The sequence below is a fragment of the Enhydra lutris genome, unplaced genomic scaffold (genome assembly GCF_002288905.1).
Source record: "Enhydra lutris kenyoni isolate GAN:26980312 unplaced genomic scaffold, ASM228890v2 scaffoldscaffold12, whole genome shotgun sequence".
NCBI lineage: Eukaryota > Metazoa > Chordata > Mammalia > Carnivora > Mustelidae > Enhydra > Enhydra lutris.
In genome coordinates, this window is record NW_019154096.1 from 4,993,565 (window position 1) to 5,137,341 (window position 143,777).

The 143,777-nt window shown below is 45.4% G+C and overlaps 3 protein-coding genes across 5 annotated transcripts in view; 2 read left to right on the forward strand and 1 right to left on the reverse strand.

The window, feature by feature from the left end:
* Positions 1–31,645: 31,645 nt before the first annotated feature.
* LOC111144833 (actin, alpha 2, smooth muscle, aorta) lies at positions 31,646–48,999 on the forward strand. The gene is made up of 9 exons (XM_022499351.1): positions 31,646–31,883; positions 36,323–36,476; positions 38,006–38,134; positions 40,827–40,937; positions 42,758–42,842; positions 43,217–43,378; positions 45,031–45,222; positions 46,079–46,260; positions 48,710–48,999. Exons 2-9 carry the CDS (start codon positions 36,348–36,350, stop codon positions 48,851–48,853), a joined length of 1,134 nt encoding a protein of 377 aa, XP_022355059.1. The 5' UTR covers positions 31,646–31,883; positions 36,323–36,347; the 3' UTR covers positions 48,854–48,999.
* Positions 49,000–56,291: 7,292 nt separating this feature from the next.
* LOC111144897 (STAM binding protein like 1) lies at positions 56,292–103,429 on the reverse strand. 3 transcript variants are annotated; one of them, XM_022499483.1, is made up of 11 exons: positions 103,170–103,429; positions 78,477–78,559; positions 74,109–74,326; positions 70,861–70,936; positions 68,618–68,713; positions 66,200–66,557; positions 65,339–65,463; positions 62,976–63,113; positions 58,489–58,601; positions 57,337–57,436; positions 56,292–56,608 (listed from the first exon to the last, which is right to left on the reverse strand). In XM_022499483.1, exons 2-11 carry the CDS (start codon positions 78,504–78,506, stop codon positions 56,552–56,554), a joined length of 1,311 nt encoding a protein of 436 aa, XP_022355191.1. In that variant the 5' UTR covers positions 78,507–78,559; positions 103,170–103,429; the 3' UTR covers positions 56,292–56,551. The 3 variants fall into 3 exon arrangements, with proteins under 3 accessions (XP_022355191.1, XP_022355192.1, XP_022355193.1); XM_022499484.1 differs by lacking the exon at positions 103,170–103,429 and having other exon boundaries at positions 78,477–78,628; XM_022499485.1 differs by lacking the exons at positions 78,477–78,559; positions 103,170–103,429 and adding an exon at positions 77,323–77,372.
* Positions 103,430–128,383: 24,954 nt separating this feature from the next.
* LOC111145327 (ankyrin repeat domain 22) overlaps positions 128,384–143,777 on the forward strand; it is a 19,056-nt gene continuing 3,662 nt past the window's right edge. The window contains exons 1-4 of the mRNA XM_022500165.1: positions 128,384–128,698; positions 138,222–138,413; positions 141,579–141,686; positions 143,650–143,727. Of these exons, the coding sequence (XP_022355873.1) occupies positions 128,678–128,698; positions 138,222–138,413; positions 141,579–141,686; positions 143,650–143,727 (399 nt within the window). The 5' untranslated portion in view covers positions 128,384–128,677. The remainder of the gene's footprint in view (positions 128,699–138,221; positions 138,414–141,578; positions 141,687–143,649; positions 143,728–143,777) is intronic.

Consider the following 143,777-nt stretch of genomic DNA (forward strand, 5'->3'; position numbering starts at 1 on the left):
ATTTTAATAATGGAATTTCAGGCCCTCTACCAGATGTGGGAGATATTTTGGACAATCATCCTGGTTTTACTCAAACCACACCATATAGGTTCAAGCTTGGTTCTTCCCCTCTAAAGATAGGCTTGTCACTCAACATCCCAGGCTGAGTAACATTTTTTTTTAAAGATTTTATTTATTTATTTGACAGACAGAGATCACAAGCAGACAGAAAGGCAGCCGGGGCGGGGAGGGGGGAAGCAGGCTTGAAGTGGGGCTCGATCCCAGAACCCTGGGATCACGACCTGAGCCAAAGGCAGAGGCTTTAACCCACTGAGCCACCCAGGCACCCCAAGCTGAGTAACATTTAAACACGTATCTGATTATATAGAAAGCCGGGAGGAAGAAAACCTTCAATACCTTTTCCCCGCCAAAACTACTTTTATTCTTTCTCCCCATGGACCTGGTGTTTTAAAAATTGTTGTCAACCAAATTGCTCTTACTAAGTAGCAATCAGTTGGTTGTAATAATTCCTAGCTGTAGTGATCATCCGTGATTCTTTTTCTACATATTTTCTCCTTCTTCCTAGTAACAGCACTGCCAAGTTGTCTCTAGAAAAATTGCAGCTCTTTCTTCTTTTCAACTATTTGATGTGGGTGGCTGTATTAGTCAGAGTTGTCAGGAAAAACAGAAACAATAGGAGATAACTATCTATGTAGTGAGAGAGAGATGTATTTTAAGGAACTGGTTTTTGTGACCATAAAGCCCAGCAAATCTGAAATCTGCAAGATAGGTTGGCAGGCTGGGGACCCAGGGAAAAAGGGGAGTTTGAATCAAAAGGCAATGTGCTGCCAGAATTCGCTCTGTCAGGGGACGACCTTCAACTGATTGGATGAGGCCCACCCACATTGTGGAGAGCTCGGTTTTACCAAGAGTCTGCGGGTTTAAGTGTTAATTGCATCTAAAAATACCTTTTCAGAAACATCTAGAATGGCACCAAATAGTTGAGTCCTATAGCCTCGCCAGGTTGACACATAGAATCAACCATCCTCGGGCCTGTATGTGTGTATGTAGGTGGGAGGAGGGAGAGGATAGGGAACTCCGTTTGGTTTAGCAACCAGCCCATCACATTCTGTTGGCATGAGCCCTGTAACCTTTGCTGAGAACAGTAGGACACAAACACTTTTTCTTCTCCACTGGATTTGAAGTGGGAATATGTGACATTCGGCATTGATAGGGTTGTAGAGAGCTTGTGGGCCTGCCAGGGCTGAAAGCAGAGCCAACTCGTGCTGAGCAGAAACCATGCCGAGTGGTAGAGCCTGGTCGTGTCATCTGAATCCTAGACTGATTTGATCCTCAGATGGAGCCTTGGAACACCCAGTTATCCAACTCTGTACTTTCTCGATGTTTGTTTGCTTAAGCCAGATTCTTGCAACTTAAAGAATCCTGAATGACATATCATCAGAGCTTATGATCAGCATAAGAAGTCCTCTGGTACCCAAACCGATTGTTAGAAATCAACTCTTAGATTTTCAGCTGCAAGTCTGGATAATGGCCTAAAGGCGCCCACGGAGATGGCGCAAGATGTAGACACTCCACGCCGCCGAAGCACTTCCTACCAGTAGGGGGAGCCAAATACCACATCAGTCAAGCGACAAAAACGGAACACTGTTTCTATCAATTAATAGAAATGTATTTTGGTTCTTGGGTAAGGGGAGAGCAGAGTTAATTCGTGAATCTGATCACAGACACATTTTCATCTCCCTGAGAACGTATTCTGTCTTACAGGGTTAAAGCAGGCTCAGTGAATACTGGTTAATACTCCTGGCCTGGCCCTTCCTAGAAGAGGTGTGCAGGGTGCTAATTTGGGGTCAAAGTTCAGATGGAAAGAAAGACAAGTTAAAGGCCTCGCAGCACCTTTCCCACACTACTTCCGGTAGGAATGTGTTCCCTGGCCTGAAAGAGCAGCTCAAGGCAAAGTGCTTGGAGCCTCCGGGGGAAGGGAGCAGGAGAGCTTGACCGCAGATGTGTGGGGCGTGGGAGATGTGAGAGCAGTGGGGTCCTAGCCCACCTCTTGAGCAGAACCTGAAGACTGGATTAAAGAACATTTAGACAGTCCTAGCCACGATGTCGGGAACATGTGGGTAACAAGGGTTGGAGAAGGAGCTCTTCTGTAGGTCTGGGTTCCTGATGTGGTGGGTGGGGACAGTCTCCTCCTGCTGTTTCTGCATATGGGGCGCCCTGAAGACACACATGAGAAGCATGATCACCTCCTGCTGGCCCCTAGCAAAATAGGGACTGCTTTCCAAGAGGGGCTGATCTGGGGGGGCCGAGGGGACAAGGTGATGTGATCTAAAGCTGAGATGAAGGCAATGGTTCTCAATCCTCTGCCGTTTCTGGGGTTCACTCGTCCTGTTATTTAACTATATACATTTTTAAATCAACTGCCTTGGTTTCTGAAGTGATTTTATTTTGAAAAGACAACATTATGTTGTAATATCACCATAAATGGAAAATCAGCGTTCCTTACCCGAGCTAGATGGGATCCATAAAAATAAATCTACAACTATGGAAATAAAATATTTATCTGCGTGCGTCTAGAAATTGTTTTCCACACCGGCTCATGGTGAGGCCACCGTACTTCTGGGGAAGTTGACTGAGGGAGCGGAAGGGCCTTCTGTCTGCTTTGGGTGACTGCTGGAGAAAGAGCAGCAGTCTGGGCCTCAGGCCCTTCCCGGGGAGGCTGGAAGGGAGGCAAGGAGCAGGAGCCACACCAGGTGTCACGTAGCATGGAGGGAGGGGTTGTCATCACACTGCAGGGGTGGGGATGGGAGGACCCTCTACCAGGCATGGGCCTTTCCCTGTTAGAGCGGCTGAGTCAGCTTGAGGGACACCTTGGGTGGGGAAAGGGGAAAGCGAGTCTGGCAGGACCAGCGAGAGAGCAAGTGGGGTGTCGGAGGAGAAAGCTTTGGGGGGGGGCGGGGAGGGCTGGAGGCCAATCTAGAGCACATCACTTGCACAGAAGGGAGAAGTAGCTGGTTTTCTGCAGAAGACGGTCTTAGTCAACGAATGCAGAACAGAGACAAGGAAAGGCCCCGTGGATTTCAGTCCTTGTAACTTCACTAACTGGGAGAAGCTTTGCCTAATATTTAACATCTCTCCTCCTTAGTTTAACATAAGCCCTTTGAGTGGCAAGGATTAGCCTGGGAATTGGTCTTGCCTTTTGTAATCTCATTTTATTTTATTTTTGCAATTTGCAAATAGTCCACTCCAGACCCTGTGGGTCACCAACATGTTTATAGGTGACAAGGTCTGTGGGCCCTGCCCATGGTTACCGGTATCATTGGCTTTTGTTTCCTGATCAGATCTGGTCTGAAGAAGAGATACCCCCCTCTCTCCTTCTGTCTCTCTCCTCCCATATATAATGTGACTGTCCAGACAGGCCCAAAGTTTTCACGAGAAACTAAATGCAAGCCACATGGCCAGTCTGTGCTCTCTGGGTCACGTCTGCACTCAACTCCACCAAATGGGTATCAATGAAGAAAAGAACAAATACCTTAATAATCTGCCTTGTGAGGTGCCTAAATGGTTATTATTAAATAGTTCAAAATGATCAGGAGAAACACCCCCCCAAAGGGAGAGAGGCACGGACATAGGACTTAAAATTGTTTTAAATTTCTGAGTATCCCCTCCTGCCATATGCACAGCACCTTCTAGGAAGGATGGTTCTCTGGAAGCTCTCATGATTGTCATGTGGTAGGAATCTGCTGATTCAGAGGGGCTGGCCTTGCATGAGAAGGTGCTGGGAGATTGACAGTGAGGGTAAGGATATTTGGTGGGGGAGATGGATCAAGGTAGCAGTCAGGGAGGTGATATTAATATGGGGTGAGGAGAATGCCTTAGGGAAAGACTTGCCCGATTAGGTGATTTTTTGTATTTTGTTTTTGTGTTTGTTTGTTTGTTTGGAATTTTATTTTATTTTATCTTATTTCAGTATTCCAAAATTCATTGTTTATGCACCACACCCAGTACTCCATGCAATACGTGTCCTCCTTAATACCCACCACCAGGCTCACCCAACCCCTACCCCCACAACCCTCAGTTTGTTTCTCAGAGCCAAACTGAGCCGTGTTTGATGCGTCATCTCTCTGCGGACAGTCACAATATGCTTGGTTGATTTGGATTTCTTATCAAAGAGCGAAGGAACCAAACAGAAGCATGGATCAAGGGGGCAGTGAACCCCAGGGATTTATGTACACGTCCCGAGAGAGGCCTGGTTCAGAGAACTTGGCCCTATCTGCCTTTGGAAGTTCTCCTAGTGCATTAAAGCCAGGCAAAATCAATACAAAGATCAAAGCGGGTTGGTGAAAACTGTGGGGTCTCTTAGGTGTTAAAACTTCAATGCAGAATCTCATTTGGGGCTAGCATCAGGAATCTTTATCGGAGATCCTTCATGGGCGTTCTAACCCATTCCCAGCCTCAGACCCGCAGTCACAGAACCTCAGGGTGGGTGAGACCAATGGGACTCCAGCAAGGTCCTTCCCGTTTGAATCGAGCCTCCGCTCTGGGGCCCCAGGCTTGGCTTGAATCCTTCCAGCGCTGGCTCTCTCTGTCTCCCCAGCTGGCTCCTGCCATTTGAGAATGCTTTCCAGTGCTTAGAAATTTCTCCCCGACGTTACAGCTTCCTGTAGTTTGACAAGTGTTTGCTCAACATCATTATCCGAAGAGGACTACCTAGAGACAGCGCTGGACCAGCTCCAGGAAACACCGCTGCTAGTATCGCGCTCCTTCAGCGCGAGGTTGGAAGACGCGTTTTTACCATCCCAAACCTCCTTCTTCTCAAACTCGTGTTCGGGAGACTTTTTTTTTTTTTTTCTCTTGCATCCAGGCTACAAGGACAAGGAGTCAGCCTGACTCCCTGATCATGGTACACTAGGGGAGACAGATGTTTACAGCAGCCTCCCCATGGAAGAAGGATATGAGGCAGGAAGGTACTTCCACACGCCCCCCCACCCCTGACTTTGAAATCCCCCTTGGAATCTCCAAGCCATCCCAAAGGTTTATCAAAATTCTTTAAATTTTTTCTTCTAATTTATTTTTACTTAAACCCTGAAAGGGGGAGGTTGGGAGGAACTGTTTAGGGAGCTGGGAATTGTGAAAAGAAACAAAAATGAGGTTTCACCAGTAGTAATATTTAATACTCATAGAGGGCTGGGGGCCTTGGGGGGGGGTGGTCTTTACAAACCTCCCAGCTACCCCATGAACCAGGTCCTGCGACCATCCCGGTTCATGGGAGCAACTTGTAGCAACTTGCCCAGGGTCACGTGGTTACTAGGTATCTGAGAAAAATCTCTTGAGGTCCCTGCTGAATCCACTTCCTCTTCAAAAAAGTTGCATCCATGGCCTTGTGATTGAGACAGAAACTCCCCGAGGAAGTGTCAGCCCTGACTGTTGTGCTGTTCTGTTGAACACACGGTTTCCTGTTGAGTAAGGTCACACATTTTATCACTTTATTTGCTTAAATTTTAGGCTTTATTTACTAAGACCATAATTCTGTGAGCTGAGGGAATTCTTGATTGTGTTGAATAATTCGATCAAGTAAGAAATTTTGCTGTGTTTATACCCCATTTTCCCTTCAAAAAATCACAGCCCTTGCTTGTGCAAATTGTATTGAAATAAAGACCCAGCTAAGATTATTTGGCCACAAGTCCCCCCTCTAACTCAAAGTTTTCCTAACCTTAATATGAATATAACTCACCAAGCAATGCCGTGAAAATTCACATTCTGGGGGCACCTGGGTGGCTCAGTCGGTTAAGCGTCTGCCTTCAGCTTAGGTCATGATCCCAGAGTTCTGGGATCAAGCCCCACACAGGGCTCCCTGATCAGTGGGAAGTCTGCTTCTCCCTCTCCCTCTGCCCCTCCCCTGCCACTCATGCTTGCTTACTCTCTCTCTCTCAAATAAATAAAAAATCTTATAAAAAAATTCAGATTCTGATTCAGTAGGTCTGGAGAGGAGTGTGAAACCCTGTATTTCTCACAAGTTCTCCCGTGTTGCCCTCGGTAACCCATCTGGAAGAGGGCCTTGAGTTGGCCAGGGACAAGCCAGCCCGAAGAAGCCACCCCGAAGAAGCCACCTATCAATTCAATTGTTTGATCCACAGATAAAAACAAGCTGAGTCTACTTTTACCATTTTGGCCAGTCATATTATCATCCGAGTACCTTTTTTATGGTATTAGGTGGGGCATCTAGGAAAACCAACAAACTAAATGATGCCACACAAAATTAATGAATGTATTTCTATCCAGTTTCCATTACCTTAATATTATACTCCTCAGGCCAAATTTTTTCTTAGCAGAAATGCATCTGCCTTGACTATAGAAATACGCTCTTCCTGTGAAGAAAAAGCAAAAGCAAACCTAGTTCATTTTCAAACAGGCTGAGCTTTTATTTCTGTGAACAGTAAGAAAACTGGCCAGAAGCCTACTGATGCCTCAGCCAATCAGAATAATGTGACCATAAATGTCCATAAATTCCCCCCTCAGTGAATCTCTGCCTCTTTATTTCTGTCGTGGGCATGTGTGTCTTGTTCTGTGCCACAAACTCTGCCTTTTATGTCTTTATTCTCCTCTTCTAAAAAAAGAAAGAAAGAAAGAAAGGAAGGAAGGAAGAAAGGGAGGAAGGAAGGAAGGAAGGAAGGAAGGAAGGAAGGAAGGAGCCGCTGAGGGACCTCATCAGGGGGGTGAGCTCCAGAGCTGGCGTCTGAACCGAGACAGTGAATTGCTTCTTGCATTTCACAAGGGGCCACTTTCTTCCTGAGCGAACACGTGCTAACTAGTTGAGCATTCGCTTTTACAAACCCTGTAATGTGTAGGACCTCATTTAATTCTGATATCTACACTTACGAGAGAATTACTTTTCTTACTCACACGCGCAGGTAACTGGATCGAGTTCCCGAGGCAAGGAAGGGACCGAGGTCTGTCTGTCTGTCAAGGCAGTGTTCTTTGCACCATATCTTGGTATCTCCACCGTCTTAGTGACTGAGACAGTTGGCCTCGTGCTTTTTTTTTTTTTAAACAGAGATCCAGCCTGAAAGCTTTACAAAGCACAACCTAGAATCCTGCACATACCAGTGTCCCTGGGGCACTTTCTAGAACCATCTAATCTGGGTCCTGATTCTTCCTCTGCCAGCTGAGCCCATTCCCACTTTGATGGTGTATCATCTTGTCCTCGGCTTACGCTGGCTTCCTCACAGTCCGCCTCCCCACACCTTGTCCCCACCCTGTCACCCAAACCGCCCCTCTGGAAGGACCTTCTTCCTCCACTTTCACAATCCAGCTCCCACTTTCCCTATAAAGCAAAATTAAAAACTCAGAGCCTTCCCTGGCTGGCTTCTGCCCATCACAACCTTTCCAAACTTAGAACTTCCTCAGCACTCGTGAGGAGCGAGTGAGACCGATTTTCTCATGTGGAGTCTCCGAAAAGTATCTCTCTCTTGAAAAATTTCTGCTTCAGATAAATCCACGTGGACGTGGAATTGAACTTCTCCACTCTTACTCCTCATTGTCCCCCAACTGCCCTTGACTTTAGATACTGATCAGGAAGCAAGTTGCTTGAAAAGAGGCCATTATCTTCCACGGTCTTTGGATGGAGGCTTTGAGCTTAAGTCTGGATCTCAACAATCTTCCTTAATTAAACAAACATTTATGGGCACCTATGTCATGGTGTGGCCTGAACCAGGCACTAGGACTAGCGGTGAGCAAGACGGTATGGCCCCCCTCCCTGGGCTCTACAGGCCAGTGAGACAACGCAGTAAAGTGGTTTCAATAGTCAACCAAGGCCTCTTGTGGCCTGGAGAAACGTTCCTCTTCTTTGGTTCCCCAGACACTCGTGTTGGGGTTCATTCCTTCTCTGCGTCTTCACCCTGGTTATGCCTGCTGCCCCGCTGCTTGCCTCGTGCCCTCAGACTTCGGTTTACACTTTCAGGGCACCATTTGTAATTTTGTCCCATTTCCTACTTATCATCCCAAACTCTTTGTGTGTCCAAGATTGAGCTCTTCACTTTCTGCCCGAGATTAGAAGGGAGAGGAAATTGCAAGCAGTGAATAAAGTAAAAGATAAAATGAAATTTCAAGTGGAAAGAGGTCCAAGTGGGTTTGGGCCCATCTGGCCATTTTCTGAAACCACAGACTTAGCGGCCGTGCTGGGCTTCTTCTGTGTCTGTCCATCTCCATAATGAGCTTGGCAGTTCCTTCAAGGCAGGGAGCGCCCCTTCCACCATTCTGTATTTCCAGGGCCTGCTCCAAAGTCTCACAGGAGCTTTGCATGCACGCGGGGAGGTGTGTGACGAGGACACAGAGCCGGAAATGGCCTTTGCTGCTTCTGTATGGACTCACCTGACATTGGATTGTGGAGTCAGGACTAGACAGCTCTCAAACTTCGTTCACCTTTTCTGATTGAATGGAGTTTGAATTGTGTCCTGATTTTTTAAATTATTAGTTGAGAAAGAGAGAGAGAGAGGGAAAGAACAGAGGGAGAGAGAGAAGCAGACTCCCGGTGAGCAAATGCCTGATGTGAGGCTTGATCCCAGGACCCTGAGACCATGACCTGAGCTGAAGGCAGACGCTTAACCCTCTGAGCCACTCAGGGGCCCCATCCTGATTTTTTATAAACAAATCAAAACAGTTACATCCATGCTGTCCTTCTCCATCTCTCAGGGATGGCAGGTGTGCTCAGAAAAGCAACAACAGTGTCATCATCAACGATAGAAAGGCAGAGAGAGAGAGAGAGACAGAGACAGAGGCAGAGACAGAGACAAAGAGACATTAGCCTCAGCTTGAGACCATCATGTTCGCTTTCCCATTTTTTTTTTAATTAGGGTTACTCCCACCTACACTAACCAGATCTTAATATCACCCCAAGATGCATAGCCGACATTTCAAGGGCTCCTGACAATTGCTTAGCCAGACTGTCATCCCTTCCAAATGCTGGCATGTTCCCGTGAACATCTCTCTTTGAAGTCAGCAGGCATCTGGTCCATGATGAATCACAGGGCCTGGCTTCCTTAGGACAGAGGGCTGCCAAAGCTCTCCCTGCTGCAGAGCTGGAAACTTGCTGACCCCATTTTTTCCTGCCTTTTATTTCAGCTCCCCCCACCCCCACACCAGTGTGGCTCCATAGCCCCAGCTTCCCAGAGGCTGAAGAATCTAGGGTTTGAATGCGGCTAGGTGTTTCAGCCTTGCAGACAGAGGACCCTATTCTGAAACAGAACAGCACGGGATCATCATGCCTTTCTCCCTAATGCCCACGGTTGGGTGCACATCCCTTCTTTACTTCCTTTTTCTCCCTGCCTCTGCTCATCCTCCTTTTTCATGCAGTGAACAGAGCAGACAGGGCAACGACTTGCTCCGTGTGGCTGTAGATCCAGGCAAGGGGACCCCTGGGTGCACGCGTGTGTTCACGGAGGTTGCGGGGCGCCCGGACCTCCTAGGACTGAAACTTCTGTCTGGAGGAGCCACTCTTCCCCACCCTGCCTGCTCCCTGGTGTTAAAGCCTTTCTCCGCTGTTCTTTTATGGAAGAGGGTAGGATTCCGGGTACGGACAGTTGGGTGGCCAGACGCAGAGCTGGCTCAGGAAACCAGGTGAGGGCCAAGAGGAGCTCTCCGGGTCACCCTGAAAACCAACCGCAGTTTGCTTTCCACTTGGTTAACAACTCTGAAGGTGTAGGTCTATGGAGACAATTTTCTTGTCTTTCATTCTCTGCCCAGGTAGCTCGCACTATCACCTGCCATGTTCACGGTCCTCAGCAAGGAAGCCGAGATAGGCCAGTCTCTCCCAGTCCAGGCATGCCCCTGAAGACCGAAGCTCTCCTGGGCTCTCATTTCAAAAATGTTTATTGACTTTCGGGCAAGTCACCGTCTTTGCAGTGGTAAGAGAGAACAAAGATTTAGGATACAGGGAGGAGGGGGATCTGGGTCCCATCACCTGGAAGTACATAGGCAGGCCAGGAGAATCTATGCACTAACGGCGTGGCCTTGGAATCGACTTCTGGCTCCACACACAGTAACGATGAGGGCACGGAGCAGTCACTTCCTTTTTCTGAGCTTTTGGCTTTCTGTCTGTAAAAAGGTGGTAACAACAGAACATACTTTACATGCTTCTAAGAGGGGACAGGTGGTTCATGGAAAGGATGTCCCACGGTATCTGACACAGAATTTCTGGATGAGTATCAGTTCCTATTAGTGTTATTATTACTACAAGTGAGGCGAAGTTGCTAAGAGACCCAAGAACCTGAGGGCTGCTTCTAGCTTCACGTGTCACGGAAGGCTTTATGGAGAAACTGCCACTCAAGTGGGACAGGTTAGCCCCTGTTAGGGTGAGAGAACACTCACATTGCCCACCTGACGCTCCCAGGGCCGTCCTGGGCCATCCTGTGGGCTGCCTGGAAGCAGGGTGAGCTTGTGTTCTAATGCCCTGGACCAGGCATGATTAGACCCAGCTCTCAGAGTGAGCCTGACTGGCTATCGTTTCTTCCTTCCTTTGTGGTTGGCTCCCCGTACAACAGAATCTTTTCTCTCTCCTTCTGTTTGCTGACAGGCTGACAGGTCAGAGCAGGCGTGACAGAGACTCTTCAAGAACCCACGGAAAACAAGATCGTGCAAATTTGCAGAGTTCAACAAATACATTGACGGTTATGTTTTTCAACTTTACCTATTTATGTGAAAGGGAGAGTAGGGGCTTCTTTTAAGCTTTTTAATAATTTAGCCCACAAAAGTACCAATTGACTAGGGGCCAAGGATGCAAGCAATCTATTTTCTCCTTTGGGGTCCATAGGAATACATTTTGCTGCTCATCCAAGGGAAGCTGGGGGATGTAGGCAAAATTCCTTCAACCAGAGGGAAGCATCTCGAATAATATAAACATCTTCCACAAACATGGTGCTGGTTTAAGCCTCCAAAAGGGTCTAACAATGTTTAATAAAAGAATAAGCATTCAATATTTAACGCTCAACTCTACCCAGTATCTAGAGAGTTCCATTTTGCTGTATTTCGTGAAACATGTTCAAGGATTCTTTTTTTTTATTTTTTATTTTTTTAATAAACATATAATGTATTATTAGCCCCAGGGGTACAGGTCTGTGAATTGCCAGGTTTACACACTTCACAGCACTCACCATAGATGTTCAAGGATTCTGTTCATAATTTTCTTCCCAGGAAAGCTTCTTCATTTCTTCTTGAAATGAACCAGTATGTTGATCTCAACCCTATCAACCTTTTTGTTTGAGACTAAATATGGCCCCCTCATCTTTACTCTTGCCTAGTAATAATATCACTTACTAATATATGAGTTAAATTATCTATAATACATTACATAATTGCTATATTTAATTTGTGGTAATTCACAGTAATAATAATCTGTGATAGAGTCTTAATCTAGAAAGGACATAAGATTATTTGGCTGATCCATTTGGCCGTGGCCCCACGCTTGAGAGGGATCTCAGATTTTGGCCACAGTTAATTTGAGAATCTAATGAAGAGGAGCCAGGTGGGGACTCTGTTATAAGGATTGATTCTAAATGAAACTCACTGAGTTATACCTGTAGAGCACGATGGTGTAGAGCTGTAGTATTAGTACTACAGTGTCAGTACTACAGGCTAATACTACAGTACACACGCCCCACATCGAAGGGGAGAACAGATTCAAGGACAGTAAGGTTCAAAAGCTGTTAAGTCGCCAGAGTCTCACTAAGGCTCTCACTACCTTAACATTCAAGTAACTCCCAGGTTATGGCTTTGTTTTTATTCTAGAATATTTATTGAGAGCCGGCCATGTGCCAGGCGCTGTTTTACACATTGGCGATGCAGTAACGAACAAAACTGAAAACAGTGTCTGCTCTCATGCAGCTTACGGTCCAAGGGAGAAGCAGGCCTGGCCCCAGTTTCCAGGGCCTGGAGCCCACAGGCTGGTTTTCCAAAGGCTGCCCCCTCTCACTCCGTGTCCCTTCCTATATACGGCCTGCCTTATCCCCTGAGATCCTTGACTCATTAAAGTTCCGGGAGACCAGGGATGACAGGAAAGTTTGTCCTGTCTCATCTGTAATGAGCCCAAACCAGAAACACTGTCAGTAATTTTAGTTTCCTTAAAAAAAAAAAAAAAAATCAGAGCCCTGGTGTTTTTCTCATCTTCTCCGGATGGGACTCCTCTGCTGCTTCTGATTTATTAAACTCCCTTTTTATAAATTTAGCAATCTTCTTCCCCAACCTTAAAAGATTTGTGTTCAAATGTTCAAAGACTTAAAAAATGTAAAGACAGCACCACTCTTGCTTGATAGTTGCTTTTTTTTTTTTTTAAACTGATGACTTGGTACACTGTTTAATTTTTATTTCAGTTGGTGATTTAATGTGATACTAACATAATCTGTAGTAATAGTTAAATGCACTGAGCACTAATTACATGCTAGACATTGCACTAAACAATTTGCCTTGTATCTCCTTTCATTGCAAAATCACCTTAGGATTCTCCCCACTTTAAAGACGCAGTTTTGAGAGGTGAAATGAATTGCTCAGGGTCACAAAGCCAGCAGAGCATTGATCTGGGTTTCGAAATGAGCTCAGCCAACTCCAGAGACTGATCCCGAGACCGCATATAACCCTCTGCTTTTTTTTTTTTTTAAGATTTTATTTATCCATTTCACAGACAGAGCTCCCAAGTAGGCAGAGAGGAAGGCAGAGAGAGAGAGTGGGGAGGGGTAAGCAGGCTCCCTGCTGAGCAGACAGCCCGATGTGGGCTCGATCGCAGGACCCTGGGATCAGGACCTGAGCTGAAGGCAGAGACTTTAACCCACTGAGCCATCCAGGTGCCCCAAACCCTCTGCTTTCTGTTCCAGAAAGTCACCTTGCTCCTGGCAACCATGGGAATATTATTTCCGGGGGGGGGGGCAAGATTCCACATACTCTTTGACCCCATGACATTAGAGCATTGGTCAGCTTCCCCAAAATGCTTCTTAATTAGGAGGAGACAGATTTCATTTTACCAGTCTTAAGAGAGACATGAATGCCAAGGTCAGTGGTCAGGTGGAATTTATGAAAACATTTTTATTACTTGATAACCATTAACTGATCTATCTGGCTACCAGAGGAATTCATTTTGAAAAAGACCCACCAACAATTTAGTAAGTTACGTTCTATGGCAATCGCTCTTTCTGTATGTTCAAAGTGATTGGTTAAGATGTTAGTTTTCATCTGACTTTTAATACATAAAGCATAAAGCAAGCATAAAGTTCAAAGTGCAAATTCCTTGGACATCTATTTTTGGGGAAAAAGCCAAGGACATTTTTCTCTCTGCTAAGGGTTTCCTAAATAGGGGTCTTGAGAGTCTGTTTCTTTACCAGAGATTCAAGCCAAATGAAATATTACTTTAGTCAGGCTTTATTTACAGTTCATCTCAATGCCCTGTTTAGTCCCACTTTGAAAGTTTAACAAAAATCGACAGCTCAAAAAGTCCATGTTTATGTAAATATGCAAAATAGACAGGTGACTATGTGCATGTGCCTATATATTTGGTTGCCCTAGGCCTGACAAAAACAAGGCTGCCCAGTGACTTTGGTTCAGTTGTAAAAATGAATACAGATTTTATTCAAATGTCTGGAATTTGGGGCCATTTGAGGTTCACGCGGGTCATGCGCTTTGTACCGTAAGGGGGAATAGCCCATGTTAGAGAGGTTTTGCAGGGGCATAGGGAAAGGAGGGTAAGCAGGGTAGTGCATCCCAGACAGAGCCCACGGGGGCCACACTGCCTCAAATGCCTCAAAATGCATGAACACTTGCTAAATCGATTAACCAGGATGACACAGTCTATTTCTCTTTAGAAAAGGGGAGAGGGAGAGTGCCTGGGTGGCTCAGTGGGTTAAGTGTCTGCCCTGGGATCAAGCCCCGGGTGGGCTCCCTGCTCAGTGGGGAGTCTCTTTCTCCCTCTCCTCCCCACGTATGCTCTCTCTCGCTATCTCTGCCACTATCTCTGTCTTTCTCTCTCTCAGATAAATAAATAAAAATCTTTAAAAAAATACAAAAATGGAAAGGGGGAGGAACACACAATTTCTAATAAGAAAGTGTTCTTTTTGCTGTGACCTCTGCGAAAGGATGTCACAATTTCTCCCCAACAATCTCTGGGGCTGCCTTGTCACTCCCCATTAGGACATCCCACTTCCTGTTCCTCTTAAACCTGTTCAGATGGCAATGACCTGGAGGTCACTGAGAGTGGGGATTAAGCCTCTGCCTTCATTTCAGCTCATATTATGATCCCAGGGTCCTGGGATCAAGCCTCACATAGGGATCTCTGTTCAGCAGGGAGCCTGCTCCCCCCTGTCTCTCTGCCTCCTCTCTGCCTACTTGTGATCTCTGTCTGACAAATAAATAAATAAAATCTTAAAATAAAATAAAATAAAGTAAAACAACCACAAACTCCGTATGGGTTCAATCTGTTCAAGTATTCTGTGTGGCACTTTTCAATAGCTTCCCCCTCCGGCCCCCCACACACATACACAGAATCTTTGTATCCGCCATCTACAACACCTCGAACGCTACAAGGTTGCCTTTAGAGTTCTCAGTTAAAATGGATATTGGGAAGATAGATTAGAAACAGATCGAAATCCAAATAAGAGGCTCACTTTGATAGAACATATACTAAAACAGAGTAACACTGAGAACATTAAGGCAAAAATGACACCACTGAATGGGATCTGTCACGTGCATCATAACAGGACGAGGAGGTAAATGTAGATTTCAACATCTCCCATGAAGTGGTGCAACACTAACTCTAGGTGGACAGAGACTGTGCAAGAATGTATATTTTAAACCCTGGGGCAACTGTTTACACACAATGCAAGAAGATACAGTAAAACAAAGTAGAACAATTAAAATGACATTTAGGAAATATTCAAATAATACAGAAGAAGGCAGGAGAGAAGAAAGAGAGGAAACAAAGGCAACAAACAGAAGTAAGTCATAAAATAGTAGGTGGAAATCCAACCACATCAAATATGACATTAGAGGTTAATAGACTAAAAAGATGGGGATTGATTGTTTTCCTAAATGCTCTGTCCCCCAAACTCCTTTTTGACATCGATCACTATTAAAAATAACAGTAGCCGATCTCTTACTTTCCTGCTGCCTGAAGACCAGCTGAATTTACACTCCTCTCCTGTTTGTTGTTGCATTTCACTAGAAATGGATAATTATTAAGTGGTTCCATCAGGCAGCAGTCTTCTAGCTCTCCGGAAACTAGAAATCTGGGTTCAATAAACGGTTAGAAAAGCTACAGATCTGTATGTCGCCTCCCGGTCCGAGCGACACCCACCGAACACCCATTCCTGAGTGTCTTCTAGGGCAAAATGCAGCAAGGACAAGAAGAAGGATATTACACAAATTGCTGAAGCCACTCCCTGCTGCGGGTCCCACCCACATCCTAGGCCTCGGTTTACAAATGTAAGACACAAAATCAAAACGAACGGGGAACGACTCTTCAGGTGGTTACTGTTGATGCTTCGGCTTCTTGCAAACTCATCAGAAAAACATCAAACCCACATGGTCTGGAGAGGAAGGAGTTAGTCAGATAATGAGATTTGGAGCTAAACCTTTAGCAGATGGAACTTAAGGAAACACATCTCCCACTCATTCTTAGCTTATTCTGTTTACCCAAACACTCGGCTCCTAACTTAAATTGTAATGGGCTGCATTGATAAAATTTAAACAAAATCATATGGCGCCGTCCCACCGACTCTCTCTGCAAAACATCCCGCGTGAGGTTTGCTCATTTTGTGTTCGTATTTGTCCTTATTTCGTATTTGTTCTTATTTGTTCTTATTCGTATTTGTTCTTATTTCATCAAGTGAACAAGACGGAAAAACAAACACGCCGTCTCTTACCCCACGCATCTGGAAGTACACGCTGTCTATTACCCCACGCATCTGGAAATGAGACACCCACCCATCCAAATGACTGAAGTTTTGAACCACAGGGGAAGGAAGCATAAGAAAATTGTTAGAGTAAAGATTTTTCTCAAGCATCATCTCTTACATCCTAACATTGAATGTGAGAGATTGATGGATGGCCTGAATCCTGGGGACAATGTTCTATTGCTAAAAAGTCATCTAAATTCATCGTCCTTTCCAGTCGTTGGTGCAGGGACAAATCGGGTGTGTCATCAGCATAGTTTCCAAAACGCATGTATTTTCTGAAGGATTGGGAGCCTTCATTCATCCTAAAAGCCCAGGCAAGTTTATCGTTTACCAACATCCACGTGAGAAGCATTTACTGAGCACCTGCGAGCCCCCGGGCATTGGCATAGCCACTGGAGACGAGGTGGTGAGCAGTCGGGGTCCCTGTCCTTAGCCGAGTGAGAGAGGGAACTATGAGTGAAACGACCATGCACACACAGACTACTACAAACACTGCTAAGTACCACCCGCAGAAGGTCGGATACTCTTAGAGTGTAACTGGGAAGGGTTCCGGGGGTCCGGGAAGGCTTCCTGGAGAAAGCCACCATCCCAGAGATCTGAGAAATGTGAGTAGGAGTGACCCGTCCCCCACGAAGGATCCTGACGGAGGAAGCCCAAATGTCTGAAAGTCTCCTTAGCTCAATTAGACAACAAGGCCCTCTGGTTGTTTTCTTCCTTTCTAAGACACACTGAGGCAGAGTGGCTGTTTAGATAACAACAGGAGTTTAGGCATAACTGATACCCCACACATGCCAGAATGTGGAGATAATTCATTTCTTCCATAGCAGTTTTGGGGTTTTTGTGGTTTGTGGTTTTTGGGGTTTTTTTTTGTTTTGTTTTTTGTTTTTTGTTTTTTTTTAGATTTTATTTATTTATTTGACAGAGAGAGATCACAAGTAGACAGAGAGGCAGGCAGAGAGAGAGAGAGAGGGAAGCAGGCTCCCTGCTGAGCAGAGAGCCCGATGCAGGACTCGATCCCAGGACCCTGAGATCATGACCTGAGCCAAAGGCAGCGGCTTAACCCACTGAGCCACCCAGGCGCCCTGTTTTGTTTTGTTTTTGAGACAAAATATTAACACTAAATTCAGTGGAGTTTTCTGGAAGATGCGAGAAATGAAAGCCAACAGGGCATGGGAAAAATCTATTTTAATCTTATGGAAATAACCTTGTGTTCCCATTTTCCCCATCTCTATTACTTAGGATTACACTTTTTGCTTAAGAATCAAAATCCTGCTGGGGTGCCTGGGTGGCTCAGTGGGTTAAAACCTCTGCCTTCAGCTCAGGTCATGATCCCAGGGTCCTGGGATTAAGCCTCACATCGGGCTCTCTGCTCAGCAGGGAGCCTGCTTCCCCTCCTCTCTGCCTGCCTCTCTGCCTACTTGTGATCTCTGTCAATTAAATAAATAAAATATTAAAAAAAAAAAGAATCAAAATCCTGCTTATTGAGTAGGATGGATGGAGTACTATTCAGTGCGGGGCAAAACCCAAACCAAACCAAACCAAATACAGAGCAATAGCTTTCCAAACCCTTAACACTTCATTTTACTGGGATGTTTCTCCTCATCCAGAAGGATCTTCTATCCAGAGGCATTTTCCATCTGTATGTAGCCTGGGAACAAGTAAAATAATGTAGTGCTTTACCCCAAATTCCAAACCCATACAAAGTTCTGGTGGACAGAGCCTTTCCTTCCCAGAGCCTGAGAAGTCTTTCTTCCCTACGCCACTTTCAAAGAAGAAGGCTTTAAAAGGCATGAATGGGGTATAGGAACCTGTAGAACTTTGCACCATGTACACATTCTGTTACTAGAAGAGAGGGGAGGAATTCCTATGTCAACAGTTGCCTGAAATGAAGCATTTTTAGCAGAGGCTCATTCCAGGCCAGCCGGGGAGAATGGAGCAGGAAAAGCCTTTCTGTGACTCAGAAGCTGCCTTCCCTTATAAAGTCAAGGTTCTCCAGAGTGGTATTTTGACTACTCTTGGAGGAGGGGCTGCCTGCCTCCAGTTGTCGGAAGAAGCCGGGGTTTTCTGTTCCTCTCTACCAAAAAAGCTCTCTGTGGACAGATCTGTGAACAAAACGCAGACCCTGCCTGCATTCCTTCAGGTCCGTGGAGAACCCGTGTTACCAGCCTCCATGGCGGTTTTTTGGATAAAGTTCTCGTTGTCATGGACTCAGGGACACAAACATGTTTTCAATTGTTCTCTTATGAATTTGAAGCCTAAGGGCACCAAAGACTGCCAAGTGTAGACTTGGTGGGTTCTCTCCCTGAAAGAAATCACCTCTGTGGTTCATTCTTCCTGCAAAGTCAAAAAGTCCATTAAATGCACAGATCTGATGCCCCAAATATAGAATGAGATATTGTGGTTAGGCCAGTATTTCGGATAAATGAGAGTTGCTCATTCTGACACATCTGAAGGAAGGGGTTTCAAAGAGGTTCATGCAAGCTCAGCATACAATGTACACGTTAAGTGCAAATTACTTGGCAGGATCACGCCACACCTTCGGGTCACAACCAGAAAAGTCCCAATTACTGTGTACGTGACAGCAAAAAAGCAGATACTGTCTTGGCACTCCAGTCGTTAGATTTCTGGGCAGAATATAAACTTGCAGTCTGATGATCATTCCGAAAAAATCTTGAGATATCTCATTCAAAAAACTCCGATGTATGTATGTTCCAGGGAGTTTCCCAGAGCAGGGGACGGGGAGAAGAAAACCTCATCAACCATCTTTCTGTGTCGTGACAGTTAAAACGTGTGCAGGCATGTGGACCTTCATGGCTGTTGCCCTGGCTGAAATAATTTGCAGAGATTTGGCCAGCTTTCTTCTATGGGTCTTGACGAGACGGGACTTCAAGGGAGAAAATCGTGAAACAAAATGTTCGACTTCAACTGATCCTCTTCCAGCTCTGCAAGCTTAAGACACAAAGGTTCTTGTGTTCCTTTTTGTTTGTGTTTGTTAGTGTGCGCTGCATTAAGCAATTTGGATTTAAGCCATGTGGGCAGAGGTGAAGATACACACAGGGACAGAGTGAGAGAGGGGAGCAGAAGACGGAAAGTCACCAGAATCTGGCATTCCCCACAGTGACCCAATGAAGTGGATGTCACATCGTCCCCATTTCTCAGATGAAGAAACCGAGGAGCTGGCCTGCTGGGTGATTGACCCAAAGACCCAAAGTAAGTTGGAAAACCAGGGTTTGATCCCAGCCGAATTTCAGAGCTCCTACTTGATGATGCCTGTCATCATAGAGAAGGAGAGTCTTGGCCTGTTCCAACTAGCTCGGATTTTTAGCTAGCGTTTAAGGGGGAGGGGGAGCTCCCTGGCATGAAATTACCCTACAGGGTCTCATTTTTTTAGAAAAGGAAGTGAATGCCTTGAATTCCAAGTTGCAGTTTTTGGAATTCTTGAGGCATCCAAAGAAATCTCCCAGGGTCCTTCCTGTTCGCTTTCTTTGCTAGGATCTGGAGTATGTCTGATGCTAAAAAGAGTGTCGCATTCACGCTGGGGTCATCTTGGCATACAGCCTGACCTCCCTTAGCACCACCGAGGCCACTTTGCTCCTTGTAGGGTCTCCTCACTTAAGCCCCGGGATCTTCTACTGGAACCCTAAGTTCCTAGTGCCGCCCACCTCCCTCTGGATGGTGACCATGTGAGCATCTCCTGACCCCTGATACCCGCCTGGATTAATCCCAATATAGCAGATAATTTGTGCTGTGCCCCTTGATTGCTACTTTATCGTTTTCAAAACAGTTGCGCAGTTTTTGTCTTTCTGTAAGTACTATAAGCTCAGGAACCCTGCAAAGTGGTTGAGCAGGAGTCATTGTCATTTTGCAAATGGGGAAACTGAGGCACAAGTCACATGTCCCGCTGATTAAAGATAAAGTTCTGGCTCCCGGGGCAGAATCTCACCCACTATATCTGAGACAGCCTTTCCTTTTGTGAAAACTATCAACCCCTCTAGCCCATTACCTCATAGAGGCCATTGGAAGAATTTATATTTTAGAATTTAATAATGCAGAGATGGGCTGAGGGAAAAAGGATATTAAAATATAGGGGTTCACACACTTATAGTTGAGGGTGATAAAACCAAGGCTGGAGGGGTGAACGAACCGTTTGAAACCACACAGACAGCTAGTGGCAAAACTGAAATGGAAGACAGGACTCCAGTCTTGTCCAGAGCCTACCTCCCGGTGTCTGCGTGTCTGCCGCCCACTCGACTCTCTGATGATGTATCCCTGGGACCCATAACCGATGACAGACAAGGATGATTGTAATGACTGATCCTCGCTGTTTCCAGATGTCTGAGATTTCAAATGCCATCATCCCTCTAGCCTCTTTTCTAGAGGCTTCTGGATGGCTCTTATTTCAATGTGCCTTTCAGGAGCCCCCCTCCCAGAAGAGGCTCAGGAGAGGCGCAGGAATGTACATTCTGACAAATTGCCCAAGCAATTCCATAAGTTTAGGCCACACATTGAGAAACTCCTGCTTCCTACCTTTAAAGATTGGGGTAGGGGAAAATGATGGTTAGCTACACTGAAGGAACTATTTCCTCTTCTTGGCCTTATAGACCAGCAGTGATGGTGATCAACAATCAGTTAGCTGCACGTCAGCCAAAACCCGTGGTCAATCCTAAAACAGGCTCGTCCAAGGAGTCTGCTGTTCCGTTAGTAACGGGCTCCTTTGGTTAGCCATTGTCCTTTGTGCAAATGCACAGAGAAGCAAGATGGCTACCCTCACCTGCCTTGACTGATGACCTGATCTCCTGAACTGGTCCAGTTTGCTTGGCCGAGGGCTCTGTGCTATGCATTGTTGGGTAGTGGATGTGTACTGTTACCCCTCATGGGTTTGATCTCCTTGCGGTGGGATCAACCACTCTCTGCTTCAGAAAAAGAGGGCAAAGCTGTCCATTGCAATAATCCTAAAATGTGCTAGAGAAAACCTGGAGCCGGAGAATGGCCTTATCTCATGCATCTTACCGGAACTTTTCTTAAAATAAATTAGGAAAACTTTCTGAAAATAACGACGTCTGGGTTCGTCACCCTTTTAAGGTTGGGGGGGGGGGGACCAGAAATTACGTAACTGCATTCCTGAGATCCCACTCCAGGCGGAAGGAATAACCATCCGTCTGGCTGCCTCCCAAGGCTGGCGGGCTCCCGGTGACCCACGGGCACACCTGAGAAAACAGAAGAGCTTACAACAAGGAGAGGCGATGGGGGAGTTGCTGGAATGCATCCTCCATGTAGAAACAGGAGTCTAAGATGGTTTGTTCCAACAGGCTTTTGAGAAAAGGCAGGAACAGGATTTAGCAGGATAGGAAGTGAGAAGGCGTCTCAGGCTCTGGAAGCAGAAGGCAGGAAGGCAAGGGCAGGGAGCCTAGGACATGAAGGAAGCTTGCGGAGCTTGGCTTGAAGATTGCCAGGGGGCAGCAAGTGGGAGGGAGCCTCCTGCATGTTTTTGCTCCCTGAATCATTGAACAGTTGTGGCTACACAGAGGGAAAGGGGACAGTTGGTACAATATGCAGAGACAGTGTGCAGGATACCTGGGGGCACAGTCCAGACTGAGACAGGGCCTCTTAGAAAAAACGGAAATCAGAGACGAGGTGGAAGAGCAAGAGTCTTAGTCTAGCTGGAATTAGAGCCTAGAGCATGGAAATGAAGAATGAACATGCAGAGATGAGACCTTTAGGCAAACCTGAAGGAATGCACAGCTCCGTGCTCATTGTGTCTTCTGCCTAGTGCTTTATCGGCCACAAAAGGAAATCCATCTGATTACTCCAGAACCCACCTTGGTGTTGCCCCAAAGCGTGGTGCTGCCCATGCTTGCCCATTCACCTTCTCTGCCAGCTTTCGATGAGAATGAAATTTGGTTGCAGACAAAAACCAATCTGCCCTCCAAGGGCAGAGAAGTGCCAACACTATGGTGACCCAGAAGAATGGGTGGTTGGTTTGGGTCGCAGGTCCAGATCTGAGCCGTAGTGGGTACTGATGAAGTGGGTTAGCTTCCTAAGGCCCCTTCTGGAACAGGGGCGGAAATCTATAAACTCAGGTGAGAGTTTAAAAAATAAAAACTCTCCACAGGTTCTAATCATAGCCCTGCTCGTAATTAGGACTTGCTCCTTAATCTCTTCGTTTGGAAGGGCGTGAAATTTTGTGCATCTCGGGATCTGTGTGCTCTTGCTCGGGGATATACCTTGGCCCTCGATGGAAGTTCTGTTCTCCTAAGAATCCACTACGACATTATCTGCCATTTGCTCCAAATCCCACGCTCCTCAGAAACTGCCCAGAGAACTGACATCCTGGAAACTTCCCGAGATTTCCTGATGGCATTTATTCCCCGGTCATGGTAAGCACTTCCTGGTTGGATGGTCACTTTGGCTGACTGTAGACGCTGAGATAGTGTGTGATGCTTTCAGGTTCAGAGGATATCCACCATCTGTGGTCCTATCATCAGAGACAGGAACCCGAGAGTCTACATTATGCCTTCTCCTGAGTGAAGTTTGCACGACCACATCTAAAGAGCTGATAACAAAGCAGGCTAGAAAATGCAGATCTGAAGCCTTCTCCATTGAGATCTGTGCACCGGATTTGATGTCCCTTTCCCCCTATTCTGTCATATCGTTGTAAAGCATTTTTTTAAAAAAGAATTTATTTAGGGGCACCTGGGTGGCTCAGTGGGTTAAGCCTCTGCCTTCAGCTCAGGTCATGATCTCAGGGTCCTGGGATCGAGCCCCACATCGGTCTCTCTGCTCAGCAGGGAGCCTGCTTCCTCCTCTCTCTCTCTGCCTCTCTGCTTGCTTGTGATCTCTGTCAAATAACATCTTTAAAAAAAAAGAAGCATTTATTTATTTTAGAGAGAGAGTGTGGTGGGGGGGCAGGGGCAGAGGGAGAGAGGGAGAGAGAATCTCAAGCAGACTCCCCACTGAGCACAGAGCCCAATGTGGGGCTCAATCCCAGAACCCCGAGATCATGACCTGAGGCGAAACCAGGAGTCGGTGGTTTAACCGACTGAGCCACCCAAACGCCTCTCACGTAAAACATTTTTTAAAGTTAATTCTTGATGGCATTTTATATCTATCCCCCCACCCCCCCACTCATTCTGGAATTAATAACCCGTTGCAATACTGTCAGGACTGGATTGGTAGTGTCATTTATACCCCAGTTTACCAACTGAAGGCCCACAGAAGGGATTTATCTAGTGTAATTCAGTTGCCTGCATTGAAGAACAAGGGAATTACACATAAAACTTGCAATTTTGGCCTTCTCTTAAAAAGAGGAAAATCTATCAACTCTGGACTAGCGTACCAGCAATGCATAGGAGCTGAGTGGTAGCGGACGCCTTCATGGGCTTCCTGGGCCCCCTGCTCATTAGAGGCATCAATCACTTGGCCATTTTCAGTTACTTTTTGCCTCTCACAGTATCCGGGTTTGCAAAACTCGCCCTGGCTTTTGAGACCCAGATAGATGACTGGCAGAGGGGAAGAAACGTCCTATAGAGGTCGTGCAAGTAGTAAGGTTCATTAATGCGACGTTAATAACCCATTAATGCGACGTTAATAACCCCTTCGATTATTTTCTCAAGAGCACCATCTGCAAACCCTAGTCTCCAGGCTTTTGTGATTTTCACCCAATGGTCACGCCTGGTACTTTCTCATTGAGATGAGGCAAACCCTGTTTGAAGGTCAGGACAAAGGCAAGATCGCATAGAATGTCAGGGCTGGAAGAATATGGGTGAAATCACTCAAATTCTCACTTTACTGAGATCCAGACACGAGCAGGTCTTGCCACAGTGGCTTCCTGGTGGCAGAGCGGGGACTGTGGAATTCCTGCACCCGGGGTCTTTGGTTCACACTATGGGTGGTGTTTCTCTGCTCACCTGTACTAAGTTTTCGCCTGGTGTGTGCAAATCACCAGACCAGGAAAACCATCCCACTGTGAGAGCTGTGTATCATGTATTGGTAATGGTGGATCGTGCTCAGTCTGGTGTTTCACAGAACGGAGGCGGGCAGTAACACTCAGCAAGACACCCAGTACAGGGTCACTTTTACCACAGTATTGGAGAGTCAAGTAGTTAAAGGTACTCAAAGGTCTCTTCCAGGTTTCTACATAATACAGGAACTCATTCTCTAACAGCCCTGATACCATCTTGCTTCCAATCCATTAATTCAATGGACAAGACACTCTGTACCTCTCCAAGACATTTGTCCTCTGTGTTGTTGGGTTGTTAGAAACATTTCAGTTTCTTGGTGATGGCAAATGAAGTCCGTTTCCTTGTGACCCATGGGTGCCGGTTCTACCTTCACAAGGAACACGAAGATGCGTGTCCTCCTTCATAGTGTGTCATCTGGGCTGCCCTCAGTCTCCCCGAGGTCCCAACTCCCACTATGCCTTCTGTTGCTTACAGCCATTCTTCTATGTGGCCAGGCTTTGGGGCCAAGGTCACTTCCTTCACTATTAAAATGGAACAGTTCCAAGCTAAAATAAAATAACATAAAATAAAATAATAAAATAAAATAAATAAAATAAAGTGAAATAAAATAAAATGGAACACTTCAAAAATAAAATAACATAAAATAACAAAATAATAACAAATAAATAAAATAAAATAAAATGGAACACTTCAGTGATCCATGACTTGAGAAATGATAGGTCAAATCTCTAAACTCAGCTTTGCTAAAGCCAAATGGGGATCCAGGCTGTAGAGACTTTCCATGGCTTATAAACAGCGATAACTGAACACGTTTCCTGCAGTGAGACTGCCCTCTGTCCAGGCCATAGCTTCTATTAGTGACCACTGAGTTTCAGAATTACGTTTTCCGCCACAAACCCTGTCAATGGTTCATGTGCCCACGCTCTGGCGGATGGTCCCACCTTTGACCCACCTTTTCTACATTGTTTCTCTCAAGTCAGTGACATAAATGAGGCTACTTCCTTTGTCCACCTTCCTGAGTGGGAACATGGAGGTGCCTGACCTTCTCCATGTGTCTTTGGGAATACCCTGTTCCTCTAAGAATGCAGCTGCCCTGATCCATGCTTTAACCTCAGGTCTAAGGTCATAGGGTTTGAATCCTACACCCATCACTCAGTTACGGTGTGACCTTGGGTAAGTTATGGAAACTCAGCTTCCGCTTTGTAATTTAAAGAATGGGTATGTTATTAGTCCAGTTGTTGCCTGCTGCATACTAATGGCTTAAAAAATCTTTGTTATTGTTCTTCCTCATGCTCTGAAGTGTCCCAGACTGCTCATGTGCCAAGTGACCTTCCTCACGGGACCTCCTATATCCCAGGGTCCATAACTCCCTGTCTCTAGTTGGTGCCGACACTTTCTGTCCCTTAGCTGAGTCTACAACAGTGTCTGACTCCAGCCCAAAGCATGCATATATGTGTACATGTATTTATATACCCTGCTATATCTTTCACAGTGTGGCCTTTTTTTCTCCTCCAACATGCTGGGTTCCAATTCCAAAACACACCATGGTGGTAATATCAACAATTCTATGTTTATTCCCTGTTTTGTGTCTGGAGGATCCACAACTTGGTTTCTAGACTAAATAAGTGACTATCAATCCGTCACCACTGGAATCCAGCAAATCCTCCGGTTGCCATGTCAACCACACTCAGAATCAGAGAGTTACCAAGTTGGAAGGAACCCCAGGACATCATGTGATTCTGTCCTGTTGGCCCAGTGATTCCCAAGTTTCGGTATGGATACGAATCCTGGAGGATCCTATCAAAAGTTGATTCCATTCTGGATGATTCGTGTAGGCACTCAGCCCTCAAGGAGGCAGAGCATGACTCCCCCTTCTTTAAGAGGGGGCTGTGCTTGGTGGCTTCCTTCTGAAAGGGTCAGTACCCAAGGGGTTGGGAGGAGAGTACCTACAGAAGAGAAACCTACAAACTTTACCGGGGTAATTAGGACTGACATCAATAGTGATAAGTTCTCTTGATAGGGCGTACACTTAATACGAAGTGATGAGAACGGCATTTCATGTTGGAATCTTCCTCCAAAATGTATAACCCCAGCCTAACCATGCAAAAAACATCAGGCAACTCCCAGTTGAGGGATGCTTTGCAAAATACATGACCAGTACTCCTCAAAACTGTCAAGGTCATTAAAAATAAAGAAAGTCTAAGAAACAGCCAAAAGTCACCAAGAGATACCACCCTGAACGTGCCCGATCTCGTCTGATCTCGGAATTAAGCAGGGTTGGGCCTGGTGAGTACTTGGGTGGGCAAAACAGCCAAGAAGAACCTCAGGAGACATGACAACCAATTGTAACATGGTGTCTGGGATGGGATCCTGGCACAGAAAGGGGACGTTAGGTAAAAACTAAGGAAATCTGGATAAAGCATTGACTGTAGTTAATAATAAGGTGTCCTATTGGTTCATTGACTGTGACCAGTTACCACACTAATGTAAGATGTTAATCATAGGGTCAGTGGGTGTCGGGGATATGGGAACTCTCTGTACTGTCTTCACGACGTTTCCATAAACCTAAATGCTTCTAAAGTGAAAAGTTTATAGGAGAGGTGCCTCGTGGCACAGTTGGGTTAAGCATCTGACTCTTGGTTCTGGCTCAGGTCATGAACTCAGGGTCGTGAGATCGAGCCCCACGTCGGGGTCCCCACTCCGCCAAGAGTCTGCTTGAGATTCTCTCTTGCTCTCCCATTGCCCTCCCCTTTCACATGCTTTCTCTCCAAAATAAGTAAATAAAATCCTAAAGTGAAAAGTTTATTTTAAAAGGGCTATTCTGAGATCTTCCCCAGGGATTTTGATTTAGAAGATGTGTTTGAGTGGGAGGGGTTTCAGTTTCCTGTGTTATTAACACACTCTCTCTTGATGATTTGGATGCAAGCCAATCAACCATAATTTGGATGCTTGGAGAACCCTGGAGTCTTCTGAAGGTTCTCATTTGGGACGGCACTTTGATTGCCCGTGTCCTTCTCCAGATGCTCTGATTTACTTGATCTGGAGTGTGGCCTGGGCATTTGAGGTTTTTGAAAATCCCTGAGGTGGTTTTAGTTCAAGGCCATGAGGTTAAAAATCACTTCCCGGACATGTGTTGTCTAATACGGTAGCCACACACAGATACCAAACCTTTCCATCCCGGCGGAAAGTTCTGTGGGACAGTGCTGCTCTGTAGCATGGGTGTGAAGGGCCTCCAAGGGGAAGAATCCCGAAGGATTCCCTATGAGTAAGACGTGGGAGAGGCCACACTGAACCACTAAAGAAGATCAGAATAACCAACTCGTCCTGGTTGGCCCAGGACTTTCTCAGGCACTGACAGTTCCGCACCCCGGAACCCCTTCAGTTAGAGGCAGACCAAGACAGTCACCTTGGCGATCCAAGATTTCTGGGGAGGAGGGTTTCAGCCAGGAGGATTCTGGGAAGTTTGAGCCTAGCAGGGGTGGGGGGTACAGGTAGAGAGGTGAACGGCTGAAGGTCACTCCAGGCAGAGAAGAGGGACCAAAAGTCCTGAGCTGCGAACCGGTCTCTTAGTGGGAAAGTCTACCGTTCAGTAGCCCTGGGGCCGTGTTGGAGCCTAGTGCTTGCGAGGGAGCCAGATAAGGGAGAAGAAGCTTGAGAAATTAAGTGCAGTTCAGAAAGACACAATAGAGGGTGTCCTTCTCCTCCCGGGATTTAACTCAGCGTGTAAAGCTCTCCGTTCTGCACGGGCAAGCCTCATTTCCTGAGTCATCCTGACCGTGAGAATGTTGAAGTCGTTGTGTCCAAAATCCAGCAGGGTGCAATTCAGAAGCCCAGCAGGCATTGTCTGCTTCCAGGAACGCAGCGCAGTGAAATAAACGCAGAGCACTCGAAGGGAGTCTCTTAACCTTGAAACACATTACATATTCTTGACACTTGGAAAAGCTTCCAGGAGTCCACAGGCTTCCTCTGTTTTCCTTACTGGCTTCATGGGATCACGGACAGACAGCTTTATGGTACTCAGATGCCTCTCTTAAGACAGGACCCGGGTACTATCTCCAAAGTGTCTATTAAATGTTAGTAAGTATGCTTAATGTCAACACCATGCATGGAAATCTTTTTTTTTTTTTTTTTTTTTTAACTGAGAAACTGTTACAAAGGCCTGGGCATGCAACAGGAAACATCTGTGTGTGTGCTGGGGTAGGCTTGCCACACGTGCGTGCTCCCATCCTAATCCCAAAGCCTTGGGGGCTTGGTACCTGAGACAGGAAAAAAAAAAAAAGGAACTTTGCAGATGTGATTAATTTACTAAACTTAAAATGGGAAGATTATCCTATGTTAATCCTAAGAGCCCTTTGAAGAGGGAGGCGGGATGGGTAGAGTCAGAAATTGAGATTTGAAGATGGTTTATTGTCAGCCTTAGCGGGGAGGGGCTACACACCGGGGAACACAGGCCACCTCTGGAAAACAGGTGACCGGGAAACAGATTCTGCCTCACCCCCGCCTTGATGTTGGCCCCATGAAACCTCGTGCGAATTTCCGACCTCAAGAACCGGAATATAGTAAATTCTGTTGTTTGAAGCCAGTCTGTTCATTGGGATTCGTTAAAGCAGCAACAGGAAACAAACACAGCATGTCAAGGTCTTGGGGTCAAGTTTTCCTCTTCACCTTTGTTGTCTGAGCAAGTGTCTTTCTCACCTGTAGATCCGGGTCCTTCTTACAGAACATCCGAGGTCAAGATGGAGTTCCAGGGCTCTGCTCATTTTATTCTCTGCATCTCACGACTGCCTTGTGATAACATAGGATTATTAATGGAATTTTTCATTCCATTTCATTCATAAGAATGCTCAGGCAGGAGCACCGGGGTGGCTCAGTTGGTTAAATGTCGGCCTTCAGCTCAGGTCAAGATCTCAGAGTCCTGGGATGGACCTCCACGGAGCCTGCTTCTCCCACTCCCTCTGGCTCTCCCCCGGGGTCATGTGCCCGTTTTCTTTCTATCAAATAAATAAAACCTTAAAAAAGAAAAGAAAGAAAGAAAGCTAAGGCAGACAGAGGACCCCAGGGCTGGCAAGCAGTAGATCCAGAACTTGAACTCTGCACCGAAATCCCTCCAAAAATGTTTGCTTTGTACAAAGCCAAGGTGTGAGGACTGATAGTCACTGCATTCCTTCCATAGGCTGCATGTTATTCCCCTCACGTGGAGTGTGCGAAGTGCCTTCTCCCATGAGAGAGTCCTTGGGCTTCTCAGATTTTGAGTTAATGAGAAGACTAGTAACATTAAAGCCATCTAACCCCCAAATACCAGCCCTCCCACCTCCATGGGAGGCGTCAAATTAAACTTGTCCTGAAGATCTCATGGTGCTCAAGTGGAGAGCAGAGCAGAGCCTGGCGAAGGTGTGCAGGTGACGTGAGAGGGGCCGTGTGTAGTCTGGGGGTTTCATGCATTTGTCTGCCTGCGCTGTCTTAGCGCAGCTCGGCCTTGGGATGTGAGATTTCCGGGACCTGGAGAATGTCAAGAATGGGAGACAGAAAAGTCACCTGGCTCTTACTGTGTCTTCTCCGATGAGATAACTCTTATGAGCTGACTATAATACGGAACAACCCATGAGTGTGATCCGTCTGGAGAAAGCAACTCCTACAGCCCAAATTCGCAACAGCAGCACAGAATCATCTCACCAGAATCCAGATGGTACGGGTGTTTGCCGGGATTGACAATGGTCTAACTCAAGCCTACATGGTGATGGTGCTAGAGAATGATCAAGAACTTGTTAGGCAATTATTGAGCACTCACTGTTTACTCAGCTCTAGACCATGCCCACCCCACCGAGAGAGGATGAAACTTTTCCCAGATCTTCAGGGATTGATCATAAATCATCACTGGGTAATGTTACCAAGACGGCATTCATGATGTTTGTGGAACAGCGCGTCTGGAGAGGATTCTTGACTATGTGCTTAGGGTTTGGAATTTATTTTATACTTTTCCTGAATGGCAGCCGAACCATCAGACACTTCTGTTTTGCTAATTGGCTCGTAGCTCCTTGGATACAGAAGGTATCTGGCCACTTGGCTGGAGATTTCTCTGTGCATGCACATATACACGGGGTGCTGCTTTCTCTCAGTGAAGGGACTTGGATGGCCACAGAAGTATAAATCTCAAACCAGACAATGAGACCATTTAATCACCTGCCCAGAAATTTACTTTCAGTTATAGGTCCTCTCTGGTTAGTATCACAGATGAAGAAAAGAAAAAGGGGGTGGGGAGGAAGAGAGACAAGGAAGGAGGGAAGGGAAGAAAGGAGGGGAGGGAGAAAGAGAAAAAGGGCAAAAAGCTCCTAAGAAAAACTAAATCTTGAGTCTCCTTGTAAGTATGTCTGTTTACATCAGTCTGGTTATTGTCAGGGCTGTCATATACACTACCATTATCAAGGAGGAAATTAATGCAAAAATTAATAAGGTGAGTACCACGACTCTTGTCTGTGGTGTTTAGAGAGACAGTCACCTTACAAAGCTACCAGGCATGACACAGACACTCCCTGAGACGGGAATACGACCTCTAGGCCAAAGGCCCTCTAACCAGGAAAACAAGGGATTTTTGCTTCACCTGGTCCCTGAGATTAAAAACCACTGGTTTAGTCCTGCAGACCGAATTTCACGTTACATTATGAAATCTTCATATTTGAGCATTCAGACTGTTGTGTTTTCTGGTTGATAAAAACTAGACTCATTTGCCAGATTCTGAAAAACACAGAGAAATCTGTTATTATTTATGTAGTCTTAAGCCATTTGAAATGTTCTCCTAATCCACAGTGCCGCCTCTCCAAGATGAACCCACGTGTATGTGCGTGCGTACCACCAATCCAACAACGTACCACACCCAGTAACGGGAGTGAACAGCTGCTCACAGCTGTCAAATAAAGCCATTCATTCTGGGACTGCTCTCCCGTATCAGCAGTCTGGAAGTACTCACGCTATCCATCCCCAAGATTTCTATTATGAATTTAGTTCGGACCCTGGCTTGGAGGAGAGGAGCAGACAAATGTCAAACACTGGAGCTCACCACTGACCCCTGGGCATGAGAGCTCACAGCCAGATCCATGCCCGCTGCCTGCCTGTCTTTGAGATACTCACCTGCCTCTCTGTCACCTGTCAAATGGGTCAGCAGGTAGAGAGGGGGGTCAGAGGGATCCCGCCCACCCTTGAACACGCCCCTTTCTCTCCCAAACTGTTTCTGGGACAAGGGGCAGCATGGACTCTGGTCAAAAGTGGCCCGTCATCATTCTGCTAAATCCCTTGGTCACAGTTGGTGGGCATTTGCGATGTGCCAAAGGACTAAGTGGTCAAGGTCATGCTGAGTCCCAGGCTCCTCTGGGAAACAGGGGCCCGTCAACCCTGTCTGCACTTCAATTTCTAGTTCCATTAACACCACACACGGACTCGACTCAGAAACAGCATGACGGCCGTCAAATCACGTCTCTCTCTTTCTCTCTACTTAGGATCATTTGAAGCAATGTCTCCATTGCAGGCCACCTTCGTAGAGGAGTTTTTTTTTTTTTAAGTGCCTACTTCTCGAGGCCACTCCTCTCCGTGCTCAGGTCATTCAGAAATGCCCTGAACGCCAGTGGGAGAACAGGAACGTGCGGCCCGGCCTGCGTCTGCCCCATCACACAAGGAGCTCAGTGTCTCTGGGCATCCCAGGAGTGGCTCTGGAGGCTTGGGGTGTTTATCTCCCTCTGGCAGCTGAGCTGCCTCCCGCTCCTTGAGCAGAGCAGTGGAATGCGGTGGAAGAGACCCAGACCTCCGGCCACCCAGATTAGAGAGTTTTGTGCTGAGGTCCCTATATGGTTGTGTTAGCCCGAACGCTGGGCCCAAGTCTGTCTTTGTTCCTTGTTTGGGAAGCCAGTGGGAGGGAAGCAGGCCAAGGGGCTATATAACCCTTCAGCGTTCAGCCTCCCCGAACACCACCCGGAGTGGAGGAGCCCAGCCGAGCCTCATCAGGGTAAGTGGCACCGACCCAGGGATGTGACTTCCAGATCCCAGCAGCTCTGATATTACTCAGTGCGACCAGACGTCATCGCCGGAGATCGGGTTGGGCTGGCACGCTCTGAAATTCCTGAATGAGCACGGCAGTAGAGAAATGATTGGAGCTCTTAGCCGCTAGTTATTCAACTTGAAAAACAAAGCGAAGGTGCTGTTGGGTGTGGGGGAGGAGGGCAAAAGGGAGATGAGACGGAATCCGTGTGTCACCTGGAGGATGTCTACATGCTAAATCAGCAGCCCAGATCTCGCAGGCGTTTCAGAGACGCAGACTAGTGATTTCCAGTAAATCACACGTTTATTTATTTTTGGACGCTGGAAACTCCAGCATTTGTTTGCGGTTAGGTTTGGTATGGGGACTTCTCACTGGACTGTGTTTTGTGTGTGTGCAGCGAGGGTGCCTGGAAGTGGGTTTTAGAAGCGAACAGAGAGCCTGCTTGCCTGGTCTTCGATGTTGACTCTGCGTGTTTGCTTCTGGGTTCCTAGGCTCTGATTGGTAGTGTCTGCTGTAGGAAAGGCACATCTCTTGAGAATGTCTGTGAATTTATGCCTCGGAATGTGCATTGCATGGTCCATTGGCCATTCGCAGCCAAGTACAGCAGGAAACCCACTGCATCTTTCTCTGTGAGTAAAGAGGGAGGGAGCACAGCGGCGAGCAGATGAGAGCTGCTCTGGTCTCAGCCTATGGGAAGTCGGCTTTGCATTTCTGTCTCCCCGGGAGAGGCAGGCAAGACTGCAGAGCCAGCCCTGCCTCCCCCAGGCTGAACTTCAACTTCGCTGTAAATCAGGGCTTGGCTGTTTCAGCCCGGACTGGGGTTTTCACACTGAGCTTTTCCTTCCATTTTGTGACCCTTGACTAAATATGGTTTGCATTTCAAGAGGGATGAGCTGGGAACTGCAGTGTTCTCCACTCCCCCACCGCCCCGCCCCGCCTTAACTACTCATTTTTGGCACAAAATGCACGAGAAACAGTTGGAGCAACCCCCCTGGTCAGGGGGCAGTTCCAAAAGCAGACACTCGAGTGTGTTTTACCTAATTAGGAAATGCTTTGCTCCAAATTGAGCTGCTCATTCAGGTTATAGATAAGGGCTGTAAATCACTGAGCCAGCTTCTTTCCTGGGACTCAGAGAATTCTTCTCCAATGACAGTGCTCATCCGAGAGATTAGAAAATCCCTTGTGGACTTTTTTTTTTTTGCCAAATAAAAACATATTTACTGAATTTTGAGATTTTTTTTTTCCTGCATGTGTTCTGACACTGGAGGATAATACTCTGCAGTATTATCCAAACACTCCCTTCAAGCCTGCCTGGCCAAGAAGAGACGTAGTAAGGACATCCTCTCGTCACGTTTTCAGAGTGTCCTACAGCCACATAATTCATCGCGTCTTCAACTCTTTTGGTTTGGAAAGTCTGCTTAACGCATCCCTGGGGGAGCCTACCTCTTGGAGCGGGCTGGCTCTCCCGTATGCCTCTGACTCTTACTGCCCTTTCAGTCTTGTCTCCTCTGCCTTTCTCACTTCTCCAGCTTCTTACTCTGCGAGGTCGGAAGCCTGATCACATAAATGCCGAATGGAATCCAGTTGGGAAGTTGGAATCCAGTCTGGGAAGGGAATCCAGTTGGAATCCAGTCTGGGAAGGGAAGGGATAGAGGGAAAGAGAGAGCCGTTGATCTGTTTCATTCTCCATTCTGACAAGTGGACTCCACAGGTCAAGGCTCTCCACGCTATGCCTGGGGGCAGTATGGGAAGCAAGCCAAGACTAGAGATACAGAGATCTGGATAATGAGGATAATTATATAATTATACTAATCATCATAACTTGAACATTTATTGAGAACTCATAATGTGTACGCCACTACAAATTATTTTCAGTGCTTTCTATAAAAAAAACCTAACCCCCCATCATAAGAACCCTGTATAGCATGGACTGATATTCTTGCTGTCTTACAGAGAAGAAAACTGTGATTGACAGATATTAAATAATTTACTAATTCACAGAGCTTCTGAGGGGTGGAGTCCGGACTCAAACCCGGATGGTCTGACTGCAGAGCCCAAGCCCATAATCATCATGCTCTGTTATCTCCGTGGTCCTAACTTCACCAGTGTTGGGAACCTGGACAGGTCACTTCAATTCATCGAGTCTTGATTTCCTTGTTTGTCAGTCAGAGAGAACAGTATCTGATCCAGATTGTAAAATGCGTGGCCTCAGCTGAGGTTCACACTCTTTGCAAAGGGTTACAGCGCATCTGGAAAGATACAGCATTGATTTCCTGGGAATGATCTAGAAGAACTCAATTACAAAGCATTTTTGTTGTTGCTGTTGTTGTCGTCGTTGTTTTTGATTTGTTTGTTTGTTTGTTTGTTTGCAAAACGTTTTTTTGGTGTTGTTATTTTTATTTTCTCACACCCCAGAAATTTCCTTAGAAGAATTGCCTTTCATATCTGGTTCTGGGTTTGTAGTGAGCTCACCAACTTACAAAAATCCTCCTCAGCTTGAAATCTTAAAATCTCAAACTGGAGCAGAGAACTGTGGGTGTCCCTCTCTTTAAAAGATATGTCCACCTAAGTCTGCTTGGAAAAATGGAAGGCATCTAAACTGAAAGTTAAGGGGCTAGCCAAAGGGACCTGATCTTGGATTCAGCTCTGCCTCCAGTGCCCTTGAGCAAAACATTTCCTCTGTATTTTCTCATTAATGGAAATGAGGGCAGTGAATGAAAACGGTCTCTCTAACAAACCTTCAATTTCCCAAATCTATAAAGTTGCTACTTTTGCTTCAACTTTTCAAATTTGGTGATAGGATCCAAGCATAGGAGTAGGATATTAAACATATTGTTTTATTACCAAAGAAGGCATGCTCAGCTTAGAAAATATGACAGGGCCCAGGGAAGATCATTAAAAACACCTACAAAGGGGTGCCTGGGTGGCTCACTTGGTTGAGTGACTGCCTTCGGCTCGGGTCATGCTCCCGGAGTACTGGTATCGAGTCCCGCCATCGGGCTCCCAGCTCCACAGGGAGTCTGCTTCCCCCTCTGATCTTCTCCTCTCTCGTGCTCTCTCTTACTGTCTCTCTCTCAAATAAATAAGTAAATCTTTTTAAAAAATCACTTTTTAAAGTAATACCCATCAATGTCTTCATAAATATAATTAATCTTTTTTCGATGCATAAAAATACATTTTTAAAATAGGATCATACGATGTTATTTTCTCTAATCAATTATTTTTACATGAAATATACTTCTTCCTGTCCTTTGCCTTTCCTAATGGCAGCAGGATATCCTACTACCCGATGTGCAATTTCTTAGACTTTCCCTCACATGGATGTTTAAGTTAGCTATGATTTTTATTAATGGAGAATAACTGTGGCCCCTAAAATTTAAAGCACTTTCTTTGAAAGTTTCAATTGGCTCTAATGTTTTTCCAAAGGTAAAACAACAGTTCTTGGGACCCAGAAGAGATTTCCCTTTTCAACACTTTACATTTAACATTTCAACTTCTCAGCATTTCCAGATTTTCCCATGCCGCCCACCCCTCAAAATCTACGTTGTCAAGAAAATATTTTTTTAATATTTTATTTATTTATTTGACAGACAGAGATCACAAGTAGGCAGAGGCAGGCAGGCAGAGAGAGAGGAGGAAGCAGGCTCCCTGCTGAGCAGAGAGCCCAATGCGGGGCTCCATCCCAGGACCCTGAGATCATGACCTGAGCCGAAGATAGAGGCTTTAACCCACTGAGCCACCCAGGTGCCCCTCAAGAAAATATTTTAACATGATAATCTATCCAGAGAAATGTGTTTGGGTTGATACAGACAGCAAATTCCAGAAACTTCTTTAACATATGATAAGTCACTTATCTGCATGAAGATCTGGTCTCCTAGTCTGATACTCCCCATCTGTGCTCTACACTTGTTCATTCATCCACTTGCTTGGTCATTCTTTTTTTTTTCTTTTTTTAAAGATTTTATTTATTCATTTGAGAGAGAGAGAGAGAGAGAGAGCCAGACAGAGAGAGAGAGCACAAGCAGGGGGAAGGGCAGAGGGAGAAGGAGACACCCTGCTGAACAGGGAGCCTAATGTGTGGCTCAACTCCAGGACCCCAAGATCATGACCCGAGCCAAAGGCAGCGCTTAACCCACTAAGCCATCCAGGTGCCCCCTGCTTGGTCATTCTTTAAAGTGCTTCTGAGCACACGTGATAAGCCAGGCACAGTGTTGGAGGTCAGTTGTATGAACATGGACTTCTGAATTGTGGCTTATAAAAAGCGTTCAGTCTAATTAAAGTACTTTGAAATAAATGCTGTGATAAGGGCCTGTGGTGTGCGCTCTAGGTGTACAGAGTAGGAGTGGTCAGTTAAGTGCCACGATCACTGGATAACAGCTGGGTGGGCTTCATCCCTGTTCCTGTAGGACCCTGTGAAGCAGCTCCATCAAAATGTGTGAAGAGGAGGACAGCACCGCCCTGGTGTGTGACAATGGCTCTGGGCTCTGTAAGGCCGGCTTTGCTGGGGACGATGCTCCCAGGGCTGTTTTCCCATCCATCGTGGGACGCCCCAGACACCAGGTAAGCACTACCGTACTACAATTATGGAATGTGATAAATATCGCTACATTGACAGTCCCATTACAAGATATAAATGTATCAAGATAACAGGTGTGCACCTTAAGCTTGCACAACGTTGTCCATCAAATGTATTCAATAAAACAAATTCTGATTGGAATAGAGAGAAATGGGGCGATAGGTTAGGTTGCTCTATTTCTGTGTGTCCGTGAGTATCCCCAGACTGTCTCTCATGGTCTCTCCAGAAATGATGTAACCTTGTTAAAAACAGACCTCTGACGATTGATGTCTAGGAATAAGTACGAATTTCATAGACCATGTAGACAGATTATCTGGTGGGTATCTATCGGACATAAAGTTAACCTTTTCTCACATTCCTTTTTGTCTCAGTACGATCATTATCATCATGAGAAATACTGTGAATTACCTAAGAGTGCAAACCACAGCCCCTCTTTGGAAGGAGATTAAAATAAACGCCTAGGTCACTCCCTCTCAAAGATCTTGATATTAGACGAAAGGAGGCTTTGCTGTCAAGTGCAATTTTACATATCTTAGGGGTTGGTGGCACATCCGTGGACAGCCACATGATAATTTTATAGAACATTATGTGTAAACAAAATGTTGGGGGCCGCCACCTTTCATCTTAGAAAGTCTCCTTCTGCATCAGCAATGTCTCTGCTTGTGGAGCCTGTCTGACTAATCTCCGTGGCTCTCAGTTTGGCATATAGTCGTATGAATAATAATAATAGCCACGTCCCATGAATGAAATCTGAAATCTGTCTCTTTGTTGAACTGCGTGCAATGGAGATATCCGTACAAACAGCTATTTATGGCTCTAATAGCAACAACTGTTTTTGCAATTCTGAAACAAGCACTCCGGTGCCATTTAAAATCCCAGCAACGACAATGTCCTTCTTCTTGGTTTTTTTTTTTAAGCTGCACTTAAATGATTAAAAATATACTTCCGACTAATTTAGGCAAGCATCTTAATGTTGATTGGTACGGATTTATCCATTAGAAATCAAGCACCGAGCTCTCGTTTGTCAATATAATGCTTTTGCTTATAATGGTTAGAAAATATTCACATCTCTTCTGTGGGCGACCGCTTTAACAGTATAGGTTCAAGGGTTAACAAGAGGCAAAGTGCCCTCTAACTAACATGTAAAATTTCATGCATTCATTTCACAAGTAATTCCTGAGCGATAAATACTTGCTGGGAAATTTGTTCTAATGGCAAACAAGACAAGGACAGTGTCTGCCCTAACAGAGCTCATTAAGAAACAGAGGAAATAAAAATATATAGTGTAAAGTTGCTTAACCCACAAGGCCTTCTGCTGTTTGGAGATGGATCAGGTCTGTTGCCAATCAGCTGAGGGATGTTGTTTAAGAGCAGAGCGACCAGACACAGAATATCAAGTCACTGAAACTAAAAGAGAACTTCCTCTCGCAATGATTTAACCCTTCGTGATTGGATCGGAATCAGTTCGCAAGTTCTGGGGGAGGCTGACTCAGGCTGTGTTGAATCTTTATAGGGAGTGATGGTGGGAATGGGACAAAAGGACAGCTACGTGGGTGACGAAGCACAGAGCAAAAGGGGAATCCTGACCTTGAAGTACCCCATAGAGCACGGCATCATCACCAACTGGGACGACATGGAAAAGGTACCGGGAACTTTTCTGTAGGTCGAGCCCTCAGGATGCATAATTTCCATGGCCCTGGTTCAAAAGATTTTGCTACGGTTGGGGAAAAAAAAATCCTGAAATGCTTCTTTGAAAAAAAAAAAAAATTCCCTGCCTAACAAGGTTTATAAACTAATTAGAGGGAGAGGGTTCTGCAGAGGAGAGCAGTAGTCCTTTGCCAGTGGTAGGAATTAACAGTCTCTTGGCTCAGTCAACTGGATTACCCCCCCAGGGAGGGCAGCCAGGAGAATCACCTCCCCTCCCACCCCCCCCAACCCCGCCCTCCCTGCTCTCACCAGCCTCGAGAAGGCTGTGCCTCCCAGTGGAGGAGAGGAGCCAGAGCAGCTCTGCCCGGCCCACGGCCCACGCTGGAAAGCTTTTCACCAATCACCCTGAACTGTTTCTTTTAAGTGTTTTAGTTTTCGCTCTAGAAGCGGGAGTCATGACATTGCACATTTGGTACATTGCTGAATGTTCCCCATTATACTGAAGCTCAAGCAACAGACACAAATTTTTAAATATTTTAGAAAGTACCTCTCTGTGTTGCATTAAGTGAATGCTTTATCTCCCAATTTAATATAAAAGAGTTTGTGGGAAGAGTTAAATCCTTGGATTTATTTATTTTTTTTAAGATTGAGGGGGTGGTGAATGAGGGTGGGAAGGGGAGGTGGGGGTGGGAGAGAGAATCTTTAGTAGGCTCCAAGTGCAGGGTTCCATCTCCCGACCCTAAGATCATGACCTGAGCTGAAATCAAGAGTCAGATACTTAACTGACCAAGCCACCCAGTGCCCCAAATCCTAGGATTTTAATGTTTATTATTAGGCATCATAGAAACAAGTGATTGGAGAAAAAGCAGACAGGCTAATGGGAAAATGACACTAATTTTTTTAATGTAGCAAAATATTAGAATCACAATATCTGGACTTTTATTTGTCAGTTCTCTACACACACACACATACACACACACACACGCATGCACACACACACTCACAAACTCATGCACGCACACACACACACACACACACACACACACACACACACAATCTCACCAGTTTAAAAGAAAATAGTATTGCGAGAATTTATCAGTAAAAATGCCAAGGACTCTACTTCCCTACTACAGCATTTCCTTAGGTTTGCTTTCTCTGAGATGCCGGATTTGGTTACGGTTGCAGTTTGCACGGAGGAGAAGGTATTAATGACAGTAGGAAACACTCTGAGAGTTCCTCCATGGAGATAGCAACATCTCAGAATGTACGCACCGAGAGAATTGGGAAGAATAAAGCATTTAATCATTTATAAAACTGAAATTTAAAATGAGGTTGGGAGAGAGGCTTGCCGAGGGGAGGGGTTGGTTGGTTGTTTTCTCAATGACATTTCGGCGTAACCACAGCATATAACATGACTTGTGGGATTTCTTGAACACTCTGCTACTTTTATCCCATCAAAGGAGTACAACTTTCAAGAACCTTCTTTCCTTTCTAGAAACCACAACTTCAGAACCAAAGACACTGGGACAAGATAAAGATTCTTTAAAGTCAGTTTGGCTTTTGTCAATTTATAAAAACTTTGGCAAGCAGTTCCTGTTTTGTTTTGTTTTGTGTCAGTTCTGGATGAATTTCATATTCCCAGTGCTAGCAAAGACTTTTTGGGCCCTTAAAAAGAATTAATTTAGCCCTTTTTACAATGGTCTGTTCTTCTTGGCATCGAGGACGTTCAACCACAAGGCAAACACACTCATGTCCAAAGTACCTCACACGAATGAGCTATCAGTGGACACAGGCTTTTTTCAAAGCATCTGAAGGTCAGATATCTGCCCACAAATGGAAGGTCCAGAGCGTGTCCACAAGGGCAGGCTTCTCCCAGCCCTGGAGACCAGAAAGGGGGATGGCAGGTGTGGAGACACAGACAGGGACACCTGTCTTCTTAGGATATGTTGTGGAGGGAAATTTCCCAAGAAGTATTAAAAATGGTACCTAGATTTTTCAGGTCAGTTTCATTCATCCATTCACGCATTCACTCGTTTACTCATTCACTCATTCACTCATTTACTTGTGAAACTAAATCATTTTCCCAGGAATATTAACTGAAGTGGTCATAGGGGAAAAGATATAGTTGGCGCCCGGCTGGCTCAGCCCAAAAAGTGTGAGACTCCTGATGTCGGGATGGTGAGTTCAAGCTCCACACTGGCCATAGTGAGGACTTTAAACAAAGGTATAGTTGAGTGATAATAATAATATTCATTCTGGGCCAGGCACTGGAGTGAATAGTAACTCTAGGGTTCTCACCAAGACAGACAAGTTATTTTCATACTACCGACGGTGAGATGAGCTGAGAAGGGTTAAAATTTGCCTTAGCTCGCACCACCAAGTAGTGGTTGAGCTGGGATTTGAATCTGGATTTGACGCTTGGGCCTGTGCCCTTAGCCACTACGCCGTCCTGCCCCCCTGACCTGGGTCTGGGTTTTTGCTGAGTCACTTCCTCAAGGTGAATCCTTGGGTAAGTTACTCACAGTCTTTGAGCTTCAGTGTCTGTGTCAGTAAAAACATGGACATTTGGTGAGTGCTTGTAACGTACGATTTGGTCCTAGTTTCATGTAGCTCATTCTGGTCCCTTTTTGGGGGTCCGCAGCCCCCCACAACATCACCTCATTGTGTTTCTCCTCGGCCCCCGCTAGATCTGGCACCATTCCTTCTACAATGAGCTTCGTGTTGCCCCTGAGGAGCATCCAACCCTACTCACCGAGGCGCCCCTGAACCCCAAGGCCAACCGGGAGAAGATGACCCAGGTAAAGAGCCACTCCAGGATCCAGCACTCTGGGGTTTGGGTCAAGTCCTGTTTGAAAGGCGTGGGGCAGGAGAGCAGAGAGGGGGCCCAGTCCAGCAGTCTCCTCACAGACCAACAACTTCCCGGGAACCTGGGGATTCCCAAGGACAGAAACATCATGATGTTACTCACTCCCTTAGGGCAGGAACGGCCCCTTGACTCCAGAAGCAATAGGAAATTAGAATATGTAATGGAAAAGGCTGGGTGTGTTAGGTTACAAACCTGGAAGGAGAAATCATTTCAAAATGTGGGTTAACATCCAGCGGGAATCTGTCGCTTCTCAGCTTCACGAGCTTAATGAATCCCCTTAATTTCTTGGGTTCCTGGCCTCCTTGTCCATGTGTCTCGGGAATAAGACTAGTACTATTATTTTTCAAAGTGTTGATGTGAAGAATAATGGGGCAAAATGTCAGATGTGCTTGGCAGTGCCTGATACAAGATATGTTCAACAATAATAGTTTTTACTGTCATTATTGTGACTTGTGTGATGCTCAGAGACCTTAGGGTAGGAGATCACCCATTCCACCGGGCAGACAAGGCTTCCAGTTTGGATGAGCTACCAAACAGAAGCATCCAATGTCAGCTTAACGCTTGCTCTACTGAAGCTCTGGGTTAAGCATTTCACCTGCATTGTCTCTTTAAACCTGAACAAGGTGAAGCAGTTTGTAATCTTTAAATGAAGAGTTAGAGAAGTGGTTATATAATGAGATATTTGATTACATAAACGAGCAATTCAAGGATCACGTACAAGGGGTGACTACCGCAAGGTCATATAGCTCAAAGCAGCAGAGCCTGGAACAGACTTGGGATCTTTTGAGATCAATAAATGTATATACTCAGGACCTTTTCCTCAGAAGAGCTCTTGGCACTTACACCAACACATGGGCGGTCATTCTCTGCAGGGGGACACCTGTGCCCCTGGCAGTCCCTCCACGTGGCGAGCTATGTCATTTCTGATGGGTGTTCTTGTCCCTGGGAATGGTGTGGGGGTGGAAGAACAGTTGGGAATCATGGCTGTCTAGCAAACGACATGAGATGTTCTGGCGGATAGACCAGGCAGGGTTTGGCAGGTGGAGAAGGGGAGGCCCATGGGCATCTCTGTGTGCATCACCTTCTCAGCTGTGACCTGCAGCGGCTCTGGTCTTGTCCCTAGACTGCATGAACTGAGGCACTGGCCTTCATATAGGGCCCTGCGCTTCCAGGGGGCGTGTCTCGTCTTCCAGGATCAAGGTCCCTTCTGTTGAAGCCAAAGTGGTCTTGGATTCTCAGGCTGACATTGACCCAGCAACTCCATGAGAAAGTGGAACAGACGGAACAGGAACCTCAGACAATTCACGGAACTGGGCTTGTTCCCAACCGGTCGGGGCTTCTGGTCCAAGGTGTCCTTCTGTAGAACAGAGAAGTCCAAGCCTGAAAGTCATCTTTTCTTTGTCTTTGGCTTTAGTACCATTAGTCCGTCCTAGGTTGCTCACAGTGGAGCTCGCCTAGTCCAGACTCCTCCGTGTACAGTTGAGACACCAGGAAGGATGCCTGCAGCGGTCGGCTGATAGGCTGGCAAGCTCTCCAAGGTCTCGTGGGAGCCAGGGCCAGCCCCTGTGTACCCCCACCCCTCCCGGGTGTGCACTGCCCCTCTCCCTCCCTGCACACTCAGGGCACCGTGCCCTCTGCCCTGAGCCAGGCGGGTACGGCTGTGTTCCGAGCCCACCTGCAGGGGACGCTTTCTTGACCATTCTTGCCAAGACTGGTCACATCCCTAATGTAGCTCTTTGGCTTGCTTTGCAGATTATGTTTGAGACTTTCAACGTCCCGGCCATGTATGTGGCTATCCAGGCAGTACTGTCCCTCTACGCATCTGGCCGCACGACCGGTAGGTGGGAGCCCAGATTGGGTGCACCGTCCATGATGGGCTTTGACGATTGTAAACATGGAGTTTGGATGGACTTGGGGTGGGGTGGGTAGCTAGACCAGACAGGGCTAATCCCGGCCCTGAGAAAGGCCTTCTTCCCACCTTAAAAAATAAGCCCTCGAGCTCTATTTCCAGCAGGCCTTTCTCTCTCTCTCTCTTCCTGCTCTTTCTCTATCTTCCCCAAGCCCTGTCCTGCTCGTACCATGCTGTCACATGCTTTCTCTCTTCTCTTTCAAATCAGAGGCTCAGAAACTCCCTTCCGCTCGCCCAGGTGCCCGCCCCCACCAACACACCTGCTGCCATGGTGACTTTCTTTGTGCCCATTTGTTCCCCAGGCATCGTGCTGGACTCCGGAGACGGGGTCACCCACAACGTGCCCATCTATGAGGGCTACGCCCTGCCACACGCCATCATGCGTCTGGACCTGGCCGGCCGCGACCTCACTGACTACCTCATGAAGATTCTGACCGAGCGTGGCTACTCCTTCGTGACGACAGGTGAGGCGGGCAGGGGTGAGGGCCGGGGGGCGAAGGGGCCACGTCTCTTCACAGTGACATCCAGGACCCTGGGGACCATCCACGGAGGCGATGGGAGGAGACCATGTGGGTGGCAAGGCTTGATTTCAATGCCCAAACCAGGCACAGCCCCTTTTTCGCTCTAAGTGATGAGACAGTTTCCTCGAGAAGAACAGTGAGAACCTCTAGGAGGACAGCTAAGTGGGGGCCTATCACTTGGACATTTTTTTAACCTCCTCCATTCACAAGTAGGACACTGAGAGGGCAGAGACAGGGGACAACATCGGGCAGTGTTTGCCAGGGGCCCAGGGTGTTGCTCTTGGAGACACCAGGGGAGGGCCAGGGGAGGGTCGGGGCCCAGTCCTGCCACTCACCAGCAAGGTGACCCAACCTCACCAAACCACAGTCTCCTCCTCTGTAGAATGGGGAGGGTCACCCCCGCACGACTGTCATATTGAACGACACCAAGCACGCGGAGCTCCTGGCACTGAGTAATTCCGCATCTGTAGGTCAGTAAGCCGTAATCGTTAGCTAGTCTGAAGACCAGCCCAGCAGCAAGCTGTTCAGAGGTCTTCGGCTTCCAAGCACCTGCCGCCCGTCTGCATCCGCCAGCGGCGTCCTCGATGTCCATGGTCCTGGCTGCCTGCCCTCCCCACAGCGATCTGGTGGTGTCCACACATTTCCGTGTCTGGACATACCTGAGGTTTATTATAGACCCCGAGCTTGAGCCCTGTGGATGTTAAAGTTTCTGGGGTAGGGAGCTGAATTCCTTCCTACGTTGCTCTTTTGCTCCCTACAAAGAACCCCAGGTGATCTCCAAAAGGCTGCGGGGGGCCTAGGTGGAACCAATAGGTTAGAAGTTCAGCCTGCAGGAATCCGAGGAGTACTTGCTGCCCCCACCCCCCCCCTCGCTGTGCACCATGGAGCCCCCTGGGCCAGGACCGGGCCTGAGCCAGGGCCTGTCTCCTTCTGGAAGGAAATGAATATACCAGTGGTGTGACCTGGGACCTACATGGGCTGGTCAGCATGGGTCTCTGGAGCTTTTTGAAAACCGGGGGGGCATCGGGGCTCCTGGGTGGCTCAGTGGGTTAAAGCCTCTGCCTTCGGCTCAGGTCATGATCCCAGGGTCATGGGATCGAGCCCCTTGTCGGGCTCTCTGCTCAGTGGGGAGCCTGCTTCCTCCTCTCTCTCTGCCTGCCTCTCTGCTTACTTGTGATCTGTCTGTCAAATAAATAGATAAAAATTAAAAAAAAAAAAAAGAAAGAAAACCGTGGGGGCCTCAAAGCATGAGACTTCTTGGACAACTGAAAACCCCATATAATGAACTATTTTACAACAAGCGTAACAGAGAGTGAATAGTTAATCCTGAAAAAAAAGTCCCACATGTTTCATGCAGAAGGACGCCTGTAGCTAGCTCCTTTTCTTCCCGTCATGTTTTCCAGACAGTATTTTCCCCTCTGTTAGGGACAGAAGGGGCTCCCTCGTGGGCCTGTAGTTTAATTGGCATCACGGATTTGGGGTTGCAGATCAAACTTATGCACGTTTTTGAAGGCACCCATATTGGGGGCGATGCTGAAGGGAGGCGGGGGGGTTTTCACTGCCTGTCGCAAACCTGCATGTTTGCGTTTTGCCAGCCGAGCGCGAGATCGTGCGCGACATCAAGGAGAAGCTGTGCTACGTGGCTCTGGACTTCGAAAACGAGATGGCCACAGCTGCGTCGTCCTCTTCCCTCGAGAAGAGCTACGAGCTGCCCGACGGGCAGGTGATCACCATCGGGAACGAGCGCTTCCGCTGCCCGGAGACCCTGTTCCAGCCCTCCTTCATCGGTAGGCTTCAGCGTCCCCTCCCTGGGCAGGGGGGGAGCACCCTAGTCCCCCGAATCCAGCCAGCTCTTGGCTCTCAGCACCCTTCTGCATGTAGGCACAAGGGCCAGGGGCCACAAGACCAAATGCATTTCTAAACCAGGGCAAGGAAGAGAGTGTCAGATTTCTAGGGAGAGCAGAAGGCCAGGAAAGGAGGTTTCTTTCTAAGCCAACATGGTCCATGCTGTAGTCAAGCCCAAAGCCTCCTTGGTGTGGAGGGGTATGGTGAAAAAAGTCAGATGCTCCCTGTGCTGAGGACACAGGAGCCATGGATGGGTGGGAAGGATAGGCTGAATGCTGAGACTGTGGAAGGAGTGCGGGGGTGGGGAGAGGAAACCCAAGAGCTTGTTCCTGCATTAGCACTGACCTTGGACAAAGGTTAGCCTGATTGTTTACAGAGGGTGGGCTCTTGGAGGGGTGAGCCCGGGCTTGGGTCGGATGAAGCACCTCCCTGGGCTTCGGCACCCTTCAGCTTTTAGGGGCGCTGGCAAGGGAGCAGGCAATGAGAGACTTGGGGTTGTCCCGAGCAACAGCTGCTCTCGCTGGCTCTGTAGGAGCCTCCTGCGGGGAGCCTAAGGCTCTGCCCCCCAGCGAAGTGATATTGTAGCCCTTGCCCCCCGGAGGCGCCGTGGCAAGGCTTCCCCACTAGATGAGAGGTGGGAGAGCGTGGAGACCATCAGGACAGGCAGTGCCCACACCGCGATGCCTGCCTAGCTTCCGTCCAGGCTCAGACCCTCCAGTAGCTCACGCTGCTTTTCCAGTCTGCCCTGGGTTTTGTCCTCCACCCCTGCAAGGATCATGACCTGTGTCTCCTTTGCAGGAATGGAGTCCGCTGGCATCCATGAAACCACCTACAACAGTATCATGAAGTGTGACATTGACATCAGGAAGGACCTCTATGCTAACAACGTCCTCTCAGGGGGCACCACCATGTACCCCGGCATTGCTGACCGCATGCAGAAGGAGATCACAGCGCTGGCCCCCAGCACCATGAAGATCAAGGTAAGGTTCAGGGTCGGGGCCACAGCTGCCGGCGGTGATGCCAACCCATCACCAGACGCAACGGGCTCTCGGAGGCCACGTTGTACTCACGTGTGCTCATGGTTTCCAAGGTTAAGCAGTGGGTCCACATCCACAAGTTCCACCCTTTATAGGGTGTAAGTCAGTCCAGTTCATCAGAGAAGCTAAATTATTTGGCACAAAATTTCACCTATAATCATCCTTGGCCATCAGCGACTTTTAGGAGTGAAGTTCAACAGAGCTCCCCACATGGGCATATGCCTTTATTTTTCTATTAAGATATAACTCACACATAACGTTATGTTAGTTTCAGGTGTACAACCTTAATTCAATATTTGCCTCTATTGTGAAACGATTCCAACAGTAAGTCTAGATGATTTCCATCGTACCTCTTAAAAATATACATTGCGTCATTTTCCCCATCACAGAAATCGTGCATCTCACACACAGAACATTACCAAAAATCAGACGAGCCAGACCTGTTTCCGAAGAGGTTTAAATGTTGTAGATTCTATCCCATGTGCTCTTTTTCCACTGCCAACCCTGATCGCAGCTCTGTGGCCAAGAATTAGAGTCGGATCTCCGGCTCTCTGTCTGGCCTTTTGATCTAGGTGCTCAGAAGTGCAGAATCCCTCCAGGATGACCAAGTTCAGTCTCCGAGCCACCAAAGACCCTTCTATTATGTGTGTGCACTCCCAGTCATGGGAACTCAGAGATGAAACAGACAGTTCTTTGGAGGCAAACTGACAGGTACCTAGAGACTTCTCCAAAGCTGTTTTCCCACTCTGAAGTCAGAAGCCATGCTGGGACTCTCTAACCCATGTCCAAGGGAGCGGAAGAGAGGACACTTGTGTGCAAACCACACATATGGGAAGTATTCAGACACATTCTCTGTTACTTGCACTCCCTTGTCGTTTTTTGAAAAGGGTTTGTAGGTAACAGAGAGATAGATAGACCGGAGTTCTCTGCCTGCACTGCAGGCTCTGAAAGACTGTATGGTGAGAGGAGAGACTCTTTCCTAAGGTTGGTGTTTCTTGGATGCTCCTCTGATCGGCCGTCTCCCCCTTACTCCCACATGGGGTGGCCGGGAGGAGAGACATGCAAGCAGCTCTGGTCAGTGAACGCACTGACAAAGCCTGCCCAGGTGGGGGTGTGTTACGCGACCAGAGCTGGCCGGTTCCTGCTTACCCAAACCTCGCTTCTTGAATAACAAGAATGCGGAACTTGTGACTCCCGTCGGGGGAGAGAAAACCCGTTAAAAAATCTGGGGCCGTAAGGTGATGACTTCAGGGAAAACTCAAACTGGATGGTGGTGGTTATAGGAACTCTGCACTGTATTTGTCACCTTTCTGTCCATCTAGAATTACCCCCACAGGATAAGGTTGTTTCTAAAACAAAATGAAACAAAACAAAACCACACCTGGGAGAGGTCCAGGTTTGAATATTGGGTCTGATGGGAGCACAACCAGTGTGACCTAATGTCAGTTACTTAAATCTCTCTCAGACTCTGTTTCCCCATGTGTAACATGGGGCTAATTCAACACTCTCTAAACTGGTTTGAGGTAATATGTGTAAAACTCTTAGCATCATGTTAAGCACATAGTACGTGCTCAGTAAATATCAGCTACTTGTATGAAAAATACATGTTCGGGGGACCTGGGTGGCTCCATCTTTAAGCATCTGCCTTCAGCTCAGGTCATGATCCCAGGGTCCTGGGTTCAAAACCCACATCAGGCTCCCTGTTCAGTGAGGAGCCTGCTTCTCCCTCTCCCACTCCCCAGCTTGTGTTCCCTCTTTTGCTGTGTCTCTCTCTGTCAAATAAATAAATAGAATCTTTTTTAAAAAAAGAAAAATACACATTCAAACAGAGCTTGGGGAATAGACAGGAATTAAACCTTTTCACCGTGGTTTCGGAAATACCTTGTCTTTTTGCCCAAGTGTCCATATTTGTCTGTACCCAAGTATTCCAGTCAGGAGTGGCGTTGGGAATTTGCTCCACCATAGCTATGTTTTGGGGTTCCTGCAGGTAGAAGGGACCCCTATCCTGAGTAATTTCTCTCTGCTTCTAAACCATTCAGTTATTTAAGGAACATTAGCATGGCCTGCATGTCAGTCCTGGGTAGCAGGGAGAGCCAGACAGGGCAACTTACTGGGACCTACCCCAGGGAAATGTCATCCAACAGGGGACCCTGAGCACCCCCAGTGTGAAACAGTGCATCTCAATAGACTTAAAGAGGTGGAAGGAGGCAGAGTCTAAATTCAGTGGTTGCCTCCCTTGGCTTAGGGTGGGGTTAGGGCCAGGCATCCGACGGCCAAGACTGTCCCCGCTGTCCACGGAACTCCAGCGAGGTCCACCCAGTCTGGACCCTGGGGGGATGCCCGGCCCTGTCCTAGTGCTCTAACGGCCTTTCTTTCTCATCCCGGCCAACAGATCATCGCCCCTCCGGAGCGCAAGTACTCTGTCTGGATCGGCGGCTCCATCCTGGCCTCCCTGTCCACCTTCCAGCAGATGTGGATCAGCAAACAGGAATACGACGAGGCCGGGCCCTCCATTGTCCACCGCAAATGCTTCTAAAACACGCCCTTGCTCTCTGTCTCTGGCACACAACTGTGAATGTTATGTGGAGTAATGCCTTCAATTCTTTTCCAAATCATTCCTAACCAAAGCTCTGACTTGTTACCTACCTGTTTTTTAATAAATCTGAAATATGTTACTGGTTACCTGCAGTCTTGGCTTCTCCTGGGCCCCTTGTGGCTCACCTGCTTTTGTAGGTGGGCCAGTGGCTCCCCCTGGTGGTGGATCCTGGGACACGACACGGCTAGGCCGGGCTCGCTCACACTAACCTGGCAAGTTCGGAGCAAATGCTGTCAGTGGAAACAATTTGAAAATACACACGAAGTAAATGGAAACATGGATGAAAGTGTATCAGTAGGATAAGCCACCCTGAGCTCACAACTTTCCCATCATTACATTACTTTGCTGTCTTAAAACCTCAGTACTGGGAGCCTGATGAGTGAAAACAGAACAGTAACTCTGGGTATTAGAGATACAGGTGTATGATTATAATATATATGAAACATATGCAACAATAAATATACAGATTTCCCTCAAATTGCAATGGGTTACATCCCCACAAACCCAACCTGAGTTGGAAATATTGCGAGTCAAAATGCATTTTAATGGAACATTAAATGGAACATGGTTAGATGAGCCCAGCTGCCCTCAGATGCGCTCCAAACACTGACACTAGCCTCCCGTTGGGCAAAACAACCTGGCACAAAGCCCATTTTATAAAAAGACAAGTGCTGGTATCTTGTGTAATCTATGAACTACTGTGCAGTGAAAGATGGGTTCGAAATAGTGGGAAGTGTGTCTGTCGTTGACCTTGGGATCTGTGTTCGCAGCTCCCGCCCAGCCTCAGGAGACGGTATCTACCACACAGTGCTAGCCTGGGGGAAAGATCGAAATTCAGATTCGAAGTACAGTTTCTACTGAATGCCTTTTGTTTTCACACCATCATAAAGTTGAAAAATCTGAAGTCGAACCATTGTAAGCTGTGCCCATCCGTATGGGTATTAAAAGAAAGTCTGACTTTAAGTCTTTCAGGAGAAACAGATTCTTAAAAGAACAAGAAATGCTGCTCTAAAATCTCATGATGCATCCGGATTTCAGTTTCCCTTCTCCTGATCCGTAGCTACAGAGAGAGTCACCTGAGAAGGGATGGGAAGGTCAGCAGGACTCTCTAAGGCCCACCACACAAAGGTCTTTATACATCTCCTCCCTTGTGTGTTCTTCTGAACGAGGTGGGCACGATATCATTATCATGTCCCTTTCACAGATGAAGGAACAGAAATTGTTCCCTGAATAGCATTATACAGAGGAGCTGTCCACTTCAACTCCTCTTTTACCCATTTTGGCTTTGGAGGTACAAAGAGGCACAGAAACACCTTCCCTACTCATAGGGGCCTTAGTCTCAAAGCACTTTTCTGCCCGGGCTCTTCAGTGTCCTCTGCAGTCCCCCAGCTGGGTTCCGCTTGTCCCTCGTGTGGGAAAGTCTGAGTGGGGGTCAGCAACCACTGGCTGTCCTTCAAGCGAGGGGTGTCTGTCCATCTCTTGTCTGTCTCTGTCTCTGTCTCTGCAACATCTTACTGCAGACCTACCCAAGACTTGATGCTTGCTTGGCCCAGAAAATCCAAGCTTTCCCTCTTCCTTCGTCTTCTCTGGCCCTGTGGCTGGAGCTAATAATAGTAATACGACAAATGAGAGTTGGTATGTCCTAACTTATATTAAGACCTTATTTTATCTAATGACAACCCTACGGAGTTGGTATTCTTACTGCCTTTTGACAGACAGATGGAGGAACTGAGTGGTCCTACCAGTGGGAGAGGGGCAACTTGACCTTGGTTCCAAGCCCAGCTCTCAGCCCTTAGGCCAGTGTACCTCAAGGTACAGGCTACACAGGTCAACATCACTGGGGGCTCATGTTAAGTGGGCAGATTCCTGGGTCATATCCAAAGCCCGCTGAGCTAGCATCTTTGGAGCAGAGGCTGGAAGCTTGAGTTTTAATCAGATTTCTCTGGTGATTCCTTCGCACATCAAAATTTGAGAACCGCTGTAACATGCTATGACTGAGGGAAATTTCCCAGTTGCAGGTTCACACTTACCAGGCAAGGGCGCTCCATACCTACTAGGTCGTAAAACTTGGGCATTAGCACAGGTAGCTGTAGCCAGATCGCTCTTGTAATTCAGGCAAAACCCGCCAGCCACGTCCATCCTCACTACAGGGTTTACAGAGCCAGTCTGCTGCCCTGTTGTACCTCCTGTCTATCACCAGGGGACGTGCACTAAGGGAATGAGGGCTTGGAAGAGTCTGAGAATTTGAGAGTCATGGCCAGAGGCAGAACTCAGAACCAAACCACTCACTAAAGGAGCCTCGGTGAAACGCTCCTTCCTTGTGAGCGCCCAGCTTCAGAGCTGACGCACCTTTGCCCAGTCTCAGTTCTCCTCCCCTTGAGTCAGCAAGATGCCCTGTGACCTGACAGGCTGGGCAGGTGGCAGGGTCTGTGGATGAGCCTCATATGAATCTCAAGGGCATAAAACCAGCAAACAATTTGGCTGCCGCTTGAATCCCCTTTCCTCCCTTAACGATAGGGAACTGGACTCTCGAACCTATGAATTTCTCCATGACAGGCTTCTGCAAACCCCCACCCCCAAAAGATGACACGGGTTTCCAGGAACATTGATTCACACCTGTGTTGTGAACAGATGGGTGGGAGTGTTATTCCTTTATTTTTTGGAAACCAACTAAGTCTTTGTTGTCCGTTTGGCATCACTGTGGAACCAGGCCAGCCCGGATATCTTCAGGAGGATTTCTAACACGGAGCAGCCTGGAGAGGAAGGCCCGATTGCAGGGGGGGAGGAGGCTGTCTGCGCCAACACACTCGGTTCCACCAGAAGCCACTGCTGCGGCTAAGCTTACTCGAAAAGATATGGAGAAGAGGAGGACGAGAAAGAGCAGGAGAAGGAGGAGGGGGAGGAGGGGGAAGAGGAGGAGGAGGGGGAGGAGGAAGAGGGAAAGATCCAGTCCTAGAGTTCCACATCAGAGTATGAAAACCGGATGTACAAGTCATGTTCCTTCCTGGGAGACCCACTTTACGTCAGGTGCTGCTCGAGGGACACCTGCTGTCAGCTAGGGCTGGGACAGGTGTGAGTCATGCAGAGAGAACAGGTGTGGCTCTGGCAGATGGAACTTCTGGTCTGGAGAGGAAGATGGACATCACACAGGTAGGCGGGGTGCGCGGTGAGGGTCACAAAAGCGAAATATGAATATGGCAGACAGGCTCTTACAGCCAGGGGCTTGGAGAGGCCCCCCTGAGGATGTAGTGTTTTTGAGAAACTTAGTAGGAGTTAACCAGGAAAATAGGGTGGGAGCTGAGGGGGGTTGAGGCTGGGGAAGGGGAAGTAGGATGTTGGTGGCCCCGGTTCCCGGCAGAGGCCGAGATGGGACAGTGCACCCCCGTGGAGAACTGAAAAGAGAACCCCAAAGCATGGAGCCACACACAGTCTGACACATAGTTTGACTATGACTAGGCTGTGATTTTCCAAAGCAAGAGTTCATACCGTTTTCTCTGTGAAACGTCGGTCTCGAAACCAGACAGCAGCTCTGTCAGGAAGGCCATTTTGAGTGAGAAATTTTGCTATTGGAATTATTCTCCATTTGTGAGTGCTTCATCTGGTGGGTTAAATTCTTCATGTCATCTTCAGAAATGTATCGGGAAAATGAACATCCAGGGACTGCCACCTCTCTAATTTATTCCTGGTGGCTACAGCTCTTCCAGAATGTTCTTGTAATCACTCCATGCCCGCTCTGACGTCTGGAGTGAATATAAATGATTACAGTTTGCCTCGTTGCTTTTGTGACATACACTATCTTGAAGGAAAACTGATGAGGACAAAAGGCTTTTACGTACTGTAGCCAAGGACAGTTTTTCAGAGGCTGAAGCTCAGATGTCCCACAGATGGTATTTCCGTATTCTTCTTAGGTCATGTCTCTTTCTTTCCCTCCACATTTGGTTTTGAAGCTTATTCCTCTGTCCTATCATTGGGTCCATTATTTCCTCCCCTCTTTAGATCACTCTGCATACACTACAACCTGAAATTCCTTAAGAAACAGCCTAAAATCATCCACCAGATCTCCCTCGACAAAATGACATCCCTTGTCCCATACAAAAAATATATGAAGCAGGCAATTTCCACCCTTAAATTAAGAACTAGCCCTTGTTCTTAAAAAAATGAGAAGCTTGTGATTTCAGATGGATGTCCCCAGATAGCCTTTTCCCGTGTGAATGCATAAACCGCTGAGTTTCACACGAAGAAAAGTAGTATTTAAATGCCATTGGTATGGCTCTTGTCAGTTCTGTCTCCTGTATTTCTAATATTTATTTAAGAGAAAGAGAGAGAACAAGCAGGGGGAAGAACAGAGGGACAGGGAGAAGCTGACTCCCCGCCAAACAGGGAGCCCGATGCGCGGCTGGATCCCAGCACCCCAGGATCACAACCCGAAGTGAAGGCAGACGCTCAACCAACCGAGTCACCCAGAAGCCCCTTCTCCTGTATTTCTAAACTTACCCAGTCAAGAAGTCAACGGTCCTTGGTAAAATGAAATTCTTTTTCGTTTAGAAAAATATTCTAAAAATATTCTAATAAATAAATAAATAATATAAACGTAAACATATTTATATTTAAATAAATATCATAAATAAATATTAATAAAATAAAATAAAATACCCTAAAAATATTCTAGTGACCTCGATAAATGCCTGGGACTGGGTGTCCCACAGCAATAAGCGTGTGATGACAGAGTTCTAGAAGCCTCAGGCATCTTTGTCATCAGCTCGGATTTTATTATCCAAATTTGACTTTGGAGTGTCTGGCTGGCTCAAAGTGTGTGTGGCTCTTGATCTTGGGGTAGTGGATTTGAGCCCAACAATGGGTATAGACATTACTTAAATGAGTAATGGGTTTTTTGGTTGTTTTTTTAATTTTGGCTTTCGGGGCACCTGGATGGCTCAGATAGTTAAGCCTCTGCCTTCGGCTCAGGTCATGATCCCGAGGTCTTCCGAGTCTGACTTGATTAAGTATGACTTAATCAACTGGCAATTCTTTTTGAAGGCTATCTTCTTAATTCCGTAAATCTGTTGGGAGGTATTTGAACACCAGATCACCGGGAACAGAGTAACAGCTATTCACATGCTCATGAATGCTACTTAATGTAATTATGGGATTTCAGGAGATATAAAGTAACACTTCTATAAAGCATGGCAAATGGATAAAGCATTAGCTTTTTGGCACTTTCCTTGCAGTGGACTGAATGTCTGTACCTCCCACCTCTCCCCTCAAAATCCATATGTTGTAATCTAATCCCTGGTGTGATGGTGTGTGGAGGGGGTTGGCCTGTAGGGGTGGTTGAGTCAGGAGGGTGGAGCCCTGATGATGGGATCAGTGTCCTTATAAGAAGAGACTCGGAGGAGATGAGCTCTGTCCATCACGTGAGGACACCGAAGAAGGTGGCTGTCCACAAACCTGGAGAAAGCCCCCACACAGAGCCCGAACGTGTGGGCTTTCCCTCAGACTTTGGGCCTCCAGAACTGAGAGAAATAAATGTCTGTTGTTTAAGCCACCCAGTTTGTGGTATTTTAGTCAGAACAACATAAACAAAGACATGCCTTTTGATAAGTAAAAAAAGAGTCCTCCTGGACATCATTATGACGAATCTCTCAGAGCCACTAATGTGGCTGTCCCCAAGGAAAAGATGTTCTTGCCTCATGAAGAGCCCAAGATGCTAGAAAAGGAAACATGTCTCTTGAGGGAACAAAGGAGAGTTTTTTGCATATTTGTTGTCTTCATGACAAATAACACGCTAAATTCTAAGAAGAAAAGGAGCTGAATGTTTTCCTCTCTTCCTTGATCGGTGCCGAACACATGACATTCCTCAAGCATCCTCGTCACCTAAAACACTCTCCGGCTACATAATTCTGTCAGGCATGCCAAGTGAGAAACAGCTGCTTTCCACGTGTTGGGGTCACTGTGGCTGGTTCCCCAACGAAAACCTTCGTCTCAGTCCAAGCAACTGAAATACCACAGTCTTCCCAGCACGACCTGCGTGTCTGTGGCGTGGGATGAAGCGGGGGGAGACATGGAGCCAACTCTGGGATATGGCCTTCACCGCCACAGCATCTCAAATATATGCCGATCGTTCCGCAAACAAAACACTTCTCACAAGAATCCAGGAGCCACTTCAGGAGCTGAGCACAACCCACACACAACCCACCTTGCTCTTCGATAACTGACAAGGTCTGTGGAGAAGACAGTAATTTCTGTAGGACAACAGAGAAAGTCATTTCCAGTTCTGTCCATGAGAACAAAAGAAAACAACCTCACTAAATGTTAAGTACTGTATGAGTTTGGTGGACTGCCATAATAAAATACCACAGGTAGAGTGGTTTAAATGGCAGAAATTTATTTTCTCACAGTTCTGGAGCCTGGAAGTCTGAGATCAAGGTGTGGTCAAGTCTGGTTTCTTTGGAAGCATCTTTCCTTGTAGACGGCCAGACAGAGAAGACCTCCCTGTGTCCCCTCTCGATTTCCCTGAGTCGGCCTCCTCATCTCTCCTCCACATAAGGACCCCAGCCAGATGGGATGAGGGCCCTCTAGTGTCCTCATTTTACCTTAATTACCTCTTTAAACGTTCTACCTCTGAAGATAGTCACATTCTGTCTCCACAATGTTTTTCCTCCTAATTCAACCAACATAGTCCACAAACCTCCCATTCCTCCCTGCATTTGATCCAGGTAAAAGCTTGGATTATCCAGATACCCGCCACAAACCCCAGTCCAAGCCTCGGTAATGTTGTCTTTATGTTACCTTACTCAGCTTAAAGGTATTTCTCTTCATGTTCCCTATTCCTTGATTTATAGCTAGATGTTTTGCATTGCAAGTGCACTTTGCAAGTGATTTTCTTTTTAATTCTCTTGGGCTGAGAATTATCAGTTATTTCCTATACCTCATTTCTTCTCCCCGTCACCCCTATTAACTTTCACAGTAACATGCTGTACGCTTTTATCTGAGTCTTTTTTCATTCTTCTCTCCGCAAGCATCCCTGCTCTGACTCCTCTCCATCAAGTTAATGAATTGTCTGCTCCCCCAAGCCCTTTGGCACCTGCTCCCTGAGTAGAAGCTCACTGTTCTGGTATCGGCCGCTCACAAAGCTCTGAGCTTGACATTGAACGCCAGACGGCTCTCCTGTGTGCAGCCAGGTTTCTTCTCCCACGTGGTAATTGCCCATCTTCGACCGTAGGAAGGGTGGCAGAACCCGATGGCCCGGCTGGGAGACCCCCGAGCACTCAGGATCTCTTGTTTGGAATTGCCTTTGATAGGAACGAGGAAGAAAATACAGCAAAGCGTTGAAAACTGAAAACAGATGCGGAGACCTCTCCGAACACCAGACATACCGTTGTTTGCAGCATTATTTATTGTGTGGTTGTTGTATCTGGGGGATTCACACTATTGACGTAACACAACGGTGACCTCTCCGGAGACAGAGCAACCCAAAAAGAAAACTTCAAAGTGGGCAAGAACAATAAATATCAAACTTTCTGATCTAAAATGTATAAATATAAAATATCAGTCACTTCAGGAAACGTGTTAAGAAAATCTGGCTACCGCACGTCCACGGGTAGGTGTCGTGTCGACGGCGCTCGTCTTCAGAACACATCACCTCAGGTCCAGTGTGGTTATTTTTATGTCTTTTACCAACACATGTTTGCATATCTAGGTGAGAAAAAACTGGTTTTACATCATGATGTTTACCCTATTTCTCCACAAGAAAGGGAATATGGACTTCCGAACTTAAAAACATTTCTAATTTTGAAGATGTTTCCGATCAGGAAAGAGAGAATCGGACTGATTCATTTCTAGCCAAAACACACGGACATAGGTTGCAAGTTAATTGTCGCTTTAAGTAGATTCTAACTTCAAAGCAACGTTTCTCTGATGTTACCGCGGGAGAACCACCAGGCAAGCAGTTAGAAAGAAAAGATATAGTCAAATGGTGTTTCTTTGGGGCTATCTGTGGCTACCCCAGAAGGATGATTACAGTTTCCAATGAACTGTTATGACAAAATTAATCTGGCCACATTGAGTGGAAAGAATTCATGAGAAAATAAATATCATTTTCTTTCATTGTCTGCTTAGTTGGAGTCTGAGGAAAACTGCATTTCTTTAAGTATCCCACAGATCCATAAATGGAAAGGCAACTTTATGCACAATGAACTGTGTTACAGAAACACTGGCATTCTCTTGTAAATAAAATAATCATGCAAAGAAATCAGAAGTAACTAAAAGCTTGCTGAATTTTCAGGATAAGAAAACCCCAAACTAAGCAGTGTTTTATCCCATATTACACTGCTGCTCCTTCTCTCCTTCAAGGGGCGGGGGGAGGAACAGGTGGAAAATAAGTATCTGGAGAAAAAAGAAAATAGCCAGCACAGTCTACTCACACTGAACAGCCTGGGGTCCTTGGTGTGCGGATGAAAGCCCTTCTTTTTACAAGCAGAAACCTCGAGCATGCCGGCATTGGTGAGCCGGAAAATGCCGGTGCTGTCCCGGGGTGGAAACAAAAAGTTGAAAAATTAAAGATCATCTGGATTTCTGGAGCAAGGGGGGGAGGGGTGGGAGGCGGGGGACAGAGCGGGAGAGAGAGAGAGAATCCTAAGCAGACACTGCGCTCAGTGCAGAGCCTGATGCAGGGCTCGATCTCACCACCCTGACATCACGACCTGAGCTGAAATCAAGAGTTGGATGCTTAACCGACTGAGCCACCCAGGCACCCCTCCACAGTGATCTTTTAAACCAGTTTTGCAATAAGTGGCCCAGTGGAGAGAAACTCCCGAGGGGCCAAAGCCAACTCCATGCACCTGCTGGGCTGCAATGGGGAAGAGGCAGCTGAACTTGTCCCATGAGACTGGAATGCAAAACGGAGGGGCCATGGGAGGAAATGACAGGTGGCAGATATTTCTACTTTTTCTAATAACATAGACACTGTTTAAAGAAACAGCAAATATTTATTGAGTGCTAACTGTGGGGCCAGACATCATTGCTAAGCCCTTTCTACAGACTGCCATTCAGGTTCTTCTTCACATCAGTCCCCATGGGCAGGTGTCAAGGATAAAGAGACTGAGGGTCATAGTGGTCAGTAATCCTGCCAGTCACATGCCTTCTGAAGCTGGAGCCAGGATTCCACTCTTAAGTGTGTCTGACTCCTCTGCTCATCATCACTCTCTCATAATCACTGTCTCCCAAATCTAGAAAGGCTTTGGAGGTCATTAAGTGGAAGCTGGAAATTTTCTTACAACACGAGGCGGGACAGGAGAATGAGGAACTCAAAAGGCAAACTGAAATAATGTCCAGCTTATCCACTTGGAGATCATGCTCCCTAAGTAAAGAGATCCGGTAATTCTACTATGAAAGGACCTTAAAAGCCCTATGACTACAGAGCTAAAGGTAAAAGGGAGCTGGCCGGCACCAAGATCTGCCTCCTGAGGGCACGGGGTGCCTGCCTGTCCAAGTGCCACCCCCTGCCACGTGGACGCACTTGAACCCAACAGCCCCAGACAATGCCTCACTTGGACCCGGTCCCCAGGGCCACTTACTCTTTATGCTTTGGTGAACAAACAATGGCGATCGCCTCCGGCAGCATGAGCTGATAGGAGCAGTGCGTGTGGAGATCAACACTGGACAAGAACGCAGTTTGGGTCGGATGCGTCTGTAAACGGAGAAGAGGACAGTCTTACTGGAAGACTCATCTTCGCCGAGGCCGCAGCCCATTCAAGAAATCTCTCACAGCTGGCTTTTTCTTTTTTTTACTATCATTGATTAATAAAACCAGGATTTAAAAAACTGTGTCCCTGGCACAATCCCTCCCCTCGTGTACCCTGGGAATAACCACGAGCCTGAGAAGAGGCTCCTGGAAGTGTCCATGCGCTTTCTGCTTATTAGGACAGATAGGACTGGGAATTAATTAAAGAGACTCGCGTCACAACGCAGCTAGGAAACGTTCCTGTTGGCATCTTAATTCCACACATGGGATCCCGAGGGAGCCCAGAGATAATTTATATAAAACCACGGACACGAATGGAACGTTTTCAGTGAATTTACCCCATTTTCCTGTGTGTCCTCCCATGGATCATCATTGCCTACAAATGGGAGAGCAGAACTCTCCAGGGTGTTGAAGGCGTGTGGGACTCGTCCTCCACAGCAAGGAAATACCCATATGATGAGAAGGAAGGGGAGATTATAAACCGAGAGCTGTATCTTCCAGGTTTTGGGCTATAAACAAGCTTGTGTTCATGAGAGACACATCGGAGGTTCACACTTGAATAGGAAAAACACATGCACCCAGCGTGATTTTAAAATTCACAGTCAACCTCAGTTACCCTTGAGAAAGGAATGTGACCACTTTAATCATGAAACCAAGGTCCTTGGGTGTACCGCCTGGGTCCTGGGCCCATCGCTCACTGGCTGTATGACACCGAGAAGATTACTTAACCCCCTCATGCCATTTCATCAGCCTTAAAATAAGGACAGTAATCATTTTCTTCATGGGGTTGCTACATTAAAATTAATGAGACAATCCCCGTAAAATTTTTACAACAGTGCCTAGCACAGAGAAGAATCACAGTTATTCCCCGTGTTATTGCTGTAGTTATATTTTTTAAAGATTTTATTTATTTATTTGACAGACAGAGATCACAAGTAGGCAGAGAGGCAGGCAGAGAGAGGAGGGGGAAGCAGGCTTCCCGCTGAGCAGAGAGCCCGATGCGGGGCTCAATCCCAGGACCCCGAGATCATGACCTGAGCCGAAGGCAGAGGGTTAACCCACTGAACCACCCAGGCGCCCCTGCTATTATTATTTTAAGACTGTCTTTTTTTTTTTTTTTTGAGATGGGGGCCATGGGGAGAAGGAGAGAATCTCAAGCAGACTCCCTACTGAGCACAGAGGCCCACGTGGGGCTCGATCTCACGACTCTGAGATCGTGACTTGAGCCACAACCAAGAGTTGGAGGCTTAACCGACTGAGCCCCCCCAGGTGCCCCAGTATTGTCATTATTATCTAAAGGGCACGGACCCATAAAAACAGCTTCATGCCTGTGCACTTAACTATGGTCTGCTAAAGAAATGCAAGATTTGGGGCACCTGGGTGGCTCAGTGGATTAAGCCTCTGCCTTCGGCTCAGGTCATGATCTCGGGGTCCTGGGATCGAGCCCTGCATCAGGCTCTCTGCTCAGCAGGGAGACTGCTTCCCCCTTCTCTCTGCCTGCCTCTCTGCCTACATGGGATCTCTCTCTCTGTCAAATAAATAAATAAAATCTTTCAAAAAAAAAAAAAAAGAAATGCAAGATTTCACAGCTCATTTCCACTTTATTTAACAGATATAACAGAATGAGGGGAAAAGCTGTTGATCTCTATTCACAGAAAATACATATTCTGCAAAGAAAAAATAACTCCTGGTCTTGGTCTACAAAGACGCAGGTCAGGTGAGGACTGGAAATTATCCCACTGTTTAAAACCCAAAGCTTTAGCGAGGGCATGACTGGGAGGGCCTGACTGCCTGTCCATCTGATTCAGTGCAAACCTTCTGTTACTACATAGAACTATCTATACCTCAGCGAGAAACTAAGAATTTGCTCAGAGGGACTCCAGCACCGTGGAGGCAGCCAGCAGACGGTCAAACAGACCCATCACCGCTGCCTGCCCCATTTCTTTGCAGACAGAAGGCACACCGCGAGCATCCCGAGCCCTTCAATTCTGGCAAGAGGCATCACTTCTACTTGGACAATAATAGCTCTTCGTGGGAGAATGGCACTCCAACCCCACCCCGTCTTGGGAAATAAAAATGATCATGACCATGGCCATGACCATGATGACGACGATGGCTGCGGGTGCCACTCTCTCAGGCACTGACTCATTCGACAGAAGAAAAGTGCTATTACCATCCCCATTTTACAGATGAGAAGACTGAGGTAAGCACAAGGGTCGTGCAGGGGGCCGTTTAAGCTGGGAAGTCCACATGAGAATCCAGTCCTGTTAGACTCTGATTCCGCCCTTCTTTCCGAGGACTAGCTTACATCTGAAAAAAGCTAGCTCTGGAATTTTTTGCTACTATTATGTCAATTAATAAAATTGTAAAATGTCATTTACAACCATGAAAATTTAGAAATACAACAATTTAGGGTGTTCCTTAAACCACAATGACTTGCAATGGTGAAAGAAACAAAAAAGCAAAATCCTGGAATTTTAAAATGTTGCCAAATGCATTATTTAAATGGCTTAACCTCATTACTGCATGTATTACATACACAGGTCATAAGGGAAAACCTGTTTTTAATGTGGAAAACATTTTATAAGAAGTAAACGAACTATAAACTAACATTGACTCCTTGGTGTAAGTAAAATTTCATGGGGTATCATTCTTTCTCAGTTTGTGTTATAATTTCTTGGGCTACAATTTATTTTGCTTTAAAATGCCTCCCTGTTACAGAAAATCACATTCAACTACAGAATACCTTGAAAATTCAGTAATTTCTAAGCACCCAGTAAGGCACATTACTTACTGTTAAGGAAAACAGACATATGGGAAGTTTTGCAAACTCTTCATCATAAATCATTTCTTGTGTTTGACAGGCGGTTTATATTTTTCAAAGAGCTTTCATACTTGATGTCTTGTTTATGGCTCACACACAACCAGTGAGGGAGAGGGGGCACTCATTAGCCCCACCTGGTCAGTTGGGGCACCCGGAAGCAGAGATGACGAAGAACACATAGGAACCGAGGTGGAAGGGTGTCTGGGGGGCTCAGTCAGTTAAGCGTCTGCCTTCAGCTCAAGTCATGATCTCAGGGTCCTGGGATCGAGCCCCACATCCGGCTCCCTGCTCAGTAAGGAGTTTGCTTCTCCCTTCCCCTCTGTCCCTCTCCCTGCTCATGCTCTCTCTCTCTCTCTCAAATAAATAAATAAAATCTTGGGGAAAAAAAAAAAGAACCTAGGTGGAGCTGGGACTAAGGTCTCCTCTATCTCTGAAATTATGTTAACACCAAGTGCTTGCTGATTTTGTGTGTGGGGAGGGTAGGAGAATCTAAGCATGTGTCCCGCCCCTCTTCAGTACATCCCTATAAAGCAAGTAAAATGAAAAATGGCCACCCATCTCTCTTCAAGGGTCCTTGAATTATTCCACATTCTCTCTGAAAATCTTGGCCATCATCCCATGATAGTGGGATGACTTATTCCTACCCCAGGTCCACATGTATAAGACTGAATGGAAAAATTGATTGAACCACGGATAGGAAAAGTTGAGCGTCATCGCCAAAACCAGTGGCCACGATTTTCTGAGTTCCTAGAAAAATGTGCTATGAAATTCACTGACATTATCTCATTTAATGCAAACCACTGCAGGAAGTCAATTCTTATGACATCTGTTCTGTGGATGATAAAGCTGATGCCCAGATTGCTTACATAATTTACCAACATTCCTGTAAGGAATTTTTAGCAGAGCTGAGATTTAAACTCACGGCTTTTAATCAGTAAGCCCTTTCTCGCTCCTATGATGGCCCGGGGGTTGTTGGAACCCAGTATTTTTGGCCCTACCGTGGCTGTTTATGTAGTGATAAATTCCTCCTTGGCCTGTTGGGTAGACGTCGAAAAATCTATGGTCCCTGTTTGACATATAAAAACATCTGTTTCAAAGAAACATTTTTTAGAAATTTTCTTAAAATATTCCACTTCTGACCCATGACAAAGAGAAAGAGAACATTAATAACGGTCTCGTTAAATTAGTTAAAAATCTGACTAGGTCTTCATTAGACTACAAAAAATCATCAAAGCAAGTCACCCAATTTCCAAATGTTTCTCTCTCCTTTAACGCTGGATGGTAAGAAAAAAAGGATACTATAGCCTTGTCCAAATCCGGACTTGACAGACTTAGACATGGCCTAACATTGGAAAGAATGCTTTACTATGATGACATTTATTCCACTTGAAAAAAAAAAATCAAGAAGAAGAAACGATTTAAAGGAAGCTAAATTTCCTCAGGGAGGAAAGCAGCACTCCACGGGAGATACATCGAAACCCAACGCTCACACGTACGTGGATCCATCCCAGCGTGAGGAGGCCATGTTGGTCCTGCACACCGAATAACTCCTCCACGTTCTCCACGTCACAGTAGTCTGGCCCCGCTGACTGCTTTGGCACGATCACATGGGTGATAGTAAATTCATTATGCGTCTAAAAAACAATCAGCAAAAAAGAGTAACAAGCATCTGGCGGGGGACGGGGACCAAAAAAACACAGCCTGAGCTGGAAGCATAGCGTTTTGCGAGAAGACTAGAGTGCCCCACCACCCGCGTCCACAAAATCAAAGCTTCGCACTTAAAAATGGGTTATCTGCCAAAAAGGCGAGGCAGCTCTCTGGACCTCAAAACCTATTTTCATGATAGAAAGTGTTTAACAGGGGCGCCTGTGTGGCTCAGTGGGTTAAAGACTCTGCCTTTGGCTCAGGTCACGATCCCAGGGTCCTGGGATGGAGCCCCGCATCGGGCGCTCTACTCAGCAGGGAGCCTGCTTCCCTTCCTCTCTCTCTCTGCCTACTTGTGATCTCTGTCTGTCAAACAGGTAAATAAAATCTTGAAAGAAAAAAAAAAAAGAAAATGTTTAACAAATAGGAGTCCGCCTCCCAGGCTGCTCCATGATCATTCAGTTAATAAACAATGCCTCGATATATAGTACATGTGCAGGGGAAGAGATCCAAACACAGCATCAGGTTTATCTGGAGGGGGAGATACCAGTGAAACGGTTTTGTGGATTTACTGAAGGACATTTCTAAGGTTTGTGGAGGTTGATGGCCTTGTGTATTTTATTTTATTCATTGTACTTCACTTCACATCCAGACCTAATTTCTCTCCTGCCATTGGGGGAACTCACTGAGATCTTCCATAATTAAGGTGATGCTTTGGGTTTGCATTTAGAAAATGAAAAAGGAAAAACATAATACTCCCTTCTGGTCAAGGGAAGAGATGAAGGAAGGGGTCTGGGAAGAGGTGATGGGATGCTCAGGGAGGAGATGCTTGTGCTGGGAGGAGCGGTCTGCCCTCCACAAGCACCGCCTTCTCTCTGGTCTCAGGGCTTTCCCCCACAACTGGGGATCGTCTGGCTGGTCCTTCAGAGGCATGATGTGAGCGCTGTATGGCAAAAACTATGGCTGTTGGAGGTTACAGAATGCCAACACCAAGGGCAGTGCCAACACATCTAGGTACTCAGCACACATCTGTTTGATGAAGGAATGAATGAATGAATGAATCAATCAATCAAAATAGGTACAATATATGGTCTTGAGGAAGCATCCAGAACACATTGCCCCGACAGACAAACATGGTGACTGAGAGAACATGGTGGGTCATGCTCCTGTGTTGGTCCTCTGTGCTTCCTCTCTCCTGGAGGACACGTGAATACTCAGAAAGGAACTATGGTAGGGAGAATGCGAGCTGAGTAAACCATAGCCATGAAGCAACAGTTCCCAAGCTAAATGTTTAGATGGAAAATGTGCCTGGACCCAAGGGCACTTTCCACAAGACATTTTTCATCCTTCTTGCAAGTAGCAAACTAAACTCATCTCCTCTCTTTGGTCCTCCTTCTATTTTGACACTGTCTTTCATCACATATTTCTGATAGACTCTTCCATAAGTAAATGGGATCTGTGCCATAAGATTTCAGCTTGTTGAAACTACTGTATGAAACCAAAGAAAACAAGAGAATCCTAGTTTTATTCCACACGGGTCTGCAAAAGTTTGGCGAGATGACAGACCTCTGATCTGACCTCAGATCAGAATGGGTAGAGTTAATTAGATAAATATATGGGAAACTAACAACTGCAGTGGAAATCTGATTCAGAAAACTAGATGGCTTTGGAAATCTGGAGACCTGTAATTCATCATTTTTCTTTCTTTCTCTTTTTAAGATTTTGTTTATTTATTTGAGAGAGAGAGCAAGGAGGAAGGACAAAGGGAGAGAAAGAATCTCAAGCTGACTCCACGCTGAGCACGAAGCCGGACTCGGGGCTCGAGCTCACAACACTGAGATCACCACCTGAGCTGAAACCGAGAGTCGGATGCTTAACCGAATGAGCCAATCGGGCGCCCCAAACAGTTATTTTTCTAAACAAAGGTTTAGCATGTGGTTTGATTCATTCTCTACAACCGGCATTTATAGAATCCCTTAATTTTTACAACCCTTTTCCTAGAAGGATCATTCCATTAAAAACGACAGTAGTTTTGTGTTCGTTAATCTAGATAAAGACATCTTCATAATTTTTGCAATTATGGATTGCCTTAGGATGGCATCTCAGGCTGCAATCTTAGGCATCTTAAGATGCCTTTATTCTGTTTTGCTTATGGTAAGAAAGTCACCACGTCGGAACATATCGTGGGCAGAGAGACATGAAACAAAGGCCATACCAGTTTTCCACAGAGTATCCCGCAGGTTTCTATTCCTCTCACTGTATTAGATTCTGCGAGCAGCAGAAATCTGTGGCAAAGGTCTCTTGGTAAAACTACACACCGCAGTCCTTCGACCACTAGATCTAAGATATAGGAAAGGAAGAACCAGCTAAAGAAACAAATTTCACACCCCGTCACCAGAACCGTTTTTGGCAAGCAACTGCCGGGCAATGGAAACATAAAAGATGAAATTATTATCAGGCGCTCCGCTTTCTGTGTTTTATTTTTTAAAAGTCCTAATAGTGGGCATCAAGGAAAAGGAAGGTAAAATTCTGCTTTGTCTATAAACTGGTTCATGAGCGAGGGGGAGGTGCCAGCTTCGCGATGGGGTGATTTATAAAATGGTTGTCTAGCGTAACTCTTTTAAAATAAATGGACACAAGACGCCATCCGACAGTGTCTGCCTTTGGATTTGGGCCCTTGCCGGGGGTCACAGAGTTGCAGCAACACGCGAAACTTTTACGTTTTTAAGCCAAGTTCTGCGCCAACCATTTTCTCAGCATCTTCTTTGCAGTGTAAGTGTTTCCCTTTAGGATTCAGGTGGTTTCTTTTGGTGAAAATACAGGAATGAAAAAAAAAAAATGCCCGGAATTCTCTTTACAAATCTCGGCCCCATGACCCCGTTTATGAGAAAGCTGATGCTCTATGGGGGGTAAATCACGCTGCCTGAATGTGAAGGTTGCGGGGGACCAGGGGTGCGCCGGATGGCACTGAAATTCACACCCCATCCTGCATTACCGCATTACCACCGCGGATGATGGGAAGAGGAGCCCCTCCCAGCGGTCTCCGGACGGAGCCGGGAGGCAGCCGGTCACTTACTCTGCACGGCGCTCAGAGCGGCCGCGGGCTTCAGAGCCCTGTTCACGGGAGGAGAGTGGCTGGCATCCCGGGCCGCCTCGCTCCTCGGAGGCTGGTCCGCGAGCACGTTCAGCAGCGCGCTGTTCCTCGGCGCCGGCAAGCAGGACAGAGCGCTCCCGTCGATCTGCTCCGACAGCGCCCGGCTTTCCTGGCTTCGCATCTGACCCCGCGCTAGTTCTTGCTTCTTGAGCTGGTCTTCGAAAAACAGGAACTGCTCCGACTCCAGCTGCTGCTGGCGCATCCGAGCCACCCGCTTCCTCTCGGCCTCGATCAGGCTCTGATGCTCCCGTTGTTTCAGAATTTCCGCCTTGTATTTGTTCTGGAAAAGGCGGTGGTCGGAATAGGAGGAGGTTAGTTTCCATGGCAACCCCAGCCAGCTGGGATGAGACCCTTCCTGGCTAGACGGGGGGCGGAGAGAGGCAGACAAGGCCACGTGCCCACAGGGACACGGGCGCCATAGCCCCTTGGTCTACTGAAGGCAAGGGCTCTGAGTCCACTCATGTTACCAGGGGCGGGCCACGACAGTCAAGTTCCCTCCATTCCCCTGCGCTTTAAACAAATACCAGAAAACCAAGGTCAGGGTTGGTTACTTGGCCTGCCTGACGGAGAACCAGAGCCGACCATCTCAGAAATGGTTCTGTCGCTCTAGACTTCACTGTCCAATATGGTAATGCCCAGCCCCGTGGGCTACTTATGTTTAAATTAATTTAAATGAAATGACATTAGACACTGAGTTCCGCAGTCCTTCCTGCCATCCCCCTTTTAATACCATGTGGCTAGCGGCTCCCACACAGAACATTTCTACCGCAGGAGGAAGTTCTGTTGGTCAGTGTTGCCCTAGAACCTCTTGCCCTAGACTCTAGAACTCAGACAGCCAGAACTTTACGGAGAAGGGGGAACCACAAGGAAACGGTCCTCAAAATGTGGCGCAATTATCTCCATCAGGATGAGCCAGGAACTTGTTAAAATGAAGATTCCCAGGCTCCCCAGTCTTAAAAAAAAAAATCTAGGCATTATTAGGTTAGAGACTACAAATCTTTAATAAGCCCCTCAAGTTGTTTTGAGAAAAAGTAGCTTTGGTAGGGTTGGGGTGGGGGCACAGCTTACAGTGCACGTTGGGGGTGCCCATGAATCCCCCAGAGTCTGGGCAGAAGTGCGGAAGCCGACCCAGCAGGAGTGGGGCGTGGCGTGAGAGTCTGCACTTCTAAAAAGCTCCCAGTGATGCCTGTCCTGCCTACAGCAAAGGCTCACTGATGGGCATGACCATCTCTCCAGCGTAAAGGCTGCCACTCTATCTCCACAGAGATTTCTCCATGACCTATACTTTGGGACACTGTTGTCACCTGGGACCAAACTGGTGTCATCAAAGGTAGACCAGGCAGTCCTTCCTGGGAGACCCTGGGAGGACAACCCCAGGTGCGTTGCTGACGGGACAAAGACTGGCCTGGGCTTTTCTCTCCTTTGCTGTTGGTTTGTCTGAGCGTCCAAGATCATTCTCATGTAATATAGTTCAAGTCAAATCCAAATGATCAAGAGTTGCACTTGAGGGAATGTTCAGACTGCCACATTCCCTCGGTCCCTTGGTCCAAAGGCTGCACTCAACACTGATTTCCAGCTACGCCCACGGGACGCTGGGAGGTCCCTGGGCCACATTCAGAGCTCATAAGACTGAACTCCAGAGAGAGTCAGAACGGGTGATAATTCCAAAGCACATAAATACACAATCGAACAAGAAAGGCAAAGCAATTTTTATAACAATGCTAAAGACTTTAAGAATTCGAGTTGTGAACTTGAGGTCCTAGAGACGGATCGATTTTTTTTTTCTCTTAATGCCATTCCTCTCTTAGACATCATTATCATTGCTACTCTTTCTCTAATAATGATCCAGAAGCCACCATCCATTGGGGATACGATTACATTTTGCTCACATGGTTAGCTATTATTTCCTTTCAATGTAATACTGACTGTAAGACTGAAGAATTGAATTCACATTTCCAAAGCCTACATAATAAGATAAATCAGAAATTATATACTGTTCTCCCTATCTCCTACCGGCTCTGTTCATCACCAAAGAGAGGTCATCTGTCTTAAAGTTAAAGTGGCAAGAGTTGGTCAAAAAGCTGTCTTTAAAATCACTGTAGGAAATTTGTTTTCCAATGCATCACATGATTAGACGTTGCAGGGAAATAAAGATACCACATCTTTGGTGCAAGTGCTTAACCTGTATCTCAACATGAATTTTTTATTGCTTTTACATCACTGCGTCTTTAATTTTTAATTTAAATGGACATGACATTTGAAAAACTCACATGAACATGAAATTCAAAAAAATATCTGCACACAAAACAGTCACGAGATAAATGTACCAATGGAACTTACTTTGCTTTGCAAATATTCTTGGTATTCTACGTTATATTTCTTTAAAAGGTCCTTTTTCAATTCATCTGTCCTTGGGAATGCAATCTCCTTCAGTTTCTTTTAAAAATATATATATACACATTGATTAGTGGGATTCTCAGTATAGTCTTTCAGATCATCAGCTGAGAAAGAAAAACGGCTGCCATGTGTATTAGAAATCAAGACACGAGTAACCAAAGATGATGGTGGACATAGAAACCTCTCTTCGCTATGGCTCCAAAACACAACTTTTCAGTACGGAAGGGAAACCATTATCCCTTTTGTAAGAGCTCCATGGACTCCACTAGTTAGATAAGCATTCTGTCTAGGGAGGTAACCCCGTTTTTAAGCAGTGGGCTTGTAACTGCACATTCCACTGTGGGCTAATTTTATGGCATCATAGTTGGAAGGGACACTGGAGAAGGTAGGTAGGGACTGCTGGGCTTGACTATAAAAAAGAGGCTGAGGCACTGTTATACAAATACAGATTCCCAGGCCTCCTCCAGGTTCCCCTGAACCCACAGGTTTAGGGAAGGGGTTAGGGAATGTGGATCTCAAACAAATTCTCAGTGATTCTTCTTAATGGCCAGAAAATCTGGGGAACCTGATTTAGCCGAAGTACCACCCTCCATTTCAGAGATGAGGGAACAAAGCCTATAGAGATTAGAAGGACAACTGGCTAGTGGCCCCATTATGACTAGAATCCAAATGTTCTGACTCTGGCCAAGCTCTTTCACTGAAATTTCTATTTTTTTAATCTTCTGTCATCCATCCATCCATCCATCCATCCATCCATCCATCCATCCATCCTCCCATCTACCCATCCACCCATCCATCCTCTCATCCATCCATCCATCCTCCCATCCATCCATCTATCCACCCATCCATCCTCCCAACCATCCTCTCATCCATCCATCCATCCACCCATCCGTCCTCCTATCCATCCATCCACCCATCCATCCTCCCATCCATCCACCCACCCACCCATCTGTCCTCCTATCCATCCATCCACCCATCCATCCTCCCATCCATCACCCACCCACCCATCCATCCATCCATCCATCCATCCTCTCATCCATCCATCCATCCACCCATCCATCCTCCCATCCATTCTCCCATCCATCCATTTATTCAGCAAGCATAAACAAAGAAAATGTATATGATTTTGGAGAATGGTTTCCCATGAGAAAAAAAAAATAAGAATAAAACTAAAACAGAGCAAAAGAGTCAGCTTGGCAGCTGGGCCCCCTCAAGCCCCATATAGAACAGCCTGAGTCTGAATGAACAAGAGAATTCCATGGAAATTGCTACACAAGGAATGGCAGTGAGTGGCCCTTCAGATGAGGGTGTATAGAAAATTTTTTTTAATGTAGATGACCATTTGACAAAACCTGAGTTCTTACAGGCAGCCTCAGGCCAGACTTACTGGTAAGACAGCCTTTTCTCCATTAGATGGTCAAGCATCTTTGGAGAGTTACTTAAAATTTCATGTTGTGATTGGTTTTGTATATACCATTTTATTTTCCTCCAGGTAAGATCAACCCAAACTACGTAACACAGATACATAGGAAACATTTTAAAAATGTTATTTAAAAGGATATATATTCTCAGCTAAAAATACCGTTCGCTATATCAGGTTGCCAAGGTTGACGGCGAATACATAACTTTTCAGTAACTGTCTTCCTTTTCCTTGAGACTATTTCAAGCCACCGCTTACCCTTAAAAACTTGATTATGCCTTAAGCTAGTACCCCATAATACTTTCATAATAGCCTGCTTTTCCAGGTAGTACAATAACTAGAACTTCAGGGGCCACTTTAATAATCAACACTAATTTTCAGTTTTGGGGTTCAGGACTGTATGGAAGAATCAAAACCAGCCCAAATGACTCTCATACAAATCTGGGGAATTGGGCCACCTTTCTTTCCAATCCCTGGGAGGAACGGGGAATAATGCCGTCTTCACACCACAAAGAGATTGAGCACATTCTTGATCATTTTCCTTTTCTGCCCCTTCCAGTTCCAATTAGACATCCCACACTGGCTCTGTAACAATGTTTAAAGGTTCCAAGAAGAAATCGAAACATCTTGCTTGGCTAATGGAATGAATTTTCTTTGCTCAAACTCTCCAGAGGATGAGAGGAAGGGAGGGAGGGTGGAGGAGGAGATCGATAATGGAGATGTATGGAGCATTTGAGCCCCCGGGGGAGAATCAACCCCACAATACCTTCATAATATCCTGTTTTTCTGGGACTGCACATTGCTGGTAATCTCGATGGCTGGGAAGCTTTTCTACAAACAAGCTAGAAGAGAAAGTACATCTTAGCGTTACAGGGTAGAAAAAGCTCAGCGATGGTTTCTTTTTTCTTAAAAATTTTATTTATTCATTTTTAGCGAGAGAAAGAGACAGAGCATGCATGAGCAGGGGGAAGGGCAGAAGGAGAAGGAGAGGGAGAGAAGTAGATTCTGCTGAGTGTGGAGACCAGTGCGGGGCTTGATGCCATGACCCCAGGCTCATGACCTGAGCCAAAATCAAGAGTCGGACGCTCAACTGACTGAGCCAACCAGGTGCCCCCATCAGTGATGGTTTCTAATACGAGAAGGAAACTCCTTTTCAAAAAGGACGTGCTTAATTCATTATTATTTAACCTACATTCTTTCCATCAGCCTTTCCACCAAGGGCTGGCCAGAACATGGTTTTGGCATTCCAGGGTAGTAAGCTCGGTGGCTGGAGCGCTGAGGTTAAGAGGCTCAGGACCCTCCCTAACAGACCCTGTCACTTCGGTCCTTCTTGAGTCCTGGGTGCCCGATCTGCCAGAGCCCTAGCTCTCTCGCGTGCCCTGCCAGTGACACAGAGGATCTTGTAAAAATGTTGAGAATTAGAAAGATCAACATAATCCCTTCTCACAGTTGAGAAAGACTCAAAGGACCACTGATGAGTCAGGAGTGCCATCGTGTCTGTGTGTCTATATCAAACATTCATTTTTTAAAAGATTTTATTTATTTATGCGTGTGTGAGAGAGAAAGGGAGAACGTGAGTGGGTGGAGAAGCAAGGAGCACGATGCAGGGCTCGATCCCAGGACCCCAGGATCACGACCTGACCGAAGGCAGAGGCTTCACCCACTGAGCCACCCAGGCGCCCTGATAGCAAAAATTCTTAACTGAAAATTCACAGCTGAGAGAAATGACAGTCAGAATTCCCAGTGGATCCAAGGAGGTGCTAATTAGGAATTCGTTATTTTTCCTCACCTTTTTGAGGAACAAGGGGCAGCAGAGGTAAAGGGAAATCCTTAGACCAAACCGGATTCACCACTTCCATGTAAAATGAAGATTTTGCTTTCCAAAGGGCAGGAAATTCTTGGTTTTTGTTGGTGGTGGTTTTTTTTTTTCCTTACTGATGTCTCCCTAGCTCATAGAACAATGTCCAGCTCATGATGTGTGCTCAGTAAATATTTGTTAAATAAACAAAAAGTCCTTCCTTGATAGACCATGATGGGCTATCAATATTATTTATGATCAACTGATATGCAATACCTTATAATTATTGGTGTCTTCTGGCTCACAGATCACACATGCTCTTGTCATGTTGCTCTACAGGGGCATGGGGATGGTAAAATAGCTCATTTCTTGGGTGAGAAAATTATGGTTTAAGGAAGCTACATAAATTGTTAGTTGCCTAAAGTCACTCTTCTTTCTAAATGGAATAAAGGCACAAACGTTGGGAGTTGAAGAGAGCTTAGAGAAGTCTTCCATTTGGAGGTAAGAGAGATTTCTGCCCTTACGTCTTCCATTTGTAATAAGGAACTGAGGCCCACGGGGCGGAGAATTACAAATTGTGACGTGGTAAATGACGGAAGGGAATTCCAACATTCCAGTGACTCGCTAACGCAGACAGTAGAGGGGCCGTTTGCTTTACCACACTTACTTACCATCGATGCCCCCCTCCATGAATGTGGACGAAAAACACCAGCAGAAGGCAAAACAGAAATTTTAGCGAATGGTGACTTAGAGTTCAGAAATCAAAGTTTTTGGGATATGTGTGCTATCATTGATGTCGAACAGCTTCCAATTTCGTATTTATCGTTAGTGCTCTAGAAACCAGCGGTTTCCCCAGGTAGGCTGAGTGTTGCCAGCCATCGGCCTTCTCAGAAGTTCTCAGGTTAGGTCCCTGACTGAACAAGGGACGTCAATCATCATGTGACTTTTAATTAAAATCAGAGTACGGGTTTCAGGAATATGTCAGTAACGAGCATGTGTCTGATGGAAAGTAGGGTATTTTTTCAACAGTTTGAGTCTCTTTTATACATAGCACTATTGCACAGCTAAAGAAATTGCCTCTTTTTTTTTTTTAATAGATTCTACTTATTTATTTGAGAGACAGAGAGAGAGAGCAAGCATGAGCAGAGGGGAGGGGCAGAGGGAGAAGCAGGCTCCCCGCTGAGCAAGGAGCCCGATGCAGGACTTGATCCCAGGACCCGGGGATCATGACCTGAGCCAAAGGCAGACACTTAACCGAATGAGCCACCCAGGTGTTCCAATAAATTACCTTAAAAAAAAATACTAAGTAGGGGTGCCTGGGTGGCTCAGTTGGTTAAGTGGCCACGGCTTGATTTCGGCTCAGGTCATGATCTCAGGGTCCTGGGATCGAGTCCCGGGGAGGGGCTCCAAGCTCAGTGGGGAGTCTGCTTGAGATTCTCTCTTCCTGTCTCTCTGCCTCCTCCCACTCTCTCTCTCAAATAAATAAATCTTAAAGAAAAATACCAACTACAAAGTGAAACTGATTGCAGCTTTCTTTCTTTTTTTTTTTAAAAGATTATTTACTTATTTATTTGACAGACAGAGATCACAAGTAGGCAGAGAGGCAGGCAGAGAGAGAGGGAGAAGCAGGCTCCCTGCTGAGCAGAGAGTTCGATGCGGGACTCGATTCCAGGACCCCGAGATCATGACCCGAGCCAAAGGCAGAGGCTTAACCCACTGAGCCACCCAGGCGCCCTGACTACAGCTTTCTATCCCTGAGTCAGATCTTCTTATAACTCCCCCTATCCCCAGCCAACAAGTCAAATTTTAAAACCCTTAATGGTCTGTTCCAGGCGCTGTGGACAGAGCTGTAATGTGGCTCCTGCTCTCACGAAGCCTACATTCCTATGGGGGGAGGATGGCACAAAACAAGACATATTCTTGGGAAGAGTGCCAAAGACAGGCACACGCAGGTCACTACACTGCGCTACTGAGAGACTTTTTCACGTCCCTGAGTCTCCCTCCATGCCTGAGCCTCAGGGATGCTGCAGGGATGCTTTTGAACACATTACTTGGTAACTCAAAAACCTGGGACACTTAATGCTTTTGGAGATTGCAAAATTGGCCTGAATATGAAAACATTCCTGGAGTCCAAACCATCTCGCTGAAATAGCACGTAAATATTTTCCCCCATTTTTCTCATTTCAAAGACCCCCCCCCACCAAAAAAAGACTTACGTTATAAATTTATTATAAAGGACAAAGGCATTTTCCAAATTTCCTTCTTCCAAATACACGGACGCCATCCTCTCCATCTCCACTCCAGATCTAAAATAACGGCGTGGAGTGATGTCTTCTGTGATGGTAATGTTACACCCGAGCTTGCTGAGGGCTCGGACTCGCTCTTCTGGGCTCAGGGAAACATCCGTGTGGTCAGGCATAGCAGCTAACTTTTTCTGAAAAGCAAAAATGGAATCTCTGAGTAGACATAGGAAGTGAACAGGACTGAAATGACAGGTGTATTTTCTGTACTGAATCCCCGACACCAGTACCTAAGGAAGGCGTTTAGTAAGAGTTCGTGGTAACAATGAAAGTGAAATCTTTGGGCAGAAACACATGGGCTTCACACCAAAAAGACACGCATCTCTAGGATAAACACACCTTTGTGTTGGGGGCAAAATCTCCTTTTAGGGTTCAGGGTACCATGCTGTGCCAGTTCCTGGGTATGCAAATGTTTTAGGTCATTTTAAGTAAAGTATCACTAAGCCTTGTGTCTTCATGGCTATTTCCATTCTGGCCCATGTGAAGCAGGCCAACAGGCAGACTCTTGCCTGGGTAGGGCTCACATCCTTCCCCTCTGAAGCGTCTCCAAGAGATGGCCTGCATTCGAAGTTACTCTTTGATTCAATTCTCTTCCAGAACATATCCCGTTTAATAAGAAGCTTTTAAGACCTCTGTGCTTCTTCACCCAGTGAATGAACCCCACCAGTAAGTCCTCTTCAAGCCCATGGATACCTCCCATTTCTTTTTGACATAAAAAGACTCTTGGACCTGCACATAATAGAGTACATTAACAGGCACGGTTAATTAGTCCCTGACTGAGAAAATAATGGAAATCATTACTAAGAAAGAGTCAGTGATGTTAAGGCAATACATTTGTATTTTATTCATGAAAATAGCATCTGTACACATTTGGGAAAACACAGAACGTATGCATCCAGGGTAATTGTTCCCTGATTCAGCAAAAAGGTCAGTGCTTTGGAAAGGCAAAAAAGTCAACTTTTTTTTTTTCCTGTTAAAGGCTGTAGAGCAAATATTTGGGGCTTTGTAGACCTTAGAGTCCCCATCACAACTACTTAGCTCTGCTGAGGGACAAGCAGCCACAAACAACATGTAAGCAAAGGATCGTGGTTCTGGTTTCAAAAATGTTTTCAAAACAAGTACGTGACTTTGGCGCTCAGACCACAGTCTGCTGACCCCAGCTCTAGACCACTAAATCTCCAAGTGCGCTCTATGCATCAGCAATATCAGCATTAACTGGGAGTTTCTTAAAAGTAGAGTCCCCAGGTGCCTGGGTGGCTGAGTGGGTTAAGTGTCTGCCTCCAGCTCAGGTCATGGTCCCAGGTTCTGGGATGGAGCCCCAAATCCAGCTTCCTGCTCAGCGGGGAGCCTGCTTCTCCCCCTGCCCCTCCCCCTGCTCTTGCTTTCTCTCTCCTCCCTCTCTCTCTCTCTCTCTCTCAGTAAATAAATAAAACCTTTAACAAAATGTTTAAAAAAAAAACTCCCACAGGCCTCCCCTGGCATCTACAGATTAGAGGCGGGCTTGAAGAACCCAGGGTTGAATTTAGGTTCCCGGAGGCACTGCTGCATGCTGCCCCCGTTTGGGAAACGCTGCCTTGGACCCCTCTAGCATCTTTTGATCAACAGGAATGGAATTAGCCCAGGGCAAATTTAGCTCCCGGAACTGCCTCTGTCAGTCAAGGGCGGCGCCTTTGATTAAAAGGTCTGTAGAAAGTTAAAAAAGAAATCCAGGTGGAATTGATTTTAGTCTGGCCAGGAAGGATGGATCCAAGCCATCAGGACAGGCTACAGAGTCCCGTGTGTATAGCTCTTTCCATGCCCGGGGAGGGGGCCACTGTGGTGGTAATTCTGTAGCAGACAGAACCCTAGAGACCTGGAATTATTTTTTTGTTTTTTTCCTTTTTGTTTTTTTAAGATTTTATTTATTTGAGAGAACCGATGGTGGGGCTTGATCCCAGGACCCTGCAATCATGACCAGCTCCATCCGAGGACCCTGAGATCATGATCTGCGTCAAAGGCAGATGTTAATCCCACTGAGACACCCAGGCGCCCTGATTCTTGTTTCTAAAAGTAAAATCTACAACCAACCACAGAGGCATAAATCTGTTCTCCTCCCTGTTTCCTTCTCTCTGAGGAGGCTGGGGTCCTCAGGGCCTGGGCTTCCTAGCCCGGAAGTCTCCAGCGATCCCTCCTGCGACAAGGTGGCAAGTTCAATTTAGAGAGGAAGGGATAAGGAGACTTGCGAGTCTGCCGGAGTCTGTCTCCAGGGCCAAGTGATAAAGAATAAAGCAGACACTGGATTTTCAACCGTGGCGTCTTCAATCAATTCTCACTTGGTCCAGAATCATGAGAACAGGGAGGTGTGACTGCACACAGCACCCAGCCCCGCCTCCGGGACCTCACCTTACACGAAGGCACACTTCCTTCTAGCCAGACCCTGCTGGGCTGCTCCTACAGTTTTCGAAAAGACTTTCTAATTTCTGAGAAGCTGCTGGAGGCTTCCCCTCCTCAGAAGCAGGAATGGAAGCTTGTGGCGTGTCAGCCTCAGACCTGAGTGCGGGCGTCTTGTCCAAGGGAGAAGCCCGGGACACGCAGCCACGCCACACGCACCTGTCGCTCCCAGCAGCACTCAGGGAAAATGCTGCTATTCGACCACAGATAAAGGCGTCAATGGCATTAGAAAATGATCGGGGAAAAAAAAAAACAAAACAACTATGGAAATTAGCGCATTTTCCAAAGAGGGTTTCCAGGTTCCTACACATGCAAAAGTAATTGGTCCACTCTTTACTACTAAACAGTCTGCATTGAATTATAATTATTTGTGCGCAGTGTCCATGTTCCCCCAGGATGTAGCATATTCCTTGCGGCACAGACAATAATCAATACATGTACCAAGTAAAGGAGGAAGAAGGAAACAGGTGCACTGTGATTGTAACTAGATTTTGCTTGGAAGTAAAAATAAGATTTATTTTTCCTCTGTTGAACGGCCCTATCCTTTCCAAATTCAAAAGTGATCTCAGGAGGAAATGGAGAAAAAGCCTCGTATAAAGTCAGGTTTGCGGTATCTCGCAAAATAAAAAAATCTCCCGATGAAAAAGCCTTCGCGTTTGTTTGACAGTGACACATCTACTAACATTTTAATCATGGCTACCTCGCGTTCTGGAAACACGTAAGACACGCCAAAAGGATGATCCCTTCCTCTGTGGCTGGGAAAGGGGGCCGCCGTTATCCTCCCACAGCACCCCGACAGCACGGGGTCGGAAAACGAAGAAGTTCCCACAGTTCTCCACTCCTCGTCCTCTCAAAGCAACTGAGCCTCTGTGAAGGACGTTCCTGGCAAAGAGGACGTGGGTCACAACCTATTTCAGGGCAAGAACCGGGCCCTCCATTTCTTTCTTTCTTTGTTTTTTTAAGATTTACTTATTTGACAGAGAACGAGAGAGAGCAAGCACAAACAGGGGGCGTGGGAGAGAGAGAAGCAGGCTCCCCGCTGAGCAGAGAGCCCAATGTGGGGCTCGATCCCAGGATCCTGGGATCATGACCTGAGCCGAAAGCAGATGCTTAACCGCTGAGCCACCCGGGTGCCCCCTCCATTTCTCTGTGATCTGGGGCTAAAGCTTTGCACGGGCAGGTGCCGGCCATCAGGAGAAGGCTAACGATCATAAAAGCTTCCCCTGATCAAGCCCCCATGATTGGCTGAGAACATTAAAAATATTGTTCCCAATGGTTGTAATGTGCAAAGTAGAAAAACGGGGCCATGGAGGTTACATAATGTGCCTACATTCTCACCCAGAGAATGATCTGGGACGCACAATATGTCTCTGCGATCCCAGGGCTCCTGTCATCCCTCCTAAGATGTAGCCAGAGAAGGGAGAATGAGAGTTTCGAGCGTGCGGACCTTTGCACTGGATCCCAGAGCAACATGGACCTGTCATACGTAGAATGTCTCCCTTGGTCGTTCCCACACCGGAGAAGCTTCCAGGTCTTCTCCTTGAAGAAGCGGAGGCACAAAGACTGAAGTCCTTGCTTACAAAGTCGATTCTCAAGTGCCCCTCCCCCACCCTCTTGGAATCTAACCAGAGAGATTAAAATTTCGCACTTTTGTGGACAAAAAGAATTATTTTTAGTTCTAGCGAAGAGGGCTTTATTAGTCACTTCCTCAAAGGAGGGGACCGCACAGATGGATAAGAAGCGACAAGTGCTCAACTTCGTGAAGGGAGGGTGACTCATTTCCCATGTGATATGTTTCTGTTCTTCTTTTTGGGTTTTCAGGCCGCATGGAAGGTATGGGTTGGCGCTACCTACCAGAGAATTCACAGTAAACGGCTGATCCATCTTGTCCTGTCCGCAGAATGAAGGGGTTCACTGTCTCTTCTCAATCACTTCATCTGTTTCCAAGACAAAAAGCAGAGCTATGGTTATTATTTATTATTATTCTTTTTATTTATTTATTTATTTTAAGAGAATCCGAGTCTCAAATCTCAAACCCTGGGTTATTTCTGGCTCAGAATATAAACACTTCCAAACGACTTACATAACCTGAGTTTTTAGAGAGACTTTGGAAATCTCTTCCTGAAAATACAAAACGGCAGGTGGTTACGGTTTCCTTGAAAGCAGACCTTTGAAAACAGGGGTGGGATGAGACTTCATGATTGCTTAGTGCGTGGTGTGTCTTCTGGGGGTTTTCTTACTCAGAACTCCATGCAGGGTTGTGAAGTAGGTTTACTTTGTTCTCATGGTGAAGAGCTTGGACGCTGAGGCGGTGGCCTCCTACACTGGGTGGAGTCCGTCTGGGCCTAGGCTGTGGAAGGCGGAATTGTAAGACAGCTCTCGGACTCTTGCCCCCTCGGTCTCCAGGCTCCCTTTGAGTATGGAGGAGACCTGTAACCAACTTCTAATCCACAGAACACAGCAGGGGTGAGGGAATACTTCTCCCATGTTTACGTTATGTCACGTAGCAAGGATGAAGAGATCTGTAGATAGATTAAGACGTCTGACCAGCCAGCACTGAATCAATCCAAAGAAAGATGATCTTGGGTGGGCCTGGCCTAATCAGGCGAGACCTTTAAAAGATTGAGACAGTCTCCCGCTGGCCTGGAAGACTCAGCCGCCATAAATAACCACAGCTGCAGGGACAAGAATTCTGCTGGAAATCATGTCAGTTTGGAAGAGCACCCCGAGCCTCAGATGAGCCCCTAACCCAGGGCAGCACCTCCCTTGCTGCCCTGTGAGCTCCTGAGCAGAGGAGCTGGGTTATGCTGTGCCCAGAGACCAAACCCACAAAACTCGGAGATATTAAATGTATGGCATCTTAAGCCATGAGGCTTGTGGTGACTTGTAAAGCAGCACAAGAAAACAGGTGTGTCAGCTATGAGACTTTACGTACATTATATGGCCTTTTGTGGACAAGTGTTGTTGGGGGAAATAATGCGACCTACGCCATATCGATGCGATAAGGATGAGATGAGTTAGCAGAGGAAGTGCTTGGCATAGTTCCTAGCACAGTCAAGACTACAGAAGTGTCCGCTCTTACCAGAGTCTTTAGTTTGCAGTTGTAGAACCCGAGGCTCGTGAATGTGCTCAGGTTCAAACAGTCCCTCCACGAACATTCTCTCCTCTCTGACACTACTTGGGCTCACAATCCATGTCAGCGCTTCCCACTTCTAAATTTATTTTGGCTTTTTACTCCACAGATCATTTTTATGTGTTGCTGGACACAACTTCTCTTCAGTTCCTTACTCATGACAGGAGGGGCTTAACCTACGTTCATTCATTCCGATCATAGCATTCTGTGATTCTAGAAATCTCACCCGTAGACCATTCAACCCTTCCGGCTTTTTTTCTGGCCTGAATCCATGCCCAAGAAACCCTCCACGGAAAGTCACGTGGCTTGTTCTAATCCTTCCCCTTCATCCTCTCTAGTGATGCCTGGAGTAGACAGGGAGGTTTTGTTTTTTGTTTTTTTTTTTAAAGATTTTATTGACTTATCTGACAGACAGAAACCACAAGTAGTCAGAGAGGCAGGCAGAAGCAGAGGGGGAAGCAGGCTCCCCGCCGAGCAGAGAGCCCGATGCGGGGCTCGATCCCAGGACCCCAAGACCACAACCCGAGCCGAAGGCAGAAGCTCAACCCACTGAGCCACCCAGGGGACCCCCAGACAGGTAGATTTAAGCTTGTAGCCTGCAGGAACGGCCGAGAAAGAAATGACCTGGGCGGAGCCACAGTCACAGTGTAGCTTAAAACCCTAATTAATTCTGGTATTCTGGTGTCGCAGAATGCAGGCAACATTATTTGGGGGAATTACGAGTCCTTGGTCAGAAGAAATAAACCAGGGAAAGAAAAGAAGAGGAGAGGAAAGAAGAGAAAAGAAGGAAGGAAGAGAGAGAGAGAGAGGAAAGGAAGGAAGGAGGGAAGGAAGGAAGAGAAAGAAAGAAAGACATTAAAACAGTTAAAGAGACAGAACAAAAAGGCTTATGGGAAATTTGGGGCTGGGTGGGGGGGAAGGGAGGGAAGGGGACAATGAAACACTAGTTAGTCATTGACTAGGGTCTTGCAGAAGCCTAGAGTTATTTTTTAGGGGTGGCTCAGATCCTTACATGGAGAACAAACAATTTTAAAAAATTAAAAACATTACAACGGTGCTTCTTAAACTTTACTGTATCTAAAAGTTATGCAAGCCTGGGGCTTATTTAAAATGCAGATTCCTAGAACTCACCCACAAGGCTTCTGAATCCAGCCGTTGTGAGCCCACCAATCAGCACTGATGGTTAGGACACAGCCCGGGTAAATCTGACATGTGAGGTTTCCAAACAATACTTGCAGAGACGCTGTCTTTGGGAATGTACCAAGCAGAGCCCCTCGCTGCAAGAGAAGGCACCCACTCTTGAATTCGTAAGATAATGGGAAGATCACAGATTTCCAGGAGGGCCTGGGAAATGGGGATTGGAGGCTATGTAATCCCCCAAAATCACTCAGCAGCACTGGTGTGAGGGGAAGGGGGCCCCCCAGCTTCCAGCACAGCCACCAGCTGTCGTGTCTTGTTTGATGTCACCAGTTTCTAGTTCAAAGTATGAGATGGAGTTCTGTGGCTGGCAGAGCCTAGGTCACATGCCCGCAGCCAGGCACTGGAAAATGCAAATGCCCAGCACTTGACACTTCCACAGGAGGCAGTGGGATGGGCCCGGTGAGAGAAGGTTCCGGGTGGCCAGGCCCAGGTGCCCAAAAACAATGACCAGTGGGCACAAGACTCAAACCAACTTTTCTGTAATGATCTTCTGAATGTACAAAATGCATAATTCAATATATCTTGAACATGGGCTTTTATTTATTTATTTATTTATTTATTTAAGATTTTATTTATTTATTTGTCAGAGAGAGAGAGGACAAGCAGGCAAAGTGGCAGGTAGAAGCAGAGAGAGAAGCAGGCTCCCCCCTGAGCAAGGAGCCCGATGTGGGACTCGATCCCAGGACTCTGGGATCATGACCTGAGCTGAAGGCAGCGGCTTAACCGACTGAGCCACCCAGGTGTCCCGAACACGGGCTTTTATTAACTTGCCATAGATGCAAACCCATCACTATTAACACCCACACATAAACTTACCTGTAATTCACCAATAGAAACCGACTCCCCTCAAATCTAAGATGAAAGGAGTTTATAGATGGGTTGGTCAACTCATTTCTTTGGACCATGCACTCCTCAGAGGGAGCGGTCTTGTCTGACTTTGTTTTTTAACCTCAAACCCTAGCATCTATTAGTTCCAACACAATCTGTTACCCAAGTCAACATGGCCAGTGACGTTCTCTAGACCAGTAGCTGTCCAGCTGTGTGGCAGGATCCCCAAGACCCCAGTGAGGGGTGTGCAAGGTCAGCATTATTTTCATAATATCCCTCAGACGTTATTTGCTCCTTTACCATCTATCTGTCACAGTTCTGCAGCGGAGACGTCCAGAGGGGGGATGGCTTATTTGCATATCCCTGTCAAGGTCTGTTTCAGTTTTTAATACAATAAATATAAATCCATAGAGCCCATACAGGCAAAGCTTGTGAGTATCCTTCGTAATTTTTAAGAGGGCAAAGGGGTCCCAAGTCCAAGATGTTTGAAAAACACTGCTTTAGGGGTGGCTGGGTGGCTCAGTGGGTTAAGCCTCTGCCTTTAACTCAGGTCATGATCTCAGGGTCCTGGGATCGAGCCCTGCATCGGGCTCTCTGCTCAGTGGGGAGCCTGCTTTCCCTTCCTCTCTCTCTGCCTACTCTCTGTCAAATAAATAAATAAAATCTTTTAAAAAAATGCTTATTGAAAAACACTGCTCTAGACCAACCACACAAACAAAAGAAAACAAAAACTCGCCATGTGACTTCAATCTAAACACCAAAAGTGTGGTCCAGAAGAATCTAAAAGGGAAAAAGTACATGTTGAGTGTCACCTTCCATTGGTGCTACTACGGTCCTACTAAAATAATTTTAAAAACTGAGGGCAGGGGCTCCTGGGTGGCTCAGTCGGCTAAGTGTCCGACTGTTGAATTATGTTTCGGTCATGATCACAGGGTCGTGGAATCGAGCCCCGAGTCGGGCTCTGTGCTCAGCTCTGAGTCTGCTTGTGACTCTCTCCCCCTCTCCCTCGGCCCTTCTCCTCTCTAAAATAAATATATAAATCTTAAAAAAAGAAAATGAAAACTGAGGGCACTGTGGGAGGTGCCTGACCTCACAGACCTGAGACCCAGAAAAGCAAATGCCACACACTACCTGTATTTGTGATATCCACTCTTTTTCTCAAAGAAAAATACAATTGTTAGCTAATATATAGCGGCCCCGGTAAAAACCTACATTTTTCCAGCCTGCCTTGGCCTTAGATGTGGCCATGTCCCCAGGCCCTGCCAGCGGGGTGTGAACGGAAGTACTGTGATCAAAGTCCGGATCCTGCCCCTAGAGAAAGGGAGCCGGCCTCCCCCACCCACTGGGGCCCTTCCTGCCTGCTGAACCGGCCACGCAGGTGCACGAGGACAGGAGCCCGCGGCACCGCAAAGCAAGAAGAGAGAGGAAGCCCTCCAGGTTGCTCATGCTCAGACCAGGACAGAGACAAAGGTCTGTCTTGTGCAATACTGTGTCTTGTTTAGGCAGCTGGACTTGCATCCCGACAAATGCAATAGTTTAACCTAGAAAGGGTGATGCAGCATGGCCCGAGGGAGATCGTGGCTGACACTGGTAAGGAAACAGGTATCCTCCATCAGGGGGATCACGTCCTCCATCATATCCCCAACAGCCAGCTTGGCTGCCTCCACGCCTTTGCCCTGGGTGCAGGCAGTGGCAGAAACACCCTCCTCCCTCCTGTGACCTCACAACTCACCCAAATCGTGCCCAGCCGGGGAGAGCCTGCATACCCAGCCGGAAGTTTCAGACTCTTCAGATATTGAGCTACAGCCCCAAAGGCAACATTTGACTGTGATAAATGCTTAATTTGGTTGTTACAGAAAACTTTAAAAATTCTAAGTTAGTTATTAATACTTAAAAATTGGGAGATTTCATATAAAAATTCAGGTTTTAGCTTCTCCTTAAAAAAACAAAAACAAAAACAAAACAGAGGATCTGGCACCACTGGGCCCAGTACTTGGGACATTTGTTTTTATCTTCTATCGTGAGTTTAGAACAGTGCCTGCTACGCGTACATATTTGTTGTGTGAATGAGGAAGCAGTTCCCTTAAAGTCTAGAGTATATTCTCCATCACGTTCCCAGACATATAACAAAAATTTGGTAAATTTTTGGATCTAAATCTGTGCTAAAATATGTCCCCCAAGCACCTGGGTGGCTCAATCATTAAGCCGCTGCCTTTGGCTCAGGTCGTGATCCTGGGGTCCTAAGATTGAGACCTACATCGGGCTCCCTGCTCAGCGGGAAGCCTGCTTCTCTCTCTCTCACTCCCCCCACTTGTGTTTACTCTCTCGTTGTGTCTCTCTCTGTCAAATGAATAGATAAAATCTTTATAAAAATGTATGTCCCCCAAATGCACCAGCCTTGAAGAATTTACAGGTAGCTCATTTAATTCTCTTAATAGACGTCTGTTCATTAATTCAGTCACATATTCATTCAACAAACATCAACTGGACATCTAGGATATACCAGGCATTGTTCCAGGCATGCGGGACATGAACAAAACTGGCAAAGATTCCTGCCCCTTGTGGAGTTTACATTCTCATTGGAAGAGATAGGTAAACAATAAACCTTTTAAATATATTGTATAATAAGTTAGAAGGTAATATGTGCTTTTGAAAAAAGAAAAAGAGCAAAGGGAATGAGGAGCCCCGTGGAGGGGGTAGGCTGGGCAGCAGATGACAGTATGAAACGGAATTTTCACGGTAGGTCTTATCTGAAGCCAAAAATGAAGCAAGGGCTTGTAGGAGATGAGGGAGAGGAGAGAGATGGTGCAAAGGCCCTGAGGTAGAAGCATCACGTGCTTGAGAAAGAGCAAAGTAGCTGGCTGGAGTGGCCCGCCAGCCTGATGCTGGTCGCACCACGTTCTTGTGCTCCTCGGTTGTCAGCAAGGATTGTGGGAAGCAGGCCAATAATGACTTTAGGTGCTAGAGATAAGATAAACACTGGAATTTGGAGGATCAGAAATAAACAGCAGAGAATGTCGAAGGCAGACAGGAGGTACTCAGCATCATGCACCAGTAACACCTAAGTTCCCTTTGGAAGTGGGGGCTCCGGGGGCACACAGCAAAGACAGCCTCTGTGGCCGGCCTGGCTGGGGGTCCTGGTTGCATTGTCCTCTTGCCACTCATCCTTCCTGGGCCCTCCCAGGCTCGCCTCCCTCACGCACGGCTGGGCTCATCGCTTCGGAGGGGCCCACAACCAGTTGCAAACATTCATCAGGAAGGCCCGCTTCAATCCCAATGTGCTCCCTAGCCTCCCTCCACCCTGGGGTGGGGGCACATTTCTGTGACTTCATAAATCTGAAACACAGGCCACAGATACATTTAACGTGAAGCAGGCCCCTTGAGAGTTCTTTCTGTTTTAGAGCCCCCTGTCTTCTTGCCTGGACCTCCAGGCCCTTTTCCTCACTGTAGCCTCCAAGGACACACCATTTCCCTCTTCCCATGACTTTTTAAAGAGGTGGAGGGGGAGTCTCTGACTTCTGTGAATCCGGGCATGCAAGGGATTGGGGAACTGGTCAAAACCATATATATTGGGGCACCTGGGTGGCTCAGTGGGTTAAAGCCTCTGCCTTCGGCTCAGGTCATGATCCCAGGGTTCTGGGATCGAGTCCCGCATCGGGTTCTCTGCTCGGCGGGGAGCCTGCTTCCCCCTCTCTCTCTGCCTGCCTCTTTGCCTGCTTGTGATCTCCATCTGTCAAATAAATAAATAAAATCTTTAAAAAAAAACAAAACATATATATTCACTGAACACGCGGAGGCCAACTCCTATCCCTGCTGCCCAGCTAAGGGGGACCTCCTGGGACCAAAGGAACAATTCCCAACCACGCCCAGGGTGGATGGGACAGAAAGGGGGGGTCTCGCTCAGGAGTGGCCTGGGAGGGGGCAGGACCCTTTCCTACCTGACACCTCACAGCTTTGAGTTTGCGAGTTTATTCTCCCTCTGTGCCCACAGATTTACAGCCCAGGAACAGAATTCCTTTTGAATTTGGGGTCCCAATAGGATGTCTCCCAATCTCAACTCCCCCCTCCCCCGCCCCTGCTAGGCAGTGTGAAAGCAGCTCTATGATGCTGCTTTTGCATTAAAAACCAGCTGCTGGGGGGCCTGGGGGCCTCAGCCCGTGAAGCGTCTCCCTTTGGCTCCGGCCATGATCTCAGGGTCCCGGGATCGAGTCCCACATCGGGCTCCCTGCTCCATGGGGAGCCTGCTTCTTTCTCTGCTCTTTACCCAGCTTATGTTCTCTCGCTCTCTCAAATAAAGAAATAAAAATTTAAGAATAAATAAATAACTGAAAATAAAAACTAGCCACAGATATTGCCAAGAATGAAGGAGAAAATATCTTGCCTAGCACAGTGTTTATCTCATGACGTTTTACTTGAATGCCTTTAACTTTCCTTTTCTTTCTTTCCTTTTTTTTTTTTTTTTGTGCTTTTTTTGTGGCTAAGCTCAGAATTCTGATCCGCTTCCATGCACACAACCATATTTTCCCGAATACAGGGGGTGTCTACTGGACAGTGAGCAGCCTCCTCGGGGAGCCAGTCCGGGGAAGAGGCATCGAGGTGAGCTCCCGGGCGTGTCCTTTGCACGGGGCGCTCCCGCAGACGAACCGGAAAAGCAGGAGCACCCTGCCAGCCAGGGAGAGAGGCTGGGAGCACCTCGTGCCACCTCCCAGGCTCTCACTTCTAATTGGCCAACCACCAGCCTTTCTGGTCCCCGCTGGGTTAGAGTTCATGTTTTTCAGGAACGACACGACACGGTGCAATTTACTGTGGCGGAGAGAAATAAAGGAAGTGCTCGTAAGCGAGGCTGTGAGCTGCTGCGTCAGCATCTGATTTAGATAAAAGGTGGTACAGGGTCATTCTCACGCCTCAAAGGACAGGGGCAGAGAGAGGAGTCTCCCAAGTCATTCTCTTGCGGGTTGGGACCGACTTTAGAAAGGAAATGACCTAGATCCATATGTGCTGTGCACTTTAAAAGATTTAAAAATTCAGGCACTAAAACCAAAGATTACTTTCTCTTATCCTCATCGGTTAATATCTGCAAATCAGAAATTTGCTGACACATTGCCTTTACAAAAGGCTGATACATGTCTTCACAAATAAGACGACACCTTATTTGTTCTAAAACACGGAGAAGATAAATATGAAATCTGATAAGAATATTAGAAATAGCTTTATTGCATTTCCCCCCTATATTTGTTAAGTTCCCTATGGGAGTACCTACCAGATGTCAGGTGCTCGTCTCTTACCCCTAGAGGGATAGTCCAGATTAAATACACCACAACAGTGTGGTTTAGATTAGATCAATCAGCAAGAATGCAGTTGCTACAGGAAAAGTGATTAAATAAATTACGGCTCCAATGCATGTTTTACATTACTTCAAGATAAGTCTAGGCTACATTGAAAGCTATCAAGTCTCACTTTGGTCATAAAGTAATTATGTCTCATAACATAATAGGATTTTGATCCTGACACCAGAAGGAAGGGGCGGGGACCTTTAGCACACACAGCTTGGGCTTTGGGGCCATATACACCAGTAGGAGAACCCAGTTTCCACCATTTATTAGTTGGAATTGCTATGACATCTTTTTTTTTTTTTTTTTTTTTGGAAGATTGTATTTATTCAAGGGACAGCACAAGCAGGTGGGGAGAGGCAGAGGGAGAGGGAGAAGCAAACTCCCCGCTGAGCAGGAAGCCCGAAGCGGGACTCGATTCCAGGACTCTGGGCTCATGACCTGAGCCGAAGGCAGCCACTTAACCGACTGAGCCACCCGGGAGCCCCTATGACATCTTACATAACCTTTTCTGTGTACTTTATCTTCCTCTATGAAATGTGGGAAAAGAACACCCTTCTAGAAGAACTCAGCTGAGCTTAAATATATGAGAAATATATACGTTACGGTAAAACATAAGGTAATAAACAGAAGTTCTATTACAGAACATCAGCTGTTGAGCTGCCGAGTTTTACCCTACAACTATCCTCCTCCGAACTGTCACCACAGAAGATGTAAGCATCATTGTTTGGGACACTCCCAGGATTCTGTAAGATATTGCCTAAGTGATACGGGGTTTCTCTGGCAACATAATGAACTCTTCAGCTTCGTAATTCCAATGGCAAAAGTTGTGATTCCGCATCACTAAAATAATAATAATAACAACACAATTTTGTAAGATTTAACCACTTTCGAATATCCAAGATACTGCAGTCTTCTTTGATTAAAATATAATTACTGCTTAACTCTTTCCTGATGAGTCAACCTTATTTCAGTGTACCTGCCCATAGCAATGCTTTGCTCTGTTTCTCATTTGCTCTTGTCGAGAAAATCAACTAAAGAAGAACTGCTTTACCAAACTTCTGGCTGACTTTAGTCTTTCTGTCCTTTTAGTTTTAGATCACTGATGGAATAATTTACACTTATTTGTAAAATTAAAGTGGAGACTAGACATGGGTCTCAAGGACACGAATCTTTTTTTTCCCCCCTTCCAATGTCTTCTATACAGGAGTAAGGTAAGTTCTGGGAAGGTGAGGGATTGCTATTGCACTATACATCACCTTTAATATAGCAAAAAAGCTATCATTATCATAATAAGGACTATGAATAGGAAGCTTTCCTTCCCTGGGTAACTGGAAGAAAGCACTAACCCTCACCAAAGCCCGAACAAATAGAGGGAATTTGAGCCTAGGGATCAGACGTGCAAACTCCCGGGTCAGACCACCTGGGTTCATATTCTGACTCCAACCACTAAATGTAGGATCGCAGCTTCTGCAGCCACAAAGTGGGGTTGAGACAGTAAGAAAGGAAAAAGCTCTCGATAACCGTCAAACAGAGAGCACGATGCTTGGTGCTAAAGAACGACCACACCGTTACCTACATGTTACAGATGTGGCATCAAGAGCCCAGAACAGGTAAGCAATTGAGCAAGTGCTGGAGCGGGGACTCAGGACTAGGTGCACAAGATCCCCGAGTTCAAGGTCAAGCAGCATGCCATAGTCGATGGTGAAAATCAGGGCAAGGTCAGATTCTTGGTGCTTGGATAATGATGGTAGGATTTACTGCAGAAATGAAAACTCATGCCTTTGAAATAATCTAAGCCACACATAGAAATGGAGGTGGCTGGTGGTGTGGAGAGTTGGGGGAACTGGGGAGAAACTTCTAACTACTGATCGGATTGTTTTAATGGTTCCTGGAATATTCGGGTTTTCTGCTTTCTCCTGGAGTCTGTTTTAGTAGCTCAAGTTTTCTTTTTTTTTTTTCCCCGTTTTATCTGTTTGTCAAATGCAGATAGTCAGTGTTCTCTTTGGCTGTTTTAAATTATTAATGGGTCCTGGGGCGCCTGGGTGTCTCAGTCGGTTAGGTGTCGGACTTCTGGCTTCGGCTCAGGTCCTGATCTCAGGGTTGTGAGTTTGAACCCCATGTTGTGCTCCATGCTCAGCTCGGAGTCCGTTTTAGATTCTCTCCCTCTCCCTCTGCCCTTCCCCACTCTTTGCCCCTCCCCCCTCTGCCCGTCCCCCTCCCCCCCTCCCTGCTTTCTCAAATAAGTAAATAAATAAAACCATTTCAAAACAATTAATCAATTAATTAATTGGTTGGTAGTTATAGCTCCCTTTTCTTTCCTAATATAAATTATTTGTGAGTTTTCCTCTTTCTTTCTGGGTTAACATTGTCAGAAATTTCACTACTTCATCCATGATTTCCAAAGAATCAGCTTCTGGGTTGGTTTATCCTTGCAACCTTATTTGATTAATTTCTGTTCTTATTTTCATTATTTCATTACTTTCATCATCTTTAGAATTAAGATACCACTTCATTTCTAGCTTCCTGAGGATTGTTCCTTGTTTTCTACGGTTTATGATTTTTCTGCAAGTGTATTTAAGCAGAGAAAAGAGAGAAATGAAATTTTACTATGGCATTACAAATATCTGATTCATAATCTTCCCTCTGCCAAAGAGAGAAAAGGGCATTCATTCCCTTCACTTGTTTTCTAGTCTGTGGACTGACCACCTGGAATATGGAGTTGAGACATTCAGACACATAATTATTCTACCAAGACACAGTTCGATTCAGAATATGTGCTGGTTTTTAATGTAAGTTCTAAATTGTGGTATTCAAAAGGCATTTCACGTGCTCATAAATGTGCTAATTTCAGATTCTAGTTTTTTTTTCTCTTAATGAGATGATCCAATTAATATGCATCATAAAACACTAAGACAATGAATCTGGGGTGTTGGGGAGAAATCCACATTTTTACACAATTATTTTGTCATCTTAAATCCGTATGAGCACGTTAATTTGTTATTCCGCTGTTGAGGTACTAAAATTTCCTGGAAATTATCCCTTCTAAAAATAAGCCCTCCAAAAATAAGTAAATAAATAAAAATAAGCCATCACTAAGCTTTAATGAATCCTTTAACACGCTTCCTTTTTTTTTTTTTTTTTGCTGCAATAAGCCTGCAACAAAATACTATCCAGGAGTTATCTAATTCGATGGAGCATAATGAGTCAGAATAAATTTTTAAAATAACCTCATTTTCTTGCCTGCCAGTCGCCTGAAGCTCGGAGCTATAAGGTCAATCCTTGGGCATTACAAATCCATTTTATTTAATTTTCCTAAGTTTCCCAAGGACAGTCCGTGACCAGGATGAATCGAGCCTGGCACTTCTACTCAAAAGCAAAGCCTGTCCTTGAATATTTCTTGACAAGCATTTCTCCAACATTCCCTGACCACAGGAATTTTAAGTGTTCCACACGTTCCTGTGGATAGCAGCAATCACATTTTCGGTTTTGTTCTAGACAATCTCTTCGGTGCAGTAGACCAAAGCAAAATCGGCTGTGTCCTTCCATAGCCGTGCCTGGTGGTCCATTTTAAAATGTTTAAGGAGCCCCTCATGCTGCCGATGTGGTTAGCAAGCACCCGGCTGGCTGCTGGGCCTGTGGGCTCATCACTCACTCACTTCCTAGTTTCCCGCCTTGTCGCCGACATCCTCTACCCTGATGGGAAGTTTCCCCTGAGTGTGGTTCCTGGGCCACCTGCACCATAATTCCTTGATAGAGAAGGAGAGTGCCTGTCACAAGAAAACAGATTTCCAGATGCCACCCAGTCAGATTTTCTGAGGAGAGTGCCCCACAAATCTTTATTTTTATCAAGCAGCCTAGGAGATGCACAAGGAAACCTGAGGCTAACTACATCACATTAAACTGCTGTAAGACGGCTACAAACACCCACCTAAAAGCCTGGCCTTCATCAACTGCCTATTCCCTACTGCAGACCGAGCGTCTCCTCTGTGATGTGGAGGTGTCCCCCCACACCTGTCCTCACCCTGCTCTCAACTATTAATTTTCTGTCTTTTCCATTAACATATCTTTATCTCATGAGACATGTTTTTTCATGACTCGAACTGACACTGCATTCGAGCGTTCGCACTGTGTCTAAATGTCTTCCATCCCCTTCTGTGAGGACACCCAACTGTGCTTTCTCACATCTTTCCTACAAATAGTGCCGGCTCCAAGTAAATCCAGCCCTTCATTTATTTGTACAACATTATTTATTCGCTGATAGTCTGTGCTAGGAGTTAGAGTTACAACGGTGACCAAAGAGACTGATCATACCCGATCTTACGACATGAACATTCTGCTAGGGGCAGGGTGAGGCAGAGACGTGTGGGAACTGCTACAAAGACAAAATACAGGAAAAAGAGACAGTTGTGCTTTTTTTTCTTTTGTCCCCCAAAAGGTACCTCAGACACAACAGTGTCTCTTCCTCAGTGCAGGGGAGGCAGTATTTTGCTCCATTATTATTGATATCAACTTTGATCTCTTGTTTGAATCACGTCTGCCAGCCTTCTTCCCTGTAAAGATACTATTTTTTACTTTGTAATTACAAAGTATCTTGTAGGGAATTACTTAGAGAACCTGCAAATACACCTTGGCGCACTAATTGTAGCATCCAAGATGATTCTTGCCTTAACAATGATTACTATGGCATCTGAAAATAGTGAATTTTCTATTTCCATCCTCCCTTCAACATTTCTTAGTTTAGGTGGCATTTTTGGTTGAATGTTGTTTAGTTTTTGTACAAAATGCTTTAATTTCAGCCTGTTAAATGGTTCCATCTCTTCTTATTGTATCCGGATTTTTCATCGTTTTTTGAAAAGATTTTATTTGTCTTTCTGACAGAGACAGAGACAGAGACAGCAAGAGCACTGGAGAGGAGGCAGAGGGAAAGGGGGAAGCAGACTCCCCCACTGAGCAAGAATCCTAATGAGGGACTCGATCCTAGGACCCTGAAATCGTGACCCGAACTGAAGGCAGACACTCAAATGACTGAGCCACCAAATTCACAAATGCCCCAAAAATTCCAAAAAATGTGTCCACCAATCTCTTCCTTCAGTAATTTTATGGCTGGATATTTCTGCATAAATACCTTTGACCTGTGTGGAATTAGTTTTTGTAAAGAGTAAGACAAGGCTACAGTTTTCTTTTACCACTAGGTGAAATGGCCTTGAATCTCCTTGATCACACTTGGCTTCTTATTTAAATTGCAACTCTGCACCATAAGGTGATCTGCCCAAACTAGGCACTTAGTACCTAGGTATTAAATTAAAGTATTCTCGGGGTGCCTGGGTGGCTCAGTGGGTTAAGCCTCTGTCTTCGGCTCAGGTCATGATCCCAGGGTCCTGGGATTGAGCCCCAAAGCGGACTCTCTGCTCAGCAGGGAGCCTGCTTCCCTGCCCCCACCTGCCTCTCTGCCTACTTGTGATCTCTCTGTCAAATAAATAAACAAAATCTCAAAAAAAAATTAAAATAAAATAAATTAAAGTAGTCTCTGCCAGTTACACTTCAATAAGCTGAAAGAAACAAAAGTCTAGCAGCAATGGATAAAGTCATAGAGAACAGGAACTGGCACCCCATGGGATGGTAGGCAACCATGGATGCAGAACCCCAGATCTGGACTGAGCAGTGAAAGGATTGGAGAAGGATAAATGGTTATTGAGGGAGATTCTGAGGAGAAGACATAGACCTTGGAAGTTAAGTGAGCACACCGAGGTATGGGAGCATAAGCAGGCAAAGATACCATCCATGCTGGCACTGACAGGAATGGCAGACGGCGGGTGCTTCTGACTTGCACAGAGGAAACTTCTTCCTCACCTCAAAGAACGGCACCAACATCTAATCAATTGCACAACACCTGGCGAGACCTGGAAATAGAACCCTTGGGTCTGCTGCCTCCCTGAAGTCCACAGCCAGTCTGCCACTGAACATACACACACACGTGCACGCAAGCATGCACACTCATGGAGAAACATCAGACCCACCCAAAGGGAGGGAGTTTCCATAAAACAAATGGCTATTGCTCAGGGCACCTGGGTGTCTCGGTCGTTAAGCATCAGCCTTCAACTCAGGTCATGATCTCAGGGTCCTGGGATGGAGCCCCACAACTGGCTCCCTGCTCAGCAGGAAGCCTGCTTCTCCCTCTCCCACCCCCCTGCTTGTGTTCCTTCTCGCTGTCAAATAAATAAGTCTTTGAAAAAAAAAAAACAACTGGCTATTGCTCTTACAAAGTGTCAAGATGATGAAAGACAAACACTGAGGAACGGTTTAAATTAAAAGAGATCACAGAGACAAGACCACAAGATGCCAGGCACGATCCTGGACCATACGGACTTGGGAGGAAATGCGAGTAAGAGCTGTGCATTAAACAGCTGCGATGGGACAGTATTACTTTCCTGATTTTGAGAACTACTGTGATTATGGAAGCTGTGAATATTTGGGGGAAGGGGCAGAAGGATATACAGAAAATCCATGTACTATTTTTGCAATTTCTGGGAAGTCTGACATAATTTTATTTATTTATTTATTTATTTACAAAGTCTGACGTTATTGGGATGCCTGGGTGGCTCAGTGGGTTAAGCCTCTGCCTTCGGCTCAGGTCATGATCTCAGGGTCCTGGGATCGAGCCCCACATCTGGCTCCCTGCTCAGCAAGAAGCCTGCTTCTCCCTCTCCCAGTCCCCTTGCTCTGTGTGCTCTCTCTTTCTGACAAATAAATAAATAAAATCTTAGAAAAAAATAAAAATAAAGTCTGACATTATTTTAAAGCATTGTTTTTAATACTCAATCAGTACCTTAAAAATCCCTCAGAAAAGAAAAAAAAACAACAAAAGGAAGAGTCTCCATCCCTTGCAACAGTTATAACATCAATTGCTTCTAGAGCATAGGGAGCATTTGCAGAAAAATAAGAAAGAGACGGAGTTCAATAAAAATAAGCAAATGGAATAAACAAATCACAAGAGGAATATAAAGGACTAAGTAATGTGGAAAATGCTTCATTTTACTATTAATTAAGAAACCACACATCTGAACAAGGTATCTCCATTTATTGGATTAAAGAAAGTTTACATGATTGATCATACTAAATGGTAATGAGGATTGGAAGAAAAATTGTCATTTTTTAAATAATATGCATTCCTGTTAACCAAGCAATTCCATATCTAAGATTTCCCCTTAGGCCAAATAATGTAACACACACACATAAACACACACACACACACACACACACACACACAGATACACACACACTCCTCTCTCTCTCTCTCTCTCTCTCTCATCTCAGCATGGTTTAAAAATATGAAAATCTAGGAAGTAAAAATAGCCATCAAAAGAGTGTTACTTAAAGACTATCTCTAGTTGATGAAGCCATTAGAAAGGGCTTACATCTACATACACCACCCCAGGAAGATGTCCAAGATCTAGCATTATTAAGTGGGAAAAAGACAATTGCAGTAGAGTAGCATATAAAGCATGACTCTGTCCTTGTGACACTCACACTTACGTAGTTGATGTATACCGGCATTTGCAAGAAAAAAGTCTGAACAACACATACACTGAATTTCTCCCAGCTGTTCTCTCGAGGATGGGATCATGAAGGTCTTTCACGTTCCATTCATTCATTTCTGTACAGTTTGTTCCTGGGAGATATCCCTTCATAACCTGACAAATTATACTTTCATGATGCCTATCAATTTTGAGCAGCTAGCTCCAGATTTTAACCCTCGCCCTGCCAGGTTCCAGATGTGCAAATTTTGGTAAATTACTCTCTGAATCTGTTCCTCTGGTCCAAACAGAGCTTAATTGTGTCCTTCGTGCACAATATTTCTAAGGTAGTGGATAACTGTAGTAGTTACTCAGGGGCCTTCTAAATCCAGAGGTGCTGGTCTGGCCTGATGGCGGAGCTGGGGGAACTCAGTGTTTTTTTTTTTTTTTTAAAGATTTTATTTATTTATTTGAGAGAGAGACAGTGAGAGAGAGCATGAGCTAGGAGAAGGTCAGAGAGAGAAGCAGACTCCCCGCGGAGCTGGGAGCCCGACGTGGGACTCGATCCCGGGACTCCAGGATCATGACCTGAGCCGAAGGCAGTCGTCCAACCAACTGAGCCACCCAGGCGTCCCTGGGGGAACTCAGTGTTACACACATCACCCGAAGCTGCAGGAAAGAGGAGGGAACTGGCTACAGATCTCCAGAAACCCAGAGAAACCTGCTGCATAAACCCTTTAGTGTCAGTTCTGCCAAGTTCAAGGCCCTAAGCGCCCCCCCCTTACTCCCTTCTGCCTTTATGGTGACGAACCAGTTGGCTTGGCCCATCTCTCCCTTAATCCTCCGTTTCTGGACCAGACGCTGTACGTTGGGATTGCACGCGTCACAATTGCCTGCATCAGGTTAGCCTCCTGCTCAACAAGGCACACTGGTAACCTCGTGCCTACCAGAAGAGGTCTAAACACCTTTCCTCGGAGGCCCTCGAGGGCCAGAGATGTGCTGACCCCTTTTCTTGGGCACAAAGAGACTTTGTATTCCGCTGCCCTCCGGTGTCTGTTTCCCCCCTACTTCCCTCTTTGATCAAACCCTCTCTGCTCCATGCCAACACCTGCCTCTCAGGACGTGTGATGCTTCTTCTAGACACGCCCATCAATCCTGTGGTCTTCTGATTCCATCGTCCAAAATTAGTAAGAAAACAAAACACAGGATATAGCGCCATTATAAAAACTCCAAGACGGCCTTCCTGTATCTGTTATTACTTAAAACTAGAAACACAAATCTGAATATGAAATCAGATCTAGCTCTTTGGGTTCTTTTTTCTCCAAGTGTGGTTTCCTGACCATTGCACATCAGATCCTCTGCAAAGGTGGTTAAAATGAAGTCTCCCCGGCCCCACCCAAATTTCCTGAATTATAAGTTGGGGGCTGGAGGCCGTTGGTTTTGGGAGACCGGTTTGAGACGCCTCCCTCAGTTATCTATCTAAGTCTTTCAGTAACCTTATACTTGGCAACAGAAAAATGACCTTTATACCATAAGAACGTGATACCCATCTACGTGTCTACAAACCTGTATTTTAATCTCATGGATTTTCCATTAACCAGAAAAACAAAGTCCCACCCCCACTCATGATTCCAAGTGATCATCTTTTTTGTTTTGTACTCACTTGATTCAGTGAGCCATTTCTCTGACCCATTTTTACAAAAAAGCGCTGATTTCAGGCCTCTCTCTTCTAATTTTGTTCCACCCATCATGTCTATTTGCTTCTAATAAAGAAAACTGATCTTGGGGAACAGTTCATAAGCCAGCCTTTCAAGGACGAAAGACTGGAGAAAGAACCTGAGTCAACCTATCAGAAGATGGCAGCATGAACCCACACCGCAGGCTTCATGCCTTTCTCTACATCTCTCCTTTGTGGTTGAAATGCACATTTCCGGCGTTAAAAGCTCTGGGTCTAGCCACAAGATGAATAGAAGCACATGGTCCTTAGATGAGCTAAATGCAACCATAATGGTGATTACTGGTTCTAGTTTTCTTGTTGCCTTTAACTAAAAGGTGCACAGCTGATTGCTGTCCCAAGCCACTCGCGTCTGAAATGTTACTCTCTCATAAGGGACCCTCACTGCAGTTGCTTTCTGAGCACCCACCAAGGAAAACAGACCGGCCATGTTCACTCTGAGCCAGGAAGGGTTAATAATGAGTCCTCACTGGCCTCCTGTTTCCAAATTACCCAGAGATTTCATCAAGTCAAACAATCGAAATGAGTAATTCCTGACGTGTCCCTGAACAGCTACCTCTTGTAGGAGGCTGAGTTGAACCTCTTGTTTGGTTACTATGATCCCACTGAGACAAAGGTGTAGCAAAGGTTTAAAAAACAAAATACCAAATCCACAGGAACTCAAATTCTTTTCATAAGTACCTTTTTTTTTTTTCCTTTAAATTTAGAAACCATTTTTCTCTGGTGCCCTTACACTCCCCTGGGGAATAGGGCCACAGGGCATCTCGCTCAACCTCCTGACTTGCTTGGTATCCTAGGAGCTGTGGTGATAACCCCAGGCTACTGAAAGAGGGATGGAGAAGCCAGCCTGGTCCACGATTCATGCCCACTGAACGTGCTAGAAACAGGAGGGCAGGTGTGGTGAGGAACAAAGCATGCACCTGTCCAGCTCCTCCCAACCCACAGGGCTCCCCGGGATCAAACCACAGTAGGAAGCCTTCCAGGCTGAGCACGGCCACGGCTAGGGACCTTTGGGAAATCCCATCTGTATTTTCTTTAAATCAGGTTTAAACTCACAAAATTTAAAAACAGCTCCTTTAAAAGGCATTGAACTTTAGTTAAATAATAATGTATAATTGCTACGAAAAATTAAATCAAAGGATGCAGACAATTTTTTTTAAAGACGAAATTTAAAAATTTTCCTCAACTAAATAGCACCCATTAACTCTTCACAAGACCAGGGAAAGCTTTTGCCTCCTTAGAAAAAAGCAATACCAGTTACAGACTTCTGGAAGCTATGTAGGAGAACAAAGAATTACGAGAATGAACATAATGGTAAAATATTGAAGTCAGTGACGACGTGTTCCCCCCAAAAGAAGCTCTGGCAGAATTCTGGATTTTTTCCTCTTTGTTGCTCTGGAAGTTTTCCACCGATAATTAAAATGTGGCCTCTTATAATTAAACATAATTACTTCAACAAGTCAGGAAATAGCTAAAAATTTTTTGCCGTTATTCTGGAAGATGCTCTGAATAAAAATGGTTATTGTTTTAAAGACTGATTGGTTGATTTTAGAGTGAGAGAGAGCCAGTGGGTGAGGGAGAGGAGCAGAGAGAATCTCAAACAGACTCAGTGCTAAGCACGGATGGAGCCTTATGCTGGGCTTGAGCCCAGGACCCTGAGATCACGATCTGAACCAAAATCAAGAGCCAGACACTTAACCAACTGAGGTACCGAGGGGTCCCCTGAACAACACTGGCTATGAAATGTCATCATAAGTCCACGATGGCTCAGGAATGGAAGACATGTGAGACTCTGGGGGGTGTAGAGAGAGCTGTATGGCATAGATGGTGGATGGCGTTTACTAGAACGCTGATATTTGCCCAATAATGCAATATACACATACACATCAGTGACATCTCTCCTCATACCCAGTGACTCCTTACATATACCGCATCTCCCTGACATAATGTATGATATAATATATATTACATAATGTATAGAAATGTATATAATACATGTCTTACAATATATATACTATGTATGTTGTACAAACCTTGTATACCCTATGTTAAAAAATACATAGTATTACAGTACATAAATAATATATAATGGATACAGTAGAGTATTATGCATTCATTAGGGAGACATATCCTCTGCCTCCAGCAAAGAACAATGAGTATAAGGAGATGTACCAAATGGATATGCACTATGTATGTCAATGGTCAGAAACAAAAAAAATGGTGTTTCTCAAGCACATGTGAAAACACAAACCGGAACCCTTCTTTTTTTTTTTTTTAGATTTTATTTATTATTTATTTGACAGAGATCACAAGTAGGCAGAAAGGCAGGCAGAGAGAGGAGGAAGCAGGCTCCTCACTGAGCAGAGAGCCCGATGTGGGGCTCGATCCCAGGACCCTGAGATCATGACCTGAGCTGAAGGCAGGGGCTTTAACCCACTGAGCCACCCAGGTGCCCCCCAGAACCCTTCTTAATAAAGAACTTCATGAAAAACACGATCTGCAAAAGACCACAACATTCAGGAAAATGAGCAAAAATTTTGTAGGACGACCTGGGTACTCATCCGCTATTGGAGATAGCCAGTTCCACAATGGAAATGATTGGTGCCCTGAATCAACATGGGACCAGCGTTCACGTTTCCTGCCCCAAGCAGCGTTCCGAGCACCGCGCACACGGTATAGCAGACAGCCCTGCATACACGTTAGGAAAACAGGTACCAGAGTCTGTGTTTCACTCCCAGCTACGACCATGAGCCTCTTTGCACTCAATTTTTACTCTGCAAAAATGACAGCTATTGCATAAAGTTGTTTTATGACGTAATAATAACAAAACATACAGCCCTTAATGTTGTGCCTGAAACTTCCAAACAGTTTTCATTTACTTCTACTTTATCTATTTAATCCTGCTCCAAACCTTATGAGACAGAAATGAATATCCCAACTGAAAAATGAAGAAACCAACGCCTGGAGAAATCAGCGGACTTGCCCGAGGACACACAGCTCATCAATGGCGTAAAGAACCCATGCTCCTAACCACTCCATCATCCTTGAGATAACACGTCTTAAGGTTTTATACAGTGTCTGGTACTGTACAAAAGAACTAATATTTATTAATTAATATCTAGCCAGTGTGTGCAAGACTCTGAGGTTGCACCAGGGCTCGGCAGGAGCAGACGCTGTGACCAACTAGATGGGGAACAAGGGAGCGGTCATGGTCATGGTCACGGTCAGGTGCACTGACCCTCTTCCACATAATGACATCGGTCTGCCTGCCTGACATTCTTCCTTCTCCATTCAGTGTCACTGTGATGCTCCCTGGTCAGGCCATCATTATCTGACACTAGATTCCATCCCAACTCCCTTCTACGAATCCAATCAAGTGCCAAACAGCCAAGTGCCAGAAACTCTTCTAAAAGGACACTTTCATCACTTACTCCTTTCAAGGAACCTACCTAGAACTGGCCACCTCATCTAATCAAAACTGTACACACTGGCTTAACAAGAGGCCTTAGTAAGACATGGACCGGACACGCCTTTAAGTCAGGTTCAAGGGCTCACGTGCCTACTTACTAAACAAATCCCCAATAAGAATAGTCATGCTTCATTATGAAGAAAATAGCAGTGTTGATGTTACTTCAAAACAGTAATAAGCCATGTTTTATTTTATACATTGATTTTTAACATAGCCTAATAAAAAAAATTTTTAATGTTGAAGGATCTCATCTGACTTTCGTTCAGAATGAAATGAGCTTGATTGAAAGACATAAAGGGAAGGATATCAAAGAGAAAATGTGCATTATTAATGTGCACTCCCATGTTAATATCCAGGTAAATTTCAGATGGCTTTCTAATCTCTCACCCTGAAACTGGATCATGATCATGAACCACAGGTTAAACTTCTAATGATTGGGGATGGAAAGTCACTGTATTAAAAAAAAAAAAAAAAAAGAAAAGAAAGCTATAATATCCTTAATATTCAAGATCAGCAAATGCACCCATTTCCAAGAGTAACTTGAGAGGCTAACTAGAGCAAATCAAAACATATGAATTATTTGTATTTATATCCAGCGGCTAGATTTTAATAAATCTACGTTACTTAGTAACCAGCAGGCCAAATTAATAACCTCTAAGGCAATCACATTAATGGACAAACATAACACAGATTCAATTTAAAACTTAAAAAATCAACACGTGCTCTGAAGATTTAGCAATTTGCCAAATGTTTAATTGGCTCCTCCACTTAGCATGAGGAGATAGAGGAATGTGCCAGAAGTTCACGGGATTTGCTTAGAGATGCCAATCATATCTGACAAAAGCCACGTCCAGATACAGTTACATCCAGAGTATTCCTGAGCTGAACATTCTGCTGTCAACTCAGGGTTTCTGAATGTCCACTCACATGTCCGACTGGACAATTCAGATAGCTGGCCTGAGCAAGTCAACAGGTACCAACACAATGCTGTTTGTTTCTGTTTTGTTTTAGAGGGACTTTTACCATTCCTTTGGTTGAGGAAATCAGTTTTGGTTGAATGTACCCACTGGGCTTCGACTGGATGAAATGATTAGATATTCATACCAAGTTATGGCTAAAAATACTTCATACTAGAAGAGGTGGATAGAAGAGCTAAGTTGGGAAGATAAACATTTTAGAATTGCTATTCATGTAACAAATATTCATTGGACAGCTGCAATCCATTAGCCTAAGGGACCAAAAGCTGACTCACATATTCTCAAGGATGACCGTGAGTCATTTTTCATAGTTTCAACCCAAGTGACTTACAAATCCCCTATAGCGTTGAGGGGAAAAAAAAAAAAATGCTTGCCTTGGACACAATCATAAACCCAGTGGATTAAAATGTAGTCTAACTGGCAAATGTATCCTTCCAGGTAGGCAGCTGGGATTCCTGGGCTCCTCTCACATTCCTCCTGCCCCTTCATATTTTGAGTAAGAAGTACCAGGCTTTTCTTCCCTGTAAAGGGCATTCTCACTTTCTGGATCGTAAATGTAAGTAGGCTCGGGAAGGGTCCTTAGAGGAGGAATACGAATCAAGCTGTGTTAGGTCCTATGTGCTATGTGTAAAAAGAAGTAGCTATTATTAACAATTCCTTAACTATTTTTAACAGTCTTCTCAGGACCCAACCCCAGAGACATTCTCCTCTCCAAAAGAAACCTCTCTTCGGAAGACATCCTGGGGCCATGATTCTACCATTTCTTCCTTCAAGCCTCTCACTCCTAATGACCCTACCCAAAGGCCCCAAAGTAGGCAAGAAACTGGCCCCTGGAAGCTGGCAATATGAATAAAGGGCTAGGATTCTCTGCCTGATCATTTCAATAGCACTTACCTTACAAAACAGCATAAGACAACACATTTCTTCTTCAAATTCCCAAGAACCGGCTCCTGCAGAAGGGACAGCTGAAGTGTATGCAAAAGCTGGTTCCCAAGCAGCAAACTATGTGCCATCTATATGCTTGGACCAAAAAAACAAGCAGCCCGTTCCTTTTCTAGGAAGACTCCGGAACATTTCATGTCTTTGAATGAAGACACGGGTTGGAGAAAATGATAAACAAGAGCGGACTCTCTCTCAAAGGCACTAACATGTACTAGGAAGAAGCAGAGATGTTTAGAGGGTGGCTACAGGACGCCGGCTAGGACGCACTGGCGGAGCACACCTGTGAAGTTTAAATGAGCATCCAGGCGACAAATACAAGACTGCGAAGGGAAACAAGCTCTGGAAAGAAACAACACAGTGGCTTCATCTCTGGGTGAAACAACCACAGAAAAAGCAGCTCTACCCCCCCACCCCCAATCTTAGAAAAGGAAATCAAACATCCAGGTTTAATTTAACTGCTGGAACACACCTGCCATATTGACCTTGACAGGGCCTTGAATCAGGAGATCACAAATCCGCACCCTAGTGATAGCCTCGATCATTTTGGACACCCCTAAAACCTAGCACTTCATTTTCATTCTTAGAGATTAGCAGGATGTTTGCAAAGCAGGGCGCTCGGCCGGAGCTTCCTTTGAAAGATGTCTGTTGTACTTACATCAAACACTGATTTCCAGAAAGCCGTCCCCACCCCCACGCCAACCAAACACAAGGCTTCTTCAATTCCCTCAATCAGGTTCTGTTTCCTAAACAATGTACTACTTATACAACTTTAATTTTTTTGTTCTTCAGTAATTAGAGCACCTTAGGCTCTTGGATCAGCAGCGGGGGTTGTTTTAGAGAGTTTTGGGAAATTATGTCTTGGCGACATTCCACTTCCCTTGTGGACTTCATTAAAAGGGTTGGGTTAAGGCTTCCATGCTCCAGGAGAGGGGACGCGTCTTAAGAGTCGCGCAGAGAAGGCACAAAAGTCAACACCACCTAGAAAAGCGCGGCCCCGGTCCCGCAGGGGTGAAGGTCTGTTTGTCCTGCCCTCGCGTCGCCTGCCCCGCCTGCCCCGCCCCGCGCGCTCCAGAAGCGGAGCGGGGGTCCTTCCGAGCGCCGGCACCCTCGCCAGGGCTGCACCCCGAGTGGGAATCAGAAGCCCACGCGCCTAGGTCGCCGCCGGAGTCCCGCCCCGCCAGTGGGAGCCGCCGCTTCCTGCCTTCCCCATCAAGGTGAAAGTAACCCCTAGGGGCCGGCGGGGGCCGCGCACCGGCAGGAAGGAAGTGAGCCCCAGGAGCGCGCCTCTTCTCCCGCCGAGCGAAGCCCGCAGTCGGACGCCGCCAGCGGGAGAGGGGGCCCGGGGCCCCCGGCCCCCGGCGTGCACCCGCGCCCCGGCCGGAGCGCGCTCACACTCACGCGCGCGCTCACACTCACCAGCAACCCTGGTGTCCGGAGCCCGCGTGGGACGGCGGCTGCGGCGGCTGTCCCCGCGCCTGCCTGCCGTGTGGCCTTGGCATCCGTCTGGCCGCTGCAGCCCGGGCCGCGGTGGCTGTTCCTGGAAGGCCCTGCGGCCGGCTGATGCGCCGGGAGCGCCCGCTCGCCGGCCTGGGCCGTGCCCGCCACGCTGCTCCGCCGCGCGGCGCGGGGTCCCTGCTCCGTCCGCTCGCGCGGAGCCCGCGCCCCGCTCTCCTCCTCCTCCTCCTCCGCCCCTCGGCGGCCGCGCTCCCCAGAAGCAGCGCCGAGCAGGTCCCGGGAGAACCCGCGCGCAGGCCGGCCGACCCGAGCCTGCAGGCGTTCCCGCCGCCGCCGCTGCAGTAACAGAAATTGGCGCTGCGAAGGTCCCGGCCTCCCCGGCACCGGCCCCCGGGGGCAGCCTCCGCCCCTGCCTCCGCCCCTCCTCCGCCGCGCGGGCTCCCGCATTCTGCAGAGAAAACTCGCAGGTGGCAGCGAGTCCCCGCGGCGGCCTAGAGCGCCGGGGAAACCGCCCGCTGCCACTTTCTCCTCTGATACGCTGCGCGTCCCCTCCCCAGCCCGGAGCCCCTGGGACCGGCGTGCGCTCCACCATCAGCTTCACCGATGGCCCCGAGAGGGTGGCTCTGAACGGCGCGGTGCACGCGTGCCCCATGCAGCTGGCCGTGGCCGTGAAACTCGCACTGGAGTCCGAGGAAGGCTGGCGCGTGGGTGCAAACCCCACTCGTCCTCGTGTTAGATATTCCGCCTGGAGGTTCATCCATAACTCACCCCCACCGTGCAACACGTTAGTCCTCTTCCTCCCCTCCCAGCCTCGCGTACTCGGGTGACGCGATCGAGTCAGCCACCTTCTGGGTATTGTGTTATTATCCTGGGCAGTGTTTCTTAGTATGGTCCTGGCGCTGTGCCGGGCACCCTCGGTATGAAATTCTTATTTTATCCTCTCCACAGCCTGATGAAAAGGGCTCTCACGGTTCCCACGACCGCGACCCGGAGAAGCAATTTGTCCCCGGTACCCACTTAGAAAGTAGTACAAGTTAAGATTTAAATTCTGAGATGACGTCACTACGCGGTATTTCTTTCTGTGGGCCCGGCAGATTCTATGAATTTATAAACATCTTACAAACACTGCTGCTGCTGAACAATCAGGGACACTGTTCCACTTTTCTCGAATTTAGGGAGGAGGCTATTTCCAAGAGAAGTGATTGCAGAGATGGGGAGCGAGAAAAGGTTAGACTTTTCCTAACCTGCTTTTCTTGGGGAGACCAAACTTCCGGTCCTGGCTCTGCCCCCAGCTGAGCTGCTGGGCCTCTGGCATGTCCCGCCTTTTTAGGTCTCTCCTCTCCCTGTGTTGGTGTTTCGAATGAAAAGGTTTGACTCTTGGAGGCGGCCTGCAGCCCTGATTTTTTGAAAAGCGTTGGTGTCATTGTTTATCTCACTTTGAATTTAGTTCCCAAGTTTAAAATCAGGAAATTTCAGGAAAATGCAGACTTTTGGTGCATTCTGAAAAGTTGAAAGAACTGGCAACGTTTGGTTCAAGGTGGGTTCTAGCACCCATCAGCTGGAGCCAAGTCGGAGGTGTCCCCTTGACCCTGGGATGATGCTCTTCAGTTTTCCACAGTCCCCACCACTCCCCTATGCCCCACCCCACTGACCTTTGAAGATAGGATAGACATTGGAGTGTGCAGTTCCAGACTAGATAATCTCATGACCTACTAGACAATCTAAAAATTCAGTTGTAGTTAAGAAGATCAACCAGATTCCTAAAAAAAAAAAAAAAAAAATACTATGAAACAAAGAATCTCATGTGAACATTTATAGTGGTCATTGATAAAGATCTATGATAAAAAGATCATTGATAAAAGATCTACCTAGAATCCAACTCTCATAAAAGCCAAAATGTCCCAGTACTCAATGTCTCCACCCTCTGGCATCCCTGGAATCATCCTATGATCTCAGTTCAGAGGTCTATGACACAAACAGGAGACATTCTAAAAAATAATGTCATTATCTATGAAGTGATGTTTGTGGTCATAGGCAGCAATGCCTGAGGTGACAGTTGGACATGTCCAGTGGCAATACCAAGTGATGTCCTACATGGCCTTTGTGACATGTTCTGGTTCCAAACTACCCTACCTGTTTGATGGACTTGATTCTCCAGCCTTCCTGTCTCTTTTGGTTTGCTACCTGCTGGCCTTCCGAGACATCTCTCTTCCGATTAAGTGATCAGAATTGGTTTCAGTGTTTGCCACCAAAACTCTGATCTAGGGACTTTGGGGACGATCCAGGTCTGTCTTCCTTTCACTAATTGAATTAATGAAAAGTGGGCACCAGTGTCTTTATTCTGCTTTTATCTTGGAATTTTTAAGTGTGCTATAATTTTATCTGCACTTAAAAAAAAAAAAAAAAAGATTTTACGTGAGAATGAGCCAGGCAGGGGAAGGGGCAGAGGAAGAGGGACAAGCAGACCACCTTCTACACCCCCCACTGAATCCGGCAGATTCCCAGCCCTGAGATCAAGATCACAACCAGCCAGAGCAGAAGTCAGATGCTCAATTCACTTGTCCACTCAGGTGGCCCTTTACTAACACTTTTAAAGATTTTATTTTAAAGATTTTAAACATTTTACTATGAATCCAATGTACAATTTTTTTTTTGAAAGGATTTTCCCTCCTTACTAATCATATTAGCAACGATTGTGTGTTAATAACCATTGCCCTCAATACCAGTGAGGGTGCCATGAAATGACCCCCTCAACTGGTGGTATAATTTTATACACAGCCAAGGAAAGGAATTTGTCAGTGTGTTAACAGAAGCTATGAAATATAGCCTTTCCCCCAAGTAATTCCACCTCCAGGAGGGAGCTGGTTCTCAGGAAATCTGAAATGAGAAGTAGGATTTCTCCACTGAGATGTTGATCATCAACTTTAGGCATTAAAGTTAGTTTTATGATGAGTTTTAAATAACATTGAAGCTGCTGGTGATCCAATGTGATCCAATGTTAAACAAATCAGGGTATAAAATGGTGTCCACATATAATCTCAACTAGGTGAAACCGCAGGGAAAAAAATCTAGAATTTATTAAAATTATCCCTAGAAATTAGCTACTGATAATTATACTTGCCTTCTTTACACTTTACTATAATTTTAATGTCTTATACTGGGCATTCTTTCTTAGGAAAAAAGAATATTTAACTGTTACAAATATACAGAATTGGTAGCCAGAAAAATATGAGGTTGTGTTTATCACAGTGCCTTGTTCATAATGGGTACATAATCAATATTTAAGGTAAGAACGAAGGTAAAAGAAGGGAGGGAAGGAGGAAAGGAAGGGGGTCACATTGTTTCACAAAGAACGGTGAATTAAGGGATTGTAATTACTCTGTCATTTGCTTAGTTGATGGCATATATAGAAACAAGGCAGTGCATTCTAAATTGCTTTATTTTATTTTTTTAAGGTTTTATTTATTTGAGAGAGAGAGAGCATGGGCAGGGAGAGGGCCAAAGGGAGAGGGAGGAGCAGACTCCCTGCTGAACACAGAGCCCACCATGGGTCTCGATCCCAAGACTCTGAGATCATGACTTGAGCTGAAGGCAGATGCCCCCTAGGCGCCCCCTAAATTGCTTTATTAAGTCACGCTGCATTTAAGTGTTTCCCAGTTGCAGTGTGTGGCAAAACATTGAATGTCGGGCGCCTGGGTAGCTCAGTTGGTTAAGCCTCTGCCTTCGGCTCAGGTCATGATCTCAGGGTCCTGGGATCGAGCCCGTGTCGGGCTCTCTGCTCAGCGGGGAGCCTGCTTCCTTCTCTCTCTCTCTGCCTGCCTCTCTGCCTACTTGTGATCTCTCTCTCTGTCAAATAAATAAATAAAATCTTAGGAAAAAAAACAAAACAAAACATTGAATGTCTTCCTCATTGGAGGAGTAACATGGAACTGGTGCTCAGCCTTTTTCCTGTCTCCGGACATCAGAGAGAGATCCGAGAAAGTGAAAGAACCACAGGGTGTTGGTGCACACGACAAGGAGACCCCCTTTTGCCTCTGACTGGCTGCCATATGGAGGACTGCCCTTCTCTTTGGGGCCCCAAAAGTCCAAGAGTTTGGAACAGCCTCTAATCAGCACATCTATTGACATCCTAAGAGAATCTTATTTGCTGGCGCTCGCGGTACCAGGATTAAGTGGGCTGGGTTGAATTTATGTAAGTCAGGAGACCAAAATTACATTCGTACACTCCAGTAATTGTTTGGTGTTCGCACATAAAGTGACAGTCCCTGGGGTAATAACCTCCTTCACTTGGGGTCCTTGCTGAGTTTAGATGGACTGGAGTCCTTGTTCTTTGTTTACAATTTCCTGGCTCTGGATTATCTTTAAAGTCGAGGGAAAGATAAGAGCTCTAAGACCCAGTTGATTCTACTGCAAGGAATATTCATCTCAGAGATTGTGTGCTTAAAAAGGCTGTACCTTAAAAACATGTGTTCTTAAAATTAGGGGTTCGCTGTTGTTCATTCCAATAGTTCTCCAACTATGGCTCAGTGACCCCACACATCCTTTCAGACGGATTTCAAGATCAAAACGATTTTCTTTTCTTTTTTTTTTTTAAGATTTTATTTATTTATTTGTCAGAGAGATAGAGTACAGGCAGGCGGAGTGGCAGGCAGAGGCAAAGGGAGAAGCAGGCTTCCCGTGGAGCAAGGAGTCCAGTGTGGGACTCAATCCCAGGACGCTGGGATCATGACCTGAGCCGGAGGCAGCCACCCAACCGACTGAGCCACACAGGCATCCCCAAAACGATTTTCATAAACACATGAATACATCATTTGATTTCTTCACTCTCCTTCGCTCATAGGGTTCCCATGGAATTTTCCAGAGCTACAGGTATGATGTCACCACAGCTGGAACACAGACCCAGACCGGAGAATGCAGCCAGATCTCTGAAGCCAGATGTGAAAGAGATTTCTAAAAGTATACAACAATGCCCAATTTCTCACCAATTTTTGTTTTGCTTGGGAAAACAGCGTTGTGTTGTAATGAAAATGAGATATTCCTTTTCACATGTGATCAGTTTCTTATTTTTTAATAATTAGTAAGGTATTTAAAACTTTTAAATTTTATTTTCTAGTACAGTACAAACGGGTAGTTAGAAGTCACATAAACAGAAGCTCTCTGGGGGCCTCCATAGTTTTTAAGATCATTTGAAGAGCGTCAAAAACTCCCAAGACCAAAAAGTTTGCAAACCACCAGTCTAGGCTATTACGGAGCTAGTAAGTTCTAAATGACCTGTTCTTTGAGGAATTTCATCATAGCTATGGCAACTAGTCCATGTCACTGAACACAGGAAGAGCGTTCAAAAGTGTTCCAAAAACAGACACGGCGGGCACCTTTGACTTTTCCCATTTGTGAGATTCATTTCAGTGCTTCCTTCCTGTTAGTTACTCTAGGCTCCGATTACTTTATGTCTACCGTGTTCCTGTAGCCAGTACACTGCGTGAGGCTTCAGAATTGCTGCAGCTGTGTCTTCTCTTACCACCCATCTCCCTGAGCCCAGTTTTCCCCCTGGAAATACAAGAATGATGGCTCCGGATGGCTCTCCAGGTGGTCATGAGGCGAATTAATATGCAAGCATTTTGCAAACTCGCGTGTGCTTGGAAGATAGAAGACTTGCTACTATCAAACATTTCAACACCCAGGCAGACATGTGATGAAGATGTAAATTCTCTCTTGAGCTGATACTATTTGATGCCGTGGATTTAGGCCCATGACATGTGGGTAAATGAGAGACAAGTGTTAATAGGGATGCCTGGCGGGCTCAGTGGGGAGAGCATGTGACTCTTGATCTAGGGGTTGTGAGTTCAAGCCCCATGTTGGGTGGAGGGCTTACTTTTAAAAAAAATATGAATAGTGTTTGGGGTGTTGCTGGACTTTTTTTCTACAGATCTTTTTTTGCAGGTTGTGGGGAAGTCCAGAAATGGGGAGAGGACGGTAATGATAGAACAGTATCTGACCTTCACCGTCAAAACATGTCCTAGAACAGTCACATCTCCCCTGGGACTGCTCCCACGCAATAGAAATCCTTCCATGGTAGGCTTTAACTATTATTTAAAAGCTATTCAGTAGGTCCAAGGGGCATCCTTTTGAAAGAGAAAGTGCAAAACACACAAGATGGCGTGATATTGGTTCTTTAAATTTAAAAACCTCTTTGGTCAGCAGAGAAAGAAGGTCATCTTCTGTTATAGAAAAAAAAAAAAAGTGCCCACTAAGGTTTTTACCAGAGTGAATAATACTGTTTTAAAATACAATTCTTGGGGTGCCTGGGTGGCTCATTAATCGTCTGCCTTTGGCTCAGGTCATGATTCCAGGCTCCTGGGACCGAGCCCCGTGTCGGGCTCCCTGCTTGGCAGGAAGCCTGCTTCTCCCTCTCCCACTCTGCCTGCTTCTGTTCCCTCTCTCTGTGTGTTTCTCTCTGTCAAATAAATAAAATCTTTAAAAAAAAAATACAATACACTTCTTAAATTTGTCGCTCTGTAGACAAAGACATGACCTTTTCCAAGGACACGTAGTTTAAATAGCAGGTCTGTAAATATATATTGGGGCATAGGCTACCAGGCTTAAAACTCAGGCTTGTAATGTAGCTAACGCGTACGTCTGAGCCTGCTCAGGCTGCCCCCACCAAATACCCAGACTGCATGGCTTTAAACAACAGAATTTTTTTCTACCTGCTCTGGAGACTGGAAGTCACAGTCAAGGGGCCGGCTGATTGCTTTCCTGCCGGGAGCTCTCCTCCTGGCTTGTGGTGGTTCCCCTTCTTACTGTGTCCTCACATGGGTGGGGACTGGGGAAGATCTCTATCTTCCTCTTGTTTATTTTTTAAGATTTTATTTAACTTTTTTTTTAAAGATTTATTTATGTATTTTAGAGAAAGAGAGAGAGAGAAAGAGAGAGAGAGCATGCCATCAGAGGGAGGGACAGGTGGAGAGGGGAAGAGAGAGAGAGTCTCAAGGAGACCCACTGCTAAGTACAGAGCCTGCTGTGGGGCTCGATCTCACAATGCTGAGACCATGACAGACGAAACCAAGAGTCAAGCCCTTAACCGATCAAGCCACCGAAGCATCCCAGATTTAATTTTATTTTTAAGTAATATCTATACCCAGGATGGGGCTCGAACCCACAACCTTGAGATTAAGAGTCACACATGCCATCGACTGAGCCAGCCAGGCACCCCATCTCCTTTTCTTCTTATAAGGCCACCAACCCTGTAGGATTAGGACCCCAACCTCATGACCTTATTTAAACTCGATTATCTCCTGGAATCCTGCTCCAAGTATGGTCACACTGGGGGTTAGACCATCAACATGTGAGATTTAGGGGGAATGAATTCAGTCCATAGATCTTATTTGCCATTTAAACATAAGTACAAAATAAACCATGAATGAAACCTCATAGTTTCCTATGTGTCTCTTAGAAACTACAGGATTCTTTGTACTCCAAGGGACAAAATAATCATGAGTGTGTCATGGCACACAATGATTTATTCAGTTTCTCTGACTAAATGTCAAAACTTTGCCATCGTAGGTCACTCTGTCATAGCACATGACTTAGTTTTGAGAGACTCAGATGAACCCAAGGAAATACCCCTTCCTCCGGAAAGAGAGGGGGAAATTCTTTCAAATTTTTTTAACTTTTTTTTTATTAACATAGAATGTATTATTAGCCCCAGGGGTATAGGTCTGTGAATCGCTAGGTTTACACACTTCACAGCACTCACCAAAGCACATACCTTCCCCAATGTCCATAACCCAACCACCCTCTCCCTTACCCCCCTCCCCCGGGCCACCCTCAGTTTGTTTTTTGAGATTAAGAGTCTCTTATGGTTCGTCTCCCTCCTGATCCCATCTTGTTTCATTTATTCCGTTCCTACCCCCCAAACCCCCCACGTTGCCTCTCAACTTCCTCATATCAGGGAGGGCATATGATAATTATCTTTCTCTGATTGACTTATTTTGCTCAGCATAATATCCTCTAGTTCCATCCACGTTGTTGCAAATGGTAAGATTTCATTTCTTTTGATGGCTGCATAGTATCCCATTGTGTATATATATATATATATATATATATATATATATATATACCGCATCTTCTTTAAACAGATTTTTTTTTTTCCAGAGAGAGAGAGGGAGAGAGAGCAAGCACAGGCAGACAGAATGGCAGGCAGAGGCAGAGGGAGAAGCAGGCTCCCTGATGAGCAAGGAGCCCGATGTGGGACTCGATCCCAGGATGCTGGGATCATGACCTGAGCCGAAGGCAGCTGCTTAACCAACTGAGCCACCCAGGCGTCCCTATACCGCATCTTCTTTATCCATTCATCTGTTGATGGACATCTAGGTTCTTTCCATAGTTTGGCTACTGTGGACATTGCTCCTATAAACATTCGGGTGCACGTGCCCAGAAAGGGGAAATTCTAAAAGCTTGAAGATATTGCCTTTCTCTGACTTAGTGATTTTTTTTTTTTTAATTAGAAAAATCTATCATTCTTTGAGGTGGGAGATAGAGTGCATTCTGAACAAGGAGAATCTTCAAGTTCTAGAATCAGAAGGTACCACAGATATCAGCTGATCCAACCTCCTTAGTTCACAGAAGAGGAAAGGGAAATCTTAGAAGGTGGTGGTGGGTTGTCAAGGTCACTGTTGCCTGCACGGGGCTGTTCCATTATAGTTGGGAGACTGATTAGCTCGCTACGAGCTAGTGTGACTAGATTTTACCTTTACTGGTCGTACGTCCTTTCCCAAGCATTATGCCAATTGGTTCTCTTCACAATCCTGTGAAAGGAAGGCCTTGTGTTAGGGCAAAGGATGAAGGCTTGTGTTTCTAGAAATGGTACACAGAAAGGAATGGGGAGAAGAGTGCAAATCTGCAAACCAGGGAACAATAAAGGTCAGGGTTAAAATGGGACTCAGATGCCACCTAGAAACAAATGGGCATCGGTTACATATTATAAAGGGCTAAGTCAGTTTGTGGAAGTGGACTATTTGGGTGGCAGAGTCATTGATCACAAAGAATGGGGGTACTTAGAGTTGGACAGATTGGACTTCAAAGGGAAGTTGATTACTTCTCCCAAACCCGAGTTTCTTGACTAGTAAATACAGTAAAGTTCTTATGAAGAGTAAATGAAATCACACCTAGAAAGCATATAGCACTGTGTCTAGCACAAGAAGGGATGCTGAGTCAAGCAATAATGGAGGTTGGAGTAAGATGGTGAAGAGCCAGATGGAAATGTCGACCTAGTAATCCCATGAAATAAATCTTGAGATGTAGACCTTGGGGTCCTCTGCTGAGGAGTGATGAGTATAACCCAGAAGATGGATGAAAGCCTGAAGGACAGTGAACGGGAAAGGCCTGAGCACCAAAGATTGAGCTTCAATGAATGTCCACGTGTCCTGGGCTGTAGAAGGTGGCTGTGTTTCCAGAAGATGAGTGAGCACATACACCAGGTTACAGGGAATGGCTGAGTGCTGGGGCAGGGCTGGGATGCCCACTATGGACCAGTTATCCTAATGGAAGGCAAGAAATAGATGGGGTCCAGGGTCCTCAGAACCTGGGCAGCTTCTGCCTCCAAGGTGGGGCAGCAGAAAAAGGATGTGGTAAAAAGAAAATGAAAGACTGTGGAGTATGGAATGACATAGAGAAAAGAGTAAGATCCTGAAGGGATCCAGACAGGCTGAGATCAAGAATGCAGGTGTGAAGATTCATTTTCAGAAGGAAGAAGACCAAAATGAGTCATGTTCTCCTGCTTTGTAACTCCTCCTCAGCAAGCTTTTGCATTCAAAGAAAAATCCATTCAGCATCCAAACTTCTTTTTTTTAATTTTTAAAGATTTTATTTATTTATTCAGAGCAGGAGGAGGGGCAGAGGGAGAGGAGAGAGAGAACCTCAAGCAGGCTCACAGTGAGTTCAGAGCCAAGTGCAGGGTTCAGTCTCATGACCCTGAGATAATGGCTTGAGCTAAAATCAAGAGTCAGAGGCTTCACTGACTGAGACACCCAGGTGCCCCAGCATCCAAACTTTAGATGGCAATTTTAAAGCCTTGCTGTGTCTGTCACAAAAATGTTGAAAGAGTTGCTTTCACAATGTTAATTTTTTTTTCCTTTTTTTCCTTGTCTTATAAATGGCGGCCATTCCAAGGCTTTTGTTCCAAGGCCCCTTCTCTTTATTTTAAATCTATAAGGCTTCCTAGATTCTTCCTACTGATCTGTTCTCACATTACCCAGATTCCTTCCAAAGAAAGAGCAACCAGGATTAACTTAGCAAGCAAGGGTCCTTTCAGCACCTCCCATTACCTCTCCAACTCTGAGAAAATGGTGGAAGCCTGAGAACCTATAGGAACTTGTATCCTTGTCACATACCATTCATCTGAGACATTAGGAAAGACTTAAAAGTATGGTGTCAAAGACACATTGTAACCACCCCCAGATGAAGTTCTTTTATTTGATATTCCATAAGGTAGAGGTGCTTCCGGGAGCCAGGAGCTGTCTTACCAAATATAAAAATTCAACAGTCATCTGTGCTCAGCCAAACAGCAGTTACTGACTTCACAGCATTGGATTTTAGGATATTTAGGGAGATAAGGTTTGAATGGATGACCCCTTACACTGTTTTGGTCCAAGGTTTTTCCTCTGTACTTGGACCATCAGCATCATGAACATGAACCATGTCTGTAGAATGTGAGTTTATTTACTAGAGAGGGTCTGCTACCTAGATCAGTTAAGAGAATGGGTTTAGAGTGAGACAGACTTGGTTTGAATCTTGGTTCCAGCACTTTGCAGCCCTGTGACCTTTGAGCCGTTAAGTTAACTCCTCTGAATTTGAGTTTTCCTCTCTATAAAACAGGGATTGTCAGGGATGCCCGGGTGGCTCACTTGGTTGGGCGTCTGACTCTGAATTTCAGCCCAGGTCATGATCTCAGGGTCAGGAGACGGAGCCTCGTGTCAGGCTCTGAGCTGAATACTGAATCTGCTTGAGATTCTCTCCCTCTGCCCCTCCCCCTGCTTAGGGTCTCTCCTCCTCTTTCTCTCAAATTCGCAAATAAATAAATCATTACGGCTAGTAGTAAAAGAGAATTTCTGATTAGTAAGTCCAACAGATGGGTAGAGTCAGCTGGAGAGACCTCCCTGAGCTCTCCTGCAAGTTCATTAGCCACATGGTGATACAAAGCTATGTGCACTGGGGGAGGAGAAGGAGGGGGGAGACAGAGTCTGCCTCCCTGTCTCTGTCCTTACAGGCCATTTAGCATGCAGATACCCAAGCCGCCTTTCCTAGAAAATGTTGTGCTCTTCTTAGAAGCCCTGGTTCATCTTTCAGCCCTGATGTCAGAGCCAGAAAGTGATGTCTGCAATGCAGGCTAGACTCAGGAGACAAAATGCATCTTTCAGCAGATGTTTCATTAAGCTCTGACTTAGCTTGATTAAAATCTAGATTGACTTAGCCTACAGAAACTGTTGCAAGGGAAACAACATCCCCTAGCGTTACGTCAGTGCCTAGAGAACGATTTCAATTCCAGAAGTGCCTGGATGGTGAACAGATTTGTGTGTCATCTTTGGTTTCCTCTCATCCTTTGTAATTTTTCTTTTTTTTTTTCTTTTTTAAGATTTTGTTTATTTATTTGACAGACGGAGATCACAACTAGGCAGAGAGGCAGGCAGAGAGAGGGAGGAAGAAGCAGGCTCCCTGCAGAGCAGAGAGCCCAATGTGGGGCACGATCCCAGGACTCTGGGATCATGACCTGAGCCGAAGGTAGAGGCTTTAACCCACTGAGTCACCCAGGTGCCCCATCTTCCTTTGTAATTTTTCTAATTATATTATTTTTCCCAACCTTCCTGCAAAGAACATCTATTACTTGTATGATAGTACAAACTTAAAAGGTTATGAAGGAAATACATCTCCTGTCTTACTAACACACCAGTGTAAAAAGCCAGTGTGAAAAGGGAGTCAGGCCACTGTGTTCAAGAAGATTTGGAGAAGGGAGGACCTGGAGGCAAGCATGTGGGCATAAAGTGGGTTGAAAACTTTGAGTTTATCTCTAATATGTTCTTTTTTTTCTCTCCCGTCTTCCCATTCACTGAAAAAAAAAAAATCCATTATGGCAAGATAGAGATTTCTTTTTTCTTTTCTTTTTTAAAATTTATTTGACAGACAGAGATCACAAGTAGGCAGAGAGGCAGGCAGAGAGAGAGAGAGAGGGAAGCAGGCTCCCCGCTGAGCAGAGAGCCTGATGTGGGGCTCGATCCCAGGACCCTGGGATCATGACCTAAGTCAAAGGCAGAGGCTTTAACCCACTGAGCCACCCAGGCACCCCAAGATAGAGATTTCTGATGCTGCCAAAAGACGGGGTGGAAGGTAAAGGCTTTGTTTAGGAGACAGACCTGATTGCTCTGAGTTTTATTAAAAAAGCTAGGGCCCTTCAGTGATTCTTCTGATGAGGGGATCGAGGATAAGACGCCCAACAGGCTGCTTTAAACTATGAACCCCTGGTGGGTGTCTTGCCTCGTAAATCTAGGATGGCTTTTAAAAAGCTGGTGTTCACATCTGCTTCCCCCAGAACCCTTTCTGTGATGATTCGAATATTCTTTCCTTCTTACCCCAGGCTTTAGGATGTCGGATTCCATTTGTGATGGTTAATTTTATGTGTCAAGTTGACTGGCTAAAGAATGAGCAGAGTTGGTAAAACATTATTTCTGGATGCATCTATGAGGGTGTTTCTGGAAGAGACTAGCATTTGAGTTGGGAGACTGGGTAAAGATCATTTTCCCCAGGATAGGGTGCACTCCCCACCCCATCCACTGAGGGTCTGAATATGACAAAAAGGCAGAGGAAGGTCCAATTTGCTCTCTCTGAGCTGGGACATCTGCTTCTCCTGCCCTCAGACATAGGCTCCTGGCTTCTCAGGCCTTTGGGCTCAGACTGCAACTACTGTGTTCCAGACTCGTCTGTCAAGTGTAAGTGCCTGGGTCTGTCAGCCATTTGGATGTCTTCTTTGCAGAAATGTCTCTTCATGTCCTCTGCCCATTTCTTGACTGGATTATTTGTTCTTTGGGCGTTGAGTTTGATAAGTTCTTTAAAGATGTTAGATACTAGCCCTTAATCTAAGATATTTGCAAATATCTTCTCCCCTTCTGAAGGTTGTCTTTGGTCCACTGTTTCCTTTGCTGTGCAAAAGATTTTTATCTCGGTAAGTCCCAATAGCTCATTTTTGCTTTTGTCTCCCTTGCGTTTGGAGATGTGTCTGGCAACAGGATATAATGAGCACTGGGTGTTATAGACAACTAATGAATCACCAAACTCTACCTGTGAAACTAATAATACACTCCATGTTAATTAATTGAATTTAAATTTAAATTTTTTAAAAAAGATGCTTGCATAGCAGAAGTCTTGGAAAGTAAAAATTTCCCTATAGAGCGAATGGGTAGACATGCTCACTGCCCATTATAAAGATCCAGTGTGTTCTCCTGTGTTCAGATATCTATCTGGCTCATGGGCTTTGCTCCCACAAGAACCTATTAGCCTGCAAGTAGGGCAAATTCTCATACCCTTTAGCTTTTGCCCTTGCTGCTAGAATTGCTCCCATTGCTGTCTTTAGAAATGGGAGCCAGTCAATAGAAGAGAAATGGCGTCTCAGCTTTTTCTCCTCTGAACTTCTAATTCTAAGCTCACATGGCAGATTGCTTCTAATTGGTGGGCCTAGATCATGTGATGCTTGGGGTAAAAGGGGTCTGAGGAAATCCAATATTTGTTTTTCTACAGTTTCCATAGTAGGATAGTCTCCAAACATAGTTTGTTCAGGATGACAGGAGAAAAAAAAAAAAAAGAAACAGACAAATGTCCACTATATCAATAGTTATTCTGTATTTCCCAAATTGATACATAACAGGAATTCTTAGGACTTTGTCAAAGGTTAAATGCAAAGACAGAGTTCTGTAATATTCAGGGAAAGACTAAATTCCAGGGCTCCCAGCAGAGATGTTTGTATCACTCAGCAAAAAATACGCCAGATGGCGCTCTAAGTAGTAATTAAACTTCTGCTCTCCCCTAATTGCGTTGGATGCATCGTTAGAGCAAAACAGAATCCCTCTAGGAAAAGATCGATGTGGCCAGATTCCAGTCGTTCCTATCATATTTCTCAAATGAGATGGCTTCTCGGGCTGTGGGTGATTCAGGGCTAGAAGGAACATGTGTTACAGGTGTCCAAGGCCTACCATAACGACAGGCAGTGACTCAGTTGCCATCACCTGGGGTAACAAAGGGAAGGCAGGACTGGAGATGGGAACGTTCTCCAAGAGGATGGTGAGCTGGTGGGAATGGAGAAGCAGCCCTCTGGGGAGAGGTCCTAGAGAATCATACTTGTTGGAGGTTTTAATCTATTCATTCTATAGAAGTCTTGACGTGTGTGTGTATGTGTGTGTGTGTGTAATGTTTAAGAGTAACATACATGTAGAAACATGATAAGCTCAATTAATTATCCTAAAGTGAACATAACCATGAAATCATACCCCAGATTAAGAAATAGAACTTTGTCAATATCCAGAAACTCAAGTGCCTCCCAATTGCCATTTCCTTCCCTTCCTCAAAGATAGTCACTAATAATTCTAATATCTTATTACTTTTCTCTTTTGAACTTTATAAAAATGGAATTGTGGGGCGCCTACGTGGCTCAGTTGGTTAAGTGACTGCCTTTGGCTCAGGTCATGATCCTGGAGTCCTGGGATCGAGTCCCGCATCAGGCTCCCTGCTCAGCAAGGAGCCTGCTTCTCCCTTTGCCCCTTGTTCTGCTTGTGCTCTCTCTCTCTCTCTCACTCTCTCTCTCTCTCAAATAAATCTTTAAAAAAATAAAATAAAAATGAAATTGTATGTACATACAATAACCATACAATGGTTAACTGATGTTGGGGAGGAAGAATTCTCTCTTCCATTCAAAGTCCTTCTAGTTGGAGTGAGAATCAAAGTGACATTGACATGAGGCAGATTAATAAGAGAAAATAAAATTTAATTTTATGTCTATGTAGAATCCACATGGACATGGAAATTCCAAAGATAGTCAGGCAAAATGAAGTATACGTATGAGTTAGAACTGAGGGGGTAGGGGTCTGGGACTTGAAAGAGAAGGAATGCAGTTCACAGGAAGGTAAAAGAGCCAATGTTTGTAAACAAAGCCATACTGGGCCCTTCAGAAACAATGTGACATAGAGGACTTTGATCTAACAGCCCTTGCTAGGTTCTTCCTTGATTACCACACCTAGTTCATATCATAATAAAGTTATCAATAGTGATATCTCTCTTACTGGAGCAAGTCCTCTATCTGAATTATTTTGAGCTGGGAGGTAAAAGCTTTTCCTGAATCTGCTGGGTTTTGATTGTAACTCAAAATGATATTCATGCCCAAGTGGCCCATCTTGGGTCTGCCTGCCCTTGGCCCCCTGCTGAATGTGTGGGCTGAATGTCTGTATAAGAACCTCTCATATTTCTTTTTTTTTTTTTAAAGATTTTATTATTTATTTGACAGACAGAGATCACAAGTAGGCAGAGAGGCAGGCAGAGAGAGAGAGGGAAGCAGGCTCCCTGCCAAACAGAGAGCCCAATGCAGGGCTCAATCCCAGGACCCCGAGATCATGACCTGAGCCAAAGACAGAGTCCTTAATCCGCTGAGCCACCCAGGTACCCCAAGAACCTCTCATATTTCTTAGCACCAGCTAAGTCACTTCCTTCTTTGTGAGATAGTTCCTTCCTTCACCCACATTTTGTTTCTTCCTGAATCATTGCCAAATTCCCAAGTATATAGTCCCCTAAGGGTCAGAATTATAAATTAAGAGTCAATATTTGGTTCAAATCAGGTTCAAAAGCTCTTGAGGAGCACAGCTCACTTGGCCACACCATAAATTTTCTTAGGGGATGTTTATTTTTTCCCTCTAAGGAAATATTTTTGCATATTTCTCTCTTTTTTTGCAGTTTCGAAGCTGCACATTGAAATATGGATTTCAGTTGGAAAATAGCATTTCTTATCATCTTCTACTTGGAGACATCACATAGCCATAGTGAATATGGATACTTCTGTAACTTTTCTTCTTCTTAGTATTTTAAACACAAAATAGAAAAAAATATTGACTCCCATATGTTTAATATTTTTCCTGTTGAAATGACACAGGAAACTTGACACTAGCTCTTAGCTAATTCAGCTTTTTTGTTTGCCCACCTACAAATAATGCTGCAAATGACGCCATTTGCCTCTGGGCCAATGTCAGGGAGACCCACTCTGAGAGGGGAACATTCCAAGAATTGTGGACTTATCTTCTGTGCCATTTATTTGGTCAGAGTTAATAACACCCATGTTGGAATGCAATGGGACAATGGCTGGACGAGTTGAACTTGAAAAAGGTCAGGGAATCCAAGCTCACGGTGACCAATGGGAGCCCCAGTGGTCTAGGGACGTCTGTGGGGCCAACCTGAGTCAAGGTCTGGAAATCAAGACATCATCATGGCAGCAAGTAGTCTACCTAGAGGGAGGTTTTTGGCTACATTCTGCCTCTTGTCACCTGCTGATTTGGGGCAGATAATTTTGCCTCTCAAAGTCTCAGTCTTCTCCTCTGTACAAATGGGGATAATAGTGGTGTCAGCCTCACTGGGTGATTGTGAGAGAGCACTAACGTGAACGAGGTTCCTCAGACGTGCCCAGTGAATAGGAAACACTCCGTAAATTCTAGCCATTATTTTTTTTTTATTTTCTCGAGAAATTACTATCCTCATAGTTTGAGCCAGATGATAGGTGAGAAGCACGTGGCAGACAGCTTGGCCGTGGGAAATGCTGAGTAAATGAGAGCTGTTGTCATCTATACCAAGGAAATGTTAAGGTAGTCACAAAAAATCATACTGAGGGCTATCTTGTAACAGGAAAGGGAGTCACTAAGTACCAGGAAAGGGCAAATGTGGGATGCCAATAATTGCACAAAAAATATCTCACTTTTTGCAAGTTAATTTACGAAGCATACACACATCTTAAGGAAGATTGGAAGGCTGTTTACCAAAAGAGAGGCCAGATAAGGTGATGGCTCTAGTGACAGATTCTGAGGCAATGTGTCCTGGGTTTTGGCTCTCATGTTGCCATTCAGAGTCAGGCCACCCTGACGAATTATTTTATGTCTCTGGGCCTCCGCTTCCTCATCTGTTAAATCATTGTTGGGTTTACCGTGGTCAAAGATTGTTGACCATGTTAGAGGAGTTAATATGTATAAAGGGCTCAGACTACTCCCTGAAAAACCAAGTACCAACTATGTGTTTGTTTGAGGGGGAGAGAGAGAGGGAGGGAGAGCGCCCAAGCAGGGGGGAGGGGCAGAGGGAGAAGCAGACTTCCTGCTAAGCAGGGAGCCCGACAATGTGGGGCTTGACCCCAGGACCCTGAGATCATAACCTGAACCAAAGGCAGACGCTTCACCAACTGAGCCACTCAGGTGCCCCCCATAAAAGATGTCTATTTTAAAAACTAAAAAACTAAGATTGAAATTAGTTGCAGCCATGTTTCTCAAACTTTCCTTCCTGTTTCTTTTTAAGGAAGCTTTGGAGGCACCCTTCCCTAAGTGACGTGTCTCCATGAAACTGTAGTGCCACAGGTACATTGGATCTCCGTTTATGTACTTACTGTGTTTATACCTGTGCTGCAGGCACAAAAACTGAGTTTCTATTCTCCCTCCAAGAAGTAAGTTTGCTGGGAGGGGAGAGTGACAGCATCCTCACTGAGCACATGTTAGTTAAAAGAAACAAGCAAATATTGATAGCCAAGAAAAAAAAACCTGGGGTAAAAAACGTAGTAGGTCAAAACCCTGGTAGCAGGGATTCAGACCCGGGCGTGAATGTGTTCCTATCCCATGGGTTATTTACTATAAGGTCTTTTTTAGGTTTTATGCCTAGAATAGAAATGAGCAGGCAGTTCTGGACCAAAAATGGCCTGTGGAGAAACGAGTATCATCATCGAGAGGGTAGGGCCATTAAAGTCAGGAATAGTATTTGTTATACAGCTTTATTACTTAAAAAAAAATTATTTATTCATTTGAAAGAGAGAGAGAATGAGCATGAATGGGCCAGGGGGAGGGACAAGCAGACTTCCCACTGAGCAGGGAGCCTGATCCTGGGACTCAAAGGTCATGACCTGACTCCAAGGTCATGATCTGAGCTGAAGGCAGGCACTTGACAGAGCCACCCAGGCGTTGCACAACTTCATTAATTTTATGTGAAGAAGTTTTAGAATCTCAAACTCAAATGGATTTATTTATTTTTAATATTTTATTTATTTTTTTGAAGTAAGCTCCTCACTCAGTGTGGGGTTCAAGCTCATGACCCCAAGATCCAGAGTCACATGCTTTACCAACGAGCCAGCCAGGCACCTCACAAATGCATTCATCTACAAGTCCAACACTGCCTTTGGAGCCAGATAAATGCTTCCTGTCCAAGCTTCTAGATCAGAAAGATAAAAAATCACAAGTGGCCATGGACACCAGCTTCAGAATCATCTGGAATGTTTATGAGCACGTCGTTCCCCAGGTCCTCACATATTCTGGTGTGAGTGTGGGGAATTAACATTTTAGCAAGCTGTCAAGGTTTTTGTAGGCACGTTATGGAATAAGGACAAGGAGGAGGCTATTAACCACCCTAGCTCATTTGCATAGAGCCACGTGTGCCGAGACCCCCCAGGGTTCTGGTACATCCCAGGAAAGAGTGAAAGCCCAGGGAACTTGAGCAATCTTGGATTTCTTCAAAGCCTCAGAAAGTGGGCTCCACCCACTTACAATCTGATTGAAAAAGTAAGGATGTGAGATGTTTCTTTTATTCTAAATGGCTCATGGAATGCCTATGCATCTGTTTCATTAGTCGGTTTAAGCCGTGCACCACACAGCTGCCTCATAACATGATTGTGAGAGTAAATGCAAACTGGGAAAAGGGAAAGAGAGGCTGAGAACATAGACAAAAACTTCCATCAGGCAGCACGCTGAGAGCCTTCCAGAATGGTTGTCCCTGAATGCTAAGCTATGGTTTTTCAGCCTTTTAGAGGTGCCATTCTTCATGCTTTCAAAGCAATATTAAAATGGCAACATAATGGAATGTCTCGGGTTCACTAGTTTTGGTGGATTCATGATCGACAAGGAGAAAGAAGGAATGCCTTGAATTAAAAGAATGATACATGAGACAATGACCTTGGGACCCTGCCTTATTCTATGAGAAATGGTTGGCCGAAAAGCTCTGGGCTTTACCAAGGACTGGGGGGAATAGGTCAAGCTCTAAAGAGGAAAGCTCAGAATCTGGGCCCACTACCAGTCTGACAGGCCTGACCTTAACAACAGCTGAATTCAAAAAAACAAAACTAAAAGTCCAGAAAGCAACAGTTTATTAGGACATAGAAAAAAACAAACAAAACTCCAGAAGAAATTGAGATTGCATTTCATAAGCTCAGAAGAGAACGTAGTAAGATGAACGTTAAGGCCCCACGAGAAAGTAGACATAACTTCTCTCTTTGTCAAGCCCCAAAAGGCACCAAGAGTGAGAGAAAATTGCAGTTCGAAGTGTAAATAAAGTAGGTAACGTCTTCTGCCCCAGGACCAAGTAGTAAACCCACACTCTAAAGAGTATAGCTTGTCTCCCACTGTTTTTATTTAAAAACTGGTTTTACTGCAAAATGGCAAAAGCCTTATAATTTAATTCTTCCAGCAGGTTCCCCCGTCCCTGGAGGAATAGTGGACGGTTTGCCGAAGTAGGTGTTTTAATCCCGTAACAGTCATCCAACATAACAGATTTGTCAGTGATATAGTGACTTTTTAGCTTCTTTTCTGCTTTTACCAATAAATAAAAATAAACTCTCATCTCAGATATGTGAAGTTACCTAGAAAATCACAGCATTCCAATGACGGTGGGAGCAAGAGCATGGTATTTACTCTTGATGTTTCCATTACAGCACATGATAGTAACTGATTCTGGGAGTACATTACGGAGGGTGACATAGAAGTAGCAGTCACCGAGGAATTATGTGTGGCATAAGTGTTAAGCAATGAAGTGACCTACTTCAAATTTAAACTTAAAATGTCAATTTTTTTTTTTTTAATTTTCAGGGATGGCTGACCCCATTTCCTTTTCCATTATCATAAACCTCTTTCTGGAAAATTCAAGACTGATTTCAAATTTGACAAGATTTTTTTTTAAGTCTTGGAGGAAGGACCCTATCTTAGTACAGAATAACAATTAATGCAATTTGGCCTCAGAATCCGGGACTTTATTTTAAGTGAACAAGCGACCTAAAAAGCTTTCACAAGCAGGAGAATTGTAGAAAGAGATGGCGGGACTCCAATGCATAACACTCAGAAACACATTCTGGTGAGCAAAAGTGCTTATTTGATTGGATAGCCATTGTTCACCTTTAAAGGTGCTAAAATGAAAAGAAAAAGTTATGTTATTTAAAGAAGAAATAACCCTATACAGTGAAGCTGGAAACGTGCATGCCTTCCTTGATCTGGGATTCCAAATGTCACTCATCTGTAGCTTCTACACATCTCCAGGGTACTACATCAGCTAGAGCCCAGTAAGGAAAACCATACAACTTACTTTTTTATTTTTCATTTTTATCTGTATTTATGGTATTTGTTTATTTATTTATTTGAGAGAAAGCCAGGGTGAGGGGGCGGGTGGGCTGAAGGAGAGGGAGAGAGTGAATCTTAAGCAGGCTCCACGCCCAGCACGGAGCCAGAGGCAGGGCTCGATCCCACGACCCTGAGATCATGACCTGAGCTGAAATCAAGGGTCAGATGCTTAACAAATGGAGCCACTCAGGTGCCCAACCACAGTTATTTTAACTGAAAGAATTTAGTATAAGGAATTAATTAAGTGGGTCTTGCAGGGCTGAACAGGCAGAGGGGGTAACACTTTGTTACACTGCTACAACAAAATGGCAGAAGCAGCCACCACCTCTTGGACTGGGGGAACGAGGACCAGAGGTTGGGGTTACCAGAATGTAGGAGCTGCAGGGAAGGACCCTGAAATGCTGGGGACCCAGGCAGTGAGGAGGGACCATGGTCTGCTTGCTGCTGTGGGAGCTCAGGGGAGGAGCTGCACCTCGTTGGGCTGGAGGAGGGGGTGGTGGGAGTCGGTACCTCTGAAGGGCTCGATTCGGCTCTTCCAGGCAGTGCAGGGAAAAGCCAGACCTATGGCTGTTTCCAGGATGAAGGGCTATTGCTGGGCTTAGGCGGATGGGATCAGCAAACACATAGGAATGAGCAGCTCTCTTTCTGCCTCCTTTGTCTTGTGTCTTCCTGGAGTGCTCCCTATGGGGGAAATCTAACAGGAGGCCAGTGGGGCAGAGAGAAATGTAATTGACAGAGAGCTCGTGTGAGTGTCACAGATCAACGTGCAGGGACGTGCTTTTGGTGCCAGGAGGAAATGGTTGTCAAATGACAAGAATGAAACAATTTAGTTTGATATCCTTTGGACTGGGGGAGTACGGTGCCGCAGGAGGACTGGGACACTCTTCTCAAGGGAAGTGGGGCAGAGGCAAGTTTTATTGAGCATTAGAAGCAGTGATATGGACACAGGACACTCCCCGGCTAGCAGGTAGTCAGGGAATAAGGTAAATGTCTTTGGTTTAAGCTGATTGGCCGGGGTTGACAATTTGACGTTGTTTAGAACTATGACACTAGCACAGATTCTTGGCAGTTAGCTATGGGGTGGCTGGAAATGCCTCCTTTTTGGTAAAATGGAGCATTTACAGGAACAGGAAAGTTCTCTCAGTTTTGGTTTGCTGATGTGACATTCTGGGCAAGTGTGGCCCATCTTGGGCATAGAAGTTTATTTCAACACAGCCTAACAATGCATTTTCAACAAAATGTCCCTTATTTCTACCTTCTACCTCCTCTTCTCTGTCCCCACTGCTGCTCTCCTGAGTTCCGTACGATTATCTCCATAGCCTCTTAACTGGTCTTTCTGTTTTTTTCTCCTGCCTGCCTCAAATCCACTTTCCACACAATGGCTAGAGCAATGGCTTTATTTATTTATTTTTTTTGAAGATTTTCTTTATTTATTTATGGGAGAGGGAGAGAGAAAGAAAGAGCACAAGAGCGCGGGGTGAGGGGCAGGGAGAAGCAGACTCCTGATGGAGCAGGGAGCCAGACTCAGAGCTCCATCCCAGGACCCTGAGATCATGACCTGAGCTGAAGATAGATGCTTAAAGGACTGAGCCACCCAGGCGCCCGTTTAATTTTAAGTTAAACAACATAATTGTTCAGTAGAAGCATTCCCCTAAATTAGATAAATTTAGATTAAATTTATCTAAAATTCAAATTTAACTAAACATCCTGTATTTTTGTTTGCTAAATCTGGGAGTCCTACCTGCGGGCCAAATCATCGCTGTTTGAGACTCAGGGGCCTGGGGTGTTTTTACCAATTCCAGTGAGTCAATTGCTTTTTTATTGGTTTGTTTTTCAGGTTCAACCCTACATCCAAACAGTTCGTCTACCATAATTATAGTGAGTATTGTGCCTTTAGAACCAGATGTAGGGAAGGAAAAGGAATCTTTCCCCTACCCTTCTAGTTTCTGTGGCTGAGAACCCTCGTCACAAAAGACGGATTAACAAGAGAAAAACAAACTGCAGGGAATAACGTGTGTACCTCATGTGTACACAAAGGAAAACTGAGTAAAATCCCTTGAAATGGCCCAAACCAACACCTTAACCATCATCTCCAACTAAAGAGAATGGAAGATGGGGGAGGGGGAGCTACAGGGATGCTACCAGGAAAAGCACAATAAACAGCATCAGTTGTCCCACAGATTTAAGTCCTTGCTTTCTCCATTAATCGGAGAACTAATCTCCAATGGAGATTTAGAATCAACCTCCTCTTCCCCAGGAAGGCACCTTAGTAACTGGGAAATTTCTTTTATATATGTAAATGTCCTTTACAAAAAAGTAACTTCTCTGTTTTCAGAGATTCTCTTGTGTGTCTGAAGGTTTTCAGACACAACTGTATCAAAACAATCCTTATGTCCAAGAGGCATATGTTAGGATGGTGTGTTTTGCTACCTTTCTAGATGAAGTCAAGAGAGAGACACGGAATCCAATTAGGTGAGTTTTGGTCCTGACAGGAAGTTGAAGAATCCTCTGGATCAGGGAGGAAGGAGCTTGGAGAAGGAAGCCAGCAGCAGCCTTAGAGAGGCAGGGAGGGCGAAGAGTTATGGAGCCAGTAATTTGTTGAAAGAAGTTATAAAGAAGCTGAAATGGGTTATAGATAACTTGCCTAAGAACGTGAAGCACCCAGTGGAAAAAACGTTAACGTTTACGTCAAAGGGAAAGATACTCAAATGTCTTAAGTGTTTTAAGAAACGCAAAATCAAACCAAGCCAAAAGGAAAGTCAGCTGCTACGTTGGTGGTTACTGCAGACTCCATCCTCAACAGAAGAATTTGTTAATTCTTAACTCCTGGGAGGTTGGTCCGAAAGCCAAGTCCAAGGTAAAGTATGTAATTCTTGTTATAAAACTTATAAAAATAGCTCATGATGTCCATCAGGAGAGTAGGAAGAAGTTCCCTGAATATACGTAGGCTCAGGTCTTGGATCCTGGCCCCTTATTCTTGGCCACTGAAGAAACTTCAGAGACTGGAAATATCACACCAGTTTGCTTGGGATGATTGAAACTGGTTCTTTCATGGGTGTGTGTGGATTTTCTAATTCTGGAAAATTTCCACACTTCGCTGTGATTGTGTTCAGAGATAATGTGTGAATGGTTGGCATTATATTTATTATATAAAATGTTTAGAATGTTGAAGAGATTTGCTGTATTACCGTGTTTGACCAAGTGGCCTGGTGATTCCATTTAAAACATGTAATGGGGCAATTGATCTCAGACTTACAATGTTAAAATTGAATATTATAAAAGAATTTGGCTGAATTTATATTAGAACTTTTAAGACAACTAATATTTATTATGTTAATAAGTTTATTAGATATATGAGATCATTTTGCTGGGGAAGTATTTCTTGTTAGGTTTAGAATTAAAGTACTTATGAAAGAAAATTAAATATAGTGATATTATAATTTAAACATTGAAGGATAATTTAATTACCTAGGATATAAATGGGACTGAAATCTTCAAAGATCTGAGTTTTTTCAACTCGAATTGCTCAAGCTTTATTCAAAATGCCCGTGCACGTGAACACATTTAGGTCTATAAAATAATATGGCTTAAAAACGTCATCTATTATTTAATTTATTTATATTAATCAGGACCATCAAGGAGAAACAAATGACTTTATCCATGCTTAAGGATAGCAAGTAATCCAGGACACCTGGGTGGCTCAGTCTTAAGTGTCTGCCTTCACTTGTGTCGTGATCCTGGGGTCCTGGAATCGAGTCTCGCATTGGGCTCTTTGCTCAGCAGGGAGTCTGCTTCTCCCTCTCCCACTCCACCTGCTTGTGTTCCCCCTCTCGCTGTGTCTCTCTCTGTCAAATCAATAATTAAAATCTTAAAAAAAAAGGATAGCAAAAATCCATAATGACAGTTTTGAAGATTATTTTTCTATCCCCCCCCCCCATTTTTTTTGAGCAGGATGGGGAGGCAGAGGGAGACGGAGGTGATCTTGGGGCACCTGGGTGGCTCAGTGGGTAAAGCCTCTGCCTTCGGCTCAGGTCATGATCCCAGGGTCCTGGGATTGAGCCCCGCATCAGACTCTCTGCTTGTTGGGGGGCCTGCTTCCGCCCTCTCTCTCTGCCTGCCTCTCTGCCTACTTGTGATCTCTGTCAAATAAATAAATAAAATCTTAAAAAAAAAAAAAAAAGGAGACGATCTTGAGCAAATCCATGCTGAGTATGGAGCCTGACAGTGGGCTCGATCTCAGGACCCTGAGCCAAAATCAAGAGTTGGCTGCCTAAATGACTGAACCGATCAAGTGCCCCTTGAGGATTATTTTTCATGAAAGTCAAGTCCGGGGTAGATATACGTGGTTCTAACAAGCAAGTCTGCTCATCCCTAGCCTTTCTCAATAGCCACTGAAAACCAGATTTCAATTAGGAAATGTCTTAACTACCGTGCCCTATTTTGAACCCTGGGTCCTTCCTGTGAGGCTGGGAACTTCCCTTTCCCCTTGACTTTGCTCCCTTCTCTCCACATATCACTACTGGCAGAGCAAATGTGACTCAGAAACCGGTTCCTCGGGCTTGTAACTTCAGATGATGCACACTTAGGTCATTGCGCTGTAAACCAATGCCCGTGTTGCGTTGGGCTGGGCTCTCTAGTAGGTGTGTTGCTGCCTGTGTTATTGGAAGAGCATTCCACAAGTGTGGGAAGAAAGGACGTGCCACCAGCCTCAGCTTCTAGGGACTTTTCTCTTGGCAGGGAAGGATTTTATGTTAATCAGAAATACTTTCAGAAGATTCCAGAAGCGGTAAGGGCGACGCCAATCTGCGAAGGGCAGGCATGGGGATCCTATACTCTGAGGTATGTGACCTTTCTGGAAGTGAGATTCCAAAGGTGTTGAAAACTGCTCTTGCCTTTCAAATGTAATTTCCTGCTCCTGTAAAAATGTGTCCTTTTCTTGATTAGCTTTCTGTGAGTGTTAAGCCAAAACAAAGAGCTGTGTATTCATCTTTTTGATATATTTAAAATTTTAAAGCCAATTATTTTCCAATTCTAAAACTCTACCCACGTCCAAGGTGAGAGCAATACGCTATCTATGTCACTATGTCTAGATGTTTGTGGGGGTAATTTGGATCTTGCAGGAACTTCTGAAAATGGCGTTAATGGAGTCGTGTTTTCTGATGTCAAACTTCCAGAGGAAAAATGAAAATTGTATCCAACTGGATTTTCTAAACATACAAAAATAGACCGGCTCCTTTATGGAACCACACGGACAGAGCGACACCTTTCAACTTGGCATTTGAAAGAAATTCAGTAGTGGCAATTATAAATAGAGCTTATCCCTGTATAAAAGAGGATAAATGCAGAATATATTTGTGATACTTTGAGTTTTTTCTTTTCCCATCTGATCAATCCAAAAAATGTTTTCCGCTGTATTGAAAGTAACCTATTAGAATCAAATAAATTTGTAATAATGTGTCAAAGGAGTACAAGTAATGTATACACAAGAGTGTAAGGGGTAATGATGTTATTATGCACAATTTACTCCCTTTCCTCTCTAACACAATTAACCGGTTATTCTGCATTTCATTACAAATGCTCAACGCAACCTCCTTGGGCGGTTCTCCTCCTCGTATTAAAGACAGTTTCTCTGCATTTGCAATTGTTTCTAATACCTGTCTGGTGCAGGTGCGTGTCTGTGCATGTCTTTCTATAGACAGTATACTTGTTGATTAGTTTAAAATTCCAGGCCTGTCTTGCTCAGTGATTCTAGTTTGGTGAAGAGATCATATATATGAATCCGACAATTATTACCCCAGTGTTTCTCAAATTTTAGATTGCTGGAGTTTGAGGAAACTAAGGGACAGGAACTTGCTTAATGCAATGTCAAGAGCTCCCAGCCCAGACAGTCCATTTCATGCACTCAGTCTGTAGTAGGGTCGGGAAACAGCTTTTGGGGGAGCATCCCAGGTGACTCTCCCATAGGTGATCGGTTTACCACCCATGGGAGAGAAGCATTGCTGTGAGGCTTGGGCTTTTCAAATTTTAATGTGAGTAAAGATCACCTAGATCTTTTCAACTGCAGATTTTTGTTCTGTAGATCTGGGTGGGGCCGAAGATTATGCATCTCCACTCCTCAAAGCTTATGTTGTTGGTCCCCCGACCACACTTGGTGGACCTCACTTGGAGTAGCCAGGTTCGATCTAGGTCCTGAGAATAATTATGTTAAAAAAAAAAATGTCTCTGCACAGTACAATTGTTTGTTAATGGGGTGTTGATTTGGCAAGTAGTTGAGTGAGTCAAGGCAAGGTAAGATATGTTGAATTGTTTTTTTTTTTTTTAAGATTTTATTTATTTGACAGAGAGAGACATAGCAAGAAAGGGAGCACAAGCAGGGGGCGTGGGAGAGGGAGAAGCAGGCTTCCCACTGAGTGACACTGGGTGGGTGGGGGGGCGAGGGGGCTTGATCCCAGGACCCTGGGATCATGACTTGAGCTGAAGGCAGACACCTAACAACTGAGCCACCCAGGCCCCCCTGTTGAATTGTTTTTAAGTATTGCTGGGGAAAAGAAAATTTTCCTCTACTCTTCAACATTTCTTCTGACTTGTCTAAGAACTAAATTGACCTTAGACAGATTAACAGAAGAAAATCAAATTTAATTTTGTATATATGGGAACCCTACCAACCCGAGAGTTCAAGGACAGAAAGGTAAAATGAGGTACATATGCCATCCTGAACTAAGGCATGCAGTAGGACCCAGGATTCAATGGAGAGAAGACCATTCACAGGTGAAAAGGAGAACAGATGTTTAACCATGAGATGTGTGCTCTGCTCTACTAATGGTCCCTCAGATAAAATTTATTTCTGGAAAAAACTCATTCTGGGAGAGACCCCTAATTTAATTTCTTCTTAGTAGTTCAGGGAAGGGCAAAATTTTCTTTTGAGCCTGCTGGATCTTGATTGCCTCTAGTTCAGAAGAGTTCACATGCTAAAGTGGGGAGACTTACCCTGAACCCCTTCAGTATCTATGAGACTATCCCCAGAAGTGGAATCAGTGTTTCACTTTCCAAATATATGGAGGACAAAGCGACTTGGAATTTACTGTATTTAAAGACAGATCCAACAAGCACACACACACAAACCCACATGTATGCACACACCCCTAAAAATCCCTAACATACCTAGAAGCTCACAGATAATTATTCAAAGCTCACAATTAATATTGAACCAAAGGTAACCTAAGGTAATGTTGAATTAGATGTTTTGGCCATGTCAACCCATATCACAAATGGACGTGGATTCTAGAACCTTCCATCTGATTGTGCACACTTGTTCACTAACTCCAACATCAGTGATGTGAAACACATGATCTCTGGGAAGTCCACTGTTTCCAGAAAGAAGGCAGTTGACTATCATTTTGGCAAACAGTTTCTCAACTTGCAGAATTCCCCCTTGATATCAACTTCTTTTTTTTTCTTAAGATAAAAGTAGCCACCACCGAGGATTGTAAAGTCATTAGTAGGACTAGCTCTAGTGGCAGGTTTGTATTGGGAGTAAGTGTTAAATCTTCTCCAGTATCAGCTGGGTCCAGGATGCTGTTTGCAGAGTGGATGTATCTGTTCTGACGTCTCGTTCCGTCTCATTCCTCCCCCATGGTTGATATTGGAGACCCTCAGCCAGTATGAGCGTGCTCTCGCTGGGCTCTGCTGCGGGGACTGTGGCGTGTTTGCTGGCTTTAGATAGAGGGATGGGGCCCAGGGCAGTGGGTTCTAGAGCTGTGCTGATTCTGCCCAAGGTTTTAAAGATACTCAGTATCCCCAGATGTCACCTAGACTAACACTGCGTGTTACTCCATGCCCAGGACTGGAACAAGCTGGCCTGAGCAATGGATGTAAGCACTGAGGAGAAGTGGGTCCTTTTATTTTTTTTTTTAATATTTTACTTATTTATTTGACACAGAGAGAGATCACAAGTAGGCAGAGAGAAAGGGGAAAGCAGGTTCTGTGCTGAGCAGAGAGCCTGATGTGGGGCTCAATCCCAGGACCTTGAGGTCATGACCTGAGCTGAAGGCAGAGCCTTAACCCACTGAGCCACCAAGGCACCCTGGGTCATTTTAGCTCAGAAGAAAACTTAGCTTGCTTTCTGTAAGGGGCAACTGTAGTCGTGTGTGGGGGTTACCTCTGAAAGGGAAAAAAAAAAAGGTTAGCCTTACTGTCTGGTGTCTTGAGGCAGAAGGTCTGGGGTGGCCCTTCTGTGAGACTCTCCCATCTCTGATTTCAAAGAAGTTGCGACACTCTGGAGTAATCCCTCAAATACATAAACGTAACCGACCCATCTGTGATGTATGTTCCAGTCTCTCTTCTGCCCTCGGCCAACAGCTCTGCATTGCCTGAGTGTAAAGAATGGGAACCACTAAATTAAGAACAGGGCAAGAGCACCCCAGGCCTGCCCTTTCCTTGGTCCTAGACTGCCTCAAAGTACCTTTTAAAAACAATTTTAGGGGCACCTGGGTGGCTCCGTGGGTTAAGCCACTGCCTTCGGCTCAGGTCATAATCTCAGGGACCTGGGATCGAGCTTTCTTTCCCCCTTTCTCTGCCTAATTGTGATCTCTCTGTCAAATAAATAAATAAAATCTTAAAAAAAAAAGACAATTTTAATTCCAGTAGAGTTAACATACGGTGTTATATTAGCTTCAGGTGTGCAGCATAGCAGTTCAACAATTGTCCACATTGTTCAGTGCTCATCCTGATAACTGTGCTAGTCATCGGGCATCTGTTAAAAAAAAATAAAGACTTTTAGTAGAGTTCAACTCCCCAGTTTGAGTGTGGGAAGCTATTCTACATTGGGGAGGTAAGCTTGTCATTTTTTTCCCTAGAGGGGAGGAAAAATTCTTTGTCCCTCTACTCATTTTGGGTTGATTGGCTGGAGCCCTGCAAATCTGACTGACAACTGAAATCATAACAAAAGAAAAAGAAACAGAAGTTTATTGGTGTGGGCCTCATGCATATCCGTAGGAGCACCCCACGGTGAGAAACTCCCAGTTACTCTGACAGCATCTCAACCAAGGGACCATACATTTCTAGAGAAGCGATCAGACCCAGGAGAGACTCAGACTTTGAGTTTGTAGGGTAGCAGACCGTGGAGGACAAATATACAGTGGAGCTAATGGAAGACCGGGGCTGCTTAGTCCATTATTATGCCGAGTCCTTTGGTGACTTCTCTGGGCTGACAAGGGGGACTTTTGTCCTTCCTGGCAGAGAGCGGAGGGGAAGCCCCTTCATAAATTTATGTCAGGCTTTTAGCTGAATAGGAGGAAGGCAGAGCTTTCCTTATAGCTGCTTCCTCTCAGTCGACTTCATCGTAAAATAATCATGCCAGAGGTATATTTTGGGATACACACACACAGAGAGAGAGAGAGAGAGAGAGAGAGAGGAATAATTGACATAACATATTAGTTTCAAATGCTTCAATAGTTTCAAATACACAATGACTCTGTATCTGTCTGTGATCATCACGGTAGGTTCCGTTAATATCCATCGCCACAGAAAGTTGCACATTTTTTTTCTTGTGATGAGAATTTTCAAGATCCACTCCCTTACCTACTTCCAAATACACGATACAGAATTAACTACAGTCACCACGCTGTACGGGACATCCTGATGATTTATTCATTTTATAACTGGAAATTTGTACCTTTTTACTCTTTTCACCAATTTAGCACATTTCACCTTCCCCACCCACCCCACCCCAGGCAACTGCCGATCTATTATCGTGCACTGGATTTTTTTGTTTTGGTTTTTATTTTGCTGCTGTTGACGTTGCTTACATTCCACATATGAATGAGGTCATATGGTATTTGCTTTTCTGTATTGCACTTACTTTGTTTAGCCGAATGCCCTGGAGGTCCATCCATGTTGCAAATAACAAGGTTTCATTCCTTTTTATGGCTGAGTAATATTCCCTGTCATGTATATGCCACACCTTTGTCCCTTCATCCATCCGTGGACACTGGGGATGTTCCTGAAGTATTTTTAAGAAAGAAGGAGAGCATAAGGAAGCATTCCCAGGTTGTGCTAACATCTGCAACAGAGGATAGGCTTAGAGCTCAGTGAGAGAACCTGGATTAGAAGGATCTATCCGTGCTCGGGAGGCTGGGCGCTGAAACAGGGCTGACTCACATAAGCCCTTATCAAACGTATTTGTTCACATTCTTTACAACCACAGCAAACATTTAATTAGGGCTTGTTACATATGTGGTCATGTTCTAAGCACTTCATGTGCATTAATGATTTAACACTCAGAGCAACTATATAAGAGAATCACTATTATTATCTTTATTTTACAAATGAAAAAATTGAGGCAAAGAGAGTTTAAGCAACTTGACCAGAGTAATGCAGCTAAACGTACTTCCTGGCTGGAGATCGGGGTCTGTGAGAGGAGACCTGTGTTTATCTACTCAAGGGAATTATGCTTACCCCACTGATGAACACGCAAAGCTCTGTGTCTGCTTGCTTTCTCGAGAGGGACACCATACTCCATGAATGTGTTGGTCTTAACTGCCCTGCTCTCTGCCAGTATGCTTCCCCACTACGATACACTGTTGCCTGTTTCTCGGAGGAAAAAGAATAGGGAACCCTGAATCCAGGTTCCAGAGAGCTGCCTTTTACCCCTATCCAGCAGACAAGCACTGCCCTGCGCAGTACTACAAAAATTAGAAAGAAGGAAGATGTGTAGGAACTCAACTCAAAGAGGTCAGGAATTCATGCTTTAGAGAACTGTAGAACATTCTGTAGACTCTTGTCCCTGTCAGCTGGGGAAAAGGCCCCAAAAGAAATGGAAATCATATCAGAATGATGTATCTCTTTAAACCTGGAAAAGTCTAATGGTAAGGAGATCTGTGAGCAGAAGGACTCACAGACACATATCCACCACCACCACCACCATTAACATTAATCTTTTGGGCATGGGCTTGCTTGTCAGCAAGGCAGATGTTACTATAGAAAAAGGCACATGGCAAATAGGAGAAAGATTGTATTGACATATAATGTCCACAGAGCAGTGGAGGTTAAACAGGGCTTTTGCGGAGAGCTGGTAGAGTCGAGGGGAAGAACTCAGAGAGACAGGAAGAGAGTTGTGGGCGATGGGAAGGCCGTTGGACCAAAAGTCAAGAAAACATAGAATTTATACTGACCAAGCTGGGAACCCTGTGAGACTTTATATCTATAAAACGAGAGCAGGGTGAGATCTGGTTTAGCGTCGAGTCATTCCGTGATACGAGAAACAGAAAGGCAGAGATGATGGAAACAAGATGCCTTCTTCACGATCTTACCAGCTCTCTCTACTTTGTGTGTTGAACCCCTAGTACTGGCACCGTGTATTCAAAAAAGAAAAAAAAAAGCACTACTCTAATTGGTTTCTTAATTCTTTCCTTATAGAAATATTTTTACAAACGATAATGTACCAAGTCACATTTTTAAGAGGAAATGATTACTTGAATGTAGGAACAGGAACGGGGACCAAAAATCTGTAAATATTTCTTCCTTTGATCACTCATCCATTTATCGAATCCACAATATTTGCTGATCACACATTCCAGGCTCACGCTGCTCCTGGTAGATAGTGATAAGTAAATAGAAGTGGCCCCTGACCTCTTGGAGTTACCAGCTTCAAAAATGAATATACGCGGGGCGCCTGGGTGACTCAGTGGGTTAAAGCCTCTGCCTTCGGCTCAGGTCATGATCTCAGGGTCCTGGGATTGAACCCCGCATCAGGCTCTCTGCTTGGCAGGGAGCCTGCTTCCTCCTCCCTCTCTCTCTGCCTACTTGTGATCTCTGTCTGTCAAATATGTAAATAAAATCTTAAAAAAAAATGAATATACGCATGAAAAAAATAAGTATAAATAATTTAAAGTGGCATTGAGGAAGCATCAGGCTGATGAGAGGATATACGGGGGGAGAGGGTGGGGTTGCACGTATGATCTTTGACCCGAGGCTCCTCTTAGATAGTGACACTGGAGCTGAGCACTGAGGAATGAGCACCAGGCTCAGGAGCTTGGGGCGAGTCCCAGACAGGGGACAGATATGTGGGGAACTGGAAGCATGGACGGTTGAGCCCATCGGAATGATGGACGGAGGGTATACAAAGGTGTGCTGGTGACAGCGGCTCGTCCAGGTGTGGGCAACAAGGCTCACTGTCTGTACGGAATTTAGAGACTCACAGGTCCGACTAGAAGTTGTTTTGCTTCTTGGCATCACCCGTGCTCCAATCATTCTAGCTTGGTCCTCTTCTCCCTCGGGCAGTCATTGTTTGACAGAAGGTCCGAGTGTTCAAAAGGCTGCGAGGCTGAGGTTCCTGCTTCCTCCAGGCTCTGCACTCACCTGTTTGGTGGTCTGAGGCAGTAGGGACATATCTGGGCTTCTGATTGGCTCCATCCTGGCAACTAGGACGCGCCCTTTCTCCTCCTTGTGCGGGAGGGGCTGTCTTGCTCTCTCCCGGTCGTCATCACTGACCTCAGAGCTTCTAGGGTCTGAAGTCAGCAGGGAAGCTCCTCTGGCCTCCCGGCAGTGAAGACAACATATTCCCAAGCGGACCTTGTAGGAGAAAGAATACGAAACAGATAACTGTGCCTTGCCTCTGTGTCTCCTCATTGCTACCATTCCTCACAATCCAAGCACTTCTGGGACCTTCCTTCATGTTCCCTAAAGGCTCCATGGGGCTAAGAAAACCTTCTAAAAAAAAAAAAATTCCTGTGCCTTTTAATTGACCCAGAAGAAAGAACTTACCAAGAAATTTCCAAATCCCAATGTGTGACAAAATGAGTCACCAGAAAGAACAGCCTGTGATTAATTGTACCCTGAGTTCTGCCCCAGCTGGCGCTGAGTAACCCGAATCCACGCTTGAACTCTGTTTTCCTACTGTTGAGTCTGTGTGCGGGCGCGCATGCGCACACCGTATTCCCAGATGGTAAATACATTTCATGGGGTGCAGACTGACCCATTTTATTCTCCTCCCTGATCCCCGACAACGGCGGCTGGCACCCAGGGGAGGTCTGACTTTGTTTCCAAACTAAAGAAGGACAGAGTGAGCAGGAACAATAATTTCCATAAACTGAGCCCCATCTCTGTGCCCGGTATTATTCTAAGGGCTCTTTGTCTTGTCTTGTCTTGTCTTTTTCTCTTTCTTTCTTTCTTTCTTTCTTTCTTTTAACTCTCTAATTAAAATCGGTCTGAGGATATTCAGTATTTGCCTACCGTGTGTCGGTGCTGTGTAAGTACTGGGGATAGGACTCGGATGGGTTCCAGTGATGACTGCAAAGAGGTAGCCTCTGTCCGCAGGGCGCTGACAGCCTGAACTCGGACTCCCGACCGCCTCCCCTCCCGGTGCCTGCGCCCCACGATCATAAACCACTAAGAAAAGACTGACAGTTACCGGGTTGCGACGAACCAACGCCGACCCTGTCAGGAAAGATGGATAAAGTAAAAATAAAGTGAGGGTACAAAGGACGGGTCAGCAGGCAGCCAGGAGGGCAGAGAAGGGGAAAATGGGTTTGCACCGAGGGAACAGGGAGGGTAGAGGCCCAGGTGGAAGGAACCGAACGTGAGATATTGAAAACAGAAGAGAGGTTCAGGGGCACCTGGGTGGCTCAGTGGGTTAAAGGCTCTCTGCTGGGCAGGGAGCCTGCTCCCCCTCTCCCTCCGCCTGCCTCTCAGCCTACTTGTGATCTCTGTCTGTGAAATGAATAAATAAAATCTTGAAGAATGAGAAGGGGAAGGGGAAGTCCAGAAGGAGGGACAAAGTGGGCAAGGGGAGGTAGGCTTCTGTCTTGCTGGTGAGCCCCCATCGTGCTTTGCAAAGCTCCTTCTAACATTCTGGAGATAAAAAGCCTCAAATGCAGTTAATTAATTTGTTGTTTATGTATTATTTGTCTAAAATAGGTCTTTGTTCCTGTGCTGGGTTCCTTGAGCACAGGGGGTCAGATGTCTTCATCTCATCTCCCAGGGCTTCCCTCAAACCCCCCTCCCTCAACATGCCTATTTTGTCTTAAGTGAAGTCCTGCCTTTCTGACAGGCCTCCTCTACCCAGCCGCCCACCAGACAGTTTCGTCCCTGACCTGAATCTCCAGTATTGCTTCCATGTTTTCCCTCCTTCAGTAAACACATCTGACTGCCAAGCAATCTGGGAAATCCCAAGAGCTCCTCATGGACTTAGGCTGAGTTTTAAGCCTAGGCAAAGGGAGACCAAAGAGCTCACCTACAAAGTAATATATTACAATTTGGAAACACGCAACGTTTAAGTGACTGCGTGAGGATTTCTCTCCTATTGGGGGGGGGTGGTCTCATTACACCCCTATTGCAAAATCTGCTTCTGTGTTTCCCCTCTCAGCCCATCTGCCAGGCGGCCTACCAGAACGACTTGGGTCAAGTGTGGCGATGGGTGAGAGAAGACAGCGCTTGCGTCAATGTGCGAGATAACTTCAATGGAGACACTCCCCTGATCTGTGCCTGTAGGCGAGGACACCTGAGAATTGTTTCCTTCCTTTTAAAAAGAAATGCGGATGTGAACCTCAAAAACCGGGTGAGGCCATTACACATGAGTAGAGTCAATGACCATGGTAATCCTTTCTCCCCATAGCAATGGAAGTAGTGAATACCATTCTCTCGTTGCTTGTAGCTCCTGATACCAAAAAAAATTTTTTTTGCCTTACTTTAGAGGGACAGATACATACTATTCTATTAGGCTAAAAAGCCAAATAAATCACAGTTCATTCAGCAGGTTCAGTATGTCCTTGTATTTCTGAAAAGGTAATGGTTCACTCATTTGACTAGTGAGAGCTTCTTCCTTTATTTTCCTCCTCCTCCTCCCGCTGTTCCATGCCTTCTGGCTTCCCCCTCCTGCTCTTCTTCCTCAACCATCACAGAAGTAATGGGAAAGACTTCCTGGAAAAAATTATTGACCCGGTTGTGTTATGTCTTTAGGTTTTTACCTACTGGGTCAATGTTCTCCAGAAGATCCTACAGTTTGCTCTTGGACTGAAGGATGCCAGTGAGACATTTGTCCAGGACAAACAAGCTCGTGAACCAGAGGCTCCGTGAAGCTACCCAGAAAGGCATAAAGATTGTACTTAAGATGTAGGGTTAGCTGATGGAAACTTCAGAATCAAGGAAGAGCAGAACACGTGTGTATTGGCCCCGAGCATCCTTTCAGAACACCTTCGAACATTCCGTGTGTGCATCATAGCAACAAGCAACATTTAAAGCACATTATTTGTAATAATTATGAGTGCCCTGTTCCCACTCACATACATTCAGTGAGGAAAAGCAGCCTGTAGGGCCCCCTTGACCCCTTCCAAGTCAGGTTCCCCGCTCATCTAGAGCAAAAATATATTATCAGAATGGATCGCTCCTAGACCTTATTGTTTGTACTGTTTTTTTTTTTTTTTTTTTTTTGGTTGGGTTTAAAAGCAAGTCAGGCCTGCACTGGATCTCACAGATAAGCAGCTTAGTGGAGACTATGACATGCTCTCCCCAGCTCGCAGCTGAGGACCCAGCCGTGTGTGCTTTGCGGCGAGTGGTAAAGACAGACATCTGCGGATTCACGACCTCTGTTGGGAGACGTGCTTATTCGGAAGCTGTGGGCAGAAGATGCTGGTCGACACAGGGGTGGGGCCCGGAAGGGACAGAACCTGAGCCAGCCCTACTGGATCCTCTGGTATCATGAACATCTTAGAAAGGACTTGAGGGATACTTTAGAAAATGAGAGATCTTATTACAAGAAGGGTTTGGCTCCCATTTTCTATTTTTAAAATATTTTTAGTCATTTTTAAATGCTTAATCTTCCCAATTTTCCCCCAATGCTAATCTTGGTACGTTAATAATTTAAAGTGCCTTCTCATTTCTTAAATCTATGTTTAGGACTTATTTTCAGAAGTACTAAATAAACAAAGGCCTTAAAATAGAACACACAGTTCTGCTGGTGATTTCATATGCACAGGCCTAATAACATCAATTCTATGGAAACAAATTATATATATACATATATATATATATATATACATATATATATATATATATATATATATTTCCTGTCAAATTGACCAGGATTAAAAAAGGAAACCAAATGTTGATCAGGAAGGAAGTTTAAATCATTATGATTTTACCAGAGCACAGTTTAGCAATACAATTTGAAAAGCATTCATATCAACAATTATACTTTTGGAAACTTTTGCTAAGGACCAATTTGGAAATGTTGACAAAGCTTTATGAATGAGGATGTCGACAAGTAGTGTAATTTATAAAAATGAAAAGTTAAAATCTCGAGATGTCCCACAGATAGGGTTTGATTAAATAAATTAGAATAGCTCCAAGGAGGTGTCCCCATATAATGCATTTTAAAAGACTGGAAGACAATATAGCCAAAATGTCAACACTTATTTCTGGACTATTTGATAATGGGTGATTTTAAATTCTGTAATTATATCCTTGTCTAGTTTACAAAATTTTTACAAAGAACATATATATTAAAAAAACAAAAATTTTTCTTACGTAAGAACAGCACCTCCCCCCAAGTGGAAACTAACATCTCTTTTCTCTTTGGCTTTCTCTCTCTTCGCATTGATTTGGTTGGTGTTCCAGTCACCATGGACTGTTTTGCATTACATTTATTGGGCTTGTTTCTGTCTACCTTTGTTTGATTATGAGGCCTGGAAGCTTTACATCCCCCACAACGTCTAGAAGCTTAAGTCTGTTGCCTGATAAATATTCACATATTTGAAGAATTAAATTGACTTAATTCCATTCTTCCAGCACTGCATGTATGCATGTAGGAACAGGAAAATATATGCCACATGGTTAAGATTTTCCCATAAACAAACCACAAAATGAGTAATCATATACCATAGATGAGTCAGGGATAATGATAGCTTTTCACACTGAATTCAGTCCTATGTTTATATCTCAATGTATTTTTCCCCCATAAAACTAACATGCATGTGAGAATCCATCTTTAAAAAAAAAAAATTTATTCATAGATTTTTTTGAGAGAGAGAGCACGTGTGAGTGGGGGAAGAAGCAGAGGGGAGAGAGCGAGAGAGAATCTCAAGCTGACTTCCCACAGAGCCCACGTGGGGACTCCATCCCCCAACCCTGAGATCATGACATGAGCCAAAACCAAGAGTCGTTGCTTAACTGACTGAGCCAGCTAGGCGCCTGCCCTGAGAATCTGTAGACTATACTGTTTTTGACATTCTCATCAATGGGGACATGGCCTTATTAATCAGACACTCTCCACAGAAAGAGTTGCCATGGGTACCCACCATAAAAATAAAAAGCGTAAACTAACCTTTTTTTTTTTTTTAATAATGTAGTCTTTTTTTTTTTTAAGATTTTATTCACAAGTAGGCAGAGAAGCAGGCAGAGAGAGGGGGAAGCAGGCTCCCCATTGAGCAGAGAGCCTGATGTGGGGCTTGATCTCAAGACCCTGAGATCATGACCTGAGCCGAAGGCAGAGGCTCAACCCACTGAGACACCCAGGCGCCCCCCCCCTTTTTAAAGTAAACTCTCCTGCCTAACATGGGGCTTGAACTCATGACCCTGAGATCAAAAGTTTGCATGCTCTACCAACTGAGCCAGCCAAGTGCCCCACGAATGAAACTTTTTGATACAGCAATCTGAAAATATGAAATTTGAGACAAATGTTAATAAAGATTTCTTTATTTCTCTATTTTATTTTCTTAATTTTCAGAAAGAGAGAAACTGCTTGCATTACGCTGTGAAGAAAAAATTTACCTTCTTTGATTACCTGCTTATCATCCTCTTAATGCCCGTTCTGCTTATCGGGTATTTCCTCATGGTAAGTAACACGGGTGTGCTCAAAGGGTAAATGGAGAGATCAACAGCATGACTCAGCAAGTTTTGCTGGGCCAGTACTATGTAGAGAAACAGTAACAAAATAAACTCCTGGTTGGTATTCAAAAAATGACATTTCCAATATCCATGTAATGTTGGGATTGAAGGAAAGTGAGAAGAAAGGCAGCCAACTAGGTTGATCTGTGGTAAAATCATCTGTGAGATGTTTACTTAGAAAACTAAATTAATTTTGATTAAGAATCATCTGAAGAAAGCAGAAAATCCTGAATGTATATAAAAAAAAAAAATCCCCGCTTGTGTCTTTGCACACATCTTTGAGTTTCCGATTTTTCTGGACCTGCCCTGTCTTGAGTTAAAAAACAGATCCCAAGATATTTGCAGCCAGAGGTTGACAAACACCAATCATCTTTACAGAGAATTTAAAACCAACCTTTCCCCTTGACAGAGCTGAATAATGAAAGATACACTTGGTGTAGGAACGCAAGTCATTTTATGAGTAGAAGATGAAGTGTGAGATGGTTATTTTGTTTTTTTCAAATGGAGCGACAGCTTTGCCCTGACTCATTCCCTTTTCCCCATCTGGTTCCCCGGAGTCCATGTCCATCCTTGAGAGATGACTCAGCAGATGTGTCACTTAATCCAATGAAATGACCGAGCTCCCTTCTCCCCGTAGCTAATAGACCATGGACGTTGGTTATTTTTGCTACGAGAGGCTCCAGGACGAAGTCTGCCCATTGGAAGTGTAATTACCTCCTTGGGTATTTAAATGTCACAATTTGTGAAACTCTAATTAAGTATGATAATGCTGATTTTGATGCTTGGATTTATGGAAAAAAGAAAACACAAGTCACTGAGAAACACATCATCTGCTTATATCCTAGAAAAGTTCTTAAAAAATTAATTGCATATTTAGTGCAGAGCATTGGTATATGTGCCGTTTCCGGGCAGGCGAGGGATCTGCCGTTCATTTCCAGAACGATCACAAGAGTGATGAACAAGGCTCGTTCAGAGCTTGTTGCCACACAACCCTGCTTTCGAAGACAGTCGGAGGTTTAAAATTAAGCACAAGGTGGAGTGGCGAGAGAAGACATTTTAGAGGAAGGGACCAGAAAGGACTGAGTTACTTCAGAGAAAGGCGGAGCCTGTCTAGGCTGTGTAGATGTTGTCGCGGGAGGGAATTACAAATAAAGAAGGAGAGTGGGTGGGGCTTCCTGCTAGGAGAAGGGGCTGACCTTCAGGACTTGCCCACCTGTTCCCTGAGAACTGCCCTCCCTAAAGCAATGGTATGTTGGAGGGTTGCTCAACCTGTCCTGTGGTCAGAATCTCAGGGGATGGGGCAGGAAACGTGGATTTCTGAGGAGTCTTGTTCATTTCATTCCTTTGTTCGATCATTCAGCACATGCTTACTGCGGACCTACTCTGTGCACACATGGCTGGTTGGGAGGGATGCAGTTGGGAAGCAAACAGGTGTTGTTCTTGTCCTCGTGAGAGTCAGAGAGGACTGAAGAATGGGTCATTAATGAAATAACCACAGAAACGCATGTAAACTTACTACGAAGTAGGTGATACGGGGAGGTGATCTCCCAGAGGAGAGATTCCACCAAGGGCGGTAGGTCAGAGAAAGCCTCCTGAGGAAAGAGGGGCTTGGGCTGGGATATTAAACATGGATTTACCAGGCAAAGAAGGGAGGTCTGGCATGGGGCCACTGAATTCACATTTCCAATTTCCCAGAGGCTGATGCAGCTGTCCCGGGACCACACTCTGAGAACCCAGGCTGTACCTGCCTGATATCAGAGGGGGCGGGGATGTGGGGGACTTTTTAAGAACGATGCAGAGACCCATAAAGGGGTTGGGATTAAAATAAATCTGTCGAGTAGAATAGTTTAGGCATAAGATGGAGAAAAATGTTGTCAATGAACGTCTTCCATATTTGCTCTTTGTAACAGGTGTCAAAGACCAAGCAGAATGAGGCTCTTGTCCGAATGTTGCTCAATGCCGGGGTAAATGTGAACGCCGCAGACTGTGTAAGTTCGTGGGTGCAATCGTTTAGAAAGAATATTCAAAATGGTGTGTG

Bases quoted from the DNA above. Each gene is read 5' to 3' on its own strand.
- LOC111144833 (XM_022499351.1), top strand. From the start codon at position 36,348: ATGTGTGAAGAGGAGGACAGCACCGCCCTGGTGTGTGACAATGGCTCT. The intron at 38,135-40,826 runs GTACCGGGAACT...GGCCCCCGCTAG, and splicing joins ACTGGGACGACATGGAAAAG to ATCTGGCACCATTCCTTCTA. The intron at 45,223-46,078 runs GTAGGCTTCAGC...TCTCCTTTGCAG, and splicing joins GTTCCAGCCCTCCTTCATCG to GAATGGAGTCCGCTGGCATC.
- LOC111144897 (XM_022499483.1), bottom strand. From the start codon at position 78,506: ATGGATCAGCCGTTTACTGTGAATTCTCTG. The intron at 74,327-78,476 runs GTAGGTAGCGCC...TTTGCTTTTCAG, and splicing joins CGTTTACTGTGAATTCTCTG to AAAAAGTTAGCTGCTATGCC. The intron at 65,464-66,199 runs GTAAGTGACCGG...CCTATATCTTAG, and splicing joins CGCTCTGAGCGCCGTGCAGA to ATCTAGTGGTCGAAGGACTG.